Below are 144,179 nucleotides of genomic sequence, written 5' to 3'. Positions count from 1 at the left end.
TCTCCACCAGACCAGCCTGACGCAAAGCAGTCAGCCACCCACGTGGCAGCCTTCGTGCACCCCGAGTCCCCTCTCCAAACCACCTCCTTCCTGCTGGCAGCCCTGGCGCCCTGTTCTCTCCACTTAACCCCCTCCGAGGGGCCTTCAGGAATTGGCCCCAAACACCTGCCGGGGGTACGGAGCAGAGTGGGGTGGAAAAGAAACACAGGAAAGACAGATGCCAGGACTGACCCAGAGTCCACTTGGGCCCACGGGGAGAGGCCCCAGAACATGTCCCGGGCGGATTTGGTCACAGACAGATCCAGGGAACCCCTGGCCAAGCATCGCTGGCCGCCCGTGGAACATGCCGCCGCGCTGGCGTTGCGTCTGTGCTCACAGCGACTTTCACGCGGCGTGGCCAAGACAGACCTCACTTCTGCTCTCTGGGATTTCCCACACAGCGCCTGGCAGTATCCCGGACGCCCAGAACGTTCCTGCCAACCGCTCGAGGAGGTTCCTGGGCTTCTGGAGGGCAGGATGAGTCCCTCGAGGAGGTTCCAACCCCAGGGGGGTCACAATCAGCAGTTGTCAGTCGGAAGCGAGTTTTCCTCCCAGAGGACTCTTGCGACGCCCGGAGACGTTTCTGGCTGTCCCATGTGACTGCTGGGTGGCTGCTGGCATCTAGCGGGTAGAGGTCAGGGCTGCTGCTGAACACGCCACGATGCACAGGACAGGCCCCCGTGACACAGAGCCACCCGGCCCCAAACGTCCACCATGCTGAGGTCGAGAAGCCCTAGTCAAAATGGACCCATCAATCAAGCCACCATCTCTCAGCACCTACTCTGCTGCCAGACTATGGTGACATCTGAGGCACAATCCGGACCCTCCCCAAAACTGACAGTCTGGCTCCTCGGCTTCAGGTCTTGTGTGTGTGTGCGTGCGTGTGCGCGCGTGTGCACACGTCTTGCACATATACGCACTCACACGGGAACCTAAGAGGTCAACAACAATGCAAGCTCATACACAGAAGCATCGAGTGGTGCCTGGGAAGCTCTGGGGCTGGGCAGCTAGGAGGTCTTCCCTCCGGGTCCCGGGCAGGGCTCCCCGTTGCTGTGTGCCCCGGACATGTCACTTGACCTCTCTGAGCCTTGGTTTTGGCATCATGAACTGAGGCTGATGTAAGAGAGTACAGGCGTCAGAGCCAGACGGCTCTGGGTTTGGAACCTGACTCTGTCCCTGACCAGTTGTGGGAACTCGGACCCCTGACCTTTCTTCTCTGAGTCCCCATTTCCTTGTATGCACAAGGGGGACCCTGTGCCTCACCTTACAAGCCTGCTGGGAAGACACATGAGATAATACACAGCGGGTGCCCGGCCCAGTGTCCTGTGCAGTGGGCATTTCACAATAGTCTTTCTTGCTCTTGTCACTGCGAGGTTCACACCAACCCAGAGTTTATGCCAAAGGGTCAGCAAACTGAGACCCACCATCCTAGGGTTATGGCTAAAACACAGGATGCTAAAATTCAAATTTAACTGGGTGTCCTGAATTTTGATTTGCTAGATCTGGCCCGCTGCCTGTTTTTGTAAATAAAGCTTTATTGGAACACGGCCACGCCCATTCATTTACATATCGTCTCTGGCTATTTTTGTGTGTGTGTTGTAGCAGAATAGAGTGGTTGTGACAGAGACCTAATGGCCCATGAAACCTCAAACAGGTAGTATCTGACCCTTTGCAGGAAAGGTTTGCAGAGCCCTGGTTTGTGTCTAGAAACTATTGCCTGGCGGTGCTGGGGGCGTGTGTCTGGGGACTGTGGAATAACTGCACTCTCTTTTGGGTGGTAGATAGAGATGTGTGCAAAGGAAGGTGGCACCTCAGTCACCCTGGGGACATAGCCTGGAAGAGCCCTGGCCTGGGAGTCCAGGAGCCTGGGTTCTCAAGCCAACCCTTCGCTGACTTTTAAATGACCTTGGCAAAGTCTTTTCCCCTCTGTGGGCCACAGTTCTTACTTCCTCTGTGTGTCTGACAAATACTTAGCAAATGCCTACGTCGCGCGAGGTGCCGGCGGGATGCGGGTAGTTGCTCTTGTTGGGGGGAGAGGTGACGACCAAGTCCACGAATACACAGGATGTGTCGCTGGTGACACGGAGCCCTGGCAGAAATGGTGAGGATGGTTTCCCAGAGCCTGGGAGTGCGGGGCCCATTTAGCTGCGAGGTTGGGGAAGTGACATTTGAGCAGGGGTCCCTGGCCAGTAAGGCTGCCACCTGGTGGGGGACAAGGGTGGGGGTGTGGGGGGAAGGGGTGGGGAGGGACCCAGTCCTGGCCGAGGCCAGCAGCTCTCTCCCTTCCTGTTTTCCCGGAGAAAGCATCCTGTCCCAAGCCCGCAGCCAGCCAGGCTGGCCTGACCCCAGCGGGTGGGCTTCCTGCAGACCCCGGTGCCACCAGCTGCCCTTGGCAAGACGGGCCAGAGGCCACTCCCAGCCATAAGGGACGGCGTTGGCTGGTGCTCTTTAAGCCCCTGACTAGGTGCTCTTAGAGGTAGGAGACAGGGCCAGGCCTGTCCAGTCGAGGGTGCGGGTGTGACGGTGACAGTGGTCTAGCCCTGCCCCTGAGGCCCCCAGAATGCACATGCGTCATCTCACCCCCCACAATGCCCCTCTCGGTTCTGAGTCATCCCAGCTAGACCCTCCTCTGCCCCATGAATCTGGTGGACAAATGGCCAACACTGCCACAGGAGGCCTTGTCACGGATGCCGGTGGCTCCATGGAGACACCACCGGGTCGCACATTTACATTTTAATTGGGGCCTTCAGTGCCCAACGTCGTTGAGCAAGTGACTAACAGCGGAATCTTAGACCCCCGGCGAGTCCGTGGGGGGTTAGGCCCCTTCAAATACAGCAAATATCTGAAACAATCATCCGCACAGGCGAACGGGGCTTTAAAGTTTAGCAACATAAAACTCATGTCGCAGGCATTCCTCTGCTTAATTCCATCACACCCCGCTTGGAGAAGCAGTCCTCACTCTCGACTTTCATTCGCTATTCATTCAGCGCCTGGCCCCTCGCCAGCTGCCAGCACCCCGGGTGGAAACGCAAGATTCCTTTTCCAGGGAGGCTGCGCAGTGTGGTCTGGAACTTCTGTGCCAGTATTGCCCAGAGTGAGCTCTGCTTTCTCCATTCGCAAGGGAGTTCTTCCGTGTTCAAGGACAAAAAAAATAGACTCTGCATCAAAAAAGTTTGGGCAACACTGAGTGGAACAAAACCAAAGCGATGTCTTTGTTGCGAGACTTGTCAGAGCCTTTAGGACAGTCAGGTGGCCACTGAGTGTGCAGTACGTGCACGTGCATGCACAATCCCAGCAGCTCGCTAAGGACTACGTGCGGTGGGCGCCATCTGGGAAAGGCTGATCGACCCCTCCTTAAATGTCCTGCTAGCGTCTTTCCCATAGGCCACCACCTTCCTAGCCCACCCCTGCCAAACAAGGGACTGGAGGTGAACTTTGGGTGCCCAGCCCATGTCACCCTCAGGAAAGGTCCCTGCACAGATACCCCCACTCACCCCTGGCCTCACCAGGCCTAGCCCAGGACAGAAGTCAAGACCGAGGCCAGAGCAATCTTTCTAAAAACACAAATCAACTGATGCAGCTCCCACTTCAATCCTCCGTGGCTCCCTAGTACCCTCCGGATCAAGTTCAAAGCCTCAGCCTGTGCCCCGCCACCTCTCAGCCTCATTCCTCCCACTTCTGGCTTTGTGTGCCAGCAAAACCAAACTTCTTGTGGTCCCCAGGACATGGCTCGTTCTTGCTTCCCTGCCCATGCCTAGAACATCCTTCCTGGGCTTTGTCCCTCCCTAGAGGTGGCTCAACTCAGGCCTCTTCCCTGCGAGAACTTCTGCAGCCCCAGGCTGGCCCTCCCTGGCCCCCAGTCTGTGCAATGACCCTGTGTGTGTCGCCCCAGCTAGACGGTGGGCTCCTGGTTTATCCTCCTGGGCCCCAGAGGCATGCAGAACTCACACGTGGGGTTCCCAGGGGACAGCACAGGCCCATAGATTGCCTGTGTGACCTTGGGCAAGTTCCTAGACCTCTCTGTGCCTCTCTTCCTCCTCTGTAGAATGGGGCTACTCTGATTTGACACAAGTTCAACACAGAACAGCGTCTGGCCTGTACTAAGCGATATGTGTGTTGTGCTGCGATGACAATGGTGGCTTCAGGGCAAAGCTCCTGGGGAACCCGGGGATCCGTGTGTCACCTGAGCCTCAGCCTCACCGACTGCAGAAGAGGTTGTTGAACAGTTGGTCCCTGCGGTGGGCTGAACGGTGGCCCCTAAAAGACATGTCTGTGTCCTGGAAGCTGTCAGTGTGACCTCATTTGGAAAAAGGGCCTCGGTGGATGTGATCAAGGACCTCTAGATGCCGTCACGCCGGGTCACCCAGGTGGGCCCCAGACCCGACGACAAGTCTCCTTGCAAGAGACTGGGAGAGGGAGGTCTGAGACACACACCGGCCACGTGGAGACAGGCAGAGCGGAGTGATGCAGCCATAGCTGGGGGACGCCTGGAGCACCTTCTGGAAGCCACTTGGAGGAGACGAGGGAGGATCCGCCCCTGGAGCCTTGGATGGGTGTGGCCCTGCTGACACCTTGATTTCAGGCTTCTGGCCCCGAGAACCGTGAGTGAATAAATGTCTGTTATTTTAAGCCACCCAGTTTGTGGTGATTTATTATGGCAACCACAGGAAACTAATATAATCTCTAAAAGGCTCTCCCAGCTCCAGCAAGAACTGATTCAGAGATTCTCACAAATGTCAGGAACATTCTCCACGGTCAGCCCCTGCATCCATGAAGCCTGAGAATTTGACTCTGGGAGGAGAACACTTATTCCTCCTCTGAGATACTGACCCTGGGACACTCAGTCTTCCTTCCTCCTCTTCCCTTAATGGCCCCCCAGCAGCCTGGGCAGTTAGCTGGAAGAATCCAAGAGGAGGGTTCCTCGCACCTCTTCCCCTTAGCACAGACTGTTCTCTCTGGGGGGAATGCTGTTCCCTGCTGTCTCCATCTGTTACTCGACTACTCAGCCTCTAGATTGGCTCAGGCATATCCTCAGCAAAACCTCCAAACAGCCCTGATCTCCAGGTTAGACCAGGCTCAGATTTGCTCGGGCCACTTGATGGGTGGCGTGGGACTTCCCTGATGGTGACACTGAGAACTCTGGTCTCAGCCACTTGTGGGTGACTCCACCGCCCCAAGCCCCAGTTTCTTTCTTTCTTTTTTTTTTTTTTTGAAACAGAGTCTCGCTTTGTTGCCCAGGCTAGAGTGAGTGCCGTGGCGTCAGCCTAGCTCACAGCAACCTCAAACTCCTGGGCTCGAGCGATCCTTCTGCCTCAGCCTCCCGAGTAGCTGGGACTACAGGCATGCGCCACCATGCCTGGCTAATTTTTTCTATATATATTAGTTGACTAATTAATTTCTTTCTATTTATAGTAGAGATGGGGTCTCGCTCTTGCTCAGGCTGGTTTCGAACTCCTGAACTCAAATGATTCGCCCACCTCGGCCTCCCAGAGAGCTAGGATTACAGGCGTGAGCCACCGCGCCCGGCCAAGCCCCAGTTTCTTAATCAGTAAAAAGGGAAAAGGATGCAGCAAACCTCGAAGGGAAGAGAAAATGCTTGTGAGGTCTTTCAGAGCTCCAGCCTTGGGCCAGCTGCTCTCTTGGGGCTGTGGCCACCGTCGCCCCACTGGGACCAAACATGGCAGCGCCTGCCCGAGCGGGCTCATGTCCCTGGTGGGTAACGCTCTCTGGGGTAATGACTTCCATACGCTTATCTTTGCTGGGTGCTGTAGATTCCTGTCTGCCCAGGGACCCGCAGAGATAAACACAATGCTTGGATGACCAGAATTTTCCATCTCAGCATGTTCAAGGATAACCCAAGTCACCGCTGTCACCCCCGGCCTTGCAAGACCCTGAGGGGCCAATGTCTGGGTGCATTTCACCGTAGACGGGGTCGGTTACACGATCGCAGACCACAGCAGCTAGCAGTGCCTCCGAGGAGCGCTGGGAGTTTCAAAGGGGGCTCCAAGGAGCCCGGCGGGGCTGGGAGGTGACCCGGGGCCACTCTGGGGTGGGGTGTTACATATTGGCGTATTACGTGAGATTTTTCTTTAAGAAGCGGAGGGTTGTTTTGCTGAAAACCAAAATAAAAACACCCACAAAAGTTTGGAAACCACCATTGTGGTTCAAATCTTCGTCACTTTACAAAAGAAACCCACGAAGACAGCCCGCGAGTGACCATGCCCCTCGGGGACTTCCCTCGCTTCTCCTAAAGTCCCCTCCTCCCCGCTTTGCAGGAAGGGCCCAGCTCGCGCATCTGGGCTTCGGGGGACAAGGCTGTGGTCGCCCTCCCTAGCCAGGTCACTTCCTGCTACAGGGGAGGGTCCTGCCCACACGCCTGTCCCTCGTCCTTCCTGCGGGCACTGTGCATGTGTGTCCAGTCCCTGCCGTGTGGGGACCCAGAGCTGAGCAAGAGCCGGGTGGCCCCCAGGAGCCCGACGCCCTGTGGGAAGACAGACGTGGGGGCACACGGACGCCGTGCTGTTCAGGGGAGCAAAGAGGCACTAGAATATTTAAAAAGAGGGTGCCGTGGACGAGACGAGGGACAGGGAGGGCCTGTAGCAGCAGTGACACTTAATCTGGGGTGTCGGGAGGAGCCGGACAGGCGGACGAGGAGTGGGGCAGAAGACGTCAGATTGGACACATCACAAATTCTCAACATTAGATGAGATGAGGCATGCAAGACACTTAGTGGCACGCACGCCACACAGGCCCCCAAAATGACAGTGATTCTCGTGGTTCCTTGTGTAGAACGACGGATTCATAGGCTCTCAGGGGATCCGAAAGGTCATCGAAGCTGGTAGTTCTCAATCAGGGGCGATCCTGCCCCAGGGAACTCATGACAATGTCTGGAAGCCTTTTTGGTGGTCGCAGCCGGACACGCTACCGTCTGGTGGGCAGAGACCAGGGAGGCTGTTCGATGTCCTCCAGTGCGAGGACAGCCCCAGCTCAGAGTGGCAACTGTGCTGAGGCTGAGGAGCCCAGCCCTCGGCTAGCCTCTGAGCTACCTCTACCAAGTAACTGCCAGGCCTTCCCTTGAACACCCCCAGTGACGGGGAGCTCACCACCCCTCAGGCAACCTGTTCCCTCTGGAACCAGATCAGCGTGGTCAGAATGTGCCTCTCACAATGTTTCTGTCACCTCCTAGGGCTGTTGTCCTCATTCTGCCCTTGGGACCACGCAGAACAGGCTTAGCTCAGCTTCTACCTAAGAGGCTGTCAAATATTTGAGGACACCTTTGTGAATCTTTCCTGTCCCAGACTGAACACCCTCCATGTGACCAGGGAGGTCTGACCCGGGGCGCGGGGTGGTCTCGTGCCTGTGACACCCGCAAGGATCTCATCAGCCCTGCTTGGGGCCAGCAGGGCAGAGGGCCGGTGCTCCTGCCCGCCGCGTGCTGCCGCTTCTCTGAGCCGCAGTTTTCCGTCCCAGCAGACGGGCACGAGGACAGGGCACGAGGACACCAGCCTGGCCTCCTCCCTCCCTCAGTGCCGCGCGGCTCAGAGGTGGGAACAGACGGGACGATGCGTTGGAAAGGCGAAAACACTGCGCAAAGCCACACCAGGGGTTACGGTCACGCCCATGATGTGCCCGTCCCTTAGATCTGCGTCGCTGACCGAATGTCACCTGGCACTGCTGACAGCGAAGGCAGAGCCGCTGTGGTGGCCCATCTTCCAGCTGGGCAGACGGAGGCTCAGAGCCCACCCTCCAGAGCTGAACCCGGATCCCGGCCTCAGACTCGGGCCCGTAAGTGTCAGGGCCAGGCGGCTCCGGGAGGCCACGCGGGGAAGGAGGAGAGGACCGGGGCCGGGAGGGCGGGAGGCTGGCGGAGCCACCGGGGACCGGGGCCGGGACCTGCGCCTTCTCCACACACACCTCTTCTGCCCCCTGAAGCCGCCTGCCACGGGGTTCACCAACCCCGACGGGCGCGGTGGCCGTGGCCGTGGCCTCGCGGGCCCCCGTGTCTTTGTCACGCCTACCCTCTCCTCTGGCTTCCTCTCGCGGCTTGGGTTTCCTTCCTCGCTTCAACGCTCACGCCTTTCCCCTTTACGGCCACTTTCTTTTCTTTCTTGGAATCTGCCCAGGGAGAGACACCTGCGTTTCTGTTTCGATTTCTCCGCAGTCGCTGTGTTTCCTGGGGAAGCCTGGGGGCGGGGGGACGGTCATCGCCCGGCCCCACCGGCCCCTGGTAGCCAGGCCCTGACCCCTGACGTGGCCCGCCCCTCCTGATTCCATCTGCCACCCGTCTGGAAGGGCGCTGTTGGGACCTGGCCCAGAGAGGGCCGGGGGCGTGCCCGAGCCAACACAGGGCAGTAGCAGCAGCTGGGGGGCTGCCTTTCCCGCTATACCGGGCAGGAACCCCTCTCTGTCTCTGCCCCCTGCCCCTCAGAACATTCCCTGAGTGGGTTTCCACCCCGCCACCACCGGGGACATCTTTTTCTGCCTCTTACTTTCTTGCCTGACTCATTCTTTGGGACCCAGCCCAATGTCACCTGCTCCAGGAAGCCCTCCTGGGTTACTTCTCCCTTCATCCCAGCTCCCTAGGCTGAGCGGTGTCCCCATTTCTCCCCATGGCACTGGAATAATGTGTCCTCTCGCAGGGCACTTATTTTCACACCAGCACTCAGGTGTCTGTCCTCAGCCAGCCCTACCCCCCAGGCAGCCACCTGCCCTTGCCCCACCTGCACTTGTGGTTGTGATGGGAACGGTCGGCTTCTCCGTCTCCCCTCACCTGGGAATTCCTTAAAGGCTGCACCTGAACCCTTTTCTTTTTTAAATAGCTTTATTGAGATTGAATCCACACATCATGAAATTCACAACCATCACCGTGGTCAATTTTAGAACATTTTTTGTTTGTTTTTGAGACAGGATCTTGCTCTGTCAGGCTGGAGTACAGTAGAACGATCATAGCTCATTGCAGCCTCAAACTTCTGGACTCAAGCGATCCTCCTGCCTCAGCCTCCCAAGTAGCTGGGACTGTAGGTGTGCACCACCATGCCCAGCTGATTTTTCTATTTTTTGCACAGAAGAGGTCTCATTTTTGCTCAGGCTGGTCTTGAACTCCTGACCTCAAGAGATCCTCCGGCCTCGGCCTCCCAGAGTGCTAGGACTACAGGCGTGAGCCACCGCGCCCGGCCTTCTCTGACTTTGATTCCAGCCGTCCTAGTAGGTACGAAGCGGTCAGCCTTACATTTTTGATTTACTGGGCAGCGAGGCCTGGCAGTGGGGCCCTGTGACAGCCCAGGGCTGGAAGCCCATCGCTCCACTGCTGCTGGGGGACTCTGCCCATGGCCTCCTCACCTCGAGAGTCACGTCGCTCTCTTCTGCGGAACGGGATGATGGTGGGTGGCTGAGAGATAGTGAATTTACGTAGTTGGCACGGTCGCCGGCCTGCGACATGCTCCCATGAACACGAACTACAGCAACAGCTGCCATGATCGCTCCAAAGCCTCACATGGGTTCTCGTGCCCAGTGGGCCCTCCTGGGTCTGGGCGGCGTGTACAGCCACCAGCGTGGCCCAGCTGAGGGCCTGGCCCGGACGGGACAGCGCGGGGGAGGGGCTCCCAGGCTCCCGTGCAGGGGCCCCTCGGCCAAAGCCCCGTCCAGGCCAGCTCTTGTCTGGCTTGGGAAGCAGTTTTCTTTCTACGGGTGTTTTGAGACTCAGCACATGTGAGCCTTCTCCCGATGGTTCAAATTAGAAAGCAGCTGATGCATTCTAGAAAACCCAGGGACAAACATTATTGTTGGAGGCCAGGCTCCTCATTGGCAGAGCTGACTGCCCTGGCCTGGCATTCCAGAGCACAAAAGCCTCTGCTGGTCTGTCGGAGCCTTCCCGTAGGGGCAGGGGCTCCCCTCCTCCCCTCCCCCCTCCTCCCCTTCCCCTCCCCCTCCTCCCCTTCCCCCCCTCCTCCCCTCCCCCCTCCTCCCCTCCCCTTCCCCTCCCCCCTCCTCCCCTCCCCCCCTCCCCAGCCTCCCCTGGGCCTGGCAAATGCTGGCCAGCCGGATGGGAGTCGGGACAAGGCTGCTCTGGCCATCTGGGCCAGTCCACCCAGCGGCCCATTGGGGACCGAGGTCTGACTCAGCCCTGGCCGGCCAGGGCCGGGGCCGGGGCGCTGGCGAGGGAGGCGCACAGGTGGCAGGCGCTCTCTGGAGAAGGGGCAGGGCATGTGGGGGGGAGGGCAGGAAGGTGGCCACAGGCTGGACACTGAGCTCAGAGAAGGAGAGATGGTGTCTCGGTTGTCATTTGACAGACGAGGCGCTGCCACGTGCCCACGGTCACGCAGCCAGCCGGCGGTGGCTCGAGGACCTCAGGCTGGCTCTGGGGCCCCACCTTTCCCTGTTACACCGAGAACGGGAGTAAAAGTGCTTCTCACCCCAAAAGGCACACCATAACTCGGGGGGGTTAGAAATCGTTGTCACTGCTGTTTATCTCACCGGCCGACCCTTTCCTCCCCCCTCCCTGGCCCAGAATAGCCAGGGAAGGGGTGAGAGGATGCGAGAGAGGCCACCCCTCCAGCTGGCCACCGGCCTGTGTCACCAACAGTCAGAGCCCCGTGACCGGGGCTGCCTTATCTCTGCCTCGAGGGTGGCAGGCCACGGAGGAGCCCAGCTTCAGATGGGCAGCGGCGATTGTCCGGGTCTGCAGTGTCCCGATAAAGCCCCTTTGGCACGGGACAGGGACAGGCAGGTCCCCTCACGCCCCCATTTCACCCTTCCTGCCCTGGCCCCTGCGCTCCCGCCCCGTCCCTGGAAGGACGGCCCCTGAGGGCCCAGGCCACCCTCGCTCGGGGACCCAGTCCCCAACGTTACCCGTCCCCACCGCAGGCAGCCCCCTTCCCTTCGGGGTGAGCCAGTCCTGGGTCCAACCGGCCAAGGGGTGCAGGCACCTCAGTCTCTGCACCCTAAAGTGAGGTCACTCTTGTCCCTGTCCCTGGGGTTGTCGGGAAGATCAGATGCAGTAGCTCGTGTTTCAGGTGACAGAGGCGTCCCGTCCGTGGGTAGGTGCCCCGCAAATGCTCCCGGCCTCGCTCCCCTCCCCAGCCCCGTGCCGTAGCTGTGCCCTTGTCCCAAAGCCCTCTCCTTTCCCGGTGGTCTTTCAAACCCTGCCCCTCTTTTAAGGCCGAGTCTGGATGCCACCATGTCCCCAAAGGCATCCCCGACTTCCCGGCGCTTCCTGGCACGCGGGACCGACCTCTTTGGGGGATGCACGGCAGGCGGGAAGGAAGGGCCAGGACAGGCTTGGGGCGGAGAGCCGTGAATGCCTCCCCCACCGTGTGCGTGTGTGACGCACACGCACACGCGTCCCTCCTCTTCTGCACTCTGCGCAGTTGACACCTGTTATTAGAAAGAAGCTCCAAATAACTGCTGCTGTCACCGAGGGTCGCTGCACTGGTGGAGGCTTCGAGAAACGACTCAGCCTCCCGTTTTCCCTGCCGCCTTGATGGCGACCACCCCGCCAGGCAGCGTGTCCTGCCCCCGCCAGTGTGGGGGGACCCGGCTCCCCTTTAGACAGTAATCCCCAGCTCCAGCCCATTCGGGGGCGACCCCCAGACCCTTGCCAGCCTCGCCCCGTCCGCTCCGGCCCTGGGGACGCCCACAAACCGTCTGAGTGTCTGCAGTGTCCTCGTCCCCTTCTCCGCGGCAGCTGCGAGCGGCTTCCCAAGTTTCAGCTCTGACTCCAGCCCCTGCCGCACCTGCACCAACGCTCCGAGCCTTGGTCCCTCCTTGGTGACCTGCTGGCCTCCTTGGGTCACTAATTAACTGCCTCCCCAAGATCGTGAGTCCCTTAAGAGCAGGGAGCGCACCCTATACCTCCTCCCCCCCTCCCGGTCCTGGCAGGCGGCCCAGCACAGCGAGTGTGGGAACCATAAGACCATGATTATGGTTAGAATGACAGTGACAGCTGCCACCATTTACTGAACCTGACCTTGAGCCTTTACCTGCACAGCTCTGCCTGCTTGGCACTGTACCCGGATTATGTCACGCAGCCCTCAGCCACCCAGTGTGTTCAGTGTGACTTACGGAGGAGAAGAGGCCACCGAGAAAGGAGAGCCTGGACCTCAGACGCTGCTGTGTCCGGCCTCAGTTTCCTCCTCTGTACGGGGGCTGACACCTGCTCTCCTACCCTCCTCCGGGTGGTTGGGAGGGTCACACGAGGCAGCGAGCACGTTGTCCAGTGCAGACTGTGCAGACACACGGTGTCGTGAAATAAATGCTCATTGGAGGCCAGGCGCAGTGGCTCATGCCTGCAATCCTAGCGCTTTGGGAGGCTGAGATGGGAGGGTCGCGTGAAGCCAGGGGTTCCATACCAGCCTGGGCAACATAGCAAGACCCCATCTCTAAAAACATAAAAAAACCCTTTTGGATGCTCCACCTAAGCCCAGCAATGTGGGGAGGAATGGGAACTGTTAACAATGCCCTTCCCTCTTGCTCTCTAAGGATAATAGTGAAAGTAAAGGTGACAAGGGTAGCCCCAGTTTTGTATGGGGGACTCGGGCACCAGACAGGTTGGTGCTGGCCCACAACCCTTTCCTCCTCTCTCACCAGCGCCAACCACACCCGCCGACCTCGCATGCTAGTCGGAGCCGCGCTCCTGCCCAGGGTGGTCCCTGTCTTGCAGTGTGGTCCCTCTCTGGTCCCTGCCTGCCATCCTCAGGCTCCAGCCCCAGCCCTGGCCACAGGCCGACAGGGCCTTCACCCTGCCCGGGGCACTCATCTGTGCTCTAATGCGACAAGGAACTGGGTGACTATGCTGTCCTCTCCTGCCTGGCCAAAGGCTCCCTGGGGACAGGAGGGTCCCATCCTGCTCTTGCTATGTCCTGGGGCCGGACACTTGGCAGAGCACACGGGTGGTTCTCAGCCAAGGCCAAGACTGAATGAAGGAGAGAATGAATGGGCGCTTCCTCCAGCCCCTCCCTCACCAAAGCTCAGCCCTCTGGTGCCAAGACTGTTCTGCAGAGGGTGCTACTGGGACCCGTCTGCGCCACGCGGCTTATGGGCTCTGGAACCAGACAGAGCTTGAATCTCGGCTCTGCCACTTCTTAGCTGTGTGATGTTGAGGGAGTCACTCAGCCTCTCTGGCTGTGGAGCTCTGCTGGCGGCGATAACAGCACCGGCTCACTGGCCGGATACAGAGATCACGGGGGTTAAGGATTATGAGCATGATTGTAATTATCATTATTGTTGTTGCTGGTAATGACTCAGAGGGTTCCTCCTCCCAATTAATATCTCTGTCGTCTACCAACACGAGCCAAGGTCTGCGTGACAGGATTGGGAGGGCCTGGGAGCGCGGCCAGCAGCCAGGGACTCCAGCTCGGCGGGCCCGGCCGTGTGACCTGGAGGAAGTCACCCCATCTCTCCGAGAAGCAGATGACTAACACCGGCAGCAGCTGGCTGCGAGCACCCCCCGCGCTCCCGGGCCGCGGGGGCCGAGCAGGGCACAGGACGACATGAGCCCCGTCCCTGGGAGTGTGCAGTCCACAGGGAAGCCAGAACTTCGGGGGTGGCTCCGGGGCGTGCAGGTGCCCCTCCACTGGTGGCCGGGCGTGTCTGTGCATCCCTGCTCCTACCAATGTGACCCGGCACCTCCTTCGCTCCAAGTCTTCATTCAGGAAATGGCCTTGGCAGTGGGCATAAAACATCCGTCCGTCCCATTGGCGCAGGGGTGAGGATTAGGGGCGTCCACGCTCGCACAGGGCTGAGCCCGACATGTCCCCACGGCATCACTGGGTGGTGGTGATTGTCAATGTTCTGACCCCGCCGTGACCTTGCTGCCTGGCACCTGGGCACGCAGACGTGACATTGTCCATCAAAGAGACAGATGAGGAGGTTGCCTGCCACCTGGGGACCATGTTCCCGTCCTGCCTCAGGGCCTGTTTTCGCTCACACTTACATGATTAGATGGGAACATTAAAAGGTTCGAAAGGAAATATTCCAACCTGTTAATATTAATAATAGAGGGTGACAGTTTGCGGACACCTACTTTTTTGTTTTAGCTTTTACTTTAATGGACTGTTCAAACAACAGGTTACTTCTGTTTGTTTTCTCTTTATTGTGGTAAAATATACATAATGTAAATGTTCACTTTAAACATTTTTAAGTGTGCAGAGCGGGGGTATTAATCACAGTCACGATGTCATGCAGCCATCAACACAGTCCACTTCCAGAGTTTTTTTGTCTTCCTACACCAACTCCCCCACCCTGGCCCCTGGCGACCTTTTTATTCTCCTTTTTTTTGCTCTGTCACTCAGGCTAGAGTATAGTGGCATCATCATAGCTCACAGCAACCTCAAACTCCTAGGCTCAAGTGATCCTCCTGCCTCAGCCTCCTGAGTAGCCGAGAATACAGGTGCTCACCATCATGCCCAGCTAATTTTTCTATTTTTTGTTGAGATGGGGTCTTGCTGTGTTGTCCAGGCTGGTCTTGAACTCCTGGGCTCATGCAATCCTCCCACCTCAGCCTCATAAAGTACAGGGATGACAGACATGAGCCACCACGCCCAGCCCCCTGGTAACCTTTATTCTACTTTCTGTCTTTATGAATTTGACTACTCTTGGTACCTCGTATAAGTGACATCATATATTTGGCTTTTTACGTTGGGCTGATGTCATTTAGCATAATGTCCTCAAGTTCACTCGTGATACAGCGCATGTCAGAATTTTATTCCTTTTGAAGGCTGGATAATATTTAATAGATCACTTTTACCTTTAGGAAAAACCCAACAACAGAGAGCAGGACCGTGAGAGTGGCAGCAGGGGAAGGGACGGGCGATGCCTGGGGTCTCCCAGGAGCGGCCGCGACGCCATGCATTCTGGACGGGGAACTGCAGTCAGTGGGGGTGGCGACTTGGGACTGGCACCGTGAATCAGCCTGGTCTCCTCGGTCACAAGCGGAGGGGTCAGGCCTCCCGCCAGGGCTCTGGCCCCACTGTCCCAGCGCCGGGGACAATGGGGACGCTCAGCCGCGGGCTGTGAGTCACAGGCCGCTGAGGCTGGACAGCGCCCCCGCGCCGGGCCCGCAGCCCGGCCATTCAACCTGGGCAGCGAGCGGCGTGGAGTTCCCGTCCCCTTCTGATACCAGGCCTGCTCCGGGCCCTGGGGACGACCCGGTTGGCCCGGTGAGTAAGGAGGCCACACAATCCCTCCTTTCATAAGGCCGCGCTGCTGACTAATACCTTCCTGTCACGCCGGCCCTTCCACCTTCCACCCGGGACCTGGCCCCCCCGGAGCTGGCCCCTGGGGGTGAGGAAGGCCCCCTGTCCTCAGCACCCCCTGTGCCCCGCGGTTGCTGCTCCCATTCCCCTCCCCCCCACCTCTGGCCACCCCGGGCCTCTCTCTCTTCCTTGCCACCTGCCACCCCGAGCCTCCCGAGCCCTCCTCTCTGGGCCTTGTGTCAGGCCTCAGGCCCTTCCTGTGACAATCACAGCTGCGCCAAGGGTCTTCCCGTAGACGTCCCCCCCAGCATCACCCCCCACCCACCCCCAGCCTTCTCCTGGTCACCCAAGCCTGGGGTGCCAAGCCTGGGGGCGCCAAGAGAGGATTTCAGACACTTGGGCAGGCCGGTGGGGGCGTCTCTTCTAAGCACGTGTTCAGGGACGTCTTGAGCTGCCTCCGGTTCCGTCGAGGCACGCGGGAAAGCCTTGTGGAAAGAGACAGGCTCTGTGGTGAGAGCTGGGTTTGCCTTCTGTCTCCACCACTCACCAGCTGGGTGACCATGTGCAGGTAACTTAACCTCTCTGATCCTCATTTTCTGCATATGTTAAAAAAAAAAATAAAAGGGTGGGGGTGGGGATAATAATTGCTCCCTTCCAGAATGGATGGGAAGCACCTTCCAGAGAGCCTGCTGCCTCGGCCTGGGCGCAGGGGGGCAGTCTCAACAGGGGCTCAGGACACAGCGTTGAGACACCTGGGGAGGCCTTGGCTGAGAGGAGTGTGGCTGGTCTGGGAAGAGTCGAGTCCCTCTGGATCCTTGGCACTCCTGGTGGCTGTGACACCCCCGCTGGGAAACAGCCTCTTGTTCTCAGGGTTGACAGGAGGGTGAATGACATTCTTTCCCGCACCGTGTGCCTGCAGGTGGCTGTGCCCCTGGCGAGGAGCCCTGCGTGGAATGGACATCAGATGCCAGAAAAACCATCTCCACTTGGCCCTGGAATAAAACTTCTCTTTCCTTTCTAGGGGGCCACGGGGTGGGGGTGAGAAAGGGCCGCGGCCCCACGGAGGGGACGTGGACATGACTTGGTGTGACCCGAGAGGACGTTTAGAAAACCAGGGACAGCTCCGGCCTGGGAGGCGACAGCCACGGTCCGGTCCCAGCTGGGCCCCTCCCGGCCGTGTGGCCCTGGGCGAGTCACAGCCCGAGTCCCTCACCTACCAGGGAAGAGGTGGGATGGGGGAGCTTCGGAGGCCCTTTCCGGCCCTAAGTGTCTGTCACTCTGCAGCCATCTCTTTAGAGACGCGTGGCAGAGACACTGAGCTACCACCGAGGGCGGCCAAAGCCAAGATAATCAGCCCGTGGCTTTCTCTCCCGGCTGCGCTGTATCAGCCAGGCCTTGGGGGTGTTCCGGCGTTTGCTCACTCTGATAGGTAATCAAGGCGACATCTGCGGGCCCAAGCTTCCGGGAGAAGGGCTGATCCAACAGTTTCTACCCTCAGCCCTTCTCCCTTCCTGAACAACGTGAGTGTGACGGGGACCTCTCGATCCCCAGGGGCCAGGCTGTTCCCCACAGCGTGCTCCCTAACATGGTTTCTTGGCTCGGGCCCCATGTCCTCCTGACCTTCCACAGTCAGCCGGAGTCTGGGGACACCATTCCCTAAAGAAATATTTAATGTGTGCCTCTCCCGTGCCTGGCACTGAAATAAGAGCCTCTGGGGCGCTGTGTGTCCAGAGAATGCGGCAAGATAACTATGCTTCCTGCCCCTGAGGGGTTCACAACCCCTGAGAGAGGTGACAAGGTGATTCAACACCCACAGGGCAAGGGGCGAGGGAGGGACTGGATGGGGCCCACGGCTCCTGGAAGGGTGGGAGGGAAAGAGAACCTAGATGGGGACATGATGTGTGCTAAGGTGACACATGTTGGCAGCACACAGCTCTGAGGCTCGATTTCACTTCATTCCTTTGCCCTAATTTTAGCAATAGACCTGGCTTCTCTGCATCACTCTGATCATCTGTGATCTCAGGCTCACGCAGTTGTTGCCTGGACCCCTCTCCAGAAGGACAATGCTGTCCCCATCTTCTTCACTGCCTCTACCCAGCGCCTGGACAGAGCCCCGCACAGAGAAGGTGCTGGAAAAGCCCGTGGCGGGTGCATACGGGCGTCTGAGAAGGAGACTGACAGCCTCACAGTCATGTTTCAGGATGGCAGGTGGGCGAAGAGGTCAAACTTCTGACTTTTAAGAATCTGGGACAAGCCAGGCATGGTGGCGTGTTCCTGTAGTGCCAGCTACTCAGGAGGAGGCAGGAGGATGGCTTGAGCCCAGGAGTTTGAGGTTGCTGGGAGCTAGGCTGACGCCACGGCACTTGAGCCTGGGCAACAGAGTGTGACTCTGTCTTGAAAAAAAAAAAAAAAAAAGAACCGGGGACATTTTCTTCCTGGTGCCTCCTAATCAGCGGTTTCTCGGCCCTCACCGGAGCCCGGGCACCGGGCATCCCGCATCCCGGCCGGAACGCGGACGTGTGTGGGAGGATGCGAAACTGTGCTGGCAGCCTGAGAACAGAATCAGTCTTTGTCCTCAGCTTCACATGCACCTGTCGTCCCAACCTCTTGACAAACATTGTGTCATTCACCTTCAAACCTCGCCTGGTAGGGGGGTGGTGGTGGGAGAACTCGGAGCCACATTCCCCGCATTCCTGCCTCCTGACAGCTCCTGGTACCAGGGCAGCGGGGCCTGGGATGGCCAGAAATTCCAGCTGACTCATCCACGGGGAAGCAAGGCCAACAGGAGGGGACTGGCGGAATCTCCTGGGGCCCTGTCTCTGTCAAAGTCCCCAATTCAGAGAGGAAAGTGGGGCAGGCAGTGCTGGCCAGGATATGTACGGGCCGTTTCTGCTTGAATGATGCTCAGGTGTCATTGAGGCACCAGGAAGTGGTGACAGGTGCAGCACAGTGTCGTGGGTGGAAGTCTGGGCTCGGACCTCAGATACCTGGATTTGCGTCCCCGCTCGATTGCCATCACCCCCGTGACCGCAGTGTCCTCGTGTGTAAATGGGGGTAATGGTTCCGTGCAGCGCAGTGGCTGAGGCTGAAGCCAGAAAGTGTGAAGGCTGAGCCCAGTCCCTGGCTCGTGGACATCGTTCAGCAATGGGGACCCGTGTTAGGTCATCACCCTTTGATGCGATGACGTGAGACTCGCTTCCGGGTGGGCAGGCGGGTGTGTGATCATCCCTGGGACAAAGACTGCAAAACTGTACTCGGGGAATGTCCCTGCCCTGCCTTGGGATCCGGGGCAGAATTTCTCTGACTTCCCTGCAGGGCTGGCGCTGGGCAGTGGCCGAGCCTCCCACGCCCGGGGACCGGGACCGCAACCGCAGTCAGGGAATGAGACCAAACAGAGCGGGCAGCTGCCTTTCCGGTCCGGTGCTGGCCGCCAGCTGGTTCACAGCCTGGTCCCCGCCAGCTCGCTCGCTCCTCCCCTGGCCGCGTCCAAGGCCAAAGCGTTTCTCAAAAGGGGGAAATACACTACTTTCGTCACCGCTCACCTCCTCATCACCGAGTCACAGGAGCCCCTGGCCTGGCCCCGCCTTCCAGCCGGCTTCCCAGGGGGCTGTCCCTGAAGTTTTCCCCTAATTCTGTCCCCAGCAGGGAATGCGAAGTCCGGGAATGAGGAGAGGATATGGGACGCAACGTGACCTTGGGCCAGTCGGGACCGCCCTCATTGGTTCTCACTTTCCCCATCTGTGAAACAGGCCCCAGCTGACGTCACCCTCGCAGCTTCCCGCAGCCTGGTCCCAGGGGGTCCCAGCTGTCCCAGTGTGGGCAGAGCTGCCAGGCAGATTGCTGTCCCTCCTCAACGGGAGAGCACTGGGGTTAGCCGGCAAACGGACGGCTCTGGGTTCGAATCCTCACCCTGACCCCTTGCTGGCTCTGTGATCTTAGGCAAGATAGACACCCTCTCTGAGCAGTTATCCTATATGTAAAACAGGCATAATAATTGTCACCTCCAGAATTTTAAGGACAAAATGAGTTGATGCATGTGCAGAACTCGGCGTGGTGTCTGAGACTCATCATGTTATATTTTTATTTTGTCCCCACAGATATTTTGTCTTCAGTTCACTGAACTGCCCACCTTACAGCGTGAGAAACTGAGGCCCAAGCAGCAGTGGGTGGGAAGAGAATTCATCCCCGAGTCGGTGTTTCAGGCGGCTCACTGGGCCGGCTCGGCGGAAGCTGCAGTAACTCAGGGAAAAGTCCCACGGTGTCCGCCCCAGCGGTGCCCGGGACAGCTCGGCAGCTGCTCCTCCCCTCATGCCCGCAGAGCGTTCCAGATGTTTCAGGCGGCAGCCTGTGGAGCCCGTTCGGGCTCTGTTTCTTTGGCGGTTCTTTCTGGTAGCTTCTCTTCGATTCTTCCCACCTGGCCTGTCGTAGCTTTATCTTTCCTGTCACTTTCGAAGTCACACCTACCGCAGCTCCTTTCTCCGCAGAGCCCTGGACGTGGCTTGGCCAGCCGGACCTCACAAAGGGAGGGCGCGGCCGGCGGGACACACTTACAACCGGAGCCTCGACCGGCAGCCACGTGAGCTGCCCGTAGCATGTCATTAGTTCCTGTGCCCAGGGTGCCTGGGGCCCTGGAAAATGGTGGTCTGGGGAGTTCTGGTGGCCCAGGGCAGCCAATTGGAACGAGCTCTGTCCTGAATGCCACTTCACCCGTGCCACCTGTCTCCTCAATGCCACCAAGGAGATGTTAGTGGCCCCCTTCTTTGGATGAAAAATTAAGACTCAGAGAGGCGTGTGACTTGTCCACGGTCACCAGGCCACCTCCAAAGCCCTGGCTCTTTCCTGGTGGGTGGCAGGAGCACGGCCTGGAGCTTGGCTACCATCTCTCTGCCAACCGGGTACCAGGCCACGAGCTTCCCTCTGGGACCTGGCCCCATCGTCGTGTCGTTGCCTTGCCCTGTCACGGAGGAGACAGTCAAATCAACTCTGTGTGAAGCATCGGCACAAAGGGGTGAGCACGTGTGTGCAGACGAGCGTGCGTGCAGTGTGAGTGTGCATGTGTGGGGCTCTATGCTGTGTGAGACCGTGTGAGGGCGGATGTGTGCACACTCACGTATGTGTGCAGGTGGCTGTCACATGCACATGTGAGGACATGCGTGTGGGGAGGTGAATCTGCACGCTGGCGTGTGTGCACAGGTGTGCTCACGCGTGTGTGTATGCTCGGTGAGGAGGTGCGGGGAAGCGGAGAGAGGACGGGAGCTGGGGTGGGGACACTGTGGTTGCCACCAGATGGGTTCTTTGGATGTTCGCCACCTCCTTGGTGTTGGGTACCAGGCGTTCCCCAGCACCAGTGACAGATCTTGTGAAAAATGTACTTATCTTCCCCTACAAAGGGCAGCTTGGAGCACACGGCGGGGTCCTTTCCTGGAGGACAGGACCTGCTTTCACCTGGGCCCCGCGGAGCAGGTTTACCTTGGCCGCGAGCACCTTGGCAGCCCCAGCTTCCTGGGCCAGACCGTGCCCTGGGCCCAGGGCTGCTTCTCCACCTCAGGGAGTGGCCTGCCCTATCTCAGGGCAGATTAACTTCCCTGGCACCCGCTTCCTTTGGCTCATTAAAGAGGAGCAGCCAAGCCGAGGCCTCTCCCTCCACCCTCGGGCCTGGTTCTGCGAACACACTCCATTTAGAGCTTCTCCAGCAGCAGGGGAAGCACCGAGGGCCTGGGCTATTTTGTCTGCTGAGATTCGGGAGAAGAATTTGGTTTCCTGCCGCGTGGCCGGAGCAGCCTTTGTTTTGTTTGTTGAGTGTTTCTTCCTCGGGTGGGTCGTGTAAGGCTGAGAATGCTCCGGGGAAGTAGGAGAGAGGAATCCGAGCCTTGTGCACACAAAGTTCTCCTGGGCCTGCTTTTTCGTACTGTCTTGCCAGGGAAAGCCCCTGTGTTCATTTAAATCTGTTTCTTTTGTCTTTTTAATTCGTTCCACCCCCAGCCCTCACCCCTTACCTCTCAAGCATCACGAAGAAGATCACGATGCCTAAGTTCTGAAACAATTCCACCAACACTAGAATGCAAGCTTCCCGAGGACAAGGCCTGGATCTCTGTAAGCCTGTCACGCCCTCACGTCTGGCTCCATGCCTGCAGGCATAACAGGCCTTGTGCATACTTTGCAGAAGAGCAAAGGAGGAGGTAAGTCAGTTGCTACTGCTGTAGGTACACAGCCCTTGATAGGTGACCTTAATCCAAAGATCCTTTTACTCTCTGAGCCAAAACTATATTGAGCCAAAATCTACTTCCCTCTGAATGCCACCCGGTGAGACAACACAGAGGAGAGGCACCTACGGAAAGACAGACATTCTAGTCCTCCAAAGGCCTGGATCCAAGCTGAATATGGTTCCCATAACCATTCCTCATACTGCACAGATGCAAGAGCCTTCCCTGGGTGGTCACCCGCACCAGGACACAAGCAAGTTTTCAATTTACAGCTTGAAACATGGTTCGTGAGCTGAACCCAACATTCTAGATGTAGCCTGGGCAGAGACAAGTACACTGGAGGTTGCAGGATTGTGTCATCAAAAAGATATGTTGAAGTCCTAACCTCCAGTTCCTGAGATTCTGATCTGATTTGGAAATAGGGTCTTTGTAGATAAAATCAAGTCAAAATGAGGTCATACTGGATGAGGGTGGGCCCTAAATCCAATGACTGATGTCTTTATAGGGAGAGAGACTTGGAGATACAGACACATGGGTCGGAAGCCTTGTGAAGGCAGAGGCAGGACAGGAGTGATGTGCCTACAAGCCAAGGATTGCTGGCAGCCACAGGACGCTGAAAGAGGCGCAGGACAGATTCCCCCTCATGCCCTCCAGACACCTTGATTTTGGACTTCTGGCCCCAGAACTGTGAGAGAATACATTTCTGTGGTTTTAAGCCGCTCAGTTCATGGTACTTTGTTACAGCAGCACTAGCCAAGATATAGGCCCATTGTCCCCCTTGACCAGTGCATCAATGTAAAACAACATTCTTCACAATCATATGGTTGCACCCTGAAAATACTTAAAGGAACCAGATGGAAACCACTGAAATTAATAAAAGGGTTTAGAAAAATGACTGGACACGAGATAAACGCACCAAGGTCAAGGCCTCCATCTTTACTAGGAAGACATTGAGGACCACAATCGCAATGCCCCGTTCACAGCAGCACCCGAAGCCATAAACCACTTAGCAATGAACTTGTGCAGGTTCCCGATAAAGAACACTACACGATTTGACTGGGAAATTTTAAAAGATATTTGAATAAAATAAGTATTATTAAATGGAAAAATTAAATTGAAAACATTTCTTTAGCCCCAAATCAATCTACTGGTTCATGATGATTTCAATCAAAATTCCGGTATGATTCATTGTTGTTTTTTTTTTTAAATCTATATTTAATGGATGAGAGAAAATGACAAAGACATTTCTGAAATAGAGGGGTGAAGTGGGGTTAGGAGAGTCCTGGCCCACCCGATATTAGAACATATTAACTAAAAATACTTGAGTAGGATAAAAAGTGGTACCGTAAACCAAGAAGTGCCCTTCAATGTCTATTACCTCCTTCCAGAAACAAGCTCAGGGGGGCTGAGATGGTCAAGACAGGGCCTAAAGAATTTAAACAGTACTGTTCAGAGTTTAGGGGAACTTAGGTGCCTGAACAAATTAAAGAAAATCCCCTGTTCACCATTTATAATCTATAACATGGAGCATCAACCTCACCCAGGCTCCTGCTTTATAATGCCACCAACTGAGTTGCTTTCTTGGTGGAAAGGAAGTCCCTGAGCCCTACGTCTGCAGTGACACCAAATGCTGTTCCTGGGCAGGAGCTTTTTCTTAGTCCAGTCATTGCAATTTCCAGAATCAAATCAGGTGCAGGAAGCACCCTGAATTTGCAGACAACATTCTCAGTTTCATCAGAAGTTTGCTGAGCACTTGTGATGGGCCAAGCTCTGTGCCAGGCCCCACGGGTTCCTGAAGGTTCTGGACACGTGGCTATGTGTGCCTTGCTCAGGATGGATTTGCACCGGCTCCTCACACAGACTCTCTGAGGACAGGTCCAGCCAAGTAGTCACATGTCACTGAACACGTCCTGGTTTTTCTCACCTCATTACATGAGAATGACCAAATTCTTTGTAAATACAATCATTTTTGTTGAGTAAGAAGGAATAACTTAAAATGTTAATTACACTTGAGAGCAGTTTAGGGAGAATGTTTTTGCCGTGGTATAGTCATAGGAGAGGCCATGTCCCAGATGCAGAAGTCTGGGCCGAAGCCAGGGTGAGGACCAGGGAGATGAGAGAACGCCAGCACCCCAAGGAAGAGAGGATATTGTGCAAGCAGCTGGCAAACCTGGCTCGATTTTACCGACCAGTGGAGGGAGACTGGCCTCCTTTGGCGGGTGGTGGCCCTGGAAACACATTATAATCACCTAAGGAGCTTTAAAAAAAATCTGTGCCCAGACCCTAGGCCGGCCCAAGTAAATCCAAATCTCTGGGGGACATGCTGGGCCGTCCAGGCACCTGTGTGTGGTGGCTCAAGCTTTGCAGGTGACTCCGATGTGAAAGCAAGTCCGAGAACACAGCTCTGGCCACGCGCAAGGTGGCTACTTCTTGCTTCCTTGTACCCAACCTGGTGCAAATAAAGTCACATACACATGCATATAGACACATAAGCAAGTGCAAAACTCTGGTCAACATTGCAATTTTAAAGAAATACATCTTGAGCATATCTGCGGTCAGGTATCATGGTTGATGACGAAGCAGACAATTGTGACGGTAATACAACCTTAGACTAATCTCTCGGTCTTATCCACAGCTTGACTTGATTCTTAAAAACAAAACAAAACGAAACAAAAAACCATTATTGATTTCTTTTCAGATGTGTAGGAAAAAAAGATTCTGGAGATACATACCAAATAAACTAGGGCTTCCTTATCTTACAAAGTTAGTTGTTTCCCTCTTAGCTGCCCTTATCTGGTTTCCTTTGACTAAAAGTACTTATATCTGAGACCCTTTCTTTGAAGGCTGGGGGCCTCAGCAAGGGGTTGAAAGGATGACACTTTCTTTAGGGTTTGACTGCAGAATGTGCAGATGAGGAAGCCCACAAGACTTTTTCTAGAAGTTTCTATGCTCCTCAGAGATTTGCTATAATGGAGAGTAGGGTCATAGTTCTGATTTAGCCGTCTTCTTGCTGATGCTAGTTAGTCTGACGCATTTTGACTTCCCGAGTCCTAGCCTGATGCGCCAATGCAAGCTGGTCACCATGTCCCAAGGGGAAAGAGAAAGCATCATGAGGTTTAGGGGTTGGGGCTTCTGTGTAATAAACAAACCTATGTCCTGATCAGAAGGAAGAAACTGAAGAGAGGAGATCCAACCCTTTTCGGAAGATCTGACCCTGCCCTGTCCCTGGGTGGCCCTTACTTAACCCATTACCCAGATTCCCCTCCAGGGCAAATCCTGTCCGAACTGAGAAAGAAACCTAGTGGCTGCTGCTCTCAAGGAAGAAGCTGGAGTGGGAGCTAGACTAGGGCTCACAAGGCAGGCCTCTGTCAAAATCTTCCAAGGAGGTAAGGGGAAAAAAATAAAGATTCCTCATTTACATTGAGAGTAAACTTCCTGTCCTATTAAACAATGAGGCATTCAAAATCCGCCTGAGTAAAAGTCCCCTGATGCAATGCGAGGGTGAGCAATCTCATGTCAGGCTGTTGTTACGGGATTTATACATGTCCTAGCGAGGGCTTGAGGTGGAAATCAGAGCCAAAAACAATAGCCCTAAACCCGACATGCACACAAACCTCATTCCAGAGGAGTTTCCTTAAGAGAGCACCGGGCAGACTTTTCACAAACAAAGTGACTTCAAAGGTAGGCTTGCATCACTGCCCTCCCCCACTTGACACTTCCCTTTCTCCCAGACCCGGCCCTGTGTCTCTTGGTTTACTTTAAGAGGTTTTCACACACATTGCAAAGCAATTATCCCAGCTTCTCACAGGCCAACAGGAAAGCAATTGTAACTGAGTACTTCCTTTGTCAGGCGCTGACGCTGGCTGCTGCCACGGCGATGACGTTGGCCGTGGCAATGGTGATAGGAGGTGTGTGGGGCAAGTCAGCACCCAGTGACATGACACCCCCCATACACACACACACACACACACACACGCACACACACACATACACACACACACACACAGTGCTCTTAGAGTGAATTCCCCAGGGAGGAGGAAGCCAGTGGGACGGAGGAATGGGGGAATTTTCTTACATCACTTGTCGTGCCTGTTTTCCCTCACAAAACCCTGAGTCATGACTGGAGCAGTGTTGCCTCAGGTCTCTGGGTGAAACTGGGAGGTTGCAGATTTGGAAAGCTGATTCTGTCTCCTGACTCTTATTCACTTCGTCAGAGGGAAATGTGTGTGATTTCAGGCGACCCTGTTGGAGTCGAATGCCTTCTGAGGGAAGGGATTACGTGAGGAAAGTGGCTCTGTAGTGGCTTAGTAAGCTGATGCCATGCTAGTGAACAATATCTGACACTCGGTGAGTTTACAAAAAGGGCAGTCTCTCTGTTTGTTTAAAGCAAGATTAAATGAAAGGAAAAGTTTTTCTTTCCCATCCCAAGACAAATGTGAAACACATGTTCTCCCTTTTGACTTTGTAAGTACAAGGCTCAAACAGTTCTCCCCACCCACCTCAGCTGTGAGTTTTCAAGGATTGCAGAATGTTTCCTCTCTCTGGTGGCCAAAGCCAATATGAGCCTTTATGTTTCCAGACAGTGGAGCTGATGGTGATAGCCTGGTTGATTCTAGCTAATCGTGTGGGGTGTTCCTGGGCCTAATGTTTTATTCAGGCTTTATAAGATGGTAAGGTAGCTAGGATGGTAAGATCTAGAATAAGGAACCCCAGGCTTGGGTTCAAGTCTTTGATAGGACTTTGCCCATGTGACCTCAATGAAATTGGTTGAACCCTTAAATGTCTTGGGTAATTTCCAACTCCAGAAAGAAGGTTCATTCAGGTTGGTTTTTCTGGCATGTGGGAGATGTTTCTGCACGAGGGCACCCTCAGAGTGGGTTCGGGGCAGTGTGCAGGCCTGAGAGTTGAGAGACCTCAGTCAAGGAGGCTGCCCTGCCATTGACTCACCATGACCTTGAACAACTCATTTCCCCTCTCTGTGAGTCCTTCTTATCTGAGAGGAGGTTTGGAAGTCTTGCCCCTGACCTAGCCGTTCAGATATGAGACAAGCCTGAATGAAACTAGGGTGTAAAGTACTTTGAGTTCCTTGGAATGAAAAGATCATTCATCTTGGAAGATAAGTTAAAAAAAAAAATGCTAGCCCATAAATATTTTTCGGATTATCTCAAGAATAAAGTAAAGAAAATCAATATTCTCTACTCTTGGCTTTCCTTAAACTGCTACTGGTTCAGGGAATATAAGCACCAAATGACCAACACTGGCCGTAAAAATCAGGACTTTTTCCCTGTGTATTGGCCAAAACAATGTTCCTAGCAGATTGCTTTGATCAGGTTGCTACTTTGCTTAGAAACTGTCACAATTCCACTTGCCTCCAGGATTCGGTCCAAACTGACATCCAATTCCCATTATGACCTGGCTTCAACCTGCATTATTTACTACTTCTCCTACATAAAATCTTGGAATTCACTGGAACCTGTACAATGATGTCAGAATCACCCCTTCAAGGTCTCCTCACAAGTGGGTGGCCCCTCTCCCTTTGGATGTGGTGGTAGGGAGAAGGCTCTGATATGCAAAGCAATCTGGCCTTTTTCTAATCACCCCTCATTGTTAGAAACTTTCCCCATATTAAATAGATGGTGTCTTGCTACTTTGCCCAGACTTGAACTCCTGACCTCAAGTGAATCTTTTGCCTCAGTCTCTAGAATAGCTAGGACTATTGTCATGCACCACTATACCCAGCTTCCTTCCCAATATTGAGTCAAAATTTGCTTCACTATAAATCTCAACTATCCATAGGTCCTACTGGAGCTCCCCCAATTCAGTTTCATTCCTCTTCCTCAATGTTTGAAGACAGCTTTGATGTCACCCCGGAGAAATCTCTTCTCCAGGCTAAACAACTGTAATGTCTTTAACAGATTTTCATTGACTTCATTTTTCATTGACTTTTTCAGACCCCTAAATGTCATTGCTGTTACCTTTATGACCCTTCTAACTAAATGCACACTCTTAAATGTGGACTGATTGGTGGCACTAATATCTCCTTTGTCTCAATGATAGGTTAGGTAAGACATGTGACAATATTTAAGTGGCTTAAAGAATATACAACATTTTTTCTCTCTCAGGTAATTGGGGTGAGTGATCCAGGTTAGCAAGTGGTCCTACTCTCTGCTGTCATTCAGCGACCCAGGCCCCTTTCAACTGGGGCTCGGCTATTCCATGGGGTGTTCTGGTCCGAGCTGGGTTGCTGTTAAGTCCCAGATGCAGCAAGACAAGGGAAGAGCATGAGGAAGGGCTTTGCCCATCTCTTAAGGCCCCCAGTTGCCAAAGCAGATCATGGCCGTCCTTAACTGCAAGGGAAGCTGGGAAACAGTGCAGCCAGCAGCCTGTGTGGGAACCCCACCACTATGGAAGAACAGGAGAATGGATGTTAGTAGCCACAAGAGGGGCTTTTTAACAACTGTGGTTAAGATGTCATTGCTCCATCTGCTTCTCAAGAGATTGGTTTTTTGACAGAATATTTTACATTGATATCTAATTGTATTTCAGCTGCTTGTTTTTGCCTATCATTCTAGCCCCCAAAGATCTTTCTTGAGATAGCAATGAATACATTTTATTTATCCCTTCCAGTTTCATATTATCTGATATTTGTCTGTATCCTGTGTGTTTCCTTACATCATGGGCAAACGGAATGAAGATGGAAAAGAGAAATGGGACACACAGAGCCCTGCCATGGTGCTAGAGCCACCCTCCACTCTGCCATCGATCCACCATTAGCTCTCTTTGGGGATGAATATTTACTTATACAGACCACAGTCTTTCCAAGAAAATCACAGAGCCTATGTCAGGCGCTCTGCTGAAATGCATGGCATAAAGAGACCCACGGCCTTCCATGCTACTCCCACCAGGACCACAGAAACTTCACATTAGAAAACACCAAAGTCCAGTCAATCACAAGAACCCCTTTGACAACATCCTCCAGTTTACCAGTCTAGTAACCTTATAAAAAACAGGAAATGACTAGTTCTCAGGTGAACCCATGCTTGACTTTTAACAATTACTGTTCTCTCTTAAGTGTTTACAAACCTTTAATTCGTAATTTGTTCTGAAACTTTTCCAGGATCTCTTTTTTGGAAATCCTGCTGCACTGGTCCATTTTCTGTCACCAAACCCTCCTCCATCCTCATACCTCGGGGCAGTCGCTTCTCTATTCCTCCTAGTAGGAAATGCTCTTCCTGTCCAACTGTAAATATCCAAACCTTGTCTTCCCCTGCAAATCCAGCTTGAAAGTCACCCCTTCTACGAAGCATTCCCTCACTCCTGCCAGACATCTCACTGCTCTGAGTCCCTGTGGCATTTGTTGACCCTATTCCTCCTCAGGGCTTGTCGCTGCCACCTGGGATGGACTATGTGAACGGCTCAGGCCCTCCTCTTGTGGTCCCCAGCCAGGGCCTTGTGCAGAACACCTGTACACTTCTCCCAACAAGTTGTACACATTGAGTTAACCACGGAAAACCAGTATCAGCTGATGCTCAGGGCCTGGCCCTTCATGAAAACTTCAGCTAAAGCTGTGTTCAAAGGCCAAATGATGTCTTCCAATGTCTTTGGAAAATTAGAAAAAATTTTTGTTCTTTTTTTTTAAAAAGTAAAAAATTATATTTGCCTCCTTGTGTGTGCCCATAAAAAGAAAAAAAAAGTAAAAAATGATAAAGGCCCAAGGAAGCTGCAGAATTATTGGATTTTTTTATATTAAGGGAAACCAATTTATTTGCTATAACATTCTGGGAAATCAAATTGGGTATGGACAGATGATTTATTTAAACTATAACATTTGCATATCCTGAATATTCCAGCAACAAAGGAGACATGTCAAAATTTAGAGCTACACTCTGACTCGGGTGAGGCAAAGGCAATATATGTAACCTAAACATCTGTACTTCTGTAATATGCTGAAATAAAAAAAAATTAGAGCTACAAGCAAAATATTTTCAGAAATGTTTGTTTACCTTTCAGAGGCACATTTAGACTTACAAAAGATTTCAAATAGGTCTTCTTTGACTACGTTGTAGGTTTAAAACAATTTGATTTCCATATAGCTTTGGAAGAATAAGTCCATGTAATAAAGTGAAGTTCACCTGCATTTAACTTCCCCTAGTAGCACGAGAATCTGGCAGAGATACTGATGCCATATCATACCATATTTGAGAGGAAAAATTTAGTGCTATTATATCATAGAGTCCAATTCCTTCCAACTGCAAATAAAAACTTTGTACGAGGGAGGGGCCTCAGAAAGGAACTAGTCTCCACTGCTGGAGTCCCCCTCCTCCCTGCCATAGGGTTCGAGAAAGGAGCCCCATCCTCTTCTCAGGTTCCCAGGCCAGCCACCTCCTCCAGAAAGTTTCAGAGAGAAATTTTCCTATCAAAATGCTGATGACTCTATTTGCAAAATGTCTCATTATAAAAACCCTCTCTGCTGCTTGCTCTCTGAGCTTTAATAAATCCTGGATTAGTAAGAAAACCACCCAGACTCTCCACCTTTCCCGACAAGCTGTCTGGAGTTGGCTGCTTCTTCATGAGTAACTGCCCCAAACATTTGGAAAATTGCCTGATGCCAGGAACTTGAGGACCACCAGATAAACTTCTCAGAGCAGGAAAAGAAATCTCATTATAATGTCAGTCCCCAAAGCTGGCACTGACCTCTCCTCCCTTGTTTATTTCTTGCTCTTTCCTCGCTCTCCTTTCTTGCTCATAGCAATTCACACAGGTTACTCAATTTTTGACAAAGGATGGTATGCGGGTTCCCAGCTATCGCCTGGAATTTATAACAGCGGGTTTTCAACCTGCTCTTAGTGTTACTCTTTCTTACAACTTGTCTGTGACAAGGACATTCAGAGATCCGAAGGAAGCCTCTTTTCTAGTTATTTCCATTCAGTGCTCCACTGTCTTTAAATGTGTCCATCCAGATTTCTAGGAAATTGCAGTGCTACAGCTGTTCTCTCGAAAGGGCCACATTAAAGTTTCCGATCTCAACACTTTTGCTGGCTTGCACTTCATGTGAGCTCAGGGCCACTTTCACAGTTTCCAAAGTGTCTTTCCAGCCTCCACCTTTCCTTCCCTCATTTCCTTCTGCTTTTCTTTCCCCCTCGGGTGAGCCTCCGGCATAAGTACATTAATAGTGTTGTGCAACCATCACCTCCATCCATCTCTGTAACTCTGCATCTTACAAAACCCATTAAACACTAACTCCCCATGCCCTTCTCCCATTTCCCCTGGTAACCACCATTCCACCTTCTGTTTCTGAATTTGCCTATTCTATGTACTTGACATAAGTGGAATCATACAATATTTGTCCTTTTGTGACTGGCTCATTTTACTTAGCGTAATGGTTCACGTATGTTGTAGCATGTAACAGAATTTTCCTCCTTTTTAAGGCTGAATAGTATTCTACTGTTTGGATAGACCACAGTTTGTTTATTCATTCATTATCAATTGATTCTGATTTTTAAAAAATAGTACATGCCAGGAACTCAGCACAGGGGCGCTGGCGAAGTGAGCAAGGGCCAGAGTGTGCAGAGCTGGTGGGCCATACTAAGGCTTCTGGACTTGACCCTGAGGCCCTGGGGAGTCACTGGAAGTTTAGGCAGGGGTAATCCTGGCCATACTTACACTCTAGAAAGATCTCCTTGGCCAGGGTGGAGAATGTGTGGTGGGAACCAGGTCTGGAGGCAGGGAGGCTGGTCAGGAGGCTGTTGAGCAATCTAGGCAGGAGAGAATGATGCCCTGAAATCTACTTTAGGGTAGAAGGAAGGGTTTGAAGGGAGAGAAGGAATTCAGTTCGTATACAGACAATTCCAAATGATTTCACTTGGTCCTCACTTGTAAAGCATATCATCCCCATTTTAATCTGGGGAGGGGCGGAATTTCTCACCCAAGCTCACACAGCTAGTTAAGTGGTCCTGAGGGGTTTGGGGTATTAGAATATTCTGCCATTGCCATCTCATTGTCTCTTAGCACAAATTGGCCCCCATGTAGGACTTAGATGAGACGTAGGGCAAGTGAATTTAACTGTGGGAGAAAAGGTCTAGATTTAAGTCACAAGTGGTTTTCCAGGAGAGCTGGCCTGAATGAGCTGTGGCTGCAGGGAGTCCTGGGAGGTGGGCGGTACGGCAGCAGGGATGGAGACACACAGCAAAACCAAATGTGGGCTATTTAACAGCTTCATTTAACCAATCAGTATGTCCTGGAGAAAGACAGACTTTGAATAGAGTAAAAGGCACTACAGCAGAGCTGGACAAGGTGCCGAGGACGGAGACACAGGGAGAGAGGAGAGCAAGGCCACAGTGCACATGCCGTAGCACTCAGAGCCAGGTCCTCCATGAACGCTGTGATACGGGGCAGCTGACCGTAGCAGCTGACGGGGCAGCCCTCCAGGCTGTGGACAGCGGTCACTACCCACCTCATGAGATCATCGTGAAACGTCAATGAAACGATAAGCATTAGAAACACTTTGTAAATTCTAGCAGAGTTGAGCTCTGTTCTATCTTGAGTTGTAGTTATTCCCTGCTTAAGTCTCCTCTAGAGAAAGGTTGCTAGTCTGGTCCTTGGCACTTGCTGCTCCCCAAACCCTGAACCCCTCCCTCAAAGGAGCCTTGGAATAGCTGATTAGTTCCCTGTGCCAGTGCCTTGTCACTCCCTAAAGATTAGAAGGGAAGACTCAAACAGAACTAGAACCAGTTTTCAAAACACTTGAAACAGAAAGAGATTTGACCTTAGTTTTTGGGTTTAAAAAAATTCATTTTATCTATTTGGTTGTTTGGTACTATTACTACATCTTAAATTTTAAACAGCTCCTGCTTGCAATGGCTACAAGGGGACCTAGTGAGTTTGGGTTTCTAAAAGAAGACAAGTTTGGCTTAGCAATGGAGATACACCTGATTTTCTGGTAACACAGCTCAAGTTAGAACATTGGACAAGAAGCCTGAAAGAAGACTCAGTTGCATGCAAACTTCAGAAGGTATTTACTGTGGAAATTTATGTGCATATGAAAGCAATTCCCAGAGAGTGCCCTTGGCCATCCCCCCCCCCCCCCCCCCCCCCCCCCCCCCGCCCCTTTCACTTCCTCACCTGAAAATAGGCAAAACTACTCAGGGACAGAGTGAGGGTCAATGCAGCCATATTTTTAATAACTTGATGGGTTTTCTTTTCCAGATATGGGGATCATTCTTTGACTTTCCCTTTTGAATATTGTTTTCTGTTTCTGTCTCTTTAATTAGAGACAGAAATTCAGTTAACAAGGAGGAAAAAAGAGAAAGTCTTTTCAAGCCAATTTCCTTGTGCTTCTGAGAGCTTTTGGGGTTAGGTCAGCATATCTCTGTGCTGTTTACCTCTCTGGCTGTTGACAGGGTGGCATGTGACTTGGCCAAGAGCTGTAGCTATAGCAATGACCACTACTGTCTTGGCTTCAGAGACTGTTCTTTAATATCTTGGCTATAGTAACAGTTTACTAGGTAAATTAAATGTATATATGTTATTATTATTTTTGCAACACCTATCAAAGAAAGAGAAAGCAGCCATGCTGAGCACAATTAGAGGCCACTGTGCTGTCTCAAGGACTTTGGGTTTCCTGTTGACTAGCCTACATTTTTCTTTGCATCAAGACTCATCCCCCACCCCAAACGCTGCCCCTAAGAAAACTGAACAACATGAAGTGCTTTGAAGGGAAAAGTCACACTACGTTTCTAGGCTAAAACACTTTTTTTGGGGGGGGGGTTGCTTAAAAGAAATTATATTTAGTCCATTTTCAGGGCAGCTCTTTGAGCCTGGGGAAATAAGGCATTTGCTAAATCAGCAGCCCTGCACCCCACCCCATTCCACCAATCATAAGTGCTTCCAAACTGGGCTGGGCCTGTGCTTACAAAGCAGACTAAGAAAATAGCTTGAATGTTTGATCAAATTAATATGTTTCTATGGTAGAATATTCACAAGGTATAGTTAACTGAAAAAAAAATGAGAATATATATGTGTGTGTGTGTGTGTGTGTGTGTGTATACACAGAGTCCACTAATGCTTTTATACACACACATACACACACACAGGAAATATACTAAAATGGCTGGTGGGACTATGGGTAACTTTTTTCTTCTTTCTGCTTTTCTTATTTTTACAAACTTTCTACCATAAGCAGATATTGGACTCATAGCAGAGCATGGTGGTTAAAAGCACAGAATTTGGAGCCAAGACTACTTGGTTCAAATTTTGGCTTTACCACTTCCTGTGGTGACATTAAGCAAATTACTTAGTTTCTCTGTGCCTCAGTTTTCTCGTCTGTAAAATGAGGATAAAGATTGTATCTACTTCAAAAGGTTGTTATAAGAATTAAAGAGATAATATGTATAAAGTATTTAGAACACATTCAACACATAGTAAGATCTAAGTGTTTGTTAAATGAAGAAAACATTAATTTTTAATTTAGTCAAATTGGTGGTAAATTTTCTTTGAAATGCTCCTTGCCATTCTATGACATTCATATATTATGATATCTGTTGCTGAATAGAGGACACATATATCCCTGGGTCTATGTTTATCCTCAACTAATAGAGTTAGGGTGGACACACGACATTGGGTTGGTGGCTAAAATTCTTAAAGTTATTTTTTAGGCCATGACAAGGAACAGATATTTCCCAAGGATATACTATGACCACCCCTTCCCCAAATCTGGTCATAGATGAATTATGGCAAGCCTAATTCTCTCCTAAACTACAGGTTATACAATTACAATTTGATTAATGACGTTCACAGAACTGGAAGGACACTTGACCTTTGGTAAATTATGCCGCTTGCCCAGGAGTTGAAATGCCTTGGGTAAACCTGTGTTCAGTAATACGTGCTTCACTTCCTCACGTAGGCCTGGGAGGAGCAGAGGAAAACGAGAATCGGCTTTGTGGTGGATAGTCAAATAATTATGAAATTGTTAGTGGCTGAGAGAAAAATATGAAGGAGCTAGCGATGAGGCAGAATGAGTTCTGAAGGATCTTTTCCCATCATTAAGAGAGTTTCCACACAAAAGCAAATCCATAGCTTAAAAAAACTCTAATGTTGTAGAAAGTGAGAAACATATACTTTGTGTTGTCTTACAGGCTAAAAAACTGAATGATTAAGCTATTTTCTCATTATGTAATTTAAAAAATTACATAGCCCAAGAACTGACAGAAAGAAGGGATGGAGAAGGGGTCTCTTTCCCAGAGGAAAGAAAACAGGATGGCACTAAAAATCATATAAAATCACCACTGATGCTGATTCCTTTCGGCCAATGGAAAAATATTCCAGAAAAAGGAAACTCCAAATCTCTTGTTTACCCAGCTGTCTGTACAAAGTGAATTATTCATGATTGAATGTGAATAATAAACCTATGCAAATATTTGTTGTATTCTCAATTTTGTGGAGGTTGGGGGAGCAGCAGGAAATGAAGTCACTTTAAAGAGATGTAGTTAACTACCTCCTTTAGAAATAAATCAAGAAAATAGATTTTGATTGTTATTTACATATATCCTCCATCCCCCCCCCCAAAAAAAAACAGGTTATTTTCCTCAGGAGTCTTATGTCCTATTGGAAATGACAATTTAAAGCTTTTCTCTTAGTCATGACCTTTATATAATTTCCTTAGAAACTAATTGTGAAAGTTGGTGTTTTTTTTTATTTTCTTGACTTTAGAGGGCTAAAAAGCTTACAGCAGAAGTTCTTCTATAATGAGAAACCTTAACGGACAAGTTTCCAAGTACCTGCTGCTTACTGTAAATTCTTACCTATAAATTTCAGTTATAGGTTTTTGATAAAGGGAATATTACAATAATACTGATACCTGGCAGTTTTAAACTGTTTGTCCTTTTGGTTACAGAATTGATCTAACAGTTTCCATCAGAAGTGTTATGACTTTTAGCTAGAACTATGTTAGATTTTATTTAGCTTATCCATTCTAAGAAGCACTTAAAATCTAAGCAATAGCAAGATATTGAAAGATGTTTTGTCATCTTGCAACTACTGTAATTTTTCTGTCTCTTTACACAGTGTATCATCACCATAATCTCTCAAGGAGTTTATAGCATTCAACACATAGTAAGGATTGTTTTATATCCTATAATCATAAATTAATTTCACCAATAAAAACAACTTTCTCCTGAGCCCCATCCTCAAGGCTGAGTTGTTTCTGACCGAAGCCCATGTTTCAGTTAACCATAGACCAGCTTCTGATGGATTTTGTTTTTGCTCCAGTAACCCCAGTGCTTGCAGGAGAGGCCAGAGAACTTGTCTAGACTCCCTGATTCCTGGGGAGCGGGCTCTCTCTAGAACTACTGATGAATGAGCTGGCCCCACAAGGGAGCTCTCCACCCCTTCTCCAAACTATCCCAGAGCCTAAGCAGAGGGATCCTAGATACTGTGTCAGATTTAAAATAGTGTGTCATAACCCACTGCTTCTACCTCCTAGTTGATAAAACCGCAGGTGAGAGCATTATGTCAAAACCCATGTAGACTTCTAGAAAAGACGCCATGTCTCGAATTTGAATGCCACCTAACGCATCCTAAGTCTGTTTTCTTTTATTCTATGGTGACTGAAGATAACTATTTTCTTATTTTAAAAACCACAAAACATTAAAATTGCATTTTAATAAGTGGCAAAGGTAGGCCTCAAATAAAAGGTGGTAATATCTTGAAATGTTTGGAAAAATATGATCTATGTTTAATAAAATCCCATCAGTGAGTAAAAAGTGGTTTAATTATTAACATTTTCTCTATCCTATTTCTCATACAGTCTGCAGTTATCTTAGCAAATTTGTATTTCACTGTATAGGAACTTGTCTCCATTATGATTTGGTTCAATGGTTTCCTTCTCATACTATTATAGCTAGGGAGTCATTTCATTATACTGGGAAGTTTCTGAACATGCAATGTAATTAATTCCTTTAATAGTCTCCTCTTTAGGGAAGGCCCATTAGTAGACATCACTATGAATTAACATCTTAGTCCAGGAGAAAAGCTCTTTGGAGGCAACAGTGAAACAGATAAATCTTTGATGAGAGATGTGACCAGAGGACTTAACCACATTCCTTGTGGTTTCAGAATGACATGCATATTCTGGGACTCACAGATAGGCAGAGATAGTTGTTGTTCTTAGTAATGTCCTGACCACACCAGTTCTTTAACATAAAGAGATAGTTCTAAATGTTATAATTTCTTAGAAGAAAGCAATGTGGCTTGTGTGCACATTGAAGGCAGGGGAATGAAGTGAATTCTGCTCACTGGCTAACACCTATGAAGAGAGGCTGCTAGCTGTTTAAAGCACACTTGAAGGCTGATGGACAAGTTCTTTCTCTATTATTTAATAATCTACTAAGGATTGTCCCCCCCTCCCCCAATCTTGCTGAATAGTAGTGAAGGCTTTCTGTTGGGGTTTGAATATTTTCTTTATTATTTTCACATATGGTCTCTGGAAGCAGATTGCTTTGGGTTCAAAATTTTGGCTTTGCTATTTACTAGCTGTGCAAACTTGGGCAAGTGATTTAACTTCTCTGTATCTTAAATATCTCATCTGAAATTGAGATAACAGCAGTACTTGCTTCAGTGGGTGGTGGAGAGGAGTAAGTCCATGAGCACACTAGGTACTTAGTGAAGTGCCTAGGCCAGAGTAAATGCCACTGATGTTGACTGACCACAGCAATTAGCTCTGCTTAGCGGAGGTCCCGCCTAGGGCATGTAGGTCTGTAACACAAAAGCTGAAAAACTCTGAAAAAGCAAAGGAGTGGGTGCCTGGGACTGGGGAGGGCAGACTGGCTGCAAAGGGACTCCAGGGAACTTCTAGGGGTAAGACAAATGCTCTATATCTTGATCATAATGGTGGTTACCATGGTGTAAGCTAAAAAACACTCAAACATTCAAGGCCAGCCTGGGCAATAACAAGACCCCATCTCTATAAAAAAATTTTAAAAATTAGCCAAGTGTGGTGGCACACACCTGTAGTCTCAGCTACTTGGGAGCAAGCAGATCACTTTAGCCCAGGAGTTTGAGGTTGCAGTGAGCTAGGATGATATCACTGCACTCCAGCCCAGGCAACAGAGCAAGACTCTGTCTCAAACAAAACAAAACAAACACTAAATAATTCTTTCCCTGATAACCTCCCTTAATATACTAGTCCAGACACTAATTGCTTTACATCTGTCTTAAGGCAACAGTCTCTTGGTTGATTTTTTTTGTCTGTGAGTTCATTCTTCTCTAGTTCCTTCCTAGCATGCCCACGCTCACCCCCATTTCTGGGGTCACTTCAATAATAGTGCCTAGAACAGTGTATGAGCCATTTGTTTAAAAAGGAGGGAAAGAAATGAATGTGCGTAAGCAAGTATGTTTGCTTGTTTATGCCTAAAATAGCTCTGGAAAGACATATGAGAAAGTGGTTGTATTAGTTACCTATGGGGAAGGGAACTGGATGGCTGGGGGACAGGGTGGGAGGACGCCTTTCTCTATATATCCCTTTGTTCCTTTTGAATTTTAAATCATGTAAACGTATTACCTAATCAAAAATAAATAAATAAAATGTAGGAAATAATAAGATCCCTGCCAAGTTCATCTATTCATCCAGCAAATATTTACTGGGTATCTATCTACCTCTTGTCGGGCACATAGCAGGGTTAGGGTGTCCACACCACATTTGTGTTTCATTGGTGGGGATTCATAAAGTGCACGTCACAGGCCCTGTGTGCTTGTTTAGCTTTAAAGCTTGCTTATAGGAGATAGAAAGATCACTGGTTAATCACAGTGGCCATGGCTGGCATCTGATTTAGGATAAAACAAGGTCAAGGTCAATTATGCTTCAAGGACCTCCCTCCTCCACATACTGAAAAGACATAAAAAGTTGTAGCAGTGGCATAACTAATGCTTATGGAACATTAACTTTCTATGTGCCAGGCATTCTTCTAAGTGCCTTTGCTGTACTAACTCATTTAGCTCTCACAGCAACCCTGTGAGGAAGACGCTATTATTGCCCCCACTTTACAGACAGGGAAACTGATGTCAGAGAGAGCAAATAATTTGCCCAGAGCCATACAGCTGGTGAGTAGGATGACCAGAGTTTGAATCCAGATTGTGTCTAACTCCAAAACCCCCTAGTTTTAACCACTTTACTGCCTTTCGGAAAAAGGATTAAAAAATGTTCCTTTGCTCCAAAATATCTCTGTTTAAATTCTACTATTAATAAAAAGTCACAGAATCTTGTATCTGGAAGAGACTTTAGTATTCGGTCAGTTCAATTCTTATTCAAATCAACAACATCCTGGACGACAGGCTTGAACACCTCTGCTGATAACGAATTTATGACAGCCAGAAGTGGTCACCATCTGACAGACCTAATTGCTAGTAAAATCAGTCAAATGTTGATTATCTTGGTCTTGCCAGGCACTTTGCTAGAGCATGGAGCAAAAATACTTTGATATGTTGAGGCCAAATCTGCCTCCCTGAAACTTCCTGCCACTGGTCCATGTTCTGTTCTTTGGAACAAGGAATGTGTCTATAGTTCCCTGCATTCATGACAGCCCTTCATATATTTGAAGACAGCTACAAAGTTCTCCTTAACCACTTCAGTACGCTCACCGGCCGCAAAACCTTGCCCACAGCCGGCACTCATAGTCCGCATGATAGTTTGTGCTGTGCATCGACAATGAATCCAGTTTTGCTCTTGTGTGATGAGGAATGCTGTAAAGCACTGAAAGTTTGTTTTACTTTACAGGCAGCTTTACTAGTAGTGTAAATCAGAATAGGTAACATATACATATATTTTTTCATTACATTATTTTTAAATGTTCACAATTTTATTTTGATAAATGAAAAATTAGAAAAGTTATATCACGGCTGTCGGCTAAAGGCACTGTGCCTGTTCATCTGTGGCTATCAACTATAGTCGATGCTGGTCCCGAAGTGGTTAAACTTTCTTCTTCTCTATTTACTCAATCTGTTCTCTACCAAAGTCCCTAGGTGAGATTCAGTTTTCTTATTAACAAGCTTCTGTTTTAAAATGTAAATGTGGGAGAGTAGCACATTAAAGGTAATCTGCTGCTTCCCTTCCATCAAACTGTTCTGAGGGAAAGGGAGTTTAGATTTGGGGAAAGGAGTGGGGAGAGGGCTGAGAACAGAGGCAAGGGGAGCGTGGTTCAAGTGCTGGCCCCAGGTTTGGAGAAGGTGTTAATGTAGAAGCTCTGGGTAGGCAGAAAGCAGCACAGGGATCCTAAGCTCCTGGAGACTAAGGGAGTGGACATGCTAAGAGTTAAAAAGTAGCAGTAATACTGAACATCTGTTGAGCACTGACTATATACGTGCCGGGCAGTTTGTTTGAATCCCCTCACTTAATACTCATAACAATGTTATGAGGTAGGTACCATATTATCCATGTTTGAGTAAACTGAGGGCCAGAGAGATGAAATAACTTATCTAGAAAATGACAGGTTTTGAATCCAGCAGCCTAGGCTTTCTATTAACCATCTTGGTAAAATGAAGATGGAAAACTTTGCCTGCTTACCCTTGAGTCAACTAGTCATTATCCAAATGGTATCTAGATGCCCCAGACTTCTCTAGGCTTCAGGAGTCCTGAAATACCCAAGTAACAACCTTCTAAAATCCACTCTTAGACCAGGTTTCTGCCCATAAGTATTTGAGACCCCAAAGAATGCTCCACTAGTGCCCCCTAGATGTTTCTGGCTGTCTCAACTGGCCTGTCTCTGCCCTCTTGCCATGGGGAGACTCCTGTACTGATGAACCTCGTGGCACAGATAAGACCAAACTAAAATGTTTAATGAGACTTTACTGAAGGCTAACAGATAACATAATGGAATTATAACATAGAAAAAAACTCTGAAACTAAGTAAATCAGCCTATTCCTAGAACTGTTGGCCAAGCCCTTCCCAGGGTTCTCTACTGAGCAAATCTCACGTGCAACTTCCAGCCAGGTTGCAGGGACCAGTTTACCCCAGGCCCGCAGACAGCCAGTAGTACTTGTGAGCCATCACCTGCTACATGACTGAGTTTGACCCCCACCCCGCACCAGAGGATGAAACCCTATTTGCAGAGGTGTAGCGCACCCAAAGGGATGTCGTATGAGCAAATTAGCTCCTTAGGACCTCAAGCCTCACCATTTCTGAATAGCAGCTTGACTTTACCATTGCATAACCAAAAGGCCCATTAATAAAAGCTTTTTTCCATTTAACCAACACAATGGTGCCCTCGTCCTCTACAGAAACCAAAAAAAAAAAAAATTGCACATCAGGTGTCAGCCAGAACCTCAGTACAGAAATCAGTCACACTGAAAATATTACCTTTTAAAAAAAACAAACTAATAATTTCTAAAAAAGGATACATTTAGACATTTTCTCACTTGTATATTAATAGAATCTAGAATCATACACTGTGGAGGACCTTACCTTAACTCTTCCAAGCACAGTGTGTTAAGTTTCATTTTATTATTTGCGACCTTCTTCTAAATGATAATGGTTATAACCGAGAATTATTTTTACTATAAGAATCTGTGGAAGTCCCTAACAACTCAATACATTGGATTTGAAACCATAAATTGACAATTTTAAGATACATTGAAAATTGGTTCTAATGGTTAGTGGAATTTTAGAAACACATACACAACTCTGAACTTCTGTGAATGCAACTTTAACACTGATGAATATTTCCAGCCTCTTCCTGGCAGAGATGAGCTGGAGAACGAAAGAACCCAGACACCAGAAGGACCCGCAAGAGGGGAAATGAAGGTGCGGTTTTGGTGTCTGCCTTCAAAGGCTGGCGGCAATCACAAGCCTAACCCTTTCCAGCTAGACCAACTTTCTGTAAAGACAGAAAAACCCCAAGCAGATGAATTCACATTTCCTCTGCATAATTTTTAATTTAACAATGTCCCAGTTTCCAAGCTATCATCATCTAATCTTTGTAATCACACTGATGACCCAAGCACAGTCAGGGTGAGGGAAAGACTAGTCTGGTACAGCTCAGGCTTCCCAGCTTGGGGTCTAGGTTTTCATTCTTTTCACCAAAGTGCCAGCTTCTTGATGCATTTGTGTTTATTCATTCCATGATAATTAAGGACAGAACTGAATGGACTAAAAGGATTTCTTTTCTTCTAATAAATCATTCAGTAAACAGAATTGAATACCCTGTGATCTTGACATCTGGTTGCACATATAAGCTCTGCTGTGTAAAATCAGCTAGTTCACATTTTCATGGTTCTCAGATCTTCCTGATAACAGATCTCCTTCCCTGTGTCCTCAGCCAAGGGCACAAGCCCAGTAACTTCTTTCTGCTGCCTCTCACACACACACTACATCAGAAATACACATTCCAGCCTGTAATCCCAGCACTTTGGGAGGCTGAGGCAGGAAGATTGTGTGAAGTCAGGAGTTTGAAACTAGCTTGGGCAACATAGTGAGACCCTGTCTCTACAAAAATTAAAGTATTAGCTGAGCATGGTGGCTGGGCCTATAGTCCCAACTACTCAGGAGACTGAGACAGAAGGATCACTTGAGCCTAGGAGTTGCTCACTTGAGCTATGATCATGCCACTGCCTCTTAAATAAATAAATAAAAAGAAATATACATTTCACCTATTGGCAGTGACAGACTGTTCTGGTGGGGAAGAAGGTGTTAATAGAGACAAAATCACCATAGAAATTTTCTAGACAGATTTAGATTCTAGACTTTGACTAAAAGGATCTATCAACTTTGGGCTAAGTTTACGAAAATCGTAAGTATAGATTGAGGGCTAAATTCCCCTTTTAAACAAAATGGTTTCTTCTGAAATCCAGATTGACTAATTATTCAGTAAAACTAATTTGCTTTAAGAGTAAAGAGTCTTTGTGAAGCTCCTTTGTGTTCAGACACTTGCTGTGAAGGGAAGCTCCTAACTCACAAGATAGCCCATTTCAAAATTTTGACAACCTATGGAGGTAAAAATCTCTTCCTTATACTGAGCCAAATTACTGTAGCTTTCACCAATTTGGTCTTAGCTCTGCTCTCTAGAGAGACACAAAACAAACCTAATCCCTCTACTAGCCAGCTAATCTCTTTAGGTGATTCTCTTAAAAGAAATTATGGTGACTCAGGCCACAATTCTATCAAGGATATAATAAACCCAATACCCTTCCCCTTCTCCTTTCAGTGGCAGAGCAGATTTACATGAGTCCAGTTAATATGCTAGAAGGGAAAATGCTCCTCACTGGCAGGCCCTGGTGTTACAGCCCAACTCAAGCCTACCCATTTGGTAGGCTGCCCTGGATGGTCAGAAATGGATGAGAGTCTGGCAAGGGTCCAAGAGTGCTGGACAGGCAGGCTCCCTTGGATTTTCCTCTTTGTTACTGAGACACACAGCTTTCTGCTGGCTCACATGTACATCTGGCCCAGAGACTCTCCCTTAGTATGCGTCAGAGTGTCATAGGTTCTCTATTTGTGTGTGTGTGTTAGAATCTGGAGAGTTTTCCACATGCCCACACCCTGAGAGTTTGACTCCATAGGAGAAGGCAGGCCGGGGAATCCATACCTTGACAAGCACTCCAGATGCTGATGTCCTGACTAAACTTTACCTCTGGTGAAACACTGATGTAAGTGAAGAAACTTTTCCTGGTGTGAAAAAAGATGAGCAAAAAAATACCTTGCATTTTTGGTTTTATTTAACCATAAAGCACACACGCTTAACTATTGGTTTTACCCATTTAAATTAAATTAAATTAAATTAAATCCCATGTTACATAAATAATAAAAATAACACTTTAAGTCATTTATTATTCATCTCATACTAATCACTAAGCCTATCAAAATTCTTCCAGAATAAGGAAGAACTAATAGCATCATCTGCAGGTTACAGACTAATAAACTAAGGTGCTTGCTGAGAAATAAACATAGGCCTTAAAAGGGAGCCAGGCTTCTAAATTGCAGCATGTCCCCTGTTTTAGATTGGCTAACGGAATAGGGCCTGGGGCCAGAATTGAGGAACTTTACAGGGAGAGCACATTTTGGTCCCACAATTAGCTGATCAACCTTGTGATTGAAATTAACACATAAATCACACCTGGATAAGCATCGTCACACACATCCTATGCAACTCTGTGGGAATTTTAATAAAGCTATAGAGGGATTCCAGTAGACAGGTTACAACAAGTTAAAACATTTCACAGTAGTCTAAATACCTGAAGAGTTTAATTATACAAAAAAAAAAATCCTCCTTTCCTTTGAGAACAACAGCTTATTTCTTTTCAAAATAGCTGCCATGGTTCTTTTACAAATATTAACATAAAAGGTGTCTCATCTCTAAGTCAACTTTGAAGTAATGCTATCCCAAGGCAGCCCTGGTGACCTTGTTTTCTTGTGGCAAAGTAAGTCTATGTCCTACTCAGTAATTTAGCACTTAGTTAATTGACTAAAAAAGTTGAGCAACAAATTTAGAAAACGGTTTTGGTAATAGGGACTTACTTTCCTATTAAGACATTTCATGCATGTTTTTGCAACATAAAATTTTTTTATAATAAATGTAGCAAAAGCATTGAACTTTCATTTTCTGTAAGGGATGAAGATTTTCACTGGTTCGCTGACCTTCCTCTTCTTCCTGGAGCTCTCAGGATTTTGCTGATTGCACAGAAAATTCATTCTTTGAATCTGTGAGAATCACCAGAGAGAGGCACAATTCAGCAGAGATTTTGACATCTGCACAAGACATATATAAAACAGGTAGACCAAGCATTAATCCCTCTAGCTGCGTAACGGATCCAAACCTGCTTTCCTGTGGGCTGGTTTGGCCCTGCACAGAGGCCCTGCTGCCAGTATCAGAGTCTGCTATTCCAAGTTTCAGGAGCCGAGGTCCCCTAGAGGCAGCCAGTTTCTGGCTTTCTCTAGCGAATTCAGCACATACAAATCTTGAGGGAAGAGTTGTCAAGGTGTGGGGCCAACAAGGAGCAATTAAGGGTCAGGAGAGATCTAGGGCACTGATTGCTTTAAAGGCAAATATAAGTCCCAATCTCTGTTAGCAAAGACATACAGCCTTGTCTTTGCTATCACTATGTTCAGATTAACGAATTAAGAAGTACCATGACCCTTCTACTGAAGAGAAGTATATGTTATTGATTAAAGGATAGTTGATTAGTGAATCATCCTAGATTTGTATTTCTCCACTGGGCTTAGCTTTGGTAAATGTTTTAGAACTCACTTTTGCTTAACTGAGTGAACAGTTGGATATATTATAATCTGTCAGACAATTCCTAATGCCTAGAATTCCAAGGAACACATTTATATATTTTATAGCCACTAGATGGGAGGAAAGGTTTTTCCCTGTCTTCTGTTCTTTCTTTGGAAGAAAAATGGAGTAAGATATATATTTCAAAAGCAAGACTTGTCAGACTATACAGAAGTTCCAATATTATCCTTTCTTTCTTTTGTAGTAGATGCATGCTTTTATTATTATTGATATGTTATCATTACAAAATAGTGGGAATGTCAATAAACATTTAACTACCATTTAGAAACAAAGATTGGGTCTAAAATGGCTAATTTAAGCAATAACTTATTCTTTAGTTTTAGAAAGCACTTGAATTCCTGATCTCAGAAACCACAAATTCACTTTGGCTTAAACTAAAACATTAACTATATAAAACAGTAAAACTCTGAAAAAATAAATAAAGCAGTTCATCAAATAATTGGTTTGCTTATACATGTAAAAGTTTGAAATGGCCTGCTCTAAAGTAAAGGAAATAGCAACATAAAAACTCAAAGCACAAAAGCCAACTTCTTTATGTAGGAGGTGAATTTGTTATCTTTTGGTTGTAAGAAAAAGTATTATACTTGGTAAAAGTCAGCTTGTCTAGAAATGTTGCTTGGGCATGCTTTCCATTAAAACCAAACCATCCTCACTCTGTCAAATCTGGTACAAATTCTCAAATGACCAGTTGACCTGATGGATTTAATAGTTTTGTTCTCTTTTACTTCTATTGTTCAAGTAAACCAGAGTTTTATTGGAAGTTGCCTAATTTCAATTTTATTGCAGTAAGTTTGTCGAAACATCTTCATTAATGTATACAATCTAAAGGCAACTAGGGAGGCCTGGGAACTCTCAGTGGTTTATAGAAAACTAGTGGGTTCAAAAGCAAGTATTTATCAGTCAAGGAACACTTCCTAACATAGACAAATAATCTATATGAATTATATGAACCAATAAGTTTATCCACCCAAAGGAGCATTTGAGAAACATTTTTCAGGTATATTCCAACTGGGTAGTTTGCAGATTTGATGCCAAAGCCAACCAGCCAAGCAAAGGACTACCAATCAGGCAGACTAGAGAGATTATCTGGATGATTTGAGCAACATCAGATCATAATCAAATGACTTCTAATGTATTTCATATTATATTTTAAGCATATAGCTTTAAAGTGTTTCTTGATGGAGACAAACAAGAGGCTACCTATCATCTGTTTATCAATAGAGCCTCCGGAGTAGAATATCCACATGTGTCTCAAAAGAAGCCCTGAAGATACACATTATGCTGTATGACATGTCCAGACTATTTCCCCACTTTCCAGTTTTGGTGTGGTAACATATTCTCCATTTGAGAAGCCAAAGAGCAGGCTTTGCCTGAAGCACAGATAAGATAGCAGCTGATTTGGCAGCAGTATCTAGACAGCACCGAAAGGGATCCCTTCTTCTAAATGCCCAACATTTATTTCTTTATTCATCCCCTAAAAACAATGCTTGTTATTTGAATGTTCTCCCAGAGTTCTGTCTCTGTCTTTTGTCCTTATTCTCCACACTCTCTCTGAGTGATCTCAACCACTCCCAGGAATCAATTACCATTCATAAGCAAAGACCCCCACATTTATGTGTTCAGCCTAGATCTTCCTTCTGAGCTCCAGATCCATTTGTGTATTCAACTGCCAACTAAAAGTCTCCACATGGATGTTCCAAAGACAACTCAAATGCAGTCTGTCCAAATTGGAATTCATCATCTGCCTCTCTAAGCCTGCTCCCCAGCTTTGTGCTCACTCATCCAAGGTGTCCAAGTTAAAAACTATCCATTAATACACCATCATTCTCTCTCTAACATCTAATTAATCACTAATTCCTGTTGATCTTACGTCCTTAATATCTCTCAAATCCATCCACTTTTCTCTATTCCCATTACCTCTACTTTACCTCAGGCCAACATCACCTCTCCCAGTCACTGGCCCCCCCACCCCCACTATTACTACTTTTCCAATGCATTCTCCACTCTGGAGCACAAGTACTCTTATATGCAAACATGACCACTTCATTCTCCTGCTTTGTCTTTCATCCATTAATGACTTTCCATTGTCTTTACGATAAAGTCCAGGTGCTTTATGGCATGGGCCTATCTCTGTAGCTTCATCTTGCCCCATATTTACTTAATCACTTGCAGTTGTCCTAGTGGGCTCTGTTTGCTCACATCTGAATTTTGCCTGTAATGTCCACTCCCATGCTTTGCTCTTCTTTCCTTCACATGGCCCAGGGGCAGCCCAGGAATTTTTTCAGCCTGCTAGGCTTCCCTGACACCCTTAGGGCTGTGTTCTGTTCTTATTCCTTTTATAGCATTTATTACATAGCATTATCAGGCCTACTTATTAGTATTCCTTTCCAGAGTGTAACCTCCTTGAGATTAGTGATGATATTATAATCATCTTTGGATTCTCAGTTCTTGGCACCTGGTAGATGCTCTGTAATTATTGGCTGAATGAATGAATGATAATTGAAACTGATTTTAAGCCAGGCACTGTGCTGAGCACTTATACCATATCTCTAGTAACACAAAGATGAATGAGACATAGCTGGTTTTCCATGATTGAGCCTTGCAATGGAGAGGCATTAAGCAGATGACTATAATATCATGTAATACAATATAATGCCAAAATAGACATTCATTCTTTAAGCAATCATTTATTGAGGTCCAGCTATGTGCAAGGAACTGTTCTAGGTGCTTGGGATGTGTCAGTGAACAAAAGAGATAAAAATCCTGGCTCTGTGGATTTTACAATAAGACCATGTTACTTTTTGGCTTAATATTTTCCAATGGCATCCATTGCTTTTAGGACAAAGTCTAAAAATGGCCTTTCATACCCCAGCAGTGGTTCTTCACATTTTTAGAAGGAAAGGCTATAAGACCCTGATGAAAACTATGTACCTTCTCCTCAGAAAAATGCTCACACCTCCACTCACACACTCAGCTACTTTGGCAGACCTTTTGAGCAGCTACTAAACACTCTGAGTACCTCCCAATTAGATTTACGACTCTTCAGGGCTTGGCTGTGCCCAGTCTCATGCCTTGTTTCTCATACCTTGCTTCTTCCTGATTCTGGACCTTTGCACATGATGTTCCTTCTGCCTAAAATGTTCTTTCTCCTGCACCAGCCCTTCCTTTTACCTAGTTGATTCATACTTATTCTTTAGATCTCAGATTAAAAAAAAATTTTTCTCAAAGAAACTTCTCCTACTCCCATCCCAATTAAGTTAGGTGTTGGAGACTAAGACCCTCCACATTCCAACGACTTGTCCTGACTTGTCCTGACTGCCCCGGAAAATAGCCTAAGACGAAAATAGCACCCAGCCCCCCCAGCTATAGTTCCAAGAAGAATGCATTCCCTGATGTGCTTGCTCCAGGGCATGCTACCTGCAATTGTTCCCAACCCCCTGCCAGGTTGGGGTTGAGTGATCCATCACAAACAGCTTCCGGTGCCATTGGGATGCTGATTGGGGCTGATTAGCCCACACAAAAGCCTCATCATTCCCCCACTCTATTTTTTTGTTTCTACTTCCTTGTTTCTGTATATAAAACCTACTAAAAATCCAAGTAAAGTAGACCTTGACAACCCTTTGCTTGGTCTCGTTCCTTTCTCTCGCCCATCTCTTTTAGGCACGGTCCCCCTCGCCCCCCTCGAGTAACAGAAGGTCCCGTGGGCCGGGACACGTGGCGCCCAACGTGGGGCCCGAGGTACAGACCTTTGTCGGGTGACGCCGCAGAGTGCTCTTCGGCCGAAGGAAACACTACAGAGACCCTCGTTCTGCCACTCACAGAGTCGACGGTCTGGTGAGTAAATTTTTACATTGTCACCCCATCGAGATGGGCCATTCATTGTCTAAAGAGGCCGTTTTTATCAAGGATCTTAAGGCCTCACTCAGAGAGAGAGGAATTAGAGTTAAGAAAAAAGACTTAGTAAAGTTTTTTGTGTTCATTGATCGTGCTTGTCCTGAGATTCACCCACACAAATGGCAAAAAGTATGTAGAGATTTAAACGATTTACTTCTAAATCAGGGCCCAGATGCCGTCCCTGTATCTGTTTTTTCGTACTGGGGACTAATCAGAGATATTGTTGAAGGGGCAGATTCAGACCCCAATAAAAAGCAGCTGCTCTCAGTAGCAGAATTCTGCCTCCGACCCCTGTCACGGTCCGCTTCGAGAATGTCTTTAAAGACGGCCGAAGGGCCAGCTTCTCCTAATAATTTCAAGAGACCAACATGTCCTTCCCCTTGCCCCTCAGTTTGTATTAATATGCCCCCTCAGTACCCCTCAGCTGAGCTCCAGACATCTAGAGACGAGCCCCCGATTAGTAGGCCAGACACCAAGACCCTCTATTCTCCCTTACCCGAGGGTACAGCCCCTCATGCATTCAATTACCCGGTATTCAAAAAACAACCCCTCCAAGAGTCCCTCGACCCCACCGAAGAGGCAACCCTCAGAGAGGAAGCGGCCCAATATCACGATCCCAAATGGCCGCCTCCTTACACGCCCCAGATTTACGCACCTTCGTTAATGCCTCCCCTTACAATGCCCTTACTTTTGCGTACCAAAGAAGACTTAAGTCAAAGGGTTACGCAATTAAAGGATGTTTTACAACTTCAAAAAGAGTTTGCCCAGCTTTCCAAAGACTTGTCCTCCCTCCAAGATACGCTTAAAGATTCGGTTTTCATTAGCCACCCACGTCATGAGACCGCCCAGTCTCACGTCACCTTACATAAGAAATCCTTAAAATCCTCCCATAAAGCCTTAGCATTCCCGGTAGTTACCCGGTCTGGTGGCCAGAAAAACCTTACCGCCCCTTCTTCGAGCCAGTCCCCACCCCCTTTTCGCCCACGGGACTCTTTTGGCAGGGCAAGCCTCTTTTTTGGGTTCACCTATCGGCTTCCTCCCCTAAAGTCCTTCCCACCTACCCTTACTTAGTAGCTAAGATTATTCGCTTGGGGCGAGAAAACTCCCTTAAGCTCTTTGGAAAGGATCCAGATATCATAATACTCCCTTATAATGCTTCTCAAATTCGGTGGCTAATACAAAATGATGATGACTGGGCGGTTAACTGTACATCTTTCCAGGGCAAACTAGATAATCATTACCCCCCTGATAAACTAATTCAGTTCCTCTATCGGACACCTGTAATATTTCCCAAAAAAACAAGAGTCTCCCCTATTCCAGGAGCTGTCTTAGTCTTTACCGACGGCTCCTCCTCAGGCACCGCGGCCTATAGCATTAATGGCCAGGTCCGCAGTTTTCCCACCAGATTCTCCTCTGCTCAACTCGTTGAGTTAGCAGCCTTAGTCGCAGTCTTCAAATACGTAGATCAGTCACCATTTAACTTGTATACTGATAGTTCTTATGTTGTTCATGCTGTCGCCACTTTAGAAACTGTGCCTCATATTCGGCCCTCCAACAATACCACTCAAATGTTCCAGCAACTATAAGGACTCATTCACTCCCGTTCCGCGCCCTTTTTTATAGGCTATATTCGCGCCCACACTGGCCTTCCTGGGCCTCTAGTAGCTGGAAATAATCTTGTTGATCGGGTGACTCGCGTTGCAGGCGCTGTTCACAATATCACTGTTGATCCTGTCTGCGCTGCACGCCAGGCTCATGATTTACACCATCTCAATGCCCATACCCTCAGGCTTAAATTCTCCATTACTAGAGAACAGGCCAGAGAAATCGTCCGCCAATGCAGGGCTTGTTTTACCCTTCTCCCTGAGCCACACCTAGGAGTCAACCCTCACGGCCTGATCCCTGGGGAGCTCTGGCAGATGGATGTCACCCATTACCCCTCTTTCGGAAAGCTTAAATATGTACATGTCTCTATAGATACTTGCAGTGGATTTGTCTTTGCTTCCCTACAAACAGGCGAGGCCACCCGCCACGTTATCAGCCATGTTATAGCCTGTCTCACCTCCCTCCCTCAGCCTAAAGTTATTAAGACTGACAATGGCCCGGGATATGTCAGCTCCAATTTCAAAAGTTTTTGTGCTCAGTTAGGCATTAAGCATGTTACAGGCATTCCATACAACCCTCAGGGCCAAGGTATTGTAGAGAGAGCTCATCAGACGTTAAAAAATACACTCTCCAAACTACAATCGGGAGGAGGAATTTTGTACCCTTTGACAGGTAATTCCAAAATCCTGCTTAATCATGCCCTGTTCATTTTAAACTTTCTCACCTTTGACACTGCCGGTAAAACGGCTGCCGACCGCCTTTGTCACCCATCCACCACAGATACTTATGCACAGGCCTTATGGAAGGAGCCGCTTACAGGCAAATGGCTAGGGCCTGACCCTGTCCTCATATGGGGAAAAGGACATGCCTGCATCTACGATACCCAGGCAGGAAACACCAGATGGCTACCAGAGAGAGCGATTAAGTTATATAACCCACCCAGGGAATCCCCTGAGAAGAATTCTTAATTCTGTTCTCTTCCAGAAAAAATGACTCCCCGAGAGAAGATGTTGACCCTCCTGTGCCTAGTTATGGCCACGGTCAAGAACACCGCCGCAGCCAACATCCACCAAGTCTACAACTATACATGGCAAATAATTAATGAGGCAAGGGACGTTGCCAATTCCTCCTCGCACCTCTCCGCCACTACACCATGGGATCCACTAGAAGTCGACCTATGCGTGTTGGCCCTTGGAGCCCATGACTATTGGGGCACACCCTCACATTTTGCACCACAGGTAAAACCCATTAACACAGGAGAACGAGACACCAGTTCTCGGCCAGGCTGTAGCTCTGGGGTTTGAAGGACCTATCTAACCATGGCCCCTATATATGTTTGCCCTGGGGCTCATCGAGACCGCTCTCTTGCTGAAGCATGTGGCTATGCCCCTGACTTCTTTTGTGCCTCCTGGGGCTGTGAGACTACGGGCGATACCTACTGGAGCCCCTCCTCCTCCTGGGACTATATAACAGTCAAAAGAAAATCCCCTTCCCCATACTACCTCAACAGCGGTCCGGTCCCCTTTGAGAATGAGTGTAGCAACCAATGGTGCAACCCCCTGTTAATTTCATTCACCGAAGCTGGAAAAAAGGCTTCTTGGGACCAGTCCAGGGGATTTGAATGGGGGCTCAGACTTTACATATCTGAGAGAGATATTGGTCTCACATTTAAAATCAAGTTAATTAAAAGCCTCCCCAGAGGTCCTACGGTCGCATTAGGCCCCAATAACAACCTACACCCACCACGGCCTAGCGGTCCCTCCAGGGGCCTACCCTCCTCCCCAATTGTGTCCCCTCCTCTGCTCAGCACCTCCCTATACCAACCTACCCTGCCTGAGGGGCTCCCTTCCTCGGCAGAACTAATTCTCTCCTTAGTCAACGCCTCTATCAGGACCATCCGAGAGGCCAATAATTCAGAATATCAGGAGTGTTGGGTATGCTACTCCCCCCCGGCCTCCCTTCTATGAAGGCGTTGCTACTTTTGGTGAGCCATTATTTACTAATGACACCAGCAGACTCAGATGGGGTCTAGAGACCCATGATAGCCTGACGCTCAGCCAAGTCACAGGCCTAGGTCTTTGCCTTCTTAGCCCAAGAATGCTCCCTCCCGCACCCTTAGAGAAAATATGCAATCAGTCAATTACTGTCAACTCCACTTTTCAGTATATTCAGGCATCTAACACCTCCTATTTTGCTTGTTCTTCTGGCCTTACCCCATATGTAGTCACTGCAACGTTTCTTGAGCATAGAGAATATCGTGTGTTAGTCATGCTTTTCCCCAGACTCACTGCACATCCTGCTGACGAATTGCTTAAATTTGGGAGCGTGGCACCACAATGCCCCGGGAAAAAGAGAGCCCATCACAGCCATAACACTCGCAGTTGTTCTAGGCCTTGGTGCCACAGGGGCTGGAACAGGCATAGCCTCTCTAGTCACCTCCAACCAGCAGTACCTGCAGCTCTCTGCTGCCATCGATAATAATCTCCAAGAGCTACAGCAGGGCCTAAAATATCTCAAAGAATCCCTCGCTTCACTTTCTGAGATAGTGTTGCAAAATAGAAGAGGCCTAGACTTAGTGTTCCTCCAAGAGGGAGGCTTGTGCGCAACACTCAAAGAAGAATGTTGCTTTTACGCAGACAAAACAGATCTGGTAAAAGATAGCATTGAGAGAGTTAGACAGAGCCTAGAAGATAAAAAAAAACGGAGAGAACAAAGTGAGGCATGGTATCAAAATTGGTTTTCCACATCCCCCTGGCTATCCACATTGCTTCCCAATGTCTTGGGGCCGTTTGTAGGTTTTTTGTTGCTTCTCACTTTTGGGCCTTGGGCATTCAAAAAACTAACCAACTTTGTCAAGTCGCAGGTAGATGCAGACACAAAAAAATCGGTCTCCTTGTTTTACCAACGGCTAGAACAAAGAGGCTCCAGAGAAGACCTCCATACAGAGTCTCCCCATTCAGCCACAGAGGGTCTAAATTTTTCTAACCTTGCCTCAGACATGGAACGCAGTTCATTCCAAAAGCTGTGGAGACGCCCATGACGGGATTATCGCGATGCCGCGTACCAGGTGCACACCCTGCCAGCAGTGAGGTAACTCCATGACGGGAATATTGTAGGTCCATGCCCGGGGGCACACTTCATAATCAGAAGTGCCGAAGCTGGATGCCACCTACATAGCCTAAGACAGAGGCCTCACCGTCATTTCGATCGCCCGATCGAAATTTGGGGTGCTGGTCGCGGAAGCCCATCGCGTAGCCTAAGACAGGCTCTCCACCAACCTGTGTAAATCTCCCTCATATTAATAAAGATAGGGGGAGATGTTGGAGACTAAGACCCTCCACATTCCAACGACTGTCCCACGCACGGGGGGGGGGGGGGGGGGGGGGGGGCCGGAAAATAGCCTAAGACGAAAATAGCACCCAGCCCCCCAGCTATAGTTCCAAGAAGAATGCATTCCCTGATGTGCTTGCTCCAGGGCATGCTACCTGCAATTGTTCCCAACCCCCTGCCAGGTTGGGGTTGAGTGATCCATCACAAACAGCTTCCGGTGCCATTGGGATGCTGATTGGGGCTGATTAGCCCACACAAAAGCCTCATCATTCCCCCACTCTATTTTTTTGTTTCTACTTCCTTGTTTCTGTATATAAAACCTACTAAAAATCCAAGTAAAGTAGACCTTGACAACCCTTTGCTTGGTCTCGTTCCTTTCTCTCGCCTATCTCTTTCAGGCATGGTCCCCCTCGGCCCCCCCCCCCCCCCCCCCGTGAGTAACAGAAGGTCCCGCGGGCCGGGACAGTTAGATATCCTAATCAATAACTCTTAGAGTTCTAGGAGATCAGGAACATAAATTTCTTGGTCACATTTGTAGCACCAACATCTAGCAAGTACCTTGCACATAGTAGAAGCTCAATAAATATTTTTTGAGGAATGAGTGAATGACTGAATTATCAAAAAGCACTCTGTCTCTGATGTAGAAATGTATTAGAGGCATCAAGTGGATATAGGGTGATGAGTCTGCTATAGTGGTATTCAGGTGATGACTTGGGTGGCAGTGGAGGTGGAGAAAAGTCAACATTGAGAAAATATTTATGGGGTAGAATTGAAAAGATGGCCAATTGGATGTGATGGTAAGAAAGAGGTAGATGAGTCAATAAGGACTTTCCAATTACCAGTTTGGCTAACTGCATGGTTGGTGGTACTCTTCTCCCAGGTAGAGAACAATGGGAATTTTGAACCTGCTGAGTTTGGAGTTCCTGCAAAACCTCTATGTGGACATGTTGAATAGGCAGCTGTATATGGAAATCTGAAGCTCAGGAGAGAAGTCTGGGTTGGAGATGTAAATTTGAGAGTCATAAGTATATGGAGAATAATTAATGCAATGGGTGTGGAAGAATTTTCTTATTGAGAAATCATAGCATGAGAAGGGAAAGAGGCCAGGACATAGCCTTAAGGAACTCCAACATTTAGAAATTAGATAGAGGATGAAGTGATAAAGGAGACTGAGAAAGAGAGAGATAAAGGAGACTGAGAAAGAGAGAGATAAAAGAAGTCTAGCAGACTGTCATGTCAAGAAAGTCATGGGAAAAGGGATTTAAGAATAGAGAGTGGAGAAAATAAAAGGTGGTGGTTAATAGTGTCAAGTGTTGCTGAGATGTCAAGAAAGATGAGATCTGAAATACATGCACTTGACTTAGCCACATGGAGGTTACTGTGTGAATTGGATTAGTGAGGGCAGATGTCACCTTGAAGTCATTTAAAGAGTGCATAAAAGATAAAAGAAATTGAAACAAGTACACAAAGTTTATAAAAGTCAGGAGAGAGTGACTAACTCAGCCTGGGTAATTTAGAGAAGGCTTCTTAGAAGAGGGACATTGATCTGGGCCTTGAAGGATGAGTAGCGGTTTACCAGATAGATGGTGGTGGGGGCAGGCAAGGTTATTCCAGGCAGAAAGTTCAGCATGTTTAAAGACAATGAATCATGAAAAGACATGGAAAGTATATGGAACAGTGAGAAATGTCCCTTTTATTAGATTGGCTCTTAGGGTTAAAGTGTTATATATTCAACACACTCCTGTTAAAAACATAAATTCCCTTGGAATTATTATTCAGTATGATGTTGGTATAAATTAACTTATCAAATAGTCTCCAAGTGGCAGCCTGCTAAAAGCAGGAGCTCACAAGAAGATATTCATGTACTTATCTCCAACTCCAGTAGAGGTGTAGCTCTCTTGATATGTTGGGAAATGTTTCATGTTTTGCTGGGACTTATGAAAGCTTTGATGATTCATTTAACTTCTTTATTTTGTAGTTTATGACCAGAGTTCTGGACCATGGCTGTCTCCATCTGGGAGGTAAATGTGTATTCTTTTGAGGGTCATAGCCAGATATTTCCATTTATCTCTAAAAATTATTAATATTATATCAATTTTCCCTCCTTCCCTTCTCTAAAGCACTGTATGACTTAAAAAGTTTTATAATTAATTCATTTATTCAATAAGTGCTTTTTGAATACTTTGCCTGTACAAGACATTGTGCTAAACACTAAAGATACAAAGTTGGTTGAGACGCACTTCATGTCCTCAAAGAGGGCCTGGTAGGGGAAAACAAGTGGGTTACGAATGGGTTATCATGTACTCTATACATGATAGAATCATGTATAGGGTACAGCAGGGATTCCAAAAATATCTTATCAGTTCTTTCTGGCAAAGCTTCAAAGGGAATGTGAAGTTTGAATTAAGTAGTGCAAGATGAGCAGACATTCACCAGGCAAATGGCATTAGGGAATGGTGTGGCAGAGAAAACATTTTAGACAGAAGGAGCACAGGTACAGGGATAGAAAACAGAATACTTCTGGGAAATTGAGAATAGTTCAATAGGACTAACAGGAAGGTTGTGGACATGGTGGGCTGGGTCAGACAACATCATTCTTTAAAGTTTGGACTTAGCTCTGTAATGGAGTGTACTGAAGGGTTCCAAGAGCAGATATGTTTTAGAAATATCCCTGTAGCAAGCAGTATGAAGGGTAGATTGAAGAGAAATAAGATGAGAAGCAATGAGACTACTTCAGAAGAGAATAATCTGACCAAGAACAAGAGTAGTAACAAAGGTAGAGGGAGAGCACTAATAGGCTAGAGGGCCAAGAAGAAAGAGCCTGAACACCTGCACCTGAGCCCTGCTATGGACTTGACCACTAATTGGAATGGGCACAGGTATGGTAAAAGAAAGAAAAAAGTCAGAAAAGGACAGAAATCACCCATTATTTCTGGTAATGCCACTAAGATGGGAAATAGAGAAAGTTAAGGCATTGGGAGGTAGGAACATGGTGGGGAGGATGGGTGGAAAAATAATTGACTCTTTTCCAGGTTCTGAATTGGAGGTAAATCATCCAAATGAAGATCTCCACCAGGTGTTGACTACATGACTGGAGCTAAGGATGGAGGAAACAGCACCAAGAGCACATATAGAAAGAAATATTCACTTTGGACCAAAGAAAGAATATTGCTTCTTCCGAGGTCTGGAAGGAAAGCAATAAAGTGGATATAGATATAGGTAAACCTTTAAATATGAGGGCAGGAAGTTGAATGACTCATGCCTGCTGACCTTAATTATTTCTATAAAATAGAGTTTAGATAATCTGTTTAGAAGGGGAGATAACTGGTCTTGGGTGGCACTTAAGTAAGGAAAGTATGGAATAGTCATTTGGACAATGGGAAAGGAAGCCCATCATAGACTTATAAAAATAATGTTGACTGTTACTTAGGATACAAACAGCTTCAACATAGATCACTTTCAAATTAAAATAGTTAAGGCTGGGCCGGGCGTGGTGGCTCACGCCTGTAATCCTAGCTCTCTGGGAGGCCGAGGTGGGCGGATTGCTCAAGGTCAGGAGTTCGAAACTAGCCTGAACAAGAGCGAGACCCCGTCTCTACTATAAATAGAAAGAAATTAATTGGCCAACTAATATATATAGAAAAAATTAGCCGGGCATGGTGGCGCATACCTGTAGTCCCAGCTACTCGGGAGGCTGAGGCAGGAGGATTGCTTGAGCCCAGGAGTTTGAGGTTGTTGTGAGCTAGGCTGATGCCATGGCATTCACTCTAGCCTGGGCAACAAAGCAAGACTCTGTCTCAAAAAAAATAAAAATAAATAAAAACAAATTAAAATACTTAAGGTTGACACATTTTGCTCTTCTTTTATAAATATCTGAATGCTTATAATGGACCATCTACTAAAAACATTACATGTGTTATGTCATTTATTCTTTACAATAACTGTATGAGATCAGGGAGTGGGGAATTTTATTCCTCTTTTACAGATATGGAAAGTGAAGCTCCGAGAATTGAAATGACTTATCTGGTTCACACATTTAGTAAGTGGAAGTCTTGAACCCTGATTTCAAATTTAGTGCCCCTTATAATCTGCTTCTTGAACCCAAAGGGGAAAACAAAGGTAGGAAATTGTAAGAGAGGCCATCACCCTTTGTAAAGCTTTTAGGCTTCTATCTGGGGTTGACCCTTTCTTGGGCATAGCCTACTGGGATTTCAAACTAAACATAGACACAGCTGAATTCATTGTTTTTCCTTTATAACCAATTTTTCCTCATGACTCTACAATTTCTGTTAATCATCATTTCCCAGTCATCAAAGGTGGAAAACATAGTCACCGTAGATTCCTCCCTCATCTCCTAATGCCTACACAGTGTTCTTGTAATGACTAAATGGAATAGTACAGAGAGAGAATATGGTACAAAATCTCACGTGTGCAAATCATTCAGTGACTGACAGTGTTATCATTTCTATTGCCACAGGAATCCCCAACTCCAGGCAAACTGGATCCTTGGGGTAGGCTGAAAAATAGGCCCCCAAAAGATGTCCATGTCCTAAATTCTGGGACCTGTGAATGTGACCTTATATGGCAAAATTAAAAAGGGGGGTTCTTTACAGATGTAATAAAAAATCTTGAGATAGAGAAATTGCTCTTAATTTTCCAAGTAGGCCCTAAATGTAATCTTATGTGTCCTAAAAGAAGGACACAGAGGGAGATTTGAACACAAAAGAGAAGACAATGTGACTACAGAGGCAGAGACTGGAGTTATATGACCAGGAATGCTAGCAGCCACTAGAAGCCGGAAGAGGCAAACAACAGAACCTCCTTTAGATTCCCTGGAGGGAGTATGGCTCTGCCGACACCTTGATTTCAGCCCAGTGATACTGATTTTGGACTTCTGGCCTCTAGAACTGTGAAAGAAAACATTTCTGTTGTTTCAAGCAATCAAATTAGTAATAGCAGCCAAGGGAACTAATATATTCATAGTTCCCCAAACATACCACATTCCCCCCCCCCCCCCCCGTTTCCTCCACATTAAAGAAAACAGAAATGTTCCATTACTTTCTTTCTTTTAAATTTTGAATAGTTTCCTCAAGTCTAATTTCTTTATAGTATTTCATTCACAAATCCTTTCCTGCTATTTTAATCTTATATGAGCTTTCTTTCTAACAAATACCAACAGGACATTTTTGTAATTGAATTTTTCCGACAACATGAATATTTATAAACAATTTGTCCTATACCTGGGACTGGGTTTTAAGTTCTTTAGGAATCCATTTGTCTTAAATTTATGGTGTTTAGCTTCTCCACAGTGTCTTTCACATAGTAGGTATCAGTAATTCTTTGCTGCCCTATCTCTAGTACTTACCAAAGTGTTCAAACAGTTATTCATATATCCAAAAGCTGCACTGTCCAAGATGGCAGCTGTTAGCTACATGTGGCTATTTACATTTAAATTAATCAAAACTAAATAAAATTTAAAATTCAGGTCCTCAGTTGCATTAATCAAATTTCAAGTGTTCAATAGACACATGTGGTGAGTGGCAACCTGTTAGAAATCACAAATAACATTTTAATCATCATGGAAAGTTCTATTGGGCAGAGCTGCTCTACAGAAGCAATCTGGGTATAATATAAGCACATAGAAAATTTCCTAGGGACTATGTTGATAAAAGAAATACAGATACTAGAAATAATGTCCCCTCAAAATACAAAGACATTATTATAAAAAGGTCAATTTTCCCAAGATTAATTTATCAAATCAATGCCATCTCAATCAAAATTCTAATAATATGTCTTCTAGAACTTGTTTAGCTGATTCTCATAATAATATGGAAGAGAAAATGTATGAGAAAACCTTAAAAACACTGAGAAAGAAAAATGAAGGGAAAGAGTTACCCTTCCAGGTATCAAAACCTGCTATAAAGTTAGAGTAATTAAAACATGATAGCAATAATAATAGCAGTAGATATATGGATAAGTGAAACAGAATAGCAAGTCTAAAAACAAACCTATGAATACATGGGAATTTGGTTTATGACAAAGGTGACATTTTAATTTGCAGGGAAAGGGCAGACTATTCAGGTAGTAACAATGCAATGGGAAAAAGTTATCATACCAGTAAAAGAATCCCAGCTAGCTTAAGGAACCAAATATAGAAAGCAAAACTACAAACTTATTAGAAGAAAATATGGAAAAATTTGTTCATAACTTTAACATTGGGAAGATCTTCATTAGCAGTATATAAAATAACAAAACCATGGAAAGACATCCCACATTCATGGATTAGAAAACTTAATATTGTTAAAAATTCAATACTACCCAAAGTAATCTATATATTCAATACAATCTCTGTCAAAATCTCAATATTTTTTGCAGAAATATAAAAACCCATTCTCCAATTCACATGGAATCTCAAGGATCTCCAAATAGCCAAAACAATCTTGAATAAGAAGAATAAAGTTAGAGGTCTCAAACTTCCTGATTTCAAAACTTACTACAAAGCTACAGTAACCAAAACAGTGTGGTACTGGCATATAGACAGACATATAGACCAATGCCAATGGAATAGAATAGAGATCTCAGAAATAAACCCTGACATACACGGATAAATCACTTTCAACAAGGGTGCCAAGAACATTCAATGAGGAAAGGACAGTCTTTTCAACAAACGGGATGGAGAGAAGTGGATATTCATATGCAAAATAAAAGAGTTGGACGTAACTCTTTTATTGAGCATAAAATTAACTCAAAATGGATCAAAGATCTAACCTTGAGAGTCAAAACTCATAAAAGAAACATAGGGAAAGTCTTCATAACATTGAATTTGGCAAGGATTTCTTGGATATGAAACCAAAATCACAGGCAACAACAACAAAAAAAACAGGTAAATTGGACTTTATCAAGATTGAAAACTTTTGTGCATCAAAGGACATTATGAAAAGGCAACCCATGGAAAGAAAGAAAATATTTGCAAGTCATATATCTGCTAAGGGATTAATATCTACAGTATATAAAGAACTCCTACAACTCAATAACAAAAACAACTAAAACAACTTGGTTTTAAAATGCGAAAAAGACTTGAAGAGACATTTCTCCAAAGAACATATAGAATTGGCCAATAAGCCCATGAAAATATGTTCAACATCACTAATTAAAGAAATGCAAATCAAAACCACAATGAAATACCACTTCACACCCATTAGGGTGGCTATTATTAAAAACAAAGACAAAAACAAAATACAAGTGTTGAGGATGATGTGAAGAAACTGGAACACTTGTGCATTGCTGGTAGGAAGGTAAAATGGTGTAGCTGCTATGGAAAATAATAAGACAGTTCCTTAAAAATTTAAAAATAGAATTATCATATGATCCAACAATTCCACTTCTGGGTATATACCCCAAAAGACTGAAAGCAGGTACTTGAAAAAAAAGTACTTGTACACCCATTTCATAGCAGCATTATTCACAATAGCCAAAAGATAGAAACAACCCAAGTGCCCATCAATGGATGAATGGATAAACAAACTATAGTATATACATGCAATGGAATATTATTTGGCCTTAAAAAGGAGGGATATTCTGATACATGCTAAAACCATGTATAAACCTTAAGGACATTATGCTAAGTGAAATAAGACACAAAGAACAAATATTATATGATTTCACTTGTATAAGGTATTTAGACCAGTCAGATTCATAGATAGAAAGTAGAATAATGGTTGCCAGGGGCCAGGAAGAGAGGGAAATAGGGAGTTATTGTTTAATTGGTATAGAGTTTCAGTTTGAGAAGATGAAAAAAGTTCTGGAGATGGATGGTGGTGAAGGTTGCACAAAAATGTGAACGTAATTGATGCCACTGAACTGTACCCTTAAAAATGGTAAAATCTATATTATGTATATTTATCAAATAAAAAAATAAAAGCAGCATATGATTTTTAAAAAAGATGAAACCATATTTTCTGTAGTAATACAGTGTTTGAACAGGACAATCTGGATAATCTACAAAAACTTCAAATGCACTTATCTTCTGAAACAATTATAAAAATGAAAAAGTTGCTTCTTGGTTTGTGGCATGAGTGCTGGAAATCTACAGGCAATGACATGATGGTGTTATTATATGTACTACAATTGACATAAGCTTGCTGATTCTTCAAAAAAGAGATGAACAGATAATAGATACAGAATTGGAAATGCGATACCCTGCTTCTCACAGTCTTGCTATGTAGGTCATTTGCTTGAATCTAAGTCTCTGTAAGTGCTTTAGTAGGTGTTGAAACGAACATAGTATAACTGTAAGTACAGAAATGACTATAGAGATAGGTTCCATAAAATTTACAGAAAAAGACCACTTTGGTATGATGATTAAAACATGATAGCAACAATAATAGCAGTAGATATATGGATAAGTGAAACAGAATAGCAAGTCTAAAAACAAACCTATGAATACATGGGAATTTGGTTTATGACAAAGGTGACATTTTAATTTGCAGGGAAAGGGCAGACTATTCAGGTAGTAACAATGCAATGGGAAAAAGTTATCATACCAGTAAAAGAATCCCAGCTAGCTTAAGGAACCAAATATAGAAAGCAAAACTACAAACTTATTAGAAGAAAATATGGAAAAATTTGTTCATAACTTTAACATTGGGAAGATCTTCATTAGCAGTATATAAAATAACAAAACCATGGAAAACAAAACCATGATGATTGTCTGAGAGGGAAGATTTCTATTGGTGTGATATCCAAACCTCAGGTCAAAACTGCCTACTTTTTCTTCCAGGAAGGAAAGAGTGAAGTAGATAACACTTAGGAACTCTGGCATCCCCTAAAAAGTTCCTCCATACAAGACGGAGGAAGGGTTGCAAGATACAGTCACTGAGAAGTCAAATTTTCACTATATTTTGTGTCTAAATTCACTTGAATGGAAAAAGAAAATGAAAACTCCTAAAGAGGGCAGTTGGGTTGGGTGTTTAGAGTGAGAATAAGTTTTATATGAGGGTCACACAAATATTTTTCCAGCAAATGATGAAACATTTTCAAAGTTTCTAACACAAAATGAAAATAATTATTTCTCTCTCTTCCTGACCTACTTTTACTTTTTTAATGTATTGGAACACTTTGCTATAATTAACAGAATTTTCTACAGCATCAATTTAGTTTGAGTCTAGTTATTTGTCTGCTTCCAATTTTGTTTACTTGTTTATTTCAATAGCTAATACAATCACATAATATGCAATTCAAAAGGTAATATAAAGGTAAACTCTCCCTGCTATTCCAGAGCCATCCAAGTCCCCTCCTGGAAGACAACCACTGTTACTAGTTTCTTGTACATCCTTGTAGAAACCGTCTGTCCTGTTTTCATTTTGAAATCAGTTGTACCACTAAAAATTTAAGCTGCTATCATTCTCTTCAAATTGTCTTATTAAAGTTGGACCTGGCCAATGAGAGTAAACAGGGAAGTGGAGGGTTGCGATGGAATAACAGGCCTATCTGTAGGGCCACACCTGGTCTTGTACAGAGGTGAGTTTTCTTCCCATTGCCTTCAGTTATTCTCGCCACATGTTTTCCTCCTGACTAAAGGAAATGAGAAAGAACCAAAGAGTGGAAGGATTAAAGGAGGAGGGTTAGGAAAGCAGAAGCTTCAAGGTACCACACTTAGTGCTGTGGTGGTGATGGGGCAGGGCAGAGTGGCAGTAGGACAGCAGGGATGAGCAGAAGAGCATTTCAAAGTAGTGAAGGACACAGACGTGTAAATAACAAACTCTAAGCAACATCTAACGCAGGTAAGGTGAAGTCAGGGCTAAATAAAGGTACAAGCAGTATGCTGTTGGAATGTAGAGGGAGAAGGAGAATGGAGGGAGGGACTTTATAAATTAGCCCTGGGCTGGTTTAGCACGTCTGACAAGCTTCTTCTCAGAGTGCACACATTTTCCCTTACTCATGAAAACCTAGAGCTGGGAGAATGCCAGACCAGTGTGCTGAAGCTCAGTTAGTAAGGAAGTCTTTTGGAACAAACATGGCGAGGAAAAAACTAAGGACCTTGCATATACGCACAAAACAAGGAATAATAATAAAAACCCTCCTATATCTCACAACTGGTCACAGAAAACAAATGGGCATTTTCAAAAGCTTTACTCTTAAGTTAAAAATCAGGGCTGCAGGCATTGCTCAACTCCAGGGGGTGCCATTCACATTTTTGTCCCTGGAATTGTGCAGTGCACAATCAGCATAGCCATACATGGCAACTCTGCTAGGGTAAACGTCTGATTTTTGACTAACACTTTCTACATTTCCCTATCACTAAACTTTTACTTGGGATACAGCATATTCTTTTTGGCTAATATTTCCTATGACGAGAAAAAACAAACATTTGGAATGTTATGAATCTATTTTCTTAAAAACTCAAGGTTGTTGAGTATAAACTACAGCAAAATTATGTTACAGACTATGGCTAGATTATATAGCTAAAGTATGACATACTATACATATTTTCCAACCCATAAAGATTTTCCATTATGTGGTAGAGCTGCTCAGTTTCAAATTAAACACTATTTATCTAGAAATGTAGGGCTATTTCAAATCTAGCTAGACCAAAGAGCAGAGTAGAACACTATGTTTGCATGGCATATGGCACATATTTACTGTGAGGCTTTCCGAATTTAGTGATTAAAGGTTGGAAGTTTCTGCCTTGTTTTACAAGAGCTCTTCTGATTTTACCCCAGTATGTCTCATTTCACTGCCATTGTCTAATTCAGCAAAGTACAAATGTCCATCAATTTGAAAAACAACATGACAGTATGTCACATTAAAGAATTTTAAAACTGAGATATGAAATTTTTTGTGTGTGAGTATTTAAAGTTATGCCATTATAGTTAATAATTCCTGGTTGTCATAATCGTGATTAGAAAGTATCTAACAACATGAAATCAAGATTTATTTGTCAACCTTAGATATGACTGTGTTTTGCTCTCTTCTCTGTGCTTTGCAAGTTGATTATGCAGGAACCAATCTGTTAAGTTTGTTTGACTTTGTGGGTATTGAGCTAATTCCTGGTGATATTTAGAATTTATCCACATTTTCTCCTTTTGTGGAAATATTTACACTAGAGATTTCCAGTTAGGGAATAAGAGTTAATTGAGGGAGCTCTTTTTTGTTTTTTATTTGTTTGGATATAGCATTTGAGGCCCTATTTCTATTAGTGCCTCTTTTTTTCTTGCCCTACTCTGGGGGAGTGTTTCCACACATCTAGGACTTAAATCTAACAGGTGCACATAGAATTATATATATGTAAAATAAGCTCGTGTATTTGAAAGTGTTTGGCCCAATATCTGGTACATGTTAATCATTCAATACAAATTGGTTGTATCTAGCTGAATATTATTCAATTTTGTTGAACATGCGATTGCTATAAATGAAACGTGCCCTGAGCTGGCATGGTGGTTAAAAAAAAATTTAACTTCTTTTGGGGTATGAAGACCTCCGAGTGATAAGTGAAATTACATATTCTACACCAAAGTATTTCTCTTCAAATTGTAGATACACACTTCTAGTGTTCCCATAAATTCAACAGTGGAAGATAGATAACGTATGTTTGAACATGCCTGACATAATGAAGAAGGAAAAGAGGAGCTGTGCTTAGAAGCTAGAGACACTGAAAACTGAAATACATACAGACTGAGACATCTTCTCAAATCCCACCCAAGAAGCAATGAATAAGCTTGAAAAAGTGTTCGTCTGGCTTTTTTCATGGTATAGTGCATAGACTAAGAACCAGGGGGCTGGGTTCCATCGCTGACTTGCAAGTTTCCATCACAGTAAAAAGAAAAAAAAAAGGAGGGGGATAATATTTGCCATGTACCAAACAGGGATGCTTTGAGGATTAATGACATAATGTCTGTAAGGAGGTTGGAGTTCCTTGGAAAAAAGACACTACATAAATATAAAGTAGTATTAATATTTAGGCTTAGTTCACAATGTGAGACCTGGTTTCTTTGGCTCATGAGGTCATCAGCAGTTTTGTAAAATGTGCCCAAACACCCACAGAGGAGCCTTGTTAGCTTCCTTGTAAGTGGACTGTAAAGCTAATCTGACCCACCTGGTTGGAGAAGTCACAGAGGCCATTTTCCGTTTTCATGGTCTCTGAGAGGATACAGATGTAGAGTGTTGATTCCCTAAGGTAGTGAGATGTGGCCAAGAGAGCACTTCAACAGCATTTAGGGCTTCCAAGGAATGCAGTGGGAGTTTGGGTATGTTTTGGCTTAGAATTAACCAAAAGTCTAATCAGATCATATCTTGATTTAAGGAAAAGGCTAAATTTGCCTCTAAGACAAAGAAAATTTGGAATAAGTGTAGGAATGAGAAAGCTACTACTTGGAATGGTTAGTTTAAATGTTGAAAGGATTTGGAGGCAAACTTTAATATTTTTGTCCTGGGAAATTTGTAATCTCTGGGAGTTTTGCCTCTTGACAGCAATGTCCTAACTCCTCATCAGTGCTTAAAGGTTATCAAGGGTGATCTTGCAGAGGGTAAAAGTTCTAAGTTCCAAGGCACAATCAATTCAATGTAGACATTGCCTTGCAAAATCTTATGATATAATTGAATGACAGTAATGTTATTATGATTAAATATTTGCATTTCTCAGTTTTAAAAGATAAAATTAACTTTGATCACAAGGGCATCAGGCATCAGAAACCACCCTCCTGAAAATATAAGGTTCATGAACTTAACATTAATCATTATCACTCAATAGTGATTTGAGACTGTGTCCATAATATCAAAGCATTTGAACAAAACATGAAAAAATATGAAGGAATCTTTCTTATTTTGTTTCCCCATTGATTTAAGGTAGGTGTTCTTTCAGAAATGATTTGGCTCCTTGTCCATTGATTGCTTTTTAGGGCAAAGGGAACAGAAATGTTATAGCCATCTTAACTCACAGCTTAGTTCTTATTCCTCTCCCCAACAGCACAGTCCTAAAGTCAGTATTAGGTATGGCAGAGCAAGGTAGGCATCTTCATGGAGGGGAATCAGAGCCTGAGCAAGGTGAGGAGGGCAGCCATGTGAAGGAATCAGAGCCCAGATGGAGTAAGCAGGGCATCACAAGTATGGGTGACACGCAGTGGGATGTCAGAGCCTGAGCAGAGTGAGGAGGGAATTTATGTGGGAAAGAGGCCCAGGACAGAATGTCAAGCTTGAGCAGGGGGAGGAGGCAGTCTGGGGAGGAGAGTCAGAGTCTTAGAGGTGTGAAATGGGTTTATATATCTGTGTGCAGGGAAGGTGTTGAAGATGGGAGTTTGGTTATATTTGAGGGAACTAATCAAATGAGTAAATATGTTAAGGATAATGGGAGCCAGGTTTCTCACTGATGGAGAAAGAATTTACAAATAAGAAAGTGAGAAAACTAGAATGACCTCTATAGTATTGGATTATAATTGGCGGTATAGAAGTAAACTTGTGGAATTTCATACAGAGACATGAATATACCTGTTTATGTGTATATGTGCGTGTATGTCTACATGCTTATATTCTCTAGCTATCCCCAGGGAAGGAACCACTAAAAAACCAGGGGACCTCAGAGAAATGGTTGATTCCAGGACTGAAACAGAGAAAGTACAAGATGAGTCTGGAATAGCTGGTTGTAACGGAATGTAAGGAAGTGCTCAAAGAATTAAAGGGACATGTCAAAGAACGCAAAAGCCAACCTGAATGGGTTCCCACTGGCAAAATCTTAGAGAATGTGAACATCAAAATAAATAATAACAGTAATGGATAAAATAAGGACTCATGAGTCCATACTGATATAAATAAATAATGAATAAATGGAAAGTTTACATATGATCAGGATAAGTTACATAGTTTCAAAGTATTTTCCTATAAACTACTTAATAATTGCAAAGTGAAAAAAGAGTAACTTAACTGTAGAGAAGGCTGGCAGACACCACCTTAATCAAATGACCAAATAAACATAATCAATAATGGGACAAATCAAAATAATGTGCCACTTGAAGGATGTAATGATTACTCAGCGCTACTTCTATCTTCTATCGTATTCTTTAAAAAGATGCATGCTCTGAAAGCATGTGCCTATAGTCCTAAGTATTTGGGAGGCTGAGGTGGGAGGATCACTTGAGTCCAGGAGTTTGAGGCTAGCCTGGACAACACAGCAAGACCCTATCTCTAAAAGAAAGAAAGGAAGGAAGGAAGGAAGGAAGGAAGGAAGGAAGGAAGGAAGGAAGGAAGGAAGGAAGGAAGGAAGGAAGGAAGGAAGGAAGGAAGGAAGGAAGGAAGGAAGGAAGGAAGGAAGGAAGGAAGAAAGAAAGAAAGAAAGAAAGAAAGAAAGAAAGAAAGAAAGAAAGAAAGAAAGAAAGAAAGAAAGAAAAAAAGCAGGCAGGCAGGCAAGCAAGCATACTCTGGATCTCTAATCAGACAAACACAAATTGAAGGACATTCTACAAAATAACCAGCTTATTCTGTTAAAACATGTTAAGAAAAGACTGAAGACTCATTCCAAGCTAAAGGAGGTTAAAGAAATTTAACAGCTCAATGCAACACATACTTCCGACCTGGATCCTTTTGCTATCATGGACAATATTGGGATAATTGGTAAAACTTGAATGGAGTCTGAGGGTAAATGATAATAATGTATCAAAGTTGATTTCCCAGTTTTGATTGTAATTATCTAGAAGAAAGTCCTTGTTTCCAGGAATTGCATACTATAGTATTCAGGGGTGATGAAGGAAGAAGTTCAGAAAAAACATGATTTGTGCTGTATTTGCAGCTTTTCTGTAAGCTTGAGATTATTACAGAGTAAAAATAAATGTATATAAAATATTGATTTTAGGCCGGGCGCTATGGCTCACGCCTGTAATCCTAGCTCTTGGGAGGCCGAGGCGGGCGGATTGCTCAAGGTCAGGAGTTCAAAACCAGCCTGAGCAAGAGCGAGACCCCGTCTCTACTATAAATAGAAAGAAATTAATTGGCCAACTGATATATATATATAAAAAATTAGCCAGGCATGGTGGCGCATGCCTGTAGTCCCAGCTACCCGGGAGGCTGAGGCAGAAGGATCACTCGAGCCCAGGAGTTTGAGGTTGCTGTGAGCTAGGCTGACGCCACGGCACTCACTCTAGCCTGGGCAACAAAGCGAGACTCTGTCTCAAAAAAAAAAAAAAAAAATATTGATTTTAGAAAAAAGTTTTTTTCTGTTGACATATTATATATTTTACTGACAAATATTATAGAAATGGAAGACACTTATTCCTTTCTAACCTATGTAGTGACTATTCTGAAATATGTCTACATGTAAGTGAGGTGTCAATAAAGTTGGCTTATTCTATTAATAGAAATGAAAAGAAAAGCCAGAGAGGCAGGGCGCGATGGCTCATGCCTGTAATCCTAGCACTCTGGGAGGTGGAGGCGGGAAGATCGTTTGAGCTCAGGAGTTAGAGACAAGCCTGAGCAAAAGTGAGACCCTGTCACTACTAAAATAGAAAGAAACTAATTGGCCAACTAAAAATATATAGAAAAAATTAGCCAGGCATGGTGGCGCATGCCTATAGTCTCAGCTACTTGGGAGGCTGAGGCAGGAGGATTGCTTAAGCCCACGAGTTTGAGGTTGCTGTGAGCTAGGCTGATGCCAGGGAACTCTGGCCCAGGGCAACAGAGTAAGATTCTGTCTCAAAAAAGAAAGAAAAAAGAAAAAGAAAAAAAAAAGGAAAGCCAGAGAAACTAAAGATGAGGAAATAAGGAGAAATGAAAGAAGGTAAGGTCAGAGCCTTTGGCTAGAGTAGATCAGATATGGCCTAAAGGTCACAGCTTGTTGAAGTGACGTGAATTGATTCGCATCTTTAAAGATGATTTATGTCAAATAAACTGTGCAAGGGCAAAAATGAAAGCATGGAGACCACTGTAGAGGTATTGTTTGCTTGGGCTAAAGTAGCAGTTTTGAGATAGTGAGAAGTGGTCACATTTGAAATATATTTTGGATTAAAGTCACTGGACTTGCTGACAGACTGAATGTGGGTCATTTTTATTTTATTTATTTTATTTTTAAAATTTATTTATTTATCTTTCTATCTATTTATTTAGAGACAGGGTCTCACTCTGTCACCCAGGCTGGAGTGCAGTGGCACAATCATAGTTCACTGCAGCCTAGAACTCCTGGGCTCAAGCAATCTCCCTGCCTCAGCCTTCCAAAGTGCTGGGATTGCAGGCATGAGCCACCATGCCCACTGGATGTAAATTATGAGGAAGAAGAACTAAGGATTGTTCCTAGGGTTTTGGCTGGAGAAAGTAGGTAAATGATAGCATCATTTACTGAGATGGGAAAGACTGAGGAAGTGACTAACAACAGGAAAATAATAAGAATTATGGCTTAGACAATGGACTGGTGTCAAGAAAAGCCTGATTAAAGTGGGTTAAAGAGAATAGAAAGCAGGGAAATAGACATAGGAAGTATAGATAATTCTCTTGCAAGATGGATATGATTCTAATGGAAAGAAAGACATTCTAAATATTAAAAATATATATTTGTTATAATATGGGGGCAGAAATGAACTTGGCTTATTCTCATGACAGTATGAAAACTGACCTAACTCAAGGAAGGGGAACATGTTGGGTAATAGTGGGAAATAAGACAGGTAAGGTGGAGCCAGATTATGAGCAGCCTGAAAGCCAGGAAAAGGTGTTTAGACTTGATGTAGTAGGAAATCAGAGTCATGACATATTTTTGATTAAGGAAGTGATATGATGAAAGTTACATTTAAAGAAGATTAGATGGCAGTGGTATGCAGGACAGAGCAGGAGGCTGTGGGAGAGCCTGGAGGCTGTGGTTGTAATTCAAATGGGAGAGAATGAAGGTCTGACTCCAGTTTTGGCAATAAGAACAGATTGGAAAGGAAAGGCTTGGGGGAATTCTGATACCTGACTAAATAAGGAGGATACAGGAGAGCAATTTTAAGATTCTGAACTGAAGACCTTGAGATAAAAGTGATGCTGACAGGCAAGGAAACTGGGTAGGGAAAGTTGTTCTGTGTGTGGAAGGGGGAGGGCAGTGGGGAAAAAAAGATGACCATACCTGATTTGACTTGTTAGTGGAACATGAAGGTGGAAATGCCCAATAAAAGGTTGAAGATATAGAACTGGAGCTCTTGGGCATGGTCAGGGCTCAAGATAAGACATTTGGAAGTCAGCAGTATACATGTGATACATGTGAAGCCCTGAGAAAGGAAACCTCCAAAGAAAGCATGTAGAGCAAAAAAGCAAATGGTCAAAGACTTTGGAGATGTTAGGAGATGCCCACAATTACAGGTGGGAGGAGGAACAAAAGCAAAAGAGAGAAAAGGATGATGGGTCAGAGACATGGAAAGAGAATGAGAACAGTATAATATCATAGAACTAAGAAGGAATGTTTTAAAATGAGTATATAGTCAATATTATAAGGTAGATAGAGAAGAATGAAAAAGGAACAAAGACTGTGAGATCTATTAGGAGGTTATTGTTTATTTTGAAGAGATTAGTTCGGAAAATGAAGGTGGGGGGAAAAGCCAGCTTTCTGCATGGAAGAATGGCTAAGGAGGGGTGCAGTAAATAGAAGCATCTTGTGAGAAATTTGGTAAGTAAAGAAGGAAGCAGGATAGTAAGTAGAGGGATAATCAGGATCATTTGAAGATTTTTTCCTACCTTATATTTAGACCAGCTTCGTTCAAATTTTTCTCCTCTCCTACTCTGAGAATTTCAAAGTCTTACTTTTCAACAAAGTCAGATTTATGACATAAAGCATCCAAAAGCAAGTAGAAGAATTTGATCTATGTAGTCTTATAAATTAATAGGAAGGTATCTATGTTGACCTTTAAACTATCTTTTACCAATTTTTTTTTTTTGTTGTTGTTGTTGTTAAATTGAGGCCAGAGATGTTCTGGCAAGCTCTGAAAAGATATAGTATGAGTGAGAAATAAAAAACATACAAATATTTTCAGATAATGTTATTTATTATATTCAGTGGCCTTCTACCTGACATATTTATTTCCAAGTGGAAGACTATGAGCTAATATTCTCTTCTTGAGACCATTTAGACTTAAATTCTTAAATACATTTTTGTAGTATTTTTATAGTACCATGACATTTTTCGTGTTAAAATTCTTAAGCAATACTTTACCAAATCTCAGAAATCCTGTATGAAGCAAGTAATATGGTCGTCAGACCAAAATGCTTTATAAAAATGCATTGTTTGTTCTATAAACTAACTCTTGACATATTTATATTTTTAGAAATATATTTACTGACTTCTGGATAAAGATGATAGATTGACATATACATTTATTTAGTTTCCTCCCCAAACCCCACTAGAATGACAATAAAGAGATTTATTTAAAAGGCAGAAATCCAAAAGGACAGAAAGAATGAGAGAGAAGACAGCAGCAATGAAATGTTTATTTATTTATTTTTAATTTTTTTTTCCTAATGACACATTTCTCAGAAGCAATGAAATTTCAGAAGCCAGAAAGCAGATGGAAGAGCCATAACTAAGGTAGCAGACCTAAAAACCTAAACCAGCAGTGGACCAAACCAAGGACCAACCAAATGTATATCATTCTAAGGAACTTCTATCATTAGGTACTTTTGAAAGAGAGACTGCAAGACATTTGTGAAGCAGCTGGAATCCTGAGATTCCCCACTCCAACTATGTAGACCATAGATGTTGTTCCTCTCCCACCCTCGCATAAAATCAGAGGTTTATTGTCTAGAGAGGGTGATAAAAAGTCTTTGGAGGCCGGGCGCGGTGGCTCACGCCTGTAATCCTAGCATTCTGGGAGGCCGAGGTGGGTAAATTGCTCGAGGTCAGGAGTTCGAAACCAGCCTGAGCAAGAGCAAGACCCCGTCTCTACCATAAATAGAAAGAAATTAATTGGCCAACTAATATATGTATAGAAAAAATTAGCCGGGCATGGTGGCACATGCCTGTAGTCCCAGCTACATGGGAGGCTGAGGCAGGAGGATCGCTTGAGCCCAGGAGTTTGAGGTTGCTGTGAGCTAGACTGACACCACAGTACTCATTCTAGCCTGGGCAACAGAGTGAGACTCTGTCTCAAAAAAAAAAAAAAAGTCTTTGGAAAATGGAATAGAAAGTACAGTTGATGCAGGATTTTGGTACTAGAATCAGGGAATTAAGTGGAAGTATGCATACTGAATGCAGAGACCCTCAACCCTCTATATCTACTGTGGTCCCAAAACACAGGTGACCAGCCTAGATTTTGAGGAAGCAGACCAAAAAGAAAGATTTTAAATACAGATTTTGAGAATTCTTCCAAAGGCCTGGCCAGGTCATTCTATAATAAAAGCCACAATCAGCAAGCTTCATCCACAAGCTCTGAGCTTCAAAGACCCTCTACTCTTTAATGTGAGCAGACAACCAAGGACTACAGCCATCTGAGGACCTCTAAGTAGAATGAGGTAGAAGAGGTGAATGGGGGAAGAGGAGGAAAGAGAGCACACAGAAGAAACAAACATATACATACAGAGAGAAAAAAATCTACACAGAGATAATTAATATCCTCTGAGATAAGAGACAATTCTTGTAACCATGAACAAGAACAGGATGCGGTAAAAAGGAATGTTCAGAGAACAATAGCAAAAGGCTCTTGGAAATGAAAATATAATAACACAAATGAAAAATCAATAGAAGAATAGAACTATGTTGAGAAGTTCTCAAGAACAGAATAAAGGCACAAACATATGGAAAACTGTAAAACAAATATATTTTTTAAAAAAATAGAGTACCTGTACAGGAGGTTGAATATTTAAATATTGAGAGATCCAAAAGTAAAACCAGAGAAATCTGATGGTACATACTTTTCATCAAGGAAATAATTCAAGAAAATTTCCCAGAACTGAAGGAGTGTCTGAGTTACCAGATTGAAACAGCCCACTGAGTGCCTAGCACAAATAATGGATAAAAATAGACCTACATCAAGGCACACCATTATGAAATTTCAGAACCCTGAGGAAAAAGCTTCCAGACAGGAGAAAACAGATAATACACAAAGACTCAGAATCAGAATGGCTTGGAAATTCTCAACAGCAACATTGGAAGATAGAAGACAAAAGAACAATGCTTCAAAAATTATCACAAAAAATAATTGTCCTCCTAGCTTTTAATTTCCAACCTGACTGTCAGTCAAATGTAAAGGTAGAATAATGATATTTTTAGGGCATGTAAGATATAAAAAACTTACCTCCCATGCACTCCTCTCTAAGGAAGTTACCAGAGGATATGCTCCACAAAAATGAGGAAGCAAACCAGGAATAAGAAACAAGAGATCTAACACAGGAGAAGGGCAAAGAATTCCCCGGAAGTTTGTGAAGGAAGGTTCCAGTTTGAGAGCCCAATACCAGGTAGAGAGATTTGGCCAAAGGGAAAATTTTCAGAAGAAATTTCTCAGTGAAGAGGAAATTGCTGTTTCTGAATACTTGAGGGGCAATTTAGACCAGCATCATCCATTTTAGAACTTTCTATGATGACAGAAATATTCTGTATCAGCACTAATATAGTTGCCACTAGCCAGAACAATTGAAATGTGGCTAGTGTGACTGAAGAACTGAACTTATGTTTTATTTAATTAAAATTAATTTTAATTTTAATAGCCACATGTGGTTAATGACTACTATTTTGGGCAGATTTAGATAATCAGCACTAAGTCTGGAGTTGAATTAGGAATAAGTAAAGAGAAAACAAAGCAAATGAAAAACAATTACTAACTGTAAGGAAAACAAAAACCTGTACCAGAAAGGAAAAACAATCATGGCTTACTGCATGACTCAGCTCTGTATAGAAATATATAGTTATAATAGGCCAGGTGTGGTGGCTCACACCTATAATCCTAGCACTCTGGGAGGCTAAGGCGGGTGGATCGCTCAGGGTCAGGAGTTTGAAACCAGCCTGAGCAAGAGCGAGACCTGTCTCTACTAAAAATAGAAAGAAATTAGCTGGACAACTAAAAATACATTAAAAAAATTAGCCGGGCATGGTGGCACATGCCTGTAGTCCCAGCTACTCAGGAGGCTGAGGCAGAAGGATTGCTTGAGCCTAGGAGTTTGAGGTTGCTGTGATCTAGGCTGATGCCACAGCACTCTAGCTGGGGCAACAGAGTGAGACTCTGCCTCAAAAAAATAAATAAATAAATAATAATTATATAGTTATAATACTATAAGTACCAGTTACTGACATAACTCAAATTATATTAAACACTGGAAGGTTGTTTGGTGGCTTGTTTTACTTTTTCCTTCACTTACCAAAAAAAAAGTACAAATATTTTTTCCAGGCAGATCATTTTTTTGTCTGATACATTTTGTTTAGTTTGAGCCAAGATCTCACTCTGTCACCCAGTCTGGGGTGCAATGGCATAATCATAGCTCACTGCAACCTTGAACTCTTGGGCTCAAGTGATCCTCCTGCCTCAGCTTCCTGAGTTACTAGGACCATAGGTGTGTGCCACCACACCTAGATAATTTTTAAACTTTTGTAGAGAGGAGGGTCTTACCATGTTGCCTGGGCTGGTCTCAAATCCCCAGCCTAAAGCAATCCTCCACCGTGGCCTCCCAAAGTGCTGGGATTACAGACATGATCCACCCCACCAAGCCTGTCTAGTATGTTTTTTTTTTTTTTGAGACAGAGTCTCGCTTTGTTGTCCAGGCTAGAGTGAGTGCCGTGGCGTCAGCCTAGCTCACAGCAACCTCAAACTCCTGGGCTCCAGCGATCCTTCTGCCTCAGCCTCCCGAGTAGCTGGGACTACAGGCATGCGCCACCATGACCGGCTAATTTTTTATATATATCAGTTGGCCAATTAATTTCTTTCTATTTATAGTAGAGACGGGGTCTTGCTCTTGCTCAGGCTGGTTTTGAACTCCTGACCTTGAGCAATCCGCCCGCCTCGGCCTCCCAAGAGCTAGGATTACAGGCGTGAGCCACAGCGCCCGGCCTAGTATGTTTTTAAAGGCTATATAATACTTACTGTTATTGTTCTACCAAAATGTATTGAACCAATTCTTCACTGAAGTACATTTAGGTTGTTTCCAATTTGGGACAATTATCAACAGGACTTTAATAATTAACACTGTGGATCACTGTTTTTTAAAATTCAACTGCATTGAGACAAAATTTACATGTAATAAAATGTACAAAATGTATCTATTTTAAGTGTATACTTCTTTGTGTTTTGATAAATGTATATATCCTTGTAACTACTACCATAATCAAGATATAGAACATTTCATCATCCTAAAAAGTTCCCTTATGCCCCTTTGCACTAAATCCCTCTCCCCAAGCAAACAATGATTTCTTTCCTCTTGTTATAGATATACTTTGCTTCTTCTGGAATTTTATGTAAATGAAATTATATTAATACAATATTTACTCTTTTTGTATCTTACTTTTTCTGACTTTTATTATTTATTTTAAGAGCTAGAGATTCAATGACTTTTAAAAATTCATTCACATTTTTGCATGTATTGGTTTTGTTCTTTTTTATTGCTAGTTATAATTAATTGTACAAAGATATCACAATTTGCTGATTCTTCAGCCTACTGATGGACATGTGGGTTGATTCCAGTTGGAACTGTCATGAATAAAGTTGCTATGAACATTCGTGTACAAGCATTTTTGTGATTGTATGTTTTCATTTCCCTTGGGTAAATGCCTAGGAGTGAAAATTGCAGGATCATATAGGAAGTGTATGTTTAACTTTATAGGAAATTGATAAAATATTTTCCAAAGTAGTCATACCATTCTACACACCCACTAACAATGTATGAGAATCCCCAAAACTTTACATCCTTGACAAAACTTGGTAATGTCAGTATTTTTAATTTTGGTCATTCTAGTGATATATGCTAGTATATCATTTTTATTTTAATTTGGATTTCCCTGATGACTAATGACACTGAACACCTTTTTCATGAACTTATTTAGCCATTGATACATATTTTTTGTGAGGTGTCTTCAAATTCTTTTTTTTTTTTTTTTTTTTTTTTGAGACAGAGTCTCTCTCACTCTGTTGCCCGGGCTAGAGTGCCATGGCATCAGCCTAGCTCACAGCAACTTCAAACTACTGGGCTCAAGCAATCCTTCTGCCTCAGCCTCCCGAGCAGCTAGGACTACAGGCATGTGCCACCATGCCTGGCTAATTTTTTTTCTATATCTTTTTAGTTAGCCAATTAATTTCTTTCTATTTTTAGTAGAGACAGAGTCTCGCTCTTGCTCAGAGCTGGTTTTAAACTCCTGACCTTGAGCGATCTTCCCGCCTCGGCCTCCCAGAGTGCTAGGATTACAGATGTGAGCCACTGTGCCCAGCCCAAATTCTTGACATTTTAAAAAATGAGGTTGTCTTGTTAGAGCTGTAAATGTTCATTATATAGTCTGGATACAAATTCTCTCCCAGTTTTTGGTTTGCCTTTTTATTTTCTTAACAATGTCTTTGGGAGGGAAGTTTTAAATTTTAATGAAGTCCAATTTATCAGTATTTCTCAATTTATAGTTAGTGCTTTTAGGGAATGGCCTAAGAAAGTTTTATCCTGTGTTTCCTCTAAGAATTTTTATAGTTTTAGTTTTAGTTTAGTTTTAGTTCTTATTTTTAGATCTTTAATCTATTTTGAGCTAAACTTGTGTACAGAGTGAGGTTAAGGATTGAGGTTCCCTTTTCCCATATGGATATCCAGTTGCTCCAGTATCATTGGTTGAAAAGACCATCTTTTACCTTGGTACCTTTAATTATATATGTGTGGATCTACTTTTGAACACTTCATTTTATTCTATTGATCTATATTTCTAGCCTTACTGCAATGTCACCTTATTTTGTTTGTTGTACTTTTATAGTCTTGAAATCTGATCGAGTAAGTTCTATAACTTTGTTCTTTTTCAAGAATTTTATGACTTTTCTAGGTCCTGTGCATTTCCACTTAAAATCTAGAATCAGTTTGTCAATTTCTAAAAAACAAACAAACAAAAAAATGCTGTGAAGTTTTGACTAGGATCACACTGAATGTTTAGATCAATTTGGGAAGCATTGACATCCTAACGTAATGCGCTTAAGTCATTCTGAAACCCCCTGGTCTGTGGAAAAATTGTCTTCCATGAAACTGGTCCCTGGTCCCCTAGCCCCTGCAGTGCCTCACTAGTGCACCCAGTGGAGAGAGAGAGAATCTGTGTGCCTGGGGGAGGGAGAGTAAGTGATTGTGGGACTTTGCATTGAAACTCAGGGCTGCCCTGGCACAGGGGAACACAGCACAGGGCAGAATTTTGCCAGGGGCCAGAGAGGGAGCATTTAGACCAGCCTGGCTAGAGAGAAATCTTCCACCCCAAAACTCAAGTTTTAGCTAGTCCCACCACCAGCTGACAAAAAACAGCCTGGGGCCTGGACTAAATTTGTAAGGCAGTCAGGCCACAAAGGCTGCAGTCTATGGGCAAATCCTGTGGCTGTGCTGGCTCTGAGCTAGTGGACTTGGGGAGTACATGACCCAATGAGACACTAGCTGTGGTGGCCAAGCCAGTGCTTGTATCACCCCAACCCCTCAACTATAGGCAGTGCAGCTCAGGGAGTCTTCTTCCACTTTGGGGGAAAAGAAAGGGAAAATTCCAGAGGACTTTGTTTTGCAACTTGGGTACCAGCTCAGCCACAGTAAAATAAAGTACCAAGCAGATTCTAGAAGCCCCTGAGTCTAGGCCTCAGTTCCTGGGAGGCATTTCTAGACCCATCCTGCACCCTGAAGGAAATGACCCAGTCCTGGTAGGATTCACCACCTACCAAATAAAGAGGTAGGCTTTGAATAACATCAGAGGTAGCCAGGCAACAGTTACCATGGGCTTTGAGTGAGACCAGGTTGGCTTCAGGTGTGAACTGGAGCTGGTTGCCAAAGAGAGTGCCCACATCACTCCTGCCCCAACTCCAGCAGCCCAGCACAGAGACTGAGGGAAGACAGAGACATTGCCTGGGAATCTAGGGAATTCTCCCATATCTTTCCCAAGTCTACCAAGGCAGCACCACCAGTAGTCTCAAAGAGTCACAGCATTACTGAGCTTAGGGCCCCCCCAGTGCTGATATGGCTGCAGTGACCAAAGACTTAGATCACAACACTCAATTCCCTTTGAATATCTGGAAAGCTTTCTCAAGAAGGACAGGTTTAACCAAGTCCAGACTGCAAAGATTGAAATAAATACCTAACTCTTTAATACCCAGACATCAATGAATACCCAAAAGCATCAAGAACACCCAGGAAAACATGACCTCACCAAACAAACTAAATAAGGTATCAGTGACCAATCCTGGAGCCATTGAGATATGTGACCTTTTGAAAAAAGAATTCAAAATAGCTCTCCTGAAGAAGCTCAATGAAGTTCAAGATAATACAGACAAGGAATTCAGAAGCTTATCAGAGAAATATAACAAAGAGATTGAAATAATAATAATAATAATAAAAAACTAAGCAGAAATTCTGGAGCTTAAGAATTCAATTGACAGGCGGTGGCTCATCCCTGTAATCCTAGCACTCTGGGAAGCTGAGGCAAGAGGATTGCTTGACCTCAGGAGTTTGAAACCAGCCCAAGCAAGAGCAAGACCCCATCTCCACCAAAAACAGAAAAATTAGCCAGGCATGGTGGTGCATGCTTGTAGTCCCAGCTACTCGGGAGACTGAGGCAAGAGGATCACTTGAGCCAGGAGTTTGAGGTTGCAGTGAGCTATAATGGTGCAATTGTACTCTAGTTGGGATGACAGAGTGAGACTCTGTCTCAAAAAAAAAAAAAAAAAGAAAAGAATTCAATTGACAAATTGAAAAATGCATGACAATCTGTTAACAGCAGAACTGATCAAGCAGAAGAAAGAATTAGTGAGATTGAAGACAGGCTATTTGAAAATACAGTCAGAAGAGAGAAAGAAAAAAGAATGAAGCATGCCTACAAGATCTAGAAAATAGCATCAAAGGGGCAAATCAAAGTGTTATTGGCTGTAAAGAGAGAGACTGGGGTGGAAAGTTTATTTAAAGAAATAATAACAGGGAACTTTCTAAACCTAGAGAAAGATATCAATATTCAGGTACAAGAAGGTCCTAGAACACCAAGCAGATTTAACTCAAAACAAAAACCTACCTTAAGGTGTTTAATAATCAAGCTCCCAGAGGTCATGGATAAAGAAAAGGTCCAAAGGGAAAAGAAAAAGAAAACAAAAGCCAATAAACACACTGCACCTGTAAAGACACACAGACTGAAAATAAAAGGATGGAAAAAGATATTCCATGCAAATGGAAACCAAAAAAGAACAGGAGTAGCTATACTTCCATCAGATAAAATAGGTTTCAAGACAAAACTATAAAAAGAGATAAAGAAGATCATTATATAATGATAAAGGGGTCAATTCAGCAAGAGGATATAACAATTATAAATATATACACACCCAACACTGGAATACTCAGATATATAAAGCAAACATTATCAGAACTAAAGAGAGAGATAGATCCCAAATACAATAATTGTTGGAGATCTCAACACTCCACTTTCAGCATTGGACAGATCATCCAGACAGAAAACAAAGAAACATTGGACTTAACCTGCACTATAGACCAAAAGGATCTAACAGATATTTACAGAACGTTTCATCCAAGAGTAGCAGAATACATATCCTTCCCCTCAGCTCATGGATCATTCCCAAAGGTAGACCATATATTAGCCCACAAAACAAGTCTTAAGAAATTCAAAATAATTGAAATTATATCATGTATTTTCTCTGGCCACAGTGGAAGAAAACTAGAAATCAATAACAAGAGAAACACTGGAAAATATACAAACACATTTAAATTAAACAATGTGCTCCTGAATGACTAATGGTCAATGGAGAGATTCAGAAGAAAATTTAAAATTTCCTTCAAACAAATGAAAATTAAAACACAACGTTACCAAAACCTATGGAATACAGAAAAAGTAGTAATGAGAGGAATGTTTATAGCAGTCAGTGCCTACATCAAAAAAGTAGAAAAGCTTCAAATAAACAACCTAATTTGCATCTCAAAGAACTAGAAAACCAAGAGGAAACCAAACCCAAAGTTAGTAGAAAAAAAGAAATAGTAAAGATCAAAGCAGAAATAAATGAAATTGAAACAGAAAAAAATACAAAAAATCAACAAAACAAAGAGTTGGTTTCTTAAAAATATAAGCAAAATTGACATACCTTTAGCTAGACTAAGAAAAAAAGAGAAAAGACTCAAATATTAATAAATAAAATCAGAGATGAAAAAGGAGACAGTACGACTGATACTGCAGAAATCCAAAGGATCATTAGAAACTGCCATGAGCGTTATATGCCAATAAACTGGAAAACTAGGGGAAATTGATAAATTCCTAGACACATCTAGCCTATCAAGATTGAACCAGGAAGAAATCCAAAACATGAATAAACCAATAACAAGTAATGAGATCAAAGCAATAAGAAAAAGTCTCCCATCAAGGAAAAGCCCAGGGCCTAATGGCTTCACTGCTGAATTCTATCAAGCATTCAAAAGAAGAAATATTCTGCTGTAGCATATGGCCTAAAAAAAAAAAAAAAAAAAAAAAAAAAAAAAGAAGAAATAAAACTAATCCTACTTAAACGATTCCAAAAAATTGAGGAGGAGGGAATACTCCCAAACTCATTATATGAGATCTGTGTCACCCTGTTACCAAAACCAGACAAAGATACAACAAAAAAAGTAAACTATAGGCCAATATCTCTGATAAATATTGATGCAAAATCCTCAACAAAATACTAGCAAACTGAATTCAACAATACATTAAATACTATAGAGCTATAGTAACCTAAGCAGTATGGTATTGGCATAAAAATAGACATACAAACCAATGGAACAGACTAAAATACCCAGAAATAAAACCATACATGTATAGTGAACTTATCTTTGACAAAGGTGCCAAGAACATACAATGGGGTATGTACAGTCTCTTCAATAAATGGTGCCAGGAGAATTGGATATCCATATGCAGAAGAATGAAACTAGACCCTTATCTCTCACCATGTATAAAAACCAAATCAAAATGGATTAAAGACTTAAATCTAAGACCTGAAACTATGAAACTATGAAAGGAACACATTGGGGAAGCATGGTATGGGCAAAGACATATTGAGTAATATACTCTTAAAACACAGGCAACCAAAGCAAAATTAGAAAAATGGGATCACATCAAGCTAAAAAGCTTCTAAACAGCAAGGGAAATAATCAACAACCCACAGAATGGGAGACAATATTTGCTAACTATCTGTCTGACAAGGGACTAATAGTTAGAATATATATGGTGCTCCAACAACTTGATAAGAAAAAAACCAAATAATCTGATTTAAAAATGGGCAAAGGATCTGAATAGCCATTTCTCAAAGGAAAACATACAAATGGTGAATAAGTATATGATAAATTGCTCAACATCATTAGTCATCACAGAAATACCAATCAAAACTACAATGAGATATTATCTCACCACGGTTTAAATGGCTTTTCCAAAAACGACAGGCAATAACGAATGCTAGTGAGGATGTAGAGAAAGGGGAACCCTCGTACACTGTTGGTGGGAATGTAAATTAGTGCAACTCCTATGAAGAACAGTATGGAGGCTCTTCAAAAAACTGAAAATAGAACTACTATATGATCCAGCAATCCCACTGCTGGGTATATATCCAAAAGAAGAGAATTTAGGATATTGGAAAGATATCTGTACACCCATTTTATTGCAGCACTATTCACAATAGCCAAGATTTGGAATCAACCTAAGTTCCATCAGCAGATGAATGGATAAAGAAATTGTGGTACATAAACAGTAGAATACTATATAGACATGACAAATAATCAAATCCTGCCATTTGCAACAACATGGATGGAACTGGAGTACATTATTATGTCAAGTGAAATAAGCCAAGCACATAAAGACAAACCTTGCATTTTCTCACTTATATGTGGGAGCTAAATATTAAAAACAATTGGTCTCATGGAGACAAAGTAGAATGATGTTTACCAGAAGCTTTGAAGGATAAGCAGGGAGGTGAGGATAAAATAGGGATGGTTAATGAGTGCTAAATATATAGTTAGATAGAATAAACAGTATTTGATAGCACAACAAAATGACTATATTAATAATGTTAGGGTATACTTTAAAATAATTAAAACAGTGGAATTGGAATGTTCCTAACATAAAGAAATGATATCTAACACTGGAGGTGTTGGACACCTTATTTATCCTGATTTGATTAATTCACATTGCATGCCTGTATCAAAACATCACATGTACCTTATAAACATATAAACTACTATGTACCCATAATAATCAAAAACTTTTAAAAAAGAAAAAGACACTATAGATCAATATCTCTTATGTATTGGACACAAAAATCCCCAACAAAATACTAGCAAAACAAATTCAGTAATATAAAAAATATATACACACAATGAACAAGTCAAATTTATCCCAAGAATGCAAGCTTGGTTTAATATCTGAAAATAAGTTAATATAAAACATTATATCAAAAGAATAAAAAGCAAAAATCATGTGATCATTTCAAAGGGCACAGAAAAAGCATTTGACAAAACCCAACACCCTTCCATGATTAAAAAAGCACTCAGCAAGCTAGGAAGAGAAGGGAACTTCTTTACTTTGATAAAGGGCATCTCAAAAAAACGTATTGCTGGCCGGGTGCGGTGGCTCACGCCTGTAATCCTAGCACTCTGGGAGGCCGAGGCGGGCAGATTGCTCGAGGTCAGGAGTTCGAAACCAGCCTGAGCAAGAGCGAGACCCCGTCTCTACTATAAATAGAAAGAAATTAATTGGCCAACTAATATATATAGAAAAGATTAGCCGGGCATGGTGGCGCATGCCTGTAGTCCCAGCTACTTGGGAGGCTGAGGCAGAAGGATTGCTTGAGCCCAGGAGTTTGAGGTTGCTGTGAGCTAGGCTGAAGCCACGGCACTCACTCTAGCCTGAGCAACAAAGCGAGACTGTGTCTCAAAACAAAAACAACAACAAAAAAAACCATTGCTAATATCATACCTAATTGTGAAAGATTAAATGCTTCTCCCCTAAGATCAGGAACAAGACAAGGATGTCCACTCTCATCACTTCTATGCAGCATTGTAATGGAGGTTCTAGTCATGGCAATTAGACAGGAAAGGAAATAAAAGGCAACCACATTGGAAAGGAAGAATTGAAACTATGTCTATTTGCAGGTGACATGCTCTTGTACATAGAAAATCCTAAGGAATCCTCTAAAAAACTATTAGAACTCATAAAAAAGTTCACCAAATCTATCCATCAGGGCTCTCCAGAAAAACAGAACTAGTAGGATGACCATATATAAGAAAGAGATTTATTATGAAGAATTGGCTCATGCAGTTATGGAGGCTGGCAAGTCCAAAATCTGCAGTTGTGAGCCAATTCACAAAACCCAAGAAAATCAATATTGCAGTTCCATTCTGAAGGAGGGCAGGCTGAAGAGCCCAGGAGAGTCAATGTTGCAGATGAAATCTGAAGTCAGTCTGCTGGAGAATAGCCTCTTGCTCAGGGAGGCCAGACTTTTTGTTCTTTTCAAGCCTTCAACTGATAGGATGAGGCCTACCCACATTATGGATTCTTGGTTTTACTTTACTCAAAATAATCTGCTTTACTTAAAGTTCACTGATTTAAATGTTAACTTCATCCAATACTACCCTCCAAATTGAAACATCAAATTAACAATCTCAGTAAGGTTACAGAATACAAAATCAATATATAAAATTCAATTTCATTTCTATATACTTGCAATAAAAATGAAAATGAAATTTTAAAAATTCTCACAATAGTAACAAAAGAATAAAATATTTAGGAATAAATTTAACAAAATAAGTACAAAACTTATACTCTAAAAACTATAAAAATTGCTGTAAGAAATTAAAGAAAAATCTAAATAAATGGGAGAAAATATTTGTAGATCATATATCTGATAATCATACCAAAAATATTTTTAAAACTCTTATGCCTCAGTAATAAAAGGACAAATAACCCAATTTAAAAATGGGCAAAGCATCTGAATAAACATTTCTCCAAGGAAAGTATATAAATGAACAAGAAGTACATGAAAAGACACTTGACATTGTTAGTCATCAGAGAAATGCAAGTGAAAACCACAGTGAGATGTCATTTACTTCACACCTACTAGGATGGCTAGAATCAAAAAGTGAGAAAATACCAAGTGTTGTTAAGGATGTAAAGAAATTGTAACTCTTATATACTGATGTTGGGAGAATGTAAAGTCGTGTAACCATTTTGGAAGACAGTTTTAGAGTTCTTCAGATAATCAAACAGAGTAATTGCACTCCTAGTTATATACTCAAGAAAATTGAAAACAGATTTTCAAAAAGAATTTGCACACACATGTTTATAACAGCACTATTCATTATAGCCAAAAGGCGAAAACAACCCAAATGCCCATCATTGATGAATGATCTGTAAAATGGACCATTATTCAGCCACAAAAGGGATGAAGTACTGATATATGCTATCACATGGATGAACCTTGAAGACAGCATATTACATGACTTCATTTATATGAAATGTCCATAATAGGCAAATCTACCAGAGACAGAAATCAATAATTGTTTAGGACTGGGGGGGGGAGGGGAATGAGAAGATAGAGTGGTAAAAGCTGAAGAGTATGGGCTTTTTTGATTGTTTGTTTTTGAGGTGGTGAAAAACTCTGTGAATATACTAAAAATGATTGAATTGTACCTTCTAAATGAGTGAATTCTATGGTATGTGAATTATATCTGTTATATAAGCTGTTCCACTGCTAAGGTGGAACCTTTCTGGAGTCTCTACTGAATGTTCCAGGTGTCCAACAAGGTCTCTCCCTCTGACTGGTCATTATGTGAACATCTACCCATCCTGTGAGAGCTCTGAGAATTTTTAGCTTACAGTTTCAGTTTTCTTTGTCCAGCTTCGTGAAGTTTCAACCTACATCTGGAAAGCTGAACATTAAACCAAAGACATCAGTAAGCCTTGATGCTAATTTCTGGAACTCTTTCTTTGCATAGCTCTTTCCCCCATACTCTGTCCTCAACTGCCTCAGCCTCCCCAAATACCAATCTCTTTCCTCAATCCAGCAAGACTGCCATGCTGTATATACTTGGGTTCTCCCTCCCTGTACCAGTGGTCTGGAAGGTGCCTCCTGGCAGAAAGGGCAATTTTAAGGCTCATCTCATTTTTCTTCTATCATGGATCACATTCCCGCATTGCCTGTTGTCCAATGTCTGCCTGAAAACAGTTGCTTCATATATTTTGCCTAGCTTACTAGTTGTTTACAACAGGAGGGCAACTCTGGTATATTATTTTTTCATGACTGAAAGTGGAATTTGATCATTCTACTACAGGTTTTTACCTCTCTTGTGAGATTTCTCACATTCTCTCCTACATGCGTGAATGTATGTTTTAATGGATTAGTATGAGCTTTGGAGCCAGAGAGACTAGGTTCAAATACTGATTCTGATGCTTTCTAGTCAGGCAACCTTGAACATGCTACTTAATGTCTTTGAAACTTTTGTTTCTCCAGCTCTAAAATGTTATGCAAAGTTGTTGCTGGGATTGATTGAGGTCACATGTATATAAAAGCCCTTTGTGGGCACTTAATAAATGGTGGCTATTATTATTATTCATATAACAGCTGCTATTTGTTTATGCTTCACTTCTCCTAATCAATCTTGAATCAGGGATTTGGCCTATTTCTCTTTGTGTACACTGTCTTCATATGGTGACTCAAGCATGGTAGGTTTCAATATAAGTTTGTTGACTAAATAAATGCTGATCACTTATCATTGATTAGAATACCTTAGAATATTATTCTTATAATTCTATAAACTTTCTTCACAATGAACTTCATCTATCCTTGTTTAAATGTCAAAATAGTGCCCTAAGCTATAACGCTTGTTGTTCTGAATTTGGTTAACAAAGCAGGAAGAGCCCTCCATCGTGCAGAAAAACATACATCTGAAGTGGTCCCTTGGTATCCCTGGGGGATTGATTCCAGGACACACTCACCCCCAACCTCACAGACACCAAAATCCACAGATGCTCAACTCCCCTATATAAAATGGCATACTACTGGCAATAATCCATGTACATTATCCCATATACTCTATTTTTTCCTTGTCTTTCATGGTGTTAGCTATATACTTTAAATCATCTCTACATTACCTAATACAATGTAATGCTATATAAATAGCTATTATACTGTATTATTTAGGGAATAATGACAAGGAAAAAAGTCTGTACACGTTCAGTACAGACACAACCATTTAAAAAAAAAATAGTTTCAATCCACAGTTCAGTGAAGCCTAGATTTTAGAACCCTCGGATATGGAGGGCCAACTGTCATTCTAGCTTTGCATTACCACTGTCCAAAAGGCTGGTCTTCTAAAGTCTTAGCTCTCAATTTTGAGGTCCTAATATAGATACTAAAAGAATTACTCTCCCTATGATGCCTAGATTTGTTATAAGTATAATTTCATCTGTGTACCAATAGACAATTTAGCTTCAAATGGAAAACTAGAAGCACATATAACAGAAATAGAAAAATCAGCCAAATGAATATAGTTCTAGGTAATTGAGTAACATTATCATTATATTTTTTTCTAATATGCAATTGATTAAATCTCAATAAAGTCATGTTGAAAAAAATCTGAGTTTTAATAGAACCTAATATTTCACTGGTTTTAATGTAGTGATAACATTGTATTATATTATTACAGGCATCCTTCTTTTTTTAACCAAACAGAACATTCTCAGTCTTACTCTTTCTCTTAAACAAAACATTTATTTTAATGCTAGAATTTAATAACAGTAACATCCAAAGTGTTTCTATCCCTAGATTACTCACTATACTTGACTTTTCTCCTGCTATAAAATGTATCAATACTCTTTTTTTATGTAAATAAAATATATACAGATCATCAGTGTGGCTCATCCCACTTACAATAGGAAGGAAATAATTCTCTGATATGTTATATAATGAGTCATACAAAAAAAGAAATGACTTACAAGACTGATAGGAAAGTCAACTAACTTTCATTCCTCTTTGCATGGTTAACAGAGAATAACCATTATTTTCTGTATGCAAAAACAGAAAATAAATTGAAAAAGACTTCCTATTTGACAAAAAGAAATATAATAAAAGGATTACAGTTCCATGATGAAGAAAGAATGATGTGTGGTTTTCAAGGCTGAATATTTTCTGTAGATAATGTGCCTCCTCTAATATTTTTTTTCTTCTTTTTTTTTTATTTCAGCATATTATGGAGGTACAGATTTTAAGGTTTCAATAAATGCCCATTCCCCCCCCCTCTCCCCATAAGTCTGAGTCTCCAGCATGACCATCCCCCAGATGGTGCACATCTCACTCATTATATATGTATATACCAGCCCCCCTCCCCCCTGCCCAATACCCTATTACTGTAGTACCTATGTGACCACTTAGGTGCTGTTCAGTTAATACCAATTTGCTGGTGAGTATATGTGGTGCTTGTTTTTCCATTCTTGGGAAACTTCACTTAATAGTATGGGTTCCAGCTCTAACCAGGAAAATATAAGATGTGCTATATCACCATTGTTTCTTTGAGCTGAATAGTACTCCATGGTATACATATACCACATTTTATTAATCCATTCTTGGATTGATGGACACTTGGGCTGTTTCCACAGCCTTGTAATTATGAATTGTGCTGCTATAAACATTCAAGTGCAGGTGCCTTTTTTGTAGAGTGTCATTGGATCTTTTGGGTAGATGCCAAGCAATGGGATTGCTGGATCAAATGGTAGATTCATTTGTATCGCTTTAAGGTATCTCCATATTGCTTTCCACAGAGGTTGAACTAATTTGCAGTCCCACCAGCAGTGTAGGAGTATAGAATTTTTTTATTTCCATCTTGATTTCTTCATTTATGAAGTAATCATTTAATAGGAGGTTGTTTAATTTCCACGTTTTTGTGTAGAAATGTGAGTTTCTGTTAGGGTTGATTTCTACTTTTATTCCACTGTGATCTGAGAAGGTACATGGTATGATTTCTATTTTTTTAAATTTCTTGAGATTTACTTTGTGTCCTAGGATATGGTCAATCTTAGAGAACGTCCTGTGAGCTGATGAGAAGAACGTATATTCAGTGGATTTTGGGTAGAATGTCCTGTAGATCTCAGTCAGACCCAGTTGTTCCAAGGTTTTGTTTAAGTCCATTATTTCTTTATTAATTTTCTGTTTGGAGGATCTGTCTTGTGCCGTCAGTGGGGTATTGAAATCTCTGGTGATTATGGAGTTGCTATTAATCCATTTGCTTAGATCCAGCAAGGTTTGCTTTATGAAACTGGGTGCACCTAAGTTGGGTGCATATATATTTAAAATTGTTATCTCTTCTTGTTGAAGTGTGCCCTTCACCATTATATAATGACCCTCTTTGTCTTTCACTACTTTTGTTGGTTTAAAAACTAAATCATCTGAAATTAGAACTGCCACGCCAGCCTTCTTTTGGCTTCCACTTGCCTGGAATACTGATCTCTACCCTTTTACTTTTAGTCTATATGCATCCTTGCAGGTTAGATGTGTTTCCTGAAGACAGCATATACTTGGCCTGTATTTTCTTATCCATTCAGCCAGCCTATGTCTCTGGAGTGGAGAGTTTAAGCCATTCACATTTACTGAGAGAACTGATAGGTAAGGTAGATTACTGTTCATTCTGTTGGGTTGGATGTTGTTGCTTTGATTTCTCTCTTGAGCCATCGTATTATCTGGCCTTTAATCTTTGAGTTTTGGTTGTTTTTATATTCGTGAGTTTTTATTATGGTGTTCCATGCGTAACACTGTTTTGAGTACTTCTTGTAGGGCTGGTCTTGTCTTGGTGAATTCTCTGAGACTTTGCTTGTCTGAGAATGTCTTTATTTCTCCTTCATATATGAAGCTTAGTTTTGCAGGAAATAAGATTCTAGGGTGGGCATTGTTTTGTTTCAGAAGAGTGAGAATGGGGCCCCAGTCTCTCCTTGCTTGTACAGTCTCATTAGAGAAGGCTGGTGTTATTCGAATTGGCTTTCCCTTGTATGTCACTTGCTTCTTTCGTCTTACAGATCTTAGAAGGGCCTCTTTAGTTGATATTTTGGTCAGTCTGATGACTGCATGTCGTGACGTCTTCCTGTTTGCATTGAATCTCCCAGGGGTCCTCTGAGCTTCTTGAACTTGTATATCAAGATTTTGAGCAAGGCCTGGGAAATTTTCCTCTATTATATCTTCAAATAGCTTGTCCAACCCTTGGGTGTTGTCCTCTTCCCCTTCTGGTAACCCTATGACTCTCACATTAGGTTTCTTCACATAATCCCACATCTCTTGTAGGCTTTGCTCTTTTCTCTTGTTTCTCTGCTCTATCTCTGTGATGGTTTTATTTAGTTGGAGGGTGTTATCTTCAATCTCTGAGATTCTTTCTTCTGTTTGATCTACCCTGTTCTTGAGACTTTCCACTGTATTTTGTAGTTCCCTGAATTGATTCTTCATTTCCAGGAGTTCGGTTAAACTTTTCTTCATTGTGTCTATTTCTTTAGTGAACTTTTGTTCTAGGTCCTGGAGGCTTTCTGTGGTTTCTTTGTGTTGGTTATTGAGTTGTTGTTGCAGGTCGGTGAGTGTTCTTATGATCCACATACAAAATTCCTCTTCTGTCATTTTGGTTGCCTGATTTGGGTTGGTGTCCATTTCTAGGGGGCTGGTGCTCCTCTTTGGGGGTGTGTTTTCTGTTTGGTTCTTCATATTTCCTGAGTTCCTTCGCTGATTTCTTCCCATGTCGATCAGTTGTTGTTTCTTTCCTTTAGGTTTTTGTTTGGGTATTCACACGCCTTGTTTAGTTTCTGAGCCATTAGGTGGTGTCTATGGGTGAGATTTCACCACTCCCTGTATAATGAGTCAGTGGGTGCCGTGAAAAGGCTGTGCAGGATGCCGTCCCTGTCAGTAGGTGGCGTTTGCTTGGAGGAACAGGGTATGCTGTTGTTTTTGTGTCCTGTTATCAGCTCTTGTTCTGGGCGGAGCTGGGTTGGGTAAGCCTGCCCTCAGGCACCACCAATGCCATTAGCAGGGGTCAAAGTTCTGTTCTCTGCTTCCAGGAAAAGCTGTCAGGGCGGGGCTGGAATGGTCCCGCTCAGCCAGAAAGTCTGCATGTGGGGGTGGGGCTGTCTGAGACCCACAGTCTAGAGCAGGCCTCGCTTCTTTCCACCCTCCCCAACTCTGCAGCTACTCCTGGGCCTCTGCCAGCAGGCCAGACCACACACCACCAGGCCTCCCCGGATTGTGATGCCGGCGGGGAGGTTCCCTATGCAGAAACGCTGCCTGGGCTGGGCACACACGGCTTCCCTTTGGTGGGAGGGTTGCCCTCTAGGACGCTGATCTGCCCCTGGAGGCACACACACCTCAGCAGGCTGTTCACAAATATCCCTTCTGTGCCCCGGGCAATGCTAGACCTCGGTGCACGGGATCTGGTCTGCAGGTCCAACCTCTGGGTCCCAGAGTTCAAACTGTATCCCCACCAGGGAGAGGAGTTCTGGTCCCAATTCACCCACAGGGAGCCCAAGCTGTGTCTGTGTCTCTCAGCCTCTGAGTCGGCACCATTCTCCTGGGAACACCGTGCCAGCAGCACCTGGGAGGGCTGGCGGGTAGGGAGCTCACAGTCTGAGTTCCCCTTAGTCAGCTGTAGGGTCCCAAAAGGGAAGGTCCTGTTCTCTGGAGGTGCCTCCGGCTGGTGGCTGTATTGTCTCTCTGGGCAGCTGCAGGTAGGGTCGGCGGAGGGGAGAAGGAGGCAATATGGCGCCTGCCGCGTGGCCCCGGCTCAGGTCTGTGCACACGGAGATGCCCTGAGGGATTTGGGAGTCTGGTGCCGCATCCGCTACAGGCTCACCACTAGCTGGCATCGGCTGTCTCTGGGCTGGTGTCCGCAGGTCTCTCCACCTGCTGGGGAGCCCACCAGCAGTCCCAAATGCAGGGGAGGGGAAAGGTGATTTATCCACCTACCCTTCCCACTGGTCTCTGGGCTGCTCCGGCGGTCTCAGCTTTCAGTTCTTCTCCGCAGCCTCCTCCCGTGGAGTCTCCCGGGGTCTCAGGTACCCCGCCTTCCGGCCCTCGTCTGCTGTATGCTCGCCTTCTTGCTTCTTTTTTCTAATTTCTGCTAGAATCTGTCTTTTCTGCAGAGACACTCTTTCTGGTGGTGTTTCTCGTCCGCCATCTTGATCCTTTCTCCTCTAATGTTTTTTCAATAATCAACCCCACTTTCAAGAATTTGACATCTTCTTGCTAACACTACACTGTATCAAAGAAGGCATATATGCTTCATGAGATGTGATGCTATGAAAATCATCAGACTATACCTCAAAAAAATGCAAAACTTCAGTTCAGAGTTTAGTAGAAGAAAATATTCTCTGAATGAAAAGGCTCTTGTTTTAAATCTACTAGCTGGAATACAAAGCAATTCTAAGGAATTCAGAGAAGATTTTTCTAGTCCACACTTAAATTCAGCCATTTACTTTGGCACCAATATCCTTTATATTCTAATTTCTTAAAACAAATCATTTGCACTTTAATTAAATGTGTTAGCACAAAAGGGTGATAAATGGGGTTCAGGAGGGAAAAAAACGTATCCAGGTAAATTATATATTGTTATAATTTATGGATTCTTTTGTGGAATTCATCAAAAAGGAAAAAGCTACCTCAAATCATTATTTTTAAGTAGAAATAAGATGGAGAAATCTAGGCAAAATGCAAATTGGAATATAGGGTATATGTTTGGAATATGCTTAAAAAGCAAATGATTCATTGTAACTAAATAAAATGATAAACTATTGAATAAACTTTAGAAAAGCTTGTGGCTCTTATAAGAACGCAATATTCTCTGTCTTTAGCTCATCCTCAAAAAATAATTTTTATGAATTATCTATGCTCCAGTGAATTAATGTGTTACAGATGAGAACATATATAATCCTGGATCAAGATTCCTAGTTACTAAGGAAAGTCCTAGGAAAAAAGTCTATACAGAGTATCTAGCAAATCTTTCTAACATGGAGGTACAAGTCCTTATAAGAATATCTGCGTCAGGGCCCCTGCGAGCAGAGCCATGGCCAGCTCAGTTGATTTCCAGGATGAGGAGGAGGTAAATCCTTTTCTGGAGAACTTGGAGGTGGAGTGCAACTACCAGTGCTACCTCAAGAAGGACCCGACGGTTGCTATCAGCTAGTAGACTATTTGGAAGGAATCCAGAAGAATTTTGATGAGGTTGCCAAGGTGTTGAAGTTCAACTGTGAAGAGCACAAGCACAGTGATAGCTGCTACAAACTAGGGGCCTATTATGTGCTGGAAAAGAGACAGAGTCTCACTCTAGTACCCATGCTGGAGCACAGTGGCATAATCATAGCTCACCGTAACCTTGAACTCCTAAGATCAAGTGATCCTCCCATCTCAGCTTCCTGAGTAGGACTATGGGAAAGAAGCAAGAGAGATTGAAGCAGAAAAACATTTGAAGAAATAAAAGGAGGACTGACCCAGGACCTGAAAGCTGCCTACAACTGCTTTTTGATGGCATGTGAAAAGCCCAGAAAGAAGTTTCTAGAATCATGTCATAATGTTGGTCTCCTGGCACATGATGAATGGGTCAATGACGATGGTACACCCGACATGGGGAAGGCCAGGGAGTACTATACAAAGGCCTGTGATGGTGGCTATGCCTCCAGCTGCTTCAACCTCAGTGCCATATTCCTGCAGGGTGCCCCTGGCTTTCCCAAAGACATGGGCCTGGCATGTAAATACACATTGAAAGCCTGTAACCTGGGCCATGTCTGGGCCTGCGCCAATGCCAGCCGTATGTACAAGCTGGGGGATGGTGTCAACAAGGATGAGGCCAAAGCTGAGGTGCTAAAAAATAGGGCTCAGCAGCTACATAAAGAACAGCAAAAGACTATCCAACCTTTACCATTTGGGTAATATGGCACAACTTCCCTCCCAGGTAACAAACAACTTGAGACTGGCCCTCCCTATTTTTGAGGCCTGATGCAACCCTTGAAGGTCAACCTGCTGGAGCAGGAAAACTTGGGACTTGAATTAGTAGCACTGGTTACAGAGATCCATTGCCCTAGAGTTCCCCACTGGGGTGTAGCCTATGATGTTTATTTTGAGTCAGTAGTCATGACTGCCACCCTCTGACTTACATAATTACTGATGTAGGCTTGCTTTTAGCCTTTAGAGTCAGATCTTTCCATAAATTCATAGAAATCAGGAGGGATATGCAACACACAGGTTAAACGTTGTTATGCTTCAAGGTTGTTAAAGATGAAACATAAGCCTGCCTTTCTCTAGAAGAGACATTCAAAGTTGAAAATTAGCATCCCCAGTGTAGTCACTTGGCAATGCCCATCATGCTGAGGGAGCAGATTATTCCCAAGGCAAATTCAGCTAGGAATTTATAAGCAAGGACTTTGTGACATTTTGTCCCCTGGAACTGAACCTTTTTAACTGTCTCTGTGAATAAACTGTTTTAACTTATTTATAATTTGTGTTATTGGTGTTCTCCTCAGATTCTAGGTAGGTAGTGGTTATGCCTTTTAAGAACATTTGCTTTTTCTTTTTAAAAAGAATTTTAAATTGAAAAAAAAAAGAATATCTGTGTCAGCAATTACTAGAGTCTTTTAAGGAGACTGTTAACTATCTCTACTAGAGAACTACTTTTCCCTCAGCATTTAAATTTAGCATAAATTTAAGTAAGATTCTACATCCAATTCCAGAACATGTGCTAATTTTCACCATATTGGTCAGTTCTTTGAAAAAGACTGTCTAAGGGTCGTTCTCTAGGGAAAGTTGCCTTCAGTATATTTGACTACTGCTGTCCAGTCAACTATCACAGGGAAAACAGGCCAACTTCCCACAGTTCTGTGATGTGCCATTGTATTTGTGTGACCTTACTAGGTAGACCTTAGGCCCAAAACACCCCTATTAGGAATGAAGATCTGTCTTCAAAGTGTTACAGGGGACAGATAAAATGATAAGGCCACATTTACTATAGGGTCTTTCAGATAGTTTTATAGAATCCTATGTTGTCCTTGTTTCTTATTTGCATTCCGTGTTCTGTTTTTCAAGTGGAGTTAGGTTTTCAGAGTTCTTATAATTTAAACATTTTTAAATTTCAAGTGTGTATGCTTTTATCAATCCTGAATTCTTCATCAAATTACATCTTACTTTCACATTATTTCTTGTATCTTAAAGATCACACCAGAAAGTGAATAATACAATTATTGGATAATTTCAACTATTGGTAGAAATTTTATTGTATTTGTCTTTCTGCAACTGAGATAAGCAATAACCTGAAAAAGATAATTATATTAAAATCTTTATATTTTCAATTTTACAACAGTCTCATAAGAAGATTGTGTTAAATCCCTTCTTTACTATGGATCATTAGTGGAAAGGCAGTATAAGCTATTTGATTGATAAAACTTTCTATTTTAATAAAAAATAACATTTTAAAACATTTAAAAATGTTTTTAAAAATCTCTGATTTAGAGGATACCAAAAATAAAGAAGTTTTAACAAAGCCATGTAGGATACAGGAAAAGTATGGAAAGCTCAGTATTAGAATTTTAAATCACAAAGACAGAATTTTAGATGCTACCATTATACTTTCCAACTTGCCTAGAATATCCTCTGCCTTAATCTCTGCCAATCAAAATATGATTCATCCATAAAAATCACCAACTCAGTGAAACCTTCCCACACGGTGCCAGTTTATCCTTATTTTGGTATCCTAAGAGAATAGACTTTGGAGTCCAACTGCCTTGGTTTGAATTCTGGCTCTGCTACTTATTCACTATGTATGAAGTCTTAGGCTAATTTCTCTGTCTCAGTTTCCTTACTTGTAAAAGCAAGATAACAATAGTATCTACCTCATAAAATATCTGAGAAGATTAAAAGTGATAATACATGTAAAGCCCTGAGAACAGTGCTCAAAACTATTAGTTAATATTAGTTATCAAGTATGAAACATCCAATTTCCTTAAGTACTAAGTTTGACAGTTGATATTTCTGACATTTCACTTTGACACTTCTTGTTTTATTCTGATTGTGAAGGTGCATCCTCATTCTTTCAAATGCACAGTTAGCTTGTGTTTATCTTTTAAAAATATTTTAGAGCAATTTTTGTGAAACCATAGATAAGTAAAAAAAATTCATATTATTTTCAAATATGAGTTCCGTGGAACACAGCATTGTGGAACCAATGCTGTGCAGACAGCTTGATATATCAACGAAGTGTTTGGGAAGGATGTGGCTAATGAATACACAGTACATCGATGGCTTGCAAGTTCCGTTCTGGTGATTTTAATCTTGAAAATGAGCCATGCGGGCGACCTGAGACTAAGGTGGATAATGATAAGCTGAAAGCTGTAGTGGAAGTGAATCCATGTCAACCTACACACAAATTAGCAGCAAGGTTTGATGTTACTATTCCAACAATATTGGACCATTTGAAACAAATCGGCAAGGCAAAGAAGCTGGATAGGTGAGTTCCACATGAATTAAACATGCATCAGCAGAGAAATCATCTGGAAGCTTGTCTTTCTTAGCTGACACGACATAAAAGCAAACTATTTCTGCAGAATATTGTTATATGTGATGAAAAATGGATTCTTTTGACAATTGCAAGTGTTTGGCACAATGGTTGGATAAATATGAAGTGCCGAAACACAGTCCAAAACCGAATATTCATAAAAAAAAACCAATGTTTTGATGGTCCAGCACTGGTAGTATCCAGTACAGCTTCATGAAACCTAGTCAATCAATTATAGGAGATTTTTACTGCAACCAACTGGACGAAATGATGAGGATGCTTGAGATTAAGCAGCGAGATTGGTTAATACAGACAGGACAATCCTCTTGCAAGACACTCAACCACATGTTGCACAAACAACACTGCTCAAACTACATAGACTGGATTTGGAAACCATCATCCACCATATTCACCAGACCTTGCACCAACTGACTACCACTTCTTCTAGGCTTTGGATGACTTCATGCAAGGAAAAACATTCAATTCTCAATAAGCTGTGGAAAACACCTTTCGCGATTTCATCGCCACTCATTTTCCAGGCTTCTTAGCTACTAGCATAAACAAGCTACTGTAAAGATAGCAAAACTGTGTTGAGAGTTTAGGCACATACTTAGATTAGTTGTACTGCTTCTTGTTTGTGACATAATAAACTAAACTTTTGGTTCAAAATTGAACATTTCATATTTAATGATCTAATATTATTTCTATCATTTACTCACTCTATATGAGTATGAGTAATATCTCATGATATTATGTAGGTGCTATCTCTTCAGCCACAGTTTTCAAGGGCACAAGCTATATCTCAAACATCTTTGTTGTCCTCATAGTGCTTAGTAGGCCATTATTCTCTTAATAGGAATTCAAAAAATATCCCAGAGAATCTTAGCATGAAAGAGATATCAGAGGTCAATCTAGTTCAATCTTTCCCCTAAATCATTATTTTCTTTTGCAACACCCTAGAGACAATCATCTATACCCTATCTTGAATATAAGTATATATTTTTACATGAGCACAGCTGGTGATAGGAGTTCACTACTTCACAAGGCAACCAGATTTATTAAGTAGTTGTCATTGTGAGAAAATCTACCCTGAGGAGGTGGAAAAACAAGCAGCTTCTGAAAAATGACTTGGTCATACTCATTCAAGAGCTATATAAATTTTTAAGCTCTGTAAATTTTTAAGCTCTGTAAATTTCCCTCCTGAAACTATATCCATAGAAAGTAAGAAAAAAATGATTTCACATGTATTTATTATGACACTATTTAAAATAGCAAATTCTCTACTTTTAAACTAAATGTTTAAAAGTAGAGAAATAGCAGAGAACCTAAATGAAACAAAGTCACTAAAATTAAAAAATATGAAGATTAAGATAGTACATAATTACAAAATTAATATTGTTAAGCATAAAAGTTAAATAAAATTACATGTATACCATGATTAAAATCATATACAAATGTGTATATCTACAGAAAAATACTGAAGAGGATGGGACATGTAAAAATAAAAACAGTATTAATAGGATGGTAAGACACCTGGAAGATTTGCATTACTTTTTAAATTTTCTTTTTTTTTTTGAGACAAGGTCGCACTCTGTTGCCCCAGGTAGAGTGCAGGGGCATCATCATACTTCACTGCAACCTGAAGCTCCTGGTCTCAAGGGATCCTCCTGCCTCAGCCTCCTGGGTAGCTAGACTACAGGCACACGCCATCACACCTGGTTAATTTTTTCTATTTGGTAGAGACAGGGTCTTACTCTTGCTCAGGCTGTAAATTACTTTAATGTTATTATAATATTGCTTTAAAATTTTTAAGAGAAAATTATTCCTTCTATTGAGCCCAAATCAACCTCTGCACCCCATTATAATTTTTAACTACTGATTCTTATTCTGTCCTTTGAAATTACACAAAATAAATTAACTTGAAATGTTTGAAAGTAATAATCATAGTTTTAGTACCCTCACTCTCGCACTCTGGAAGGACATGGGAGCAATGATGATATCAGGAGAACTCATTTAGGAGACTCAGCAGTCTTTCACCAAGAAATCAATGATGACAGCCTCAATCAGCACGGTGGCAATAGTGCCAGACTTCAGACATATGTCAAAGGTACAAAAACAGAAACAGTAACCCAAAGGATGTGGGAAATGAGGAGAAAATATGAGTTGAACACATTCCTGGTCATGTTGCTTAGAAAGGTGATGGTGCAATACCAAGATAAGGAATCTGGGAGGAGGAAGAGCATGTTTAGTTAGAAGTTGAAATTTTAATTTGAAGATGTTGAATTTGAGTTACCTGTAGGATATACATGTCTATATATTGATAGAAAGATCAATTTGGAGTCAGAGAGACAAAACCCAACCAGGGGAGTAGAAAAAGGCAAAGATAAAAGAAAACATAAATGAAATAGAAAACAAACCAAAAAAGCAATAGAAGTGAAGATGACTTCTTCACTTCACAACTAAAAGATGACTTCTTGAAAAGACTGATAAAAAATACTAATTTTTGGCAAATATAATAAAAAAAGGGACACAAATAGCACAGATATGAAAAGAGGGAAAGAACTACAGAAACAGATTTTTAAAATTATAAGAAAATTATATGAATAACTTCCTATCAAAATATACAAATACCTGAAGGTAGAGAGAAAGACGAGGTATTCATATTTTTTGGTATGAAGTAATTCAATGTAGGTTTTATAATTTAAAAAAATCTCTTCTGTTTCTCTAGTTATTTCCTCTTTTTAGAGAAAAAAAAAACAGTACATCTCTGTAAGTTTGAAGTAGATAAAAATGTCTTAAGCAGTACCCCAAACTATTGAATATAGCTGAAAAGACTGACATATTGGAATATATTAAAATTAAGATCTTTGTTCATAAAACATCTCATTAAGAGAGTAAAAAGGCAACCTATACTTCAACTTAAAGTTGAAGAAGATATCACAATACATATATCTGACAAAGTATTTATATGCAGAATATATATGCAGAACTCCTACAAATCAATAAGAATGAAAGACAACCCAAGAGAAAAAAAATGGCACACAATTCCAAGAGTTAACCTCACAAAGAAGATATTCAAGATGGCTAATAAACAAATGAAAAGGTGCTCCTGTGCATTAGTTATGGGGGAAACGCAAATTAAAACCACAATGACAGGCCGGGCGCTGTGGCTCACGCCTGTAATCCTAGCTCTTGGGAGGCCGAGGCGGGCGGATTGCTCAAGGTCAGGAGTTCAAAACCAGCCTGAGCAAGAGCGAGACCCGGTCTCTACTATAAATAGAAAGAAATTAATTGGCCAACTGATATATATATAAAAAAATTAGCCGGGCATGGTGGCGCATGCCTGTAGTCCCAGCTACTCGGGAGGCTGAGGCAGAAGGATCACTCAAGCCCAGGAGTTTGAGGTTGCTGTGAGCTAGGCTGACGCCACGGCACTCACTCTAGCCTGGACAACAAAGTGAGACTCTGTCTCAAAAAAAAAAAAAAAAAAAAAAAAAAACCACAATGACATACCACTGCACACCCACCAGGATGGAAAATGCCAAGGGTTGGTGAGGATGTAAAGCAACCACAACTCTCATACATTGCCAATGGGAGTGTAAATTGGCACAAATACTTTGGAAACTATTTTGCAGTATTTATTAAAGCTAAATATACACCTTCCATTTGATCCAGAAATTATACTCCCAGTAATTCTATTCTCACCAGAAATGTGTACATATATCACTAAAACACATTCCAAAATGTTCAGAGCAGAATTATTCATACTGGTCAAAAATTAGGAATTATCCAAATGCACATCAACAGTAGAATGGATAAATAAATTGTGAGAATAGTCCATAACAACATGTAAAAAATATGATAAATTTCATAGCCTAATGTTGACTGAGAAAATAGTTCATACTCTATGATTCCACCTCTGTAAAACAAAGAAGCTAATTTCTGCTAATAGAAGTTTAGATAGCAATTTTATTGTTGAGTAGAATGGTGACTGCAAAGTAAGATTGGGTTTCTGGGAGGTTGGTAGTATTCTGTTTCTTGATCTGACTGCTGATTTCCATTTTTATTCAGTAAGGCTGGGACAAGGGTAAGATAAGCAAGATACCATGGGAGCCAAATTTAAGGAGGCTCTCACTCTTGGCACCTGAGATCCTCTTTAAAATGTGCTCCCTAGGTACCTTGCTTGCCTCACCCTCATTCCAGCCCTAGTGTTCAGTCTGTTTGTGAATATTTACTGAGCTATATCATTATGATACATATGTTTTTCTGTATGTATATTATATTTGAATTTTAAAATGCTAACAGAGTCTGTTCTACCTCATACCACAATTAAAAATAAACTCCAAGTGGTTAAAAACCTAAATGTAAAAAGAAAAACTGTAAAATTTTTAAATAAAATGTAGGAGAATACTATTAATGACCGCAGGTAAAGAAGGATTTCTTAAGAATATCCAAAGGATATTAAAGGAAAAGATTAAACTATATTAAAATTAAGAACTTATTTTTATCAAAAGACCTCTTAAAGAAAATGAAAAGACAAGCCACAATCCTGAAAAAAACTGCAACATAAATAAGTGAAAAAAGAATTATTATTTAGGACATATTTTTAAATCAATAAGGAAAAGATAAATAACCCAATAGAAAAATGTATGAAAGACTTGAACAGTTACTTCATATATAAGAAAACCAGAATGGTCAAAGAAAAAATGCTCACACTCACTAATAATCAGAGAAAATAAAATAAAATCATGAGGTATTACCATTTCATATCTAGCAGATTGGCAGAAAATATAAACTCTGACAATAGTAAGTGTTGACAAGAGTATAAGTTGGCACAATCACTTTGGAAAACAGGTTTTTTTTTGAGAACGAGTCTCACTTTGTTGCCCAGGCTAGAGTGAGTGCCGTGGTGTCAGCCTAGCTCACAGCAACCTCAAACTCCTGGGCTCAAGCCATCCTCCTGCCTCAGCCTCCCAAGTAGCTGGGACTACAGGCATGTGCCACTATGCCCAGCTAATTTTTTCTATATATGTATTAGTTGGCCAATTAATTTCTTTCTATTTATAGTAGAGACGGGGGTCTCGCTCTTGCTCAGGCTGGTTTCGAACTCCTGACCTCGAGCAATCCGCCCGCCTTGGCCTCCCAGAGTGCTAGGATTACAGGCGTGAGCCACCGCACCCGGCCTGGAAAACAGTTTTGTGTTACCTAATAAAATAGAAAGTATGCAAGCCTAGAACTCTTCGGTATGTTCCCAAGAGATACTCTTAGATATGTGTACCAGGAGGTAATGTACAGGAATGTTTATAACAACTAAAGAGAAGGAAAGAATGTCTATCAAGAGTAGAATACTCTACAGCAGTGAAAATGAAAGAACAACAATCACACACAGAATGAATGTCAATTTTGATGGTCAAGCAAAAGCAGAAAATCATATAAGAACACTCAGGGTACGATTACTTTTATAGAAAATCTTAAAACAAGCAGATATAGATGGTAAAACTATAAAGAAGAGCAAAAGAAGAGTTATTGTAAAAGTCAGGAGAGTGGTTACCTTTGAGGAAGGTGGGTGCAATCAGTGGTGGGGGCACATGGTGGGTTCTAAGGTAGTGGCAATGTTCTACTTTTTAGTCTAAATGGAGGGTATATGGATGTTCTCATTATTCTGTAAAATGCATATATTATTTTTATGTATTCTACTGCATACATAATACATTTCAAAATAAAATAATTTTAAAAGCAATAAATGTTCCATGTATGTATACACATGTGTGAGAGTGTGTGTGTGTGTACTCCATGAAGTAATACAATAAGAATCCTTGTGGGAAAATGTCTGTTCACATAACTAAGAGTTGACTATTATTTTGTTTTCACTCTGCCTTGGATTTATCCACAAACTTTATCTTTCACAACCCCATCCCACCCAATTATTCTAGTAATCAAGAGCTGATTTATATATCCACTGAGTATTAATACTTAGAATAATTTTTTAAACCCTAAAATTATGTTACTTATAAATGAAGGGAAAAAAACTGAAATTTTCTAAATTTATGGGAACCTTTAATAAAAGAAACACATTGGGAGATCTTTTTTTCCTCCTAGTCATGGACAACTTCATCTAATAAAGTATATTTCCTTCTTGAAGACTATACATTTTTATATTAAAAACTTCTTGACATCAGGGGCTAGTTTTCTTTCAGTTTTTATGCCTAGCACACTCTACATGACGTATCTGTAGAGGAATTGAAAAATGTCAATAGTGTTTAACTGAAGCAATGGAGGTCACTAAAGCTTTGCCTTACGTGCTTGTTGCATTCCTCTTCTTCCTCATCACAGTCTAGACCCTGATGGGCAATCTCAGTAGTGTTCTCCTGAAAGAGACTATTCTCCAAATCAGACACTCTGGCAGCCTCAGTCGTCAGTTTTACTTTCATGCTATGAAAGCCAGTGGAGACCAATCCCACTTGCAGGTTGACAGGCTCCCCCTCAAAGAGCAGGAAGCGTGAATTCAACCCTGCTTTAAAACCAGGGGGTTGGTAATCACGTGGGGTCACTGCAAAATGAAAAGGGCAAAAAGCCATGAAAACTGAGTTTCAATAGAACAAGTCAGATTAATCTTTCATGTATAGCAATAGACATCTCTTTCAGTTGCTTGCAAAATCCTTCTACTTATATAAAACATCACTTTAGCACTTAAAGAAATTTGACTAAAGGTCTCCACGTACCTGTGTTATAGTAGTGGAGTTTCATAGTAAGTATAACATCATTAGGAAGGGGTCCAAGGTTCTGCATCAGCATGTACAATCTACGGATCAGTAGAACACTGGCTTTCTTAATATCTTCACTCTTTGTCCCACTTTCAAAGCTTGCACTGCTCCTATAACCACATAGAAAAACAGCATACTTCTTAATCACATATAACATTGACAATCTATTCCAAAAGGAACAAAACTTTTGACTATATGATCAAATACATATAAATTAAACATCAGAACATTTTGAGGCTATTTTTAGAATGTAAATAAGGAAAACAATTGTACTTTTTGCAAGGTATAGACAAAAGATTTCTCTTATGTAGTAAGCACCCTTAAGGCATTTAAAATATTACCTTATTTTTTTTAAATTTGATTTATAAATAACCACATTCCATAATAGTGAGAACAATGGATATGGCATTAGGTTACTTGGCATCTATATTGGCTCTGCTGCTAATTTAGCTAAGTGACCTCGGTCAAGTCACTTAGACACACTTTAGGTCAGTTAGCTCATTTGTGAGATAAGCTTACAGACATTTCTACAGCTCTCCAAACATCAAATCAAAAACCAGCTCTTGGTCTTTCTACCATCTGATTATCTTTTAAAAGTATCCCCTCCTCACTCTTGTATGGATTACCATAGTGGTCATCTAATTATTCTTCCTGCTTTCCTTCTTGTCTACACTTCAAAATATACTCCACATCACTGCCAAAATAATATTCCTAATAGGAAAATATGCTCATGTCACCTTCTTGCTTAAAATTCTTCTACTACTTCCATCACTTTCCAACCAAATTCAAGGGAGGTGTGTGTACCATGCCTTTCATGAAAAATCACACCCTCATCTCCACCCTCAGCTGCAGCTACTACCCAGTTTCCTTTCACCCACATGCATTTGCGTATGCTGTTCACTTTGGTTATATTGTACTTTTCCACTTCCTGACTCTCTTAAATTCATCCTTTAATATCTAGCTCATGTGCCACCTGTTTAAGAAGTCTTCCCTGATAATCTCCTCACCTTACCCTCAGGATAACTGTCTCCCTCTAGATTGTTAAGTGGCTCTATCTTTCATCTCCACAGTATATAGTTTGGTGCCAGCTACTCAATAAACATTTTTGAATTAATGAATGAATGAACAAGTTGGACTAAATTACTTTCCAATTCTAAACCTTTTTTATTTCTCCCCAAAGTTTTCTTCCCCAATTAGCCTTACATGTGCACAGTTTCCACAGTTTCCAGACTGCAATATGTTTTCACAGTATATTGCACATAGTAAGCACTCAATACTGAAAAATAATCCTAAGTAATTGAACTGTTGGGTTTTTCCCCAACTGATCTTTGGAGGCAGTGTGAATTTATAAAGCAAACCTTCATTAAGTGAATATATTAGCTCCTTTTCCAATTTTGAACAACTTAAAGTTTTGTCTACCAGGAGTTAACCAATTTGAACATAGGTAACCAGAGTGTAGAGGTATAGCCATATAATTCACAGGATCTTCCAGGATCCATCAGTGAAATCATATTCAGGACTCCCATTTAAACAAATGCCGGTCTTTGGTTTCTAGGAAATTAGTAATATGCACTACCTTCTCTCCTCGTTAGTATGTAAAAGATTTGGCCATTTCTGTTTTACTGTTTACCTCTTGGCATACATGCTTTCAAAACAAAAGAGATTTATCTGGTCATCAGTAGTACTTATAGTTGAGTTTTGGAGAGTAAAAGGCAACTGTTTTATGTCAGAAAAAAATGTATAAAAGTGCTGTATAAGCTGTAAATGTTATACATATGTTAGCTAATGATGAATAATATTTTAATTCCCATTTTTGGTATTGACTTTCTCTTCAGATCTTAGTACTGTCTGTAGGTTTTACAAATGAGAGGATAATTAAGGAAGTGAATCTTGGAGAGAAATCCTCATGCTCACAGAAAACGATAAGAATTAGGTCACATTTCTTTTTCAGAGTCATTCCTTTCAGGGGCACCTATGCCCCTTATCTGGAGCCCTCTACTACCCAGGGCTTCTCACCATCCCCACACCTTCCACTACTGTGCCATCTCATCAGCGGCACTCAGCTCTCTATGTCTTCTGGCTGATCTGAATCCAAAATCTACTGGGAGAAAAATAAATGTTGCTCCAGAATAAAACATCTCCATCTGCACTGGGGACCTTCTGAAGCAAACATTCTTGTCTTTGCTGTGGAGTTTTAGATTTGACAGGAAAAGGCAGTGCTTTCCAGTCTTTTCCATACAGGGCCACACATAGAAAATGATATTTGTATGATATACTGGGGTGAGCAGATGAGAATATTTGTGTATGTAGGCAAACAGCCCAGGGGTTTTATCTACCTCAGGCCCAGTCTGGCTACATTGTGGAGGCAATCAATATCTTGGCATAGCAATTGAGAAACTTCGGATTAACGACTAGACAGAGGCTTATGGAGTTCTTCAGTCAACACCATGTAGAAGCCTTATAGATATAATTTCTACTGCTGTGCTGCCCACCATTACCTCCACTCCCACTAGCTTAGTCCATGGGTTTCAGAAATTTAAATAATTATTACAGTCCCTTTTTATTATAGTGTTTTTTTAGGGTTTGTGGGGAAATTACAAAAGAAGTGTAAGACCTTTCTCTGGCCTCAAGAAACTTATGTTTACCTCAATCCTATTTCTCATGTTCATTAAACAAGTAGATTCTACCTGTCAAAATCCATAGTGGCTCCTTCTTTTGAGTATTTGAATTTAAACTGGTATATTTCAGTCACTTTCTAGAAAAACCAAAAGGAATAGAGAAAGAAATTAATTTAGAAAAGAAATCCAGAATCTTACCTGATAATAATCAAAGAACACTTTCTACATATCTGTTTATTTCACAGCATTACATTATTCAGGAGTAATATTTTCAAATACAAAGATAACTTAGTTTTTCTCTTTCGTGCTAAAAATGAATTAGATGGCAAATATCATCATTACCATCTTAAAGCTGGAAAAACTGAGGCACTGAGTCAAGTAACCCAACTACATAAATGACAGTGGAATCAGTTGAGAAAATATTCATTCACGTAACAAATATTTTATTGAATGTCTACTTTGTGCCATGCACTGGAGTCACAGTGGTGAATAAAACACAAGAGGTCCCTGTTTTTCTGAAATATACAGTCTGGTTTGGGAGACAATAAATAAGTAACCAAATAAGATAAGATAATTTCAGATAATGTAAGTGCTGTGAACAAGAAGCAGATGCTGTGATAGAGAATACATGAAGGGGAAAAGTGCTGATTTGGTTTGGAAGGGCCAAGGAAGGCCTTGCTGAAAAGGTGACGCTTAAGCTGAGCCTTAAGAGGGGTCAGTTATGGGGGATGGGGTATCTCAGGCAGAGAGAACAGCAATACAAAGGCTCTAAAGTGGGAAGGGATGCCTCTTCCAGGACCAGAGAAGAGGCCAAGTGGCTGGAGATGAGTGAGCAAGGGGGAGAATGTAGATGAGGTTGTAGAGGAGATTGTGGGGCCTTGTTGGCCATGGTAAGGGGTTTGGATTTTATTCTAAGAAAACCAGAAGTCTATTGAAGGGTTTTAAGCAGATGAGATACCCTGGCTACTTTAACAGTATAAATGTATTATCCTGGATGGAACTGGAGCCCATTCTACTAAGTGAAGTATCACAAGAATGGAAAAACAAGCACCACATGAAATCATCATCAAATTGGTATTAATTGATCACCACTTATGTATACATATGGTAGTAACAATCATTGGATGTCGGGCAGGTGGAAGGAGGGAAGAGGGGATGGGTATATTCACAAAGAATGGGTGCAGTGAACACCATCTGGGGAATGGATATGTTTATAGCTCTGACTCGGGTGGGGCAAACACAATATATGTAACCTAAACATTTGTACCCTCACAATATTCTGAAACAAATATATATATATAGTGGAAGCCATGAGGGGCATTAAGAGGCTACTGCAGTAATTCAGGGAAGACTATAATGGCAACAGGAAAATTAGAAGAATTAGAAAACAAACCAGGATCTACAATATTAAGTCTTATTTTTTCAATCCTGCACTAAAAACTAGATAATACAGCTATCTGCTCTCCTCACTGTTAGAAAGCTAGAAATAACGAGGGACAAATTTCCTCATAAGAGACATATTCCATTTAAAATAAAATGATTTCCCCAGAAAGCCACTGTCAAAAAAGAAAAGAAAGAAAAATAAGAATAAATAAATAAAATAAAATGATTGTCTTAGGCCAGGTGCTGTGGCTCACACCTGTAATCCCAACACTTTGGAGGCAGAAACGGGAGAACTGCTTGAAGTTTGGAGTTTGAAACCAGCCTGAGCAAGAGGGAGACCCACATCTGTACAAAAAATAGAAAAATTAGCTGGATGTAGTGGCACACTCCTGTAGTCCCAGCAACCTGGGTAGCAAGAGGATTTCTGGAGCCCAGGAGTTTTAGGTTGCAGTGAGCTATGATGATGCCACCTACACTCTACCCAGGACATCAGAGCCAAACTGTCTCAAAAAAAATTGTCTAGTAGTTAAAGTAAATGTTTGGCCCAAATATGTTGTACAGTTTGTCCACAGAGCTGGAGAAGGTGTTAAAGATAGTTAAAGGATATGACCATAAATCAGAACACAAAAAATGCCCCTCATTCATCTGGTTCAGTATTTGATCCATGACAATGTGAGGATGAGAATCTTAGATTGATCAGAAAAAGTCTCACTGTTCCTATTACTTTAAGATTTAGTCTCCCAGCTTTGCTGATGGTAAACCTTAACATATAACTTAGTCACAGTGATCAGGTCCTGGGAAAATTGTCTCATGCTGTCTAAACTCTAAGGAGACTGATTTGTAATGGAGTTAATTTTAAGAGAAAAGTATTTTTCTAATAAGACAGTCTACTTGAGAAATCAAAGTTCACAAGGCTGCTTTGTGAATATAACAGGAGAAATAAGTGAGATTAGAGGTGCCTGCAGGTGCCTACAGCAACAGTGTCACTACAGATAGGCTAGATACACAGTGTCCTCTCTTAGCCAATGCTGGGTTGTAATTGCCCTGTCAAGCAAACTGCCTATTCTTCCTGCTTGCCTGCCTGCCTGCCCATGTTTCTCAATCAACTCTAGCTTTTTTAATCCTCTGAGCTATCTTTTATTTTTTTTTAATTGTGTCAAGAATAGATCTTTTAGGCCGGGCACGGTGGCTCACGCCTATAATCCTAGCACTCCTGGAGGCCGAGGCGGGCAGATTGCTTGAGGTCAGGAGTTCGAAACCAGCCTGAGCAAGAGTGATACCCTGTCTCTACTATAAATAGAAAGAAATTAATTGGCCAACTAATATATATAGAAAAACTTAGCCGGGCATGGTGGCGCATGCATGTAGTCCCAGCTACTCGGGAGGCTGAGGCAGTAGGATTGCTTGAGACCAGGAGTTTGAGGTTGCTGTGAGCTAGGCTGATGCCATGGCACTCACTCTAGCCTAGGCAGTAAATCGAGAATCTGTCTCAAAAAAAAAAAAAAGAATAGATCTTTTATTATTAATAGTTGATAATTTTATTTACACTTTATTATTTGATCCTTGAAGCAACTAATAAAAGAGTTAAGTTCATAATTGTTTTATGCTAATCCTTAATAACTTCAATCTGATTCTAGTTTATTAAGGAAAGTATATTTAAGCAGGCACTAAGGACCAGGCTCTTCTTAACACCTCATAAGATGCTTTTTAGACTAATGTATTGCATAATAAAGATGAACCTTTAAACAACTCATCAACAGTTTCTATTAATCATACTAAATACATTCACTTAGATCAAAGCAACAGCAACATATGCAGCCTTTCCTTCCTCCTCCTCATGCCAATCCATTAGCAAGACGTTTCAGGTTTACATCCAAAGAGAATAGCAAGTCCATCTGGTATTTATTCTCTATTCTATAGCCAAAACTAGTTTTTGTAAACAAAAAAAGTATTAGGTTATTAAGTATGAAATTCCCGACTTCCTTAAGTACTAAGTTTGACAGTTGATATCTTTGACACTTCTTGTTTTATTTTGATTATGAAGGTACCTCCTGTCTTTCAAATGCATGTTGTGGCTTGTGATTATCTTTCAAAAAAATTTTAGAGCAATTTTTGTGAAACCATGGATAAGTAAAAAATTTGTATTATTTTCAAATATGAGTTCCATCATAGAAACAATGCAGCACAGACAGCTTGATATATCAGCAAAGTGTTTGGGAAGGATGTAACTAATGGAGAAGTTCTGTTCTGGTGATTTTAATCTTGATAATGAACACATGGTAGACCTGAAACCAAGGTGGATAATAATGAGCTGAAAGCTGTAGTGGAAGCAAATCCATCTCAACCTATGCATGAATTAGCAGCAAGGTTTGACGTTACTATTCCAACAATATTGGACCATTTGAAGCAAATTGGCAAAGTAAAGAAGCTGGATAGATGGGTTCCGCATGAATTAAACAGGCATCAGCAGAGAAATCATATGGAAGCTTGCCTTTCTTTGCTGTGATGACATAAAGGCGAACCATTTCTACATCGTTTTGTTATGTGTGATGAAAAATGGATTATTTTTGACAATCGCAAGCATTAGGCACAATGACTGGGTAAAAATGAAGTGCCAAAACATAGTCCAAAACCAAATATTTATCAAAAAAAGCTAATGGTATCTGTTTGGTGCTCTAGCACTGGTATTATCCACTACAGTAGGGGTCTTCAAACTTTTTAAACAGGGGGTGGGTTCACTGTCCCTCAGACTGTTGGAGGGCTGGACTATAGTTTAAAAAAAACTACGAACAAATTCCTATGCACACTGCACATATCTTATTTTGAAGTAAAAAAACAAATGGGCAAAAACACCCGCATGTGGCCTGCAGGCCGTATTTTGAGGACGCCTGCACTACAGTTTCATGAAACCTGGTCAATTGATTACAGCAGATGTCTACTGCAACCAACTGGACGAAATGTTGAGGATGCTTGCTATTAAGCAGCTGAGACTGATCAATAGAGACAGGTCAATCCTCTTGCAAGGCAACACTTGACCATATATTGCACAAATAATGCTGCTCAAACTACAGAGGCTGGATTTGGAAACTCTGTCATCTACCATATTCACCAGACCTTGCACCACCCAACTACCACTTCTTCCAGGTTTTGGAGCACTTCTTGCAAGGAAAAATATTCAATTCTCAACAAGCTATGGAAAATCCCTTTTGCGATTTCAAGGCCACTCACTCTCCAGGCTTCTTCACTGCTGGCATAAACAATCGACCATTAAGATGGCAAAATTGTGTTGATGGTTCAGGCACATACTTTGATTAACTGTACTGCTTCTAGTTTGAGATATAATAAACTACACTTTGATTCAAAATCGGACATATTTAATGACTTAATACAAATCAGACCATGTCACTCCTTTGCTTAAAACCCTCCAATGGCTTCCCACTGCTCTTACAATAAAATCCAAAATTTAACTTGATCTACAAGGCCCTGTTCATCTGTCCCCTGCCTACCTCTCTGGCCATATCTCTAACCACTTCCCCCTTGCACTCATGGCACCTTTTCTGCCCACGAACACCCAAGATTCCTTCCTGCCTTAGTGCCTTTGCACAGCTATAATCTGGAACATGCTGTCTCTAGCTGATAATAATATTCGGGCATTGCCCTAAATGCTTTATATCAGTTCATTCTCATGTAGCCAACACTCTGAAATAGGTATTATTATTCTTATTATTGATGAAGTTAGTAAGTGGTAGAGCTGGGATTTGACTCCAGCACCTGTGAAGTTAATTACTGTGTTACTCAGCCTGTCACATAACATTTTTCCTCAGACTTGCATAGGCTGACTCCTTCAGGTCATTCAGCCTTAGCTCAAACAGTGGCCCCTCAGTTATATTGGGACTGCCCAATACAACACAGCCATCCAATCCTTCCTTCTCCATTCTCTGCCTCTGCACTCTCCAGCACACCACCTTTTAAATTTTTCATCAGAGCATTATATCTGAAACCATTTGCACTATTTTTTATTTACTTATTTATTGTTTATCCTCCCTAATAGGAATGTAAACTTCTAGAGAGCAGCAATACCTTTTCTAACCCATTCACTACTGTGTTTTCTTCACCTTGAACAGTGCTAGGCACATAAAAGGAACCCAATTAATATTTGCTGAATGAATAAATATTCAGTCAGAATAGAGTTAATGCTCAATTAGGATTTCATCCTACAAAGATTTTTTTTAAACAAAGTCTCTAAAAGTATATTGTGGCAAGAAACAGGAGCAATGTATAGTTCAGCTCCTGAAACAGTCTATTAAAAGTGAATGCTAGGCTGGGTGTGGTGGCTCATGCCTATAATCCTAGCACTTTGGTAGGCCAAGGGGAGAGGATCACTTGAGCCTAGGAGCTGAATATCAGCCTGGATAATACAGTGAGACTCCATCTCTACAAAATTAAAAAATTCGCCAGGCATGGTGTAGTCCCAGCTTCTCTGGAGGCTGAGACAGAAGGATTGCTTGAGCCCAGAAATTTGAGGTTGCAGTGAGCTATGATGACACCACTGCACTGTAGTCTGGGCAACAGAGTGAGACCCTGTCTCAAAAACAACAACAACAACAAAGAACAGTGAGTATTGACCGCCTCCATTAGGCACAAAGGAATAGATGGTGAAACAGTTAATATTTATGTCCTCACAATATTCATATATAGTAATTATTTTTGATCTATCATACATTAATTTGTATAAATCTTTCTTTAACATATTTACATTTTGGCATACATATCTTACTAATACCTCCCACGCATTTGGTAGTATGTGCTTATAGAAAAGCTACACTATCACTCTTCACTACTTTAGTTACTTTTGCTGTTTCATCTCTTTTTTTTTTTTTTTAAAGAGAGGAGGGTATTTAGTTACTTTTGCTGTTTCATCCCCCTTTTTTTTTTAAAGAGACAAGGGTCTCATTATGTCGCCCAGGCTGGTCTCAAACTCCTGAGCTCAAGCCATCCTCTCACCTCAGGCTCCTGAGTAGCTGAGACGACCAGGGTGCTGCACCATGCCTGGCAATGTTGGTTCATCTCTTTCATGAGATGGAGCAACCAGAACAAAACTTCATGTGCAAAACCACCACAACTTTGTGCATTGCCAAAAACTCTATCAGCCTTCTGAAGTAGGAAAGCACACTTGTTTGATTTAAGGTTCTCAACTATTGTACCATGATATACTCTCCACTAGAGTACTACAAATTTTAATTCACATATAAAGTGTATTTTTGCTTCAGGTAAATATTAACATTATTATTGTTTGTGCAGTTTTGTTTAGGAAAGGATATACTTTGAGGTATATGACTCGAGAAACATGGCACAAGATCAGATAAGTGCCAAAGTCTATGTTTATGTGAGAATGTTTTGTAAGTATATAAGAGAATAAGATCAGGGAGGTAAAGAGTTGTATCATAACTTGACGCTAAGCACCAACCATAAAACAATGTAACCTTATGGATGCTTTTTAGGCACTATGAACATTACTATACCATAGTAGTAGTTGCTCTGTACTTACTGCTGACTTGTTTCATGCTCTTTGGAGTCTTTTAATACCTTTCAGCATGCTACTGAATTTTTTAGTAATCAAAAGTGTACCATGAACACATAGAGATTAGGGATCACTACTAAAGGGAACAACCTGTAAACATTCAAAATATTTGTTCCTGGATCATAAATGATAGCTCAGAACTTACCATATAATAAACTTTTTGTTTCCTAACTTCATTATTACATATGTCTACATCAAAAATAATTTAATGCTTTTCTTCCCACTCTGTAATATTTTTCTGTAGATAAGTTCAATTTGCTCAGGATTTCACTACCCCAAAAACCAGTGGTTTCAAACTAGGAGTTTTGCATGCATAAGAAAACATGATAAACACTGCACTAAGAAAATTACCAAATAGTAACAATTTTAGGGTGGGAAACTTCCCCTCAAATCTATTAGGAACAAAAAGTATTAAGAAACTAAACAAGTGGCAAAGATAAAAAGACAGAATTAGTTTGGGCATTGCGGAATTGCTACCACCTATATGCAACAGTTTTCTTTCCTCTTGCTTGAAAAGCTATATGTTATGATGCAAAGAAAGGATATTAACTGCTAAAAACAATTTAGTCTTCAATACCACCAGTTAGGCTAAATCCATGGGTTTAAAAAAGGAAAATTGAAAGCAAAGGAAAAGGAAAGAAAGTTAGGAGGAAGACAAAGAGAATGAGAACAGAGGGAGTCTCCCTCCATTTCTGTGCCACAGCTACAGCCACCATTCAAAGCCGCACAAGTAACTATTATGTATCCAGGACTGATATTCACTCTGGGAGATAGAAAATAAGACAAGACTCTTATCCACAAGAATGCACAATCTGGTTGGGGAGATAATCTATATGAATCAGTTGAGAGTGTTAAATTGTGAGGTTCTTCCAGAAAAGGAATTTAGAGAAGAAAAAAATTAATGTAGATAAAATAGCCAAAGAGGCTTTCATGAAAGACTTGAACATAAGTTGGCCTTGAGGATGAGTAGGATTCACTAAGCAGAGAGAAGAAATCTAGAGAGAGAAGTAAAGAGGTAAAGCTATGAAAATGTCAAAAGAGAGTTTAGTAGGCAAAAAAAAGTTTGGGATTATGCCATATCTTATTTATTTTCCCCAAAGGCCATAACTAAAAGGATTCAGATAGAATCTGACTTTTCTGCAGATAAAATAAATAAATAAATGAATAAGGATTCAGAAACAATTAAAATAAATAATAAAGTGTAGTCTTATACATTATACATTAAGAGAGTCTTAATGTTAACTAGTTAGGGAATAGGTTCAGTTCTACTCAATACCTCCCCCCACCCCCCAACCCCCCGGTACCCCATGATAGTTTTTAAAAATCTCATGATAAAGGATTGGTCAAATTTATAATAGAATACACTGAAAGAGTTCGCTATGAGTTCCTTGGCTCATACAGTAGTCTAGTAACATAATCTAGATAGCCTCAACTCAGGTAAACATATTTAAATATAACATACATATACTGCCCACCTATATGTGTGTCTTCTTACCTCAGGTTCCTTGGGATTTGTGTAAAGCTGTTTAAGGAAAAATAAACAGCATTTACTTTCTGAAACTTAGTAGATTACTCCTCATGGAATATATTTTTTCTATATAAAGAGTTTGATTTGTTATCTATTAATTGAGTACTGACATATACTTCAAGCTAGAGATAGTATATGCTTTTATTTCGTAAACAAAATATATAGAATATTCTATGAACACTGAATAAAAGGAAATTGACAATATGGTATTTATAATTACTATGACTGAGCTACAAATGAACTCTAAATAATCTGTTATAGTTTAAAATGTTTAAATAAATCATATATTTAAGACTCTCAATGGTATCTTTTCATTTTCTACTCTTAAATACAAACATCGTGATATACCCAGAGGTATACAAAATTTCAAAAAAAGTCTACAAAATTTCAAAAACAAAAATCTTTGAGTCTGTATAGTAACTAAAAATATGAAATACTGAGAGACACCAGATGAAGCACATAGTATATCCTATATAAGTTTCCCATGTATTATAATATGCCAAAGAAATATATTGTTTGTAATCTTTTATTAAAACTTTTGATAGATCTTATTTTTTTTAATTCCAAAATATCATAAGACAGACAAAGAAAGTCAGTGAGAGAGGAGTGAGAGAGGACTGTTTTAATGTTTCACTTGCCAAAAGACAATGAAGTAGAGACAGAAACTTGGTCTTTAAATGTGTACTTACAGTAAGTACTGCCATGTGTAGCTTCAAGAGAAAGAAAAAAACTATTGTTATTATACACTTTCACTTATATTATTGTTATTTTCAATGGAGGCTGATTAAAATATTATTTCAGAGAGGTTCCAAAGATTTGGGTAGGAAAAAAATATTACTCAGAAGGTCAGAAAAAGGGATATATAGTCAATCCTTGGTATCTGAGGGTAGATTGGTTGCAGGACCCCCAGTGGATACCAAAATCCAAGTATACTCAAATCCTACAGGGAGTATAACAAACATCGGCCCTCCACATCTGTGGTTTTCACATCTCACAAATACTCTATTTTCAATCTACTTTTGGTTGCAGATGCAGAATCTACAGATATGGAGGGTTGACTGTATTTATTGAAAAAAAATCCATGTATCAATGAACCTGCACAGTTTAATCCCATATTGTTCAAGGGTCAACTATATTTTTTTGGTCAAAATTAATTTTATTTTAAAAATATATTGTATGTTGACAATCTTATATCCATTTTTTTGCATTATAAAGGTGTATTTCCTAGATACCTGAAAACTGATTCTTTCATTTCATTTTTAATTGATATATAATAATTATACATCTTTTGGGGGGACATGTGATATTTTGATACCTGTATACAATGTATAATGAGTTCAACTCTACATCTCTAGATTACTTATAATACAATGTAATAGTTGTTTAATGCATTTTTAGATGTGTATCATTTTTTATTACTGTATTGTTATTTTTTATTGGATTTTTTGTGAATAATTTTTGACTTGTGTTTGACTGAATTTGCAGACTCTTAATGAATGCTCTGATATGGAGGGCTGACTGTACTAATTATTCATTCATTCAAGTGAATGCCTATTATTATACATATATAGGGCTGTGCTGGAAAGGAGAGAAATACAAAAAAGTAACCATCCCTCCCTAGTTACATTCTATGTTACATTCTAGTTTGGGAGGCAAAGTTTTATAAAATAATTCATTATTACAAAAAATTAAATATGCTACATCAAAAAAGTGCTCCTTTTGAAACTAATCTACTAACACAAAAATCTAAAAGTGTGGGCAGGGTGCGGTAGCTCACACCTGTAACCCTAGCACTGTAACCCTCGGAGGCCGAGGCAGATGGATCATTTGAGCTCAGGAATTTCAGACCAGCCTGAGCAAGAACAAGACCCTATCTTTACTAAAAAAAAAATAAATATAAATTAGCTGGACAACTAATATACAGAAAAAATTAGCCGGCCATGGTGGCACATGCCTGCAGTCTCAGCTACTCAGGAGGCTGAGGCAGGAGGATCCCTTGAACCCAGGAGCTGGAGGTTGCTGTAAGCTACGCTGACGCCACAGCAAGCTAGCCCAGGCAACAGAGTGAGACTTATGTCTCAAAAAAAAAAATCATCTAATATTTCACAACTAGAAATAATCATTCTCTTTAACAGAACATCTTTCACTACCTCTAGATATCAAAATTGATTTTACTCAAACTACTTTTAAAACATTAGTGTGATATGTCTGTAAAACTCTTACCCTCCCTACACATACACTACTATAAACAGATTCTCTCTGCTTGAAAGAGTAATAGAATGTATAGGTAGAGATTAAGCCTACAATAATCAAGCCTACGATAAATTTTTTAAAAACTATTAACAAATCAGAAAATTTCAGAACCATAATTTCATATCAAAGGACTAAAACTTTACTGACACTGTGTGGCTATTTTGGTTACTGCATGTAATTGATTTTAAGACTACACAGTGAAACTCTAATTAATATTAATTATTTAATTAATAGTTCATTCATTCATTCAAAAATAGACATGGCCCCTGATCTCAGAGAACATGAAGACTAGCAGGGGAGACTGACATTAAAACAATAGCATAGATAGCTACATCATTGCAACTGTGTTAATTGCTATGAAGCAGCAGCACAGGATGCTATGAGAGCATTAAACAAAGGGATAATCTAGGCTGGGAAAGAGGAGTGCCAGGGAAAGCCTCCTTGGGGAAGTAAATATTTAAGCAGAGACTTGAAGGATAAATTAGAGTTAACTAGGCAAAGTGTATGAGGTAGGGGAGAAAAGTTTCCAGACAAAAGAACAATATGTACAAAGGTTAAAGGAACTTGGCATGTTCTAGATTCCTTGTGTGGCTTGAACATAGGAGTGAGAGTGATGCCTCAGAAAGCAGATAGGGATCATACAGGCCTTGCAGTTCATGTGAAGGACTCCAAACTTTATTTTAAAAGCCTTGGAAATTTTTTAGGCAAAAGAATGAAAGCCTTGCAGTTCGTGTGAAGGACTCCAAACTTTATTTTAAAAGCCTTGGTAAATTTTTAGGCAAAAGAATGACATGATAACACTCAGGTTTCTGAAAGAATGTAAGTGTGGACAATGGGCTGGAATGGTGGTGATTGAGAATGGGAATAAGGAGACAAGTTAGGTAGCTCTAACAATATAGTCTCTTTTTTATAATAATTTTCTAAAAATACATATACATGCTTATTTTAAAGAATTCAAGTATAATATAAAGTACAAGAAATTGTAAAAATCTAATATTTCACAACTAGAAATAATCATTCTCTTTAACAGAACATCTTTCACTACCTCTAGATATCAAAATTGATTTTACTCAAACTACTTTTAAAACATTATATCTTACTAGCTAAAAGACCACCTGAGAAAACTTATAAAATATTAACAACTGAAAAACAATATAAATACTATTTACTTAAGAATCTAAGTCATGGCTGGGCACGGTGGCTCATGCCTGTAATTTTAGCACTCTGCAAGGCTGAAACAGGAGGATCACTCGAGCCCAGGAATTTGAGACTGCAGTGAGCTATGCTGATTCCACTGTACTCTACCCAGGGCGACAGAGTGAGACTCTGTCTTAAAAAGAATAAATAAATAAAAATGGAAATTGAACCCTCCTCTTCACTCCCCACCCTTCATATTAAAAAAAAAATTTTTTTAAGTCTAAGTTATTTATCTAAGATTTTGTCTTTCGCTGTCCCCAGTTAATTTGATTGAGTCAATCATACAGGTAGTCATTTAGTAAAATAAATTCAACAAACTAGCTAGATACTCTTTGTACATTACACTGCTGTGTTAGAAGTAACTCTTTCTATTAGACTGTGACCTCCTTGAGAGGGTGAATCACATATTACTCTCATTTTTATCTCATCCAGTGCCTAGGCACAATGTCTCGCACAGATTAAACAGCCAATGTATAAAGAATGAATGAATGAATGGTTAACATTTACATGGTACATAATAATATGTACTAGGCACTAGTATATAATAATATGTACTAGGCACTCTTCTAAACATTTTAAATCAGTGGTTCTCACAGTATGGCCCCTAGACCAACAGTCAGAGCACCATCTAGAACTTATCTGAAATTCAAATTCTCGCTTTAGAAATTTTGGGGTGGGAGGCTTAGTAATCTGTGTTTTAGCAAGTCCTTCAGGTGATTCTGATGCAAGCTACAGTCTGTGGACCACTGCTTTAGATTATTGATTTATTTAATTATCAAATAACCCTAAGAGGTAGGTTCTACATTTGGGGGATGGACACACTTGAAGCTCTTACTCAAGGGGGGAGGGGGTCATGGGCAATATATGTAACCTTAACAGTTGTACCCCCATAATACGCTAAAATAAAAAAAAAAGAGATAGGTTCTATTATTATCCCCATTTTATATGTGAAGACACTAAGGTACCAAGAGGTAGATTACTTGCCCAAGGTCACACAGGTATTCAGTGACAGAACTGGGATTCACCTCAGACTGACTTCAAAACTTGAGCTTCTAACTACATTGTACCACCCACCAATGATGGACACCCAAGAAATGTTGCTAAATGAATGGAAGAAGGAGAATACATGAGCACTGTTCAAGTATGCCAGTGATGGCCTTCTTTCCCTCTCAACCTGTCCCAATGCTCAGGGTTTTCAAAGCCCAAAAGCTATTTTCTTTCAAAGATTTCCCTCATGTCACCCAGTGGATAGCCCCTCCTTTTCCATACATTACACTCCACATGATCAGTATTTTTCCTTTGGCATGCATCACTTTCTAATGAGTGTTATGGTTACTTAAACTTATATAGGGGTGAGAGTCAAAATATTTGATGTTTTTACATAAAAATATCAAACTGATATGAAAAAAATAAATATTTAAAGCCTAATATGGCATAGGTACTGACCAATCAGAAAAGATGACAATTTAGCTCTAGAGCTGGGTTCCTGGAAGCAAGCTTGGGACCAGGTATTAATTCTTTAGTTGCTGGATTTTGGAGTGGTCTGGCGAGACCCCAAAAGAAACACTGGTGAGGTAAGGAGGAAAATATTGGTGGGGATCACATGAGGTCTCAGAAAAACAGCTATTTACCACTCCATACAGAATATTTTAACAGCAGGTACAGTTGGGCCGGTGTGTAACAGCTGATGATCAGCCCTGTATGTGAATATCACTTATCTCCTGCCATGGTCTATCAACTCTTTCCCTCTATTTTATCTTTGTATCCCTCAGTCCCTCTGGTCAGTGTTGAATAAATCATAAGTAATAACTATACAGTGAAAAAAGAAATATATAAATGTGCTAAATAATCCAACGTAAGGCTTTCTTACCTCACGATTTCTTAAAGGAACTTTAAGAATTTCTTGAATTATGGAGTAAAAAGAAGCCACAGACAGGGAAAAGGGAAAAAAGCAGTGGTAGAAATTCATATATATGTATCTTATCTCTTCAATGAGGACTAGAGTTTTCATTTTTAACACCCTTCATAGCTGTCTTGGACAGCATGGAAGATCAGATGTACTTTTAAGCTGTTTTTTTTTTTTAATTCAAGGTACAATACTAGCTATTTTGAGGGAATAGGTTATATGCATAAATCAAACATAGTTACCAAAACAACTAAAATAGCATAAAAACTGACTATTCAAGTCCAATTTTTTCCTTTCATATCTACTAATTGAATCACCACTATCTGAACATGTTCAACGCACTAAATGCCAAATTTTTGTCTCCCCTGTCCCACATCCTGTGGATCTCTTCCAGTGACTTCAGAGGAAATTCTGTGGTCAAAAAGATATGAGTATGTAAAAACAGAAAAATGAGGGTTTTGCTCTTTTTTCTTTTTTTCAATATTCTTTTTCCAGTTTTTCTTTTTCTTTTCTCCCTCTTTTCTTTCTTTCTTTCTTTCTTTCTTTCTTTCTTTCTTTCTTTCTTTCTTTCTTTCTTTCTTTCTTTCTTTCTTTTTTTTTTTTGTCCAGCTCTTTACAGAAAGGGTTTTATTTCTAATTGATGTAAAGGAGACATCAACAGGAGAAGAAAGACATAAAATAAAAGGATATTGGTTTATGAACACAAGTATAGGCACTATTATACCACTAAACACAGCAACAAAATAAAAGTCCAAACTTCTTTTTTTAAGGGATAAAAGACAAGTTTTTGATCCTGGTGTAATTTTAAAAACATTCTTACGTATCTCTTTTCCAAAGCATCAAAACAACCTTGAATCCTGTCAAGAAATAAATGTTTGATGTCAATTTGGACTCGATGCAAAGCCAAAACAATTCCAAGTACATTCATTTACGTGATTTGCTTTGAAGTGCATTAAATTGATAACCATTTTACCTTTCCCATTTAATCATTTTTTAAAACTCCCAGTATCTTTTAATATGCTGATAGCACTTTAAAAATAATAGGTAAGTAATTTTGAGGTAAGGAAGCACATCTTTTTTTTTTTTTTGTCCCCATAATGTTTAGTATACTGACATGTACATGATGAATAATCAAATTTTAATTGATATTGTTATCTTTAAACAAGTCCATTTTCTTTTAAAAAAAACAATCTTAAAATAATATTAAATAATTGTTACAAATATCTAGAAAATTATTTTTAAAAGAAAGAAAGAAGAAATGGTTTTAAGGAAATGATCTTACCAAATAAAGTCTTATGGGTAATATTAGCTGTGATAAAAATAATGTTGTTCAACTTTTGTGGAATTCCAATTACTTACCACCTGATAATATGCAGTGATCCAGGACATTTTTTGTCTTCTCGGAGGATTTTTAAGCTGAGATCTACAAAAATAGAAACACAATCTATTTTTATCTACTAAATGACTGCTTTACTGAAATTGTCCATGCTAAATAGAGTATTTCCTTTAACTATTTACTTATACAATTTATTTAGTTTTATAGCTTATAAAAACATTTAGAATCTCTATCTACTTTAAAAATAAATCCTATGTTGATTACCAGCTTAGTCCCAATTTTGATTATAGTTTAGCAATCTGCCCCTTCTACAATGTAGCACAACTGAGTTGGTTGCAAAATCAATTTGTGTCTCTTCTTTGCCCCTGATAAATTCTAAGCAATCATGAGGTAGTATTGAGACCATCCCCATTGACCAATTTAAAACATACACCTCTATCTCAGTAATTTCTCTATTATTTCTCTCCCTCTCAATGTAAAAAAAGGGGAATGAAAAAATTTTACATGGATTATTCTCAAATATTTATTTCCATCTAAAATCTAACTATAGGCCAGGCGCGGTAGTTCACACCTGTAATCCTAGCACTCTGGGAGGCGGGTGGATCACTGAAGGTCAGGAGTTTGAAACCAGCCTGAGCAAAAGCAAGATCCCGTTTCTACTAAAAATAGAAAGAAATTAATTGGCCAACTAAAAATACATAGAAAAAAAATTGGCCGTGCACATTGGCGCATGCCTGTAGTCCCAGCTACTCAGGAGGCTGAGGCAGGAGGATCACTTGAGCCCAGGAGTTTGAGGTTGCTGTGAGCTAGGCTGACATCACGGCACTCTAGCCCGGGCAACAGAGTGAGACTCTGTCTAAAAAAAAAAATCTAACTACCTTTTTTCTCTACTTAAGGAATAAGAATAATATCTTACTAAAAGAGTTTTGGTTTAGATCAGTCCAAGATCAATCACTGATTCATGTATGACTTTTCATCAGTCATTTCATGTTTTCATATTGTTTTCCTATCTTAAAATTGATGTCACTCTATCTCTATTGACGGTTATGAAAGTTATTCCATGTCGATATAACATTTAGAGATTACCAGAAAGAGTGACACAGGAGTATTGAACATTTTTATGATGGACATTACTTTAAAGACAAACATTGAGAGAGAGAGATGTATAACTTCCTCTATAACTGCCACAAAAAATAAAAGTGGAATAAGAATGCTGTAAGAATGGCATTACTCACATGCCTAGGCACTGGCACATAATAAGTGCTTATTTATCAAAAACATGTCTTTTTTTTCAATTCTATGTTCCAAACAAGAGGGGAAACTGCAACTATATGCTAGATATAAACACATTCACTATTATAGATTTGTATCCCATAGACCAAAAGAGATCATAATACAAATGAGGTTGTCATGATTGCAGATATCCTGTTTATATACTCATGGTACATATGTATTTTATTAATGCTCATAAAGAGAATCAAATATTGCTTAAGAATATTAAATTGGAATGAGGCTAAGGTATATCATTAAATACAGATGTGAGAAATTTAAAATTAGACTTTGAAAAATAACATTTTACAAAGAAATTTGTATCTGTCTATATTTATTTCCAAATGACAGTTCCCATTTTAGTGACAAATCAACAAGATTCACAATCCAACTTTTTAAACAAATAGTAAGATTTTTAAAAATTGATGAGTCTTAGGTACATTTTTTTAATACAAGAGAAAGAAAGTAGTCAGAAACAGCTTGTAATATAAAGCAATGAAATGAAAAGTTTAGGGCACAAGAAACAAAAGGAAAAAAAAAAAAGAAACAAAAGGAATAAAAGTAGAAGACCTGGCAATTAAGAAAAGTACAGAACTGATTAGAATAATGACTGTCTAAATATCCATGCTAATCAAAAGTGAGCCTGGCATTTTTTTCCCAGCATATTTATATATGTTAACAGAGAGAAAAGTTTTTTACCTGGCTCCTTTGAACTTCCTCAATGCCAAAGTATATCTCAAAGAATAAATTCAACTGAAGCACAAAATTGTACAAATCTACAGCATTCAATTTTGATCTGGCTGTTGCTTTCATAAGTATAGTTTAGAATTATTGGCCTTGTCAATGCAGATTTCTTTTTTCCTCAGTCTATCATTTAATATCTAGCCAGGAACTAATGGTTCCTATTAGTAAATCACTAAAAATAGTAAAAAAAAAAATTTTTTTGAGAGAGTCTCACTCTGTTGCCCAGGCTAGAATGCCGTGGCATCAGCCTAGCTCATAGCAACCTCAAACTCCTGGGCTCAAGCGATCCTACTGCCTCAGCCTCCTGAGTAGCTGGGACTATAGGCATGCAGCACCATGCCTGGCTAATTTCTTCTATATATTTTTAGTTGGCCAATTAATTTCTTTCTATTTTTAGTAGAGACGGGGTCTCGCTCTTGCTCAGGTTGGTCTCGAACTCCTGACCTTGAACGATCCGCCTGCCTCAGCCTCCCAGAGGGCTAGAATTACAGGCATGAGCCACCGTTCCCGGCCAAAATAATAAAATTAAAATGGGAAATGTATTAGCAAATTGGTCTTGAAGAACAGGCCCAGGAGTTGGAATCAGCACACTCTGTGAGAAATGAAAGGTTTACTCCTGCTAAATAGAGGAAAGGGCTACAACAGCCTACGTAACCATTTAGTTTAAATTTACCATCCAAATGGCGCTCTCCATAAGAGCTCTCTGGAAACAGGCCCCTTAGATATGTTATACATGAGATAGAAGTAGCAAAAAGCTTCTTCACCATTACCAATGACTCATGCTCATTAGTGATTTCAGATGGAAAAACTGTTCCCTGGGGGAAGAAAAGTGAAAAAAAAATTAGTATTCTTTAATATATTCAGTCCATCACACTACTACCACAGATAGGATGAAAAGATTTTTCAAGATTTCCAATTTGATACCTTTATAGGTAATCAAAAGGAAACAGAACTTTGAATACTGCATTAGGTTAGATCTTCACAAGCAAGGCAGAGCAGAAAGCAGACAATTACCCAAATAATTCAAGATTAAAATAATTTATTTCACAATGATCCATGGATTTGAGGCAAAAGTGAAGTTTTATTATGATTATATAATCTCCTTCCCTCTCAGAAACTCTTCCTTCTCATAGATATTGCAACTTCTTTGCAACATCGGACACTATTGCCCACATACTCTCTTTTCTTCTTCAAGCTACCACAACTCTATTTTGGTTTTTTACCTATCCCTACAAATCTATCTCAGTATCTTTTGTTTATTCCAGTTATTCTTCCCTTTAAATGCTGGTTATCCCCCAGCATCTGTCTTCAATTCTTTTTCCCTTTTCATAGCTCTCTTCCTAGACTCTTCAGACCCCACTGCAATCTGGCTTTTATACCCCTCCATTTTACACTGTTCTCTCCAAAGTCACCAAGTACACCCTATCATTGACTTCTTCTCATTCCTCATAATATGTAAACTTCTTTGCAATATCGGACACTATTGCCCACATACTCTCTTTTCTTCTTCAAGCTACCATAACTCTATTTTGGTTTTGTACCTATCCCTACAAATCTGTCTCAGTATCTTTTATTTTTTCCAGTTGTTCTCCCTGTTAAATGCTGGTTATCCCCCAGGATTCTGTCTTCAATTCTTTTCCCTTTTTATAGCTCTCTTCTTAGATAATCTCATCCAGTCTCACAGCTTCAGCTATAGCCTATACAGAGAGGACTTCAAGTCACTATTTCTGTTCTGAGTCTCACTTCCATATTCCTATTTTCTGAACATCTGCACCTCAAGCACTTTGTAGATCCCTTAAACTTGGTTTATTTCTACCACTCCTAAAACCCGATCTCAAGTTTCATTCTCAGACAAGTGAATCGGCATCCCCTGCAGTTACCCAGGCTAGAAGCAGCTTCACCTTTGGCTTCTCTCTTTCCTTTGTACTCCATATCCAATCAATAAATTCTATTAGTTCTCTCTAAAAGAGTTCTCAAATCCGTTTTCTTCTTTCCCTTCTCATTGCCACTGCCTTGACTCAAGACATACTCAATTCTCCCCTTGACTATTACAGTAGCCCCTCATCTCTCTGCCAACAGTTCCTTTTATTCAATCTGTCTTCCATCTTGCCATCAGAATTAATTTTCAAGAATACAAATTTTGGCTGAGTGTGGTAGCTCACATCTGTAATACCAGCACTTTGGGAGACGAAGGTGGGAGGATTACTTGAGGCCAGCCTGGACAATGTAGTGAGGCCCTATCTCCGCAAAAAATTTTTAAAAATTATCCGGGCATAGTAGTCCCAGCTACTCAAGAGGCAGAAGCAGGAGGATCACTTGAACTTAGGAGTTTGAGGTTGCAGTGAGCTATGATTACACCACTGCACTCTAGCCTGACAGCCTGAGTGAAAGAGCGGGACCCTGTCTTTAAAAAAACAAAAAAAACCACGAATCTTATCATGACAATTCCAGTGTTCATAGAGGACAGAATTCAAGTACCTTAGTGTGAGACTTGAAAACTGTTAAAATCTTATTTTTAGCTCTCCTACTCCTTCCTTTCTGCCCCCACCCCTTTATTCTCTCCCACAGATATGATACACCCTACTCTCTAGACATGTGGAACTACTATTCTATTACGGTGTATTTCCATACTTTTGTGCTTTGCTTAAGCTAGAGCTCTGAGGAATACAAAGGTTCTGTAAGATGTCAGATGGTGTTCCATAAAAAGTATCAATGCTAGAAATAGTTTCCTGCTAAATTTTATGTTTGTGTGTGTATATGACAGATTAAACAAATTTATATAGTTTTTAAATGATTGGATAGTCTGCCTTAAGAAACACTGTGCCATATGAGGAATGTCATAAGAAAGTGACAGGCTGGGCGCAGTGGCTCACGCCTGTAATCCTAGCACTCTGGAAGGCTGACGCGGGCGGATTGCTCGAGGTCAGGAGTTCAAAACCAGCCTGAGCAAGAGCGAGACCCATCTCTACTATAAATAGAAAGAAATTAATTGGCCAACTAACATATATAGAAAAAATTAGCCGGGCGTGGTGGCGCATGCCTGTAGTACCAGCTACTTGGGAGGCTGAGCCAGCAGGATTGCTTGAGCCCAGGAGATTGAGGTTGCTGTGAGCTAGGCTGATGCCACAGCACTCACTCTATCCTGGGCAATAAAGCAAGACTCTGTTTCAAAAAAAAAGAGAAAGTGACAGATACATGAATTTTTGCTTCACTATATAAGGAGTATCTACCAACAATCATCTTGCATATAGAATATTTGCTAATGGATAATTTATGTTGGGTATCTTGAGTTATTTCAACATATGTTTGTCATACTCTTCAATGTTTATTATGTATCTGTATTAACATAACAATAAGAATTTAATCATTTTTATCATAATTAATTACTCTATGAGGCTGCTTTTTGCTATCTTCTTTAAGCCAAGCACAAAACATATCTCATGAACTCTATCTAGCTGATGCTGTGTCAATACTGTATAATTTAAAAGTATTTTCCAAATATTGATGAATTCGACTATATTAAACCTAAGAACTTTTGTGCATTAATATACTATTAAGAGCAAAGAGGCAACTCAAGGGTAGGAAGAAATATTCTCAATATATATGTCTGAAAAAGGGATTCATATCCAGGATGTATAGAGATCTCCCAAAATTCCTTAAGAGAGACAACCAAATAGAAAAGTAAGCAAAAGACTTGAACAGACACTTCACAAAAGAGCAGATCCAAATGGCCAATAAACAAATGAAAAAGTATTTGAACTTCATCAGGAAAATGAACATTAAAATCACAACCAGAGAACATTATACACCCACCAAAATAGCTAAAAGTTTTAAATATCAGAAAATACCATTTGTTGTTACGGATGTGTAACAATCAAAACTCTTTAACACTTGTTTGGGATGGTAAATGGGCACAACCTCTTTGGAAAATTGTTTGGTGGTATCTCATAAAGCTAAATATACACATTTTATGAACATGTAAAAGTTTTAAGTGTCTCAGTAAAAGTTTTAATTGTTCATTGGTCAAATAAGTTCAGAAAATGTGGTCTTATACAGTTCTTTTCAGCCAGGAATACATTTCTTTCCATTCCCTAAGTCTTACTTTCTCCACAATCCTTCCTACCCAGGTCCATTTTCAGTTAACCAACCACTCCCATAGCTTCTAATGTCTCTACACTCATTTGACATTAAGTTTCTGCTGTCCTGTATGGTAAATCTTCTTTTATGTCCAAGTCTTTTCTCTCTAGATGGATTGTAAATTCCATAAGGGCACATGGACTTAGCTGGGCCCTGAAGAAAGGTAGAATTCAGAGAAGTGGCAAGGAAGAAGAATAGCATTAGTAAATAAAAGAGATCAAGAATGCTATGACATATCAGGAGCACAAGGATCAGATCAGTTTAGCTGAGCCCGAGAGTTTGAGCAGGGGAGAGTAGGAGAGAAGATAAGAAGTAGGAGCTGGGCGCAGGTGCTCACACCTGTAATCCTAGCACTCTGGTAGGCCAAGGCGGGCGAATCGCTCAAGGTCAGGAGTTGGAAACCAGCCTGAGCAAGAGCGAGACCTTGTCTCTACTAAAAAATAGAAAGAAATTAATTGGTCAACTAAAAATATATATAGAAAAAATTAGCCGGGCATGGTGGCGCATGCCTGTAGTCCCAGCTACTCGGGAGGCTGAGGCAGAAGGATCACTTGAGCCCAGGAGATTGAGGTTGCTGTGAGCTAGGCTGACGCCACGGCACTCACTCTAGCCTAGGCAACAAAGTGAGACTCTGTCTCAAAAAAAAAAAAAAGACAAAAAGACATTTACTTTAAATATAAAATGTAAAAGGCCATTCCTAGTAATGAAGATCAACAGTTGGAAAAAGCCTCTACAAAGGCTTTTTTACTGAGAGTACATGTTCATAAAATGTGTATACTTAGCTTTATGAGATACCACCAAACAACCTCTTTTCCAAAGAGGTTATGCCCATTTATCGTCCCACAACAAATGTTAAAGAGTTTTGATTGTTACACGTCCATAACAACAAATGGTATTTTCTGATATTTAAAACTTTTAGCTATTTTGGTGGGTGTATAATGTTCTCTGATTGTGATTTTAATATTCATTTTCCTGATGAAGTTCAAATACTTTTTCATTTGTTTATTGGCCATTTGGATCTGCTCTTTTGTGAAGTGTCTGTTCAAGTCTTTTGCTTAACTAGAGTTCTCTATACTCCAGGGATATTTTTCTCAGCTCAGCTGGTCTCATACTTTAAGAGTTATTATTGATGTTTTTATAACTGTCTAATACACTTAGACATTTATAATACACTTAGACACTATGGCTTGATAATAGAAAACACTATTATAAATTATTTTAATAAGATACTGTGCTAATATAAGTGATTTTTTTTGTTGTTGTTGTTTAATATGTTTAATTTGCTTTTTTTTCAGATGAGTATAAGTGATATTTGATGGCTTACCTACCAAGTTACATGACTTTGGGCAAGTTACTTTATTTCTTCTCTGAGCTTTAGTTTCCTCCTTATTGCAAGGTTTACTTGAAATAATAATATAAAACCCTTAGCACAGTGCCTGGCACATGATAAGTGCTGAATAAATGTTAGATACTATAATTATTATTGTTGTTTGCAGTATCAAATAGCAAAAATCATATAGTCACTTAAATTTTATTCTGGCAAGTAGTTCATGCAGTCCAAACAACAAAGATTTGTTTGTATTAAAAAATCAATTTGTTAATTTACAGTGAGAAAAATAACTGCCAAGCTGATTGCAATTCATACATCCAGCTCAGTATTTTACCCCAGGAAGTAAGCACACTTAGGAAGCCAAATGAGATCAGACATCTGCTTGGTAAGTATATTGAATATGACTCAGAAAGAAAATGCTTTCTCTCTGTCCTAATTCCTCTTCAACTTCAATCTTTTCTACCTCTGCTACAGCTTAATATTTGTAAAAATAATTGTTTTACTCTAATAAAACCATCTGACTTTCCATTGACTACAGAATAAAGCATAAATTCCTTAGCCTGTCTTTTAAGATCCATATTAATTTGTCCCCAAAGTTCCTATCCAATTTTATTTCCTACTTTTGTCCAACATAATGAGCCTTCCACTCCAATAAGGATGGGTTCTTTGCTATTCCCTGAAATATGCCATGCTTATTTCCTATTCTGAGCCATGGCACATACTAGGTTTTTCTCCTGGAATTTTCTCTCCTCTACTTAAATTCTTTTTTTTTTTTTAGAGACAGAGTCTCACTTTGTTGCCCAGGCTAGAGTGCCATGGCATCAGCCTAGCTCACAGCAACCTCAATCTCCTGGGTTCCTCCTGCCTCAGCCTCCCGAGTAGCTGGAACTACAGGCATGCGCCACCATGCCCAGCTAATTTTTGTATGTATTTTTAGTTGGTCAATTAATTTCTTTCTATTTTTAGTAGAGACAGGATCTCACTCAGGCTGGTTTTGAACTCCTGATCTCGAGCAATCTGCCTGCCTCAGCCTCCCAGAGTTCTAGGATTATAGGTGTGAGCCACCACGCCCAGCCTTACTTAAATTCTTTTTATCATTCAATGTCCACCTTAAATCTTACCTCTTTCAAGAGGAATATCTAAACCATTCCAGTCCACACTAACTCTCTAAATTACTATCATTTGTATTGCCTTACTCTTTTTCATATATATGTAAATGATACACTGCTTTTCATATTGACTTAACTCCCATAAATCTTACTTCCTTAACCAGATTATAAATTTCTAGAAGATGATCTTTTTTTTGTATTCTTTCAGTGAATAACATAGTATTACATATATATTAAATATTATTGAGTCTCAGTGAATAAACAAATGATGTATTAATGAATGTCATGGGACAAGCTAAACTTGTCCAAGTGAACCCAGCAAGATTGCCAATCCAGGACATGCTCCCCCAGGTTCCTAGCATGTGTTTCTCTCAGTGCTCTCCCCTTCAGTTCTTACAATTACATCATGGTGTGTAACAAAAGTTTCCTAATTGCTTCAGGAAGTAAATGTCTAACAAAGAACCATTTTCTTTAAACATCTATTTGTTTCTGATTTCTTTTACTCTAGAAGATCTAAACATATTAATACTATATAGACATGAAACAAGCAATCAGTAAGTTACTTGGTAGAAGAAATCTATTTTAATTTTCTGTATATCTTCAGTCCATTAGGCAGTTAAAATGAACACATACTCTCTCAGAATATTATGTGCCAATTAACTGATAAAATTGCTGCTTAAAAAAACCACAAAGATTAAAATTCTGAACTAACTCACTAAATAGTCATTGATTTTCTTTTAATTCTTAACAAATACCTTAGATGCTTTGTGTACTGTGAAGGAGTGAGAGAGCTGGGCAGTGGCCATTGTAGGAATGTATCAGGATTCTTTCAACAATTCTAACCTGTAAAAAAAAATTAATTAGAAACTGTGCTTAATATAATACCTCCTGTCTTATTCTGCCCAATAATGGAACTGAAAAATTCTGGAAACAAACATAAAAACTAAAATCAAGGTCAGTTAAGTATAACCCATTTCCCATTCTGTTCAGAATAGAGAGCAATTTACCAAGCTCAATTTTGAAGAAGCAAAGGAAGAATGAATACTAAAATAGTTCTATCAGGCCCTGTCTAAACTATAAAATGAATTTGAGTTGGAAAAATCCCTACCATGAATTTTTCAAATGAGAACTATATAATTAGAATTTGACCATACCCATTGGGAAATTAGTTTAATAAACATTTTTATCTCCACCACCAATTTTCAATAAATTGGGCATAAGGTCTCTGGATTAGTTTTTCCAACCACCCAGTGAAAATTATAAGATGATTTACTTGTTCACAAATATGTTGAGAGGAAAAAAATAAACTGAAAATCACCTAGAGACTCAATATATATTATTCATCCTTGTTATTCCCACAGAGTATAACAGTGCTCTGTATATATATATAGCCGGGGCTCAAAACATTTCTTGAATTAACTTCATGTGTAATTTATTTGCAAATTCAACTCTAAAGTTAATGTTTATACTTCATGCCCATTAAAATGGCTATTCATCAAATTAGCTAAAAAAGAAATCAAGGAAGCAATCCCATTTAAAACAGCTATGAAAAAATCTAGGAATAAATTTAACCAGGAAAGTGAAAGATCTCTGATAAAAGAAATTAAAGAAGACACAAAAACTTGGGAAGGCATCCTCTGTTAATAGATTAGAAAAATTAATATTGTTAAATGACCATACTACTTAAAGCAATCTACAGATTCAATGCAATCCCTATCAAAATACCAATGGCATGCTTTACAGAAATAGAAAATACAATCCTAAAATTCCTATGGAACCACAACAGATCCCAAATAGCTAAAGCAACCCTAAACAAAAAGAACGAAGTTGGAGGCATCACACTACCCAACTTCAAAATATATTACAAGGCTATAGTAACCAACAGCATGGTACTGGTATAAAAACAGACACATAAACCAATGGAATAGAAAAGAGAACTCAGAAATAAGCCCACATATATACAAACAACTGATTTTTTACAAAGGCACCAAGAACATACATTTTGGAGAAAGGACAACCTCTTCGATAAATGGTACTGGGAAAACTGAATATCCACATGCAGAAAAATGAAACTAGACCCTTATCTTACACTATATACAAAAAATCAACTCAAAATGGATTAAAAACTTAAATATAAGCCTCAAAAATACAAAACTACTTGGGAAAAAGAAACAGGAGAAATGCTTCAGGACATTGGTCTGGGCAAATGTTTTGTAGGTAAGACTTCAAAAGCACAGGCAACAAAAGCAAAAATAGACAAATGGGATTATATCAAACTAAAAAGCTTTTCAAAGTAAACAATCAACAGAGCGAAGAGGCAACCTGTAGAATGGAAGAAAATATTTACAAACTCTTCATCCAACAAGGGATTAACATTCAGAACATAAAAGAAACTGAAGCAACTCAACAGCAAAAACCCCAAATAATCCAATTTAAAAAATGGGCAAAGGATCTGAATAGACATTTCTCAAAAGAAGACATACAAATGTCCAAACAAGTATGTGAAAAAATGCTCACTAATCATCAGAGAAATACAAATCAAAACCACAGTAAGATATCATCTTACCTCAGTTAGAATGGCTATTATCAAAAGGACAAAAAAATAACAAATGCTGGCAAATATGGATAGAAAAGGGAACTTTTATACAGTGTGTGTAGGAATGTAAATTAGTACAACCAATATGAAAAACAGTATGGAGGGTCCTCAAATAACTTAAAAATACTATATGATCCAGCAATCCCACTATTGGGCATTTATCAAACAGAAAAGAATATTATTAAAGAGATATCTATACCCCCCATGTTTACTGCAGGACTATTCACAGTAGCCAAGATATGAAATCCACTTAAGAGTCCATTAATAGATGAATGTATAAAGAAAATGTGATATGTAGTATGTATACACAATGGAATACTATTCAGCCATAAAAAAGAATGAAATCCTGTCATTCTTGGCAACATGGATGAGCCTAGAGGATGTTATGTTAAGTGAAAGGCACAGAAAGATAAATACCACATGTTCTCCCCCATATATAAAGCTAAAAAAGTTGAGCTCATAGAAGTAGAGAGTACAATTGTGCTTATTAGAGGCTAGGAAGGGTGCGGGGAGGGGATGATAGGGAAAGGTCAGTTAATCGATACTAAATTATAACTAGATAGGAGGAATGAATTTTATTGTTCTATAGCACTGTAAGGTGACTATAGTTAACAATAAATTTATTCCATATTTTCAAAGAGTTAGAAGAGAAGATTTTGAATGTTCCCAACACAAAGTAAGTGTTTGAAGTGATGGATATGCTAATTATTCTGATATGATCATTACACATTGTATACCTGTATCATAATATCTTTGTGTACCTTTTAAAATCTTATAGCTATTCAAAAATTAAAAATAATAAGTGTTGGTGAGGATAAGAAATTAAAACCCTTCTACATTACTGGTGGGAATATAAAATGGCACAGCCATTGTGGAAAACAGTATGGCAGTTCCTCAAAAAGTTAAGCAGAATTACCATATTATTGAGCATTTCCATCTGAGAAATGAACTTTTATCTGAGGAATGTGAGTCCATTTAAATGGTCAGGCACAAAGAGAAACTGAAATCACATAGCAATCACGGCCTACTCCCCACCTTTGAGCTATGTATTCATCTCTTGAAACTGCATGCTATTGCCACAAGTAGCTATAAATTAACCTAATAATGTTGCACTCCAGTGCACTATAACTCACACCCTATAGTTTAACAATGTATAGCCAGTGAATGTTATTTCTGTAAACCAGTGAGAATTCCTGACAAATAATTTTGTATCAGCCCACTCTCTGTCCCACACCCCACCCCCTTTCTTTTTTTTTTTTTTTTTGCATTTGAGACTAGCCACCAGCCCGGGCAACATAGCAAGAACTTGTCTCTACAAAAAATTTTAAAATTAGCTGGGAATGGTGGTGCATGACTGTAGGCCCAGCTACTTGGAAGGCTGAGGCAGGAGGACTGCTTGAGCCCAGGAGTTCAAGGTTACAGTGAGCTATGACTGTGCCACTGCACTCCAGCCTGGGTGGCAGAGCGAGACCCTGTCTCTAAAAAATAAAATAAGTTATATTTTATGCCTCAGCCTCTTCCTTTTAGGTTGACATATCTCTAGGTATATATCCAAAAGAACTGAAAGCGAAGATTGAAACAAGTACTTGTACACTAATGTCCATAGTAGCATCATTCACACTAGCCAAAAGATGGAAACAATCAAAATGTCTATCAACAAATGAATGGATAAACAAAATGTGGTATATACAGTGCAATATTATTCAATCTCAAAAAGGAATGAAATTCCAATTCATGCTATAGTTTGAATGAACCTTGGAAACATTATGCTAAGTGAAAAAAGTCAGATGCAAAAGGACAAATATTGTATGATTCCACTTACATGAGGTACCTACAGTAGGCAAATTCATAGAGACAGAAAGTAGAACAGAGGTTACCAGAGGTTAAGGAAGTGGAAGGAATAAGACATTTAACTGGTACAGAGTTTCTGTTCTGGATGATGAAACCATTTTTGAAATTGATAGTGGTGATGGTTGCAAAACATTGTAAATATGCTTAGTGCCACCATTTGAGGTGGTTGAACTTTATGCTATGCATAGTTTACCACAATAAAATAAATACACCTAGGCTGGGCGAGGTGGCTCACACCTGTAATCCTAGCACTCTGGGGGACCAAGGTGGGAGGACTGCTTGAGCAGAGGAGTTCGAGACCAGCCTGAGCAAGAGCAAGACCCCTGTCTCTATTAAAACTAGAAAAAAATTAGCCAGGCATAGTGGCATGTACCTGTAGTCCCAGCTACTTGGGAGGCTGAAGTAGGAAGTGTTAAATTTTAACGCTTGAGCTCAGGAGTTTGAGGTTGCTGTGAGCTAAACTGATGCCACAGCACTCTAGCCTGGGCAACAGAGTGAGACTCTGTATTTAAAAATAAATAAAAATAAAATGAAATAAAATAAAATAAAATACAGCTAGTTTTTTACCTCTATTGTTTCATTAACATAAAAAAGAAGCATGGCAAGACAAAGGAAAAAAGACCATAAATAAGAAAAAAAAAAAAAAGAAGCAAATTCCATTTCTTTTCAGAGGACTTAATTTAAATTCAACGGAGACTTCTTTTCAAGGTTTTATAGCATTCTGACCAAAATACTTGTCAAATAATCCCTTTAGAGAAATATCATTCTGTATCACCAGGATAGCCTGTAACCTATTTTTCCACATCGATTAATGCAAGATCCTGGAAGATTTTGCCAATAAAAGAGGGCAGAATTATTTGAGGACATGGCCACAAGGTGGTGATAGAGATTACAAACAGATAATAGTTAACGTCTTTCAAATTGCTTCATAAGAGCAGCACTAGGGGACACTCTTCGACAATATTTTATACTTCTTTTTTTATGTCTAAACACACTACCTGGATGAACAAATACACTCCATTGTTTCAATTACTATTTCTAGTCCAATGACTCTTAGGTGTATTATGCCCCAGCCCAGGTCTCTTCCAGGAGTTGCTCACTGGTTCCTCTAACTGACCACAAGACAGTTCTACTTTGATGTCCTTTTTTTTTTTTTTTTTTTTTGAGACAGAGTCTCACTTTGTTGTCTAGGCTAGAGTGAGTGCTGTGGCGTCAGCCTAGCTCACAGCAACCTCAAACTCCTGGGCTCAAGCAATCCTGCTGCCTCAGCCTCCTAGTAGCTGGGACTACAGGCATGCGCCACCACACCCAGCTAATTTTTTCTATATATATTAGTTGGCCAATTAATTTATTTCTATTTATAGTAGAGACGGGGTCTCTTGCTCAGGCTGGTTTCGAACTCCAGACCTCAAGCAATCCGCCTGCCTCGGCCTTCCAGAGTGCTAGGATTACAGCCATGAGCCACCGCGCCTGGTCTATTAGATGTTCTCAGCACATCCAAATATGAATTATTTTCCTGCAAAATCTATTTCTGTTCCCTAGCTCAGTGAATGACATCTTCAAATACCTAGTTGCCCAAACTTAAAACCTGTGACTCAACTCTGATACCTTCCTCATTCCCATGTTCAATCACTTTAATATTTCTCAAATGTGTCCACTCCTCACTTTATCCATGTTGTTATCTCTACTTTAGATCAACCAGCCTCATCTTTTGCCTAGACTCCTGCAACCACCAATCTTCCTGTCACTGGCCTTACCCTTCTCCAGTCTATTCTTTATATTGCAGTCAGAGTTTTATTTTTAAATTATAAACTTGATTATGTGATTTCCCACACTGAAATACTTTGATAGCTTCCCACTACCCTCAGGATAAAATCTAAAATCATTATTATGGCTTCAAGATTTGGCTTATGCCTCCCTAGCCTCATCTCTAACCATTTTGCCTTACACTTGTATGCACCAGCCATTCTTATCTACTTTAATTACCCTAAAAGAACTATATTCCCTCTAGCTTTCAGGCTTTTGCAATATTCCATCTGCCTGAAACATTCTCCTCCATTCCCAGTTCCTACTCATCTCCTAGATACGGCTTAGTATAATTTTCTCAAGGAATTATTTCCTGATTAACACCACCACCACTACCAAGTCTGGGTTGTGTGCCCATTGCAACATATAATGTATCATAGCTGCCTTTATGTATCACCCCACCTACTGAGAGCTAAAATGAGGGCAAAATTGTGTCTGTCTGGCTCATTATTTATTTTTAAAAGTTTTTTTTATAAGTACAATTCAGTGGGTTTTAGTATATTCACAAAATCATGCAACCATCACCACTATATAATTGCAGAACATTTTCATCACCCCACTTCATCAACCCTATGCCTAAGCAGTTACTTCTATTCCCTCCTTCCCCTACCCCCAGGCAGCCACTAATCTACCTTTTGTCTCTATGGAATTGACTATTCTGAACATTTCATGTAAATGGAATCATACCATGTGTGACCTGTTGTGCCTTGTTTAGCCCATTCTTGAATCCTCAGTATTATCACAATAATGGAAGAAAGCAGATGCTCAATAAATATTTGCTAAGTCAATAGAGAAGCACTAGAAGAACAAGGAAGAATTAAGGGTCTAGGGGGAAAAGTCACAAAATTTTAGAGGTAGGAGGAATTTTAAATTCATTGCTGTGGTTTGAATGTGTCCCCCCAAGTTTGTGTGTTGGAAACATAATCCCCAATGCAAGTATTGAGAGGTGGGACCTTAAGAGATAATTAGGTGACAAGAGCTCTGCCTTCATGAATGGATTAATGTCATCCCAGGAGCAGGTTTATTATCAAGAAAGTGGGTTATAAAAGCGAGTTCAGTGCCCTTGCAACCTCCCCCTGCCACCACTATGTGATGCCTTCCGCCATGTTATGATGCAGCAAGAAGGCCATGCCAGATGCAGCCCCTTAATCTTGGACTTCCTAGACTTCAGAACTATAAGCCAATAAATTTCTGTTCTTTATAAATTACTCAGGATGAGGTATTCTGTTATACCAGCACAAAATGGACTAAGACAGTCATATGGTCCAAATATCCGTATTCTAGATGAGGAAATCAAGATCAAGAAAAATCAGTGACTTACCCAGGGTTAGTCAGCCAGTTAATGGTAGAGCTGAGACTAAAACTCCAGAGGTATGACTCACAATTTAGGAGTATTTCTAGACTGACTCCCCCAAATTAAATTCCCCTTTGCTTTCATTCTATCTAATATGATGTACTACCAGTGCCTCCCTAGTTGTTGAGCTTGTTTATTTCTAAACATGGTAGAGTCTGTTTCTGGTATTCTAGAATGAGCTTGCTTTGGGAAGACAAAAAGATCTAAGTCATTTTTCAAAATAGGCAAACTCCTTTAAACTTCTGACTATTCTGTTGCCACTGTTGTTTTCCCTTTGAGCAGGTGTTCTGTGGAGGTCTCCTATTCAAGTACAAACCCTGCTTAGTTTTGAAAGCTCACACATTAAAAACCTCAGGATGTATGACTCTAGAGATCATACATTCTCAGAGAATAGGTCTATTTTTTTGTTGTTATTGCTTTGTTCTGACTCATTATTTAAAAATCTAGAAGAGATTTCATAACTATGGATTTTAAGAGCTGGACTCTAAATTTCAAATGTCCTTCACTTATATATCTGCCTGCAAATTAGATCCACAAACATCTAAAACTTCCCAGGGCATCAATACCATTCACTCATATGTTTGATATGTCCACTTTGTGACAAGGATTATGATCTTCTTGGGAAACAGTAAAGATTTCTGTGTTTTGGGCTGGGCGCGGTGGCTCGCGCCTGTAATCCTAGCACTCTGGAAGGCCGAGGTGGGCCGATCACTCAAGGTCAGGAGTTCGAAACCAGCCTGAGCGAGAGCAAGATCCCGTCTCTACTAAAAATAGCAAGAAATTAATTGACCAACTAAAAATATATATACAAAAAATTAGCCGGGCGTGGTGGCGCATGCCTGTAGTCCCAGCTACTCGGGAGGCTGAGGCAGAAGGATCGCCTGAGCACAGGCATTTAAGATTGCTGTGAGCTAGGCAGATGCCATGGCACTCTAGTCTGGGCAACAGAGTGAGACTCTGACTCAAAAAAAAAAAAAAAAAAAAAAGATTTCTGTGTTTTTCTGATAAAGATTCACTCCAGGGTTACTTCTTGACCTACATCTCAATTGCCCTATTTTAAATGATGGCACAGTTACTTACTATTTGATCCTTTCTATTTGAATTCAAGATTCAGATAAAGATTAACCAGCTGTTCTTTAGTTTATTAAGGCCTAAATCAACTTTTCTATTTTTTTGTCCATTTCAAGTGAAGCAAAAACCAAAGTTTTATTATATTTGCCCAAAGATAATCATAGTTGATTTATGATGGGTCTCTACCCATCTTTCTCAATCTTCCAAAAACCATTCTTTTTTTTTTTTGAGACAGAGTCTCGCTTTGTTGCCCAGGCTAGAGTGAGTGCCATGGCATCAGCCTAGTTCACAACCTCAAACCTCAGCAACCTCAGCAACCTCAAACTCCTGGGCTCAAGCAATCCTTCTGCCTCAGCCTCCTGAGTAGCTGGGACTACAGGCATGCGCCACCACGCCTGGCTAATTTTTTCTATATATATTAGTTGGCCAATTAATTTCTTTCTATTGTTAGTAGAGACGGGGTCTCACTCTTGCTCAGGCTGTTTTCAAACTCCTGACCTCCAGCGATCCACTCGCCTAGGCCTCCCAGAGTGCTAGGATTACAGGTGTGAGCCACCACGCCCGACCAAACCATTCTTTTTTTACAAGAAAATACCCTTCCTATCTAGTGAACAATATCCCACAGCTGGATTCTGAAATGCAACTAGATGACCTTCCTTACATGTGCGTAAATGAAGAATGAATGGCTTTATTCACAGGAAGTGCATGTCAACATAAATGAGATCAATAGATTCATAAAGCTGGAAAGGAGCAGCTCTACTACTACTAATCCAATCCCTTCATTTTAAGGAAGAGAAAAGTCAATTCAGTGGAGGAAGGCTAGTCTTTTAAACAAATGGTGCTGGAAGAGGTCATCCAAAGAAAAGAAGGAAGGAGGGAGGGAGGGAGGGAGGGAGGGAGGGAGGGAGGGAGGGAGGAAGGAAGGAAGGAAGGAAGGAAGGAAGAAAGGAGGGAAGGAGGGAGGGAGGGAGGGAAGGAAGGAAGGAAGGAGGGAGGGAGGGAAGGGAGGGAGGAAGGAAGGAAGGAAGGAAGGAAGGAAGGAAGGAAGGAAGGAAAGAGGGAGGGAGGGAGGGAGAGAGGGAGGGAGGGAAGAAAGAGGAAGGAAGGAAGGAAGGAAAGAAGGACATTAATGCCTTCGAAGAAAGAAAGAAAGAAGGAAGGAAAGAAAGAAAGAAAGAGAAAAAGACATTAATACCTTCAAATGAAGAAAAACATTAATACCTTCAATGAAGGTATTAATACCTTCAAATGAAGAAGAAAGAAAAAGAAAGAAAGAAAGAAAGAAAGAAAGAAAGAAAGAAAGAAAGAAAGAAAGAGAGAGAGAAAAAAGAGAGAAGGAAAAGAACCTCAACCTAAATCTCACACTGTATACAAATATTAGCTCAAAATGGATCATGGATCTAAACATAAACAAAAACTATAAAGAAAAGGACAGTGAAGCTCAGCAAGAGAACTTAGTTTGCCAAAATTCACCCAGTTATTCAGACCTTCCATAGAGCTTGCTTCAATAAATTATTATTCACTATTTTAACAAATTCCACTTGGATAATTCCCTTACTGCATGTTCACTCAGAGTAAATGGTTTCCACCATATTAATTGGGTATTTGTTCATGTTCTTTTGATTTTTTAATACCTTTTTCATGCTACTTCTATTATTCATTCATTCAACATTTACTAGGCAACTATAATATGCCAGTCATCGTGCAGGATTACAGAATGTAAAATAATGTTCCCATCTCAAGAGATTTATGGTCCAATGGGGGAGAAATTCTATTATCATCCTAATAAAATTAAAAACCCCTTGAGGGGCAAGAACCATACCATTTTTCACCAGGGAAGGACATGATGTGCTGCACAGCCTGTCCAGTGCTCTGCACTCTCCAACACATTTTGGTGGTTGGCTAATCTGGAGTTTCAAGACACTCTCTCCCCTGTACTGTTTCAGGAACCAAAATCCACAGAGATTAAAGGTCAAATTCTCAAGAAAGTGAAACAGGGGCTGAGGTTGTGGGGAGGGGGGAAGTAGGTTCATCCCACCTCTGGGTCTGAACCAGGCATTGGTTATGACAGAACTTCTCAACCGCCGGAGAAAAACTTGCCCCGGGGAAGATGACCCCCAAAAGTTCCTCACACGACGCCTTCCAATATGGTGACACAGATGTCACCTGCCTGACCAACTGACTAATTATGGCTGCAGCTTCCTCACCAAGATTGATTCCTTCTTCTCCACAAAAATGTGAATTTTAAAGCTCCCCGTGGACGGTGGGAACGCGGCCGCTCGCAGTCCAGGTCAATTCTCTCCTTATCCTCCATTTCGTCCCCCTCCTCAGTACCAGCCCTCCCACTTCTCTTCAGAATACTCCCCCCCACCTACCCCCACTACCCCCCCTGAGAAATGCTTGCAAATCAAACTTAAAGATTCAAGTAAAAAAAAAGAAAACGGGAAAAAATTTTAAACATAAAGACAACAGAACTGGGAGGCCGAGTGGTCTCCTCAGCGGGAGATCTGATATCTGAACCGCCCTCACCTCAGCTGGTCGACGCCTCTCTCCCACCTGGCCGCAACCGTCTTTTCCGGTACTAACCAGCTACTCGGGCTCATGAATAATCAACTAGGTCCTTCTGGGCGGGGCCAGATGCTTCCTCATGAATAATTCATTACTCTCTATGGCTGGCTGAGGTGGCCGGCCTTGCTCGGCTTCATGAATATGCAAAGAGGGGTGCGGCGGGCCAGCCCCCTCGGCCTCAGCTTCTCAGCGTCGCCAGACTCCACAGTCAGAGTCTAGTCCCTCCGAGTTTCCCGCCTTTCTGCTCGCACCGCGCTCCCGGGCCTGAGGGACCCGAGCCGAGCTTGTGCCGCCGCAAGAGCCATGGTGCGTGGGGCTGTGCACACGAGGACTGCCTGCTCTGGGTGAGGCGGCCGGCCAGGGCAGGGTAGCGCCGGGAGGACCCTGGGGCTAATAGGGGGCAGAGCCCTGGGCCAAAGAGCCCCAGAGAGGCCCGAGACCAGCGCTGGCGGCGTGGGGGAGAAGACCTGTAGCCTGGAGGTCCAGAGGGCTGAGCTTTCCAGGCTTTGAGGACATCTCCAACCTTGTCAACCTAAGCTGGACCCGACTTTGTGTTCTTTTTAACAACAATGTGTAATTATGCAAGTGAAACATGAGCGCGTTCTCCTCTTCACCCTAGCCCTAATCTCCGTCCTATGCGCCCTGGTAACCTCTGGGAGCAGCTGGGGGGTGTCTCCTCAGGTCCTTTCCCCTGTGTTCAGGTAGGTATTTAGTACCCTGTGGAGTTTTCCAAAAGTTCCGGGAGTCCCTTGAACCTCTGCAATGGGATTTCCCAAAAGAGTGGGTGAAAGAGTAGGCCACTTGAAACTTGTTCTTATTTTGTTTCTGCAGGAAGGGGGAAAAAGATCCAAGTTGATGAGAACATGAGTTTAGAACATAATGACTAAAACTAAAATTTGGGTAAAAATATTCCTTAAGTGCAGGTTTTCTCAACCTCAGCAATCGTATCCCCCCCCACACAGCTGTGACAACCAAAAATGTCTCTAGACCTTCTTTGCCACATGTCCCCTGGGAGGGGGGCAAAATCGCCCTCTATTGAGAGCTGCCCCTTTAATCCTATACTGTCCACAAGTAACTGCTTTTTAAGCTCCAACACACAGATGGTCTTTCGGCACCAGCCCTTTCCAGCATGTACCCGCCTCTCTGGCTGGACCACTAGCCCCTCTCTGTTGGCCCTTCTCTGATTTTCATCTGCCTTCGGGTCTGAGCTTAGTCAAGTACCCCCATGTCCAAAGACCCACCCCCTCTGCCCTATACCTATGGCAGTCTACCCCCTGGCAGACACAGCTATTCTGTCTCACTTATTATTCTGTTTCCTTCATAAAATTTATCTCAATATGGATTTCATTGTTAACCTGTTTTGTTTATTTTTTTGAGGCAGAGCCTCACTCTGTCACCCGGGCTAGAGTACAGTGGCATCATCATAGCTCACTGTAACCTCAAACTCCTGGGCTCAAGTGGTCCTTCTGCCTCAGTCTCCCAAGTAGCTGGGACTACAGGTGAGTGCCACCACAACTGCTAATTTTTTCTATTTTTTGTAGAGACAGGGTCTCACTCTTGCTCAGGCTTGTCTCAAACTCCTGACCTCAAGCAATTCTCCCACTTCAGCCTCCCAGAATGCTAGAATTACAGGAATGAGCCACAGCGCCTGGCCTGTTTTCTTTCTCTTTCTACCTTAGAATAAGAGTGTAAATTCCATCAGAGGCCTGGTCTGGCTTAGTCACCCCAGGATCTCCAGTGCTAGCACACAGTAGGCACTCAATAAACGTTGGTGAACTGGAGCAATAAATAACCCTCTCCTCCTCCTAAGAACTGTGGAGTTTGTCTTACTCCTTTCCTGTGATCTTTGTTTAGAACCTGAACAGGTAAATGAACAACTGTGCCTGGTCCCGTGCTAGGAGCTGTGGGTAAAGCCTTCACCTTTCCCACTGGCTTATCAACTCCTGAGGGCTGGAGGTGTAGTTTTCACTTCTTCTATTATGTTCACTGAAGTATTCAAATAGATTATTAAATAAACTAATCAATGACTTAAGGAACAACATTAGATAATTAAAAATTGATAGTACTACAGGGGACTTAAGAAATCATCAAAGTCTAGTCCTTCACTTTACAGATGAGAGTTTAAGTAATTGCTCAAGGTCCCTAAGCTTGTTAATAGACCATGTCACAAGTACAACCCATGGTCTCACATCTCTTATTTCAAGGCTCTTTTTTGTCTCAGCCAGGCTAGTTTCTGATTACTTTTCTGTGAACCTGACTTACAACTCAAACACAGAAATCCCAAGCCAAATACTTGCTTCTTGTCAACTAAAAGGCTTTGAGCCTGTACTCTTAATCTTTTGATTAAAGCCAACCCTGGGGATAATGGCCTAATGAACTCAGAAGTGCTCTATGATATTCAAATAATCTCCCAGTTTCCTTTGTGCCTTCCAGTAATGAGAGACTGGAAATTGTCCCTGTCAAAGCCAAGTATTTTTGTTTGTTTTGGAAGGGGAAACCGTGTATGGTGGTAGAAATTGATCATTGTTTAGAAATTTCCAAATAACCAGAAGTTTGGCCTTTGTCAAAATTCTCCAGTTGTTAAAGTTTTGTCAAACCCTATACCCAGTGGTATAATAAAATAACACGTGAAACAGGTGAAAAGAGAGGGGGAGAATTTGAGATGACTTCCGTTGGCTACATTTGACCTTTCTCTCTTTAAAAACATGTATGTCAATTGACTGTGTACCTGAAACACTTGTCGCTTATCAATCAGTCCCTAGTTAGACCTTTGTCCTTTCACAGCTACGGACCATTTTTCCTTCTCAGTTAAAAGGAATTCAGGGTTTCTTTGTAAGAACATTTCATCTAGGCAGCACCTGGTTAGTAGAGTCTTATGGAGTCATGCTCTCAGCGTTTAGAATTGTGGAGTTTTTTCTGAGGCATCTGACAGCATACTGTGTCACAGGAAGCAGAGTTATCTTTTGCCGACCTAGAATAATTGGAACTTTCCCCGTCAAATTCAGTTTAATCTTAGAAATCTTTTCCAAAAGACGGTTTATTTGAGGGTTATCAAGATTGACATATTGAATATAAAATGTATTCCCAGAGAGACATCTCCCAGGAGATGTGTCTCCCTCTTCAATGTGCACAATCATGATACCAAATACAGAGATAAGAGATTGGAGGGAACAGCTAAGTAGGAAGGGTGTTTCCTTTATCCTATTTGCTTTCAACTTTTATTAGAACTCTTAGAACCATCATAGCTTCCAGTCATCATGAAGCTGATACCACCATATTTATTCATTCATCAAACATGTATTTTGTACCTACCATTTATAAAAGCACTCAGCACTGCAGGGATCAGAGATAATGACTTGGTCCTTGAGCTACGGAAGTTTACAGCTTAGTAAGAGAGGGAGACCTGTAAACACATTACTCACGAAGAAAATAGTGTGCAAATATTAATGGAAGTATAAAGTATATGATAGAGTGTAGAGTAGGATGCTATATATTCTGAGCTGGGAATCAAGACAGCTTCACAAAGGAGGTGGCATTTTAGGAGGAGAGCATGTGTATATAATTTCTTTTATATATTCTTTGGCAATGGCGAGACCA

At 41.8% G+C, this 144,179-nt stretch overlaps 1 protein-coding gene and 1 pseudogene across 2 annotated transcripts; one reads left to right on the top strand and one right to left on the bottom strand.

Annotated features, from left to right (window-relative positions):
- Positions 1-43,464: 43,464 nt before the first annotated feature.
- Positions 43,465-140,894, bottom strand: HORMAD2 (HORMA domain containing 2). 2 transcript variants are annotated; one of them, XM_012763889.3, is made up of 11 exons: positions 140,544-140,894; positions 130,092-130,179; positions 123,434-123,575; positions 120,771-120,834; positions 120,232-120,268; positions 114,745-114,765; positions 114,023-114,049; positions 105,633-105,700; positions 102,904-103,055; positions 102,481-102,731; positions 43,465-44,112 (listed from the first exon to the last, which is right to left on the bottom strand). In XM_012763889.3, the coding sequence occupies exons 2-11, from the start codon at positions 130,140-130,142 to the stop codon at positions 44,008-44,010; spliced, it is 918 nt and encodes a 305-aa protein (XP_012619343.2). In that variant the 5' UTR covers positions 130,143-130,179; positions 140,544-140,894; the 3' UTR covers positions 43,465-44,007. The 2 variants fall into 2 exon arrangements, with proteins under 2 accessions (XP_012619343.2, XP_075852956.1); XM_075996841.1 differs by lacking the exon at positions 140,544-140,894 and adding an exon at positions 139,837-140,188.
- LOC142863451 (cytochrome c oxidase assembly factor 7-like) lies at positions 92,705-93,567 on the top strand (annotated as a pseudogene).
- Positions 140,895-144,179: the final 3,285 nt, after the last annotated feature.

Source organism: Microcebus murinus, chromosome 22 (genome assembly GCF_040939455.1).
Source record: "Microcebus murinus isolate Inina chromosome 22, M.murinus_Inina_mat1.0, whole genome shotgun sequence".
In the NCBI taxonomy this organism is placed as follows: Eukaryota; Metazoa; Chordata; class Mammalia; order Primates; family Cheirogaleidae; genus Microcebus; species Microcebus murinus.
Note: the sequence above shows the minus strand (reverse complement) of the source record. Positions and strands in the feature narration are given on the sequence as shown.

Coding starts and splice junctions, on each gene's coding strand:
- HORMAD2 (XM_012763889.3), bottom strand. CDS start 130,142: ATGGCCACTGCCCAGCTCTCTCACTCCTTCACAGTACACAAAGCATCT. Junction 123,576..130,091: donor CAGTACACAAAGCATCTAAG/GTATTTGTTAAG, acceptor TTCTTCCCCCAG/GGAACAGTTTTTCCATCTGA. Junction 120,835..123,433: donor TGGAGAGCGCCATTTGGATG/GTAAATTTAAAC, acceptor CTATTTTTGTAG/ATCTCAGCTTAAAAATCCTC.